Genomic DNA, 144,179 nt, shown 5'->3' on the forward strand with positions numbered 1-144,179 from the left:
ACCGATTCAAACATCCATCCACCCAAATTCGAAAGAGAATTCTCTTGGTGGGAAAAGAAGATGGAAGTATTTTTTTGAAACCGATTTCGATACAATGTCAATCATGGAAAGTGGTTTTGAGATACCTAGGAATGAAAACAATGAGATAATTCATAAAACAAGATGGACTAAGAAGCAAAGGGAAGAGCACGTAGCAAACTCAAGAGCAATGCATCACCTCCTAAGTGTTATTCCCCAACAAGAAGTAGCCTGGATTGGAAACTACATGACTGCCAAGGATTTGTTGGAAAAGTTAGTAGAGCTTCATGAAACCATATCAAAAGTAAAATTAGGGTCTTCTCCAAACTCAACGCAACAACATCAAACTTGAAAAAGGAGAAAATGTATATTCACTTCATACTAAAATTAAAGAAATATTGAGTGGACTAACAACTGTAGATAAGAAACTCTCCAACCGTGACATTATGATAAAAGTTATCAATGCTTTCCTAAGAACCACAACTTGGAGCTCAATCGTAGATTCATTCTACATTTCAAAAGACCTAAAGAAATCTTCTCTAAATGAATTCTTTTCAACAATGGAGCTTCACAAAACTAGAATTGAAGGGTTAGAAGGAGAAGCTCATAGATCAAGGGGAATAGCCTTCATAGCAAACAAAGAGAAGGGTAAGAAGAAGAAGTCCTTATCCTCACCATCCTCCGACTCCGAGGAGTCAAGCGCCTTAATGGATAGCGATCAAGAGACGTATATGGTAAGAAAAATGAGAAAAGTATTTAAGAATTTTTCTACTAACAAATCTCATGCTAGAAAAAGTTCAAGAATCAAGAGTAGAACTAGGAGGGTCATTTGCTATAATTACCAAGAAGAAGGACATATGAGGAATCAATATCCTCTTTTGAAGAAGGAGGAAGAAAAGAAGAAAACAAAAGCAAAAGGGAAAAAGGTAAAAATCTAAAGGTAACATGGGATGATCCATCATCATCGGAAGAAGAAGAACACCAAATCTCCCATTTTTCCTTAATAGGAGTCGATAACTTAGCCTCCACTTCATCCGAAAGAGAAGAGAAAAGGAGCTCAAGTGAAGAAGAAGGGAGTGTTGGGATTCAATCAAAGTCTCACATTGAAAATATTTGAGAAAAAACATGGGTTTAAAAGGATGTAGGATATCTCCATTGGCGTGAGCCCTTTTGGGAAGAGCCCAAGAGCAAAGTTATGAGGGCCTAGGCCCAAAGTGGACAATATCATATCATTGTGGATATATGTGAATATCCTTTGGGAACAATCAAGGTTCTAAAATTCGCTAGGCACAAGTCGGACGGCAGACCAGTGCCTAGCACCTAGGCCGCCTATGCGGGGACTAGGCGCTGCTAGGCGGATTCCTCGGTATCCCTTGTTTTATGTGGACTATGGACAATGTCATATGCAAATCTAAATGTTGTCTTAAACAATTTCATAGCAATGGAGATCTAACTATGTATGCTGAAATAAATGCATACTTTCCAATACCAAAAAATGAAAAACTATAAAAGAAAACTAACAGTTTTGTGCAATGGAAATATACTAGACTCAGTAAAAGAAATAGTTGAACAGTAGAACACGTGGTAAGTTATCATAATCATGTAGTAAACAGTAGAACATATATCCAACTCGAATTTTAAAATCTTGCTATAAGCTAAAACAATTTTAGTGGTGGAAAACCTTAGAAAATAATAGCAATAGTTCAATTCAAGATTACATCATTGTGAACTAGTAACTACTAAGCAAAATATAATTGTTGAATAACATAAATCATGTCTTAATAAAATGAGTTCAAAATTATACAACTAATAATATCTCATAGAGTCATATTTATTCTACTTCTTCTTCTCCATAATTTTCAATAACTTGTTCTTCATCGGACACAAACTCAATATCATTATTGTGATTCTCCTCTTCTTCTTCAGATGCAAAATATCTTCATGAATTTCTCTCACTCTAGAGCTTCTTCGGGGTTGTAGATTTTCATCTGCACCACTTGCTTCATCAACCATTTGCCAAGTGAGCCCGGAACCTAGTTCAACTTCATCATCTTCCCCACCATCCACAATCCAACCTTGTGCATTTGAAGCATCTTTTGTAAGACAGACATCGACATTCCTTTCTTTTTCTCTTTTTTGTTTGTTCAACAATCTAGCATTAAATTGGATAAATATTGTTGGTGTAGTTAGCACTAACGGTCTAACTCAGATTTTGATGAATGACAAATTAGGTTAAGTTAGTTTTGTTGTTGTCTAACACTTTGATTGAGTGTGCAGGAGAAGTCTAGACAGGTCGACGGGCTGACCGGATATCTGGTACGAAGCCCAGCTAGGTCAACGAGTCGACTGGATAGCTGGCACGAAGTCCAAACGAGTCGACGGGCCGACCGGACATTTCGCACGAAGCCCAGCTAGGTCGACGGGCTGACCAGATAACTGGCACGAAGTCCAGACGGGTCAAAGGGCTGACCGGACGTCTAATAGGTGGGTGAAGGTAAGTCACTAGAGTTGAGTGACTGTGATGACGTGTTTCCGGGAAGGGAACTTAGGCACCAATCCGATTTAGAGCCATTTCGGAACTCTAAGTCAAGATCTTGACTAGATTCCGGTCTCGGTGAGACGGAATCTAATTACTATTATTTTTTCTGTTCTAACTCTGTTTTACAGGAAACTAACATTTTTATGTAGAGTTAGAACTGACCGGGATCGATCGACCGAACCTCTGGATCGGTCAACCGAACCCCCAAGCAGCGGCAGGTCAAAGCTCTAGCGGATGGACCGGGTTCGACCAGGGGATCGGTCAATCGGACCTTGGTATCGGTCGACCAAACCAAGGATGATCATCGACTGGAGTGGAACGAGATGATCGGGTCAGAGAAGACTGATCGGTCGACCGAACCTGTGTATCGGTCGACCGAACCTTGGATAGGATTTGACCAGAGCGGAGCGGAGCGAGTGGATCAGATGAGGTGGAGATCATCTGATCGGTCGACCGAACCGGGGATCGGTCGACTGATCCGCTTCGGGTCAAAGCTAATCACGAGGATCTGGATCAGTCTCACAGTTGTTATAAAAGGGACCTCGGGGAGCAACCTTATTCAATTAATTCGAACAGAACACCTGTGCTCTTGTACGCTGCTCCGAACGCATCAATTACGCCCAGCTGCTCCGACAACTGACAACTTGTTCTCTTCATCCTTTTTGTATTGTCAGTATTTTATTTCACTATTTAGCACTTGTACTTTAGAATTGTAATAGATTTTCAGATTGATAGTGATTGCCCACCGAAAGTGGTCAACGACCACGGACCTTGGAGTAGGAGTCGACCTACGCTCTGAACCAAGTAAAAATCTTGATGTCTTTGTCCTTTTTTATTTTCGTTGTTTTAATTTCCGCTGCGTACTCTACGAAAATTTGTAAATCGCTATTCACCCCCCTCTAGCGAACACATCGATCCAACAAGTGGTATCAGGGCAGGTACCGCTCTGACTTGGTGCAACCACGAGTCAGACAAGGGGGTGACATTTCTTTCCAATTTTTTTTCTCTCTTCCGGATTTTCAGTCTTTTCACATAATTCCAAACTGATATTATTACCTTTTTGGAAAGTTTTTCATTGCAATTAAATCCAAATTGGTGCAACACCAATTTGGTTCTTTTTATTCTTAAATCTTCCCGCACTACTAATCCAAGACCAAGTCTTGGGATTGTGTTTGTTGTTGCTTTATTGTGTGCAGGGTCATCATATCTCAGATCGAAGGTTTCAGTACGGTGCGTCCTCCCCTATTCAACGGGGGCGACTTTTCGTACTGAAAGAAAAGGATGGAGGTTTACTTGAAGACGGATTTCGACCAATGGCTCAGCGTCACGAAAGCCTACAAAACACCCGTTGATAATTCCGGAATTCCGCTAGATCCGGAACAGTGGACTTCAGACTTGAAAAAGAAAGCGTCGACAGAGAACAAGGCGATCAACATGTTACAATGCGGATTGACAAGGGAAGAGCTGAACCGGGTAAGACCGCACCAAAATGCTAAAGAGCTATGGGACAAGTTGATCGAGCTGCACGAAGGGACCAGTGACGCAAAGGTAACGAAATGAGATTTACTATTAAATAAAATATTTAATATAAAAATGCAGGAAGGAGAAACGGCTAGTCAACTTCACGCGAGTATCAAGGACATCCTCAATGGGCTCCACGTGATAGGCCACCAAATGGATAACAGAGACTTGATAAGGTACGCGTTAAACGAGTTTCGAATATTGTAAAATATTTTTTTCAAAAGAATTATGTAAATTAGAAATGTTGTCGAAAACATTCTTCGAATATTTTTTCGAATTACAAATTACTTTCTCGAAAGAGTTTTGCAAATTTAAAACTAAAGAATCATTAAATAATAATGAGTGAAAAGAATTTCGAACAATAGCTTGTTGATTAAAGTGCCTCGACAAACTAATAATAGAAATTAACATGATACAATTGTTTGCATATTTAATACCTGCTTTAAATCTGAAAAATTGTGATCTAAAAAATAATGAAAGATTAAAATGGAAATTTAGATATGTGGCAGTAACTTAGAATGAATTCTGCTTGAATATAAAAAAAAATTAGAAATATCTCAAATTTTTTTGAAAATTTTTTTTACTTAGAAATTTTCTTTGATATTTTGAGATTGCTTTTGTGAAAATTTTCTCAAAAATTTCAAAATTCTCAAAATTTTCCAAAAGTTCTTAATGACTTAGAAATTATTCTTGACTTAGAAATATTTCCCAGACAATCAGTGAAATAAATTTTCTAAGTGTCAACTCTTAGATTTTTCTTGCAACCCCAAATTTTTATGTGATCAAAGGGGGAGAAGAAAAAGTATAAGTCTAGGTAAGGGGAGGTAGAAATTGAAAATTGGAATTTTTGAAATCTAATTTTTTCTATCATATTGCATGTTATTGCAATTGCTTCAGTTTCATGTCTATTTTTGACCCTAACTTAACTTAGGTTGATCACATCAAAAAGGGGGAGATTGTTGGAACCCCAAGGTTGTTTTGGTGTGATCAACAAGTTAAGTTAGGACCGTTAGGTCATGTGTTGTTTTAACCTTGTGTTTAAGTGTGCAGGAGTTTAGGAGCACAAGTACTCGAGCGGAAGACGCAGCTAGCGAGAAGGATGGCACGCGGTGCTTCTGAGGGACGAGGTGCTGCGGAAAAGTACCCCGATGGACGAGAAGGAAGCGTGCGGTGGTTCCGAGGGACGAAAGCCGGAGCGGAAGATTTCTCGGGGAGCAAGAGACGCAGCTAGCGAGAAGGTCTGGCACGGGGTGTGATCGAGGGACGAAGACTGCGGATGAGTACGCTGGTGGACGAGAAGGAAACACACAACGATTCCGAGGGACGAGAAGCCGGAGCGGAAGGCTGCTCGAGAAGACCGGAACTTGGGTTCGGGTGAGCCCTTTTTCGGATGGCAGAGATCACCCAAGCGAGCGGATCCGGAGTAGAAGACCCGGACCGAGCCGAACCGATCCAGAGCAGTGGTCCTGGATGAAAAAGTAAACACGGGTTGACTTTACTGGTCCGGGGCGCCCCGACCAGCCCGGGGCGCCCGGAACCCTTCCGGGCGCCTGGACCAGCCTTTTGACCAGGATCGAGTTTTAACTAGATCTGATCGTTGGGGGATAAATTTTATCCCCCCAGGGCGCTCGGAACCCTTCGGGGTGCCCCGACCAAGGCTATAAATAAAGCTTTGGTCCAGAAGCTTAACAACGAACTTCTGTAATTCATTTCCAATGCTTGTGCGCTTTAGTCTAGAGTTAAGCTTCTGTTTTCTGCGCTTCATCGCTGTACGAGGCTTTATCTTCCTTGGATTAACAACCACATCGGTTGTAACCAAGTGAATACTGGTGCCTCGTTTTTTATGCCTTTTATTTATCTGCTTTGTTTATTTTACAAGTGTTAGCTTAAAGAGTTCAAGAAGGGTTGTTTGTTTTATTTTCTACAGGATTATCCAACAACCCCCTTCCAACCGGCCGCAACGGTCCTACAAAGATATGACTTCGACCTGGTGCATTTGGCTAAGTGGAACTGACCAAAGCTACCCTTTATGGATCCTAACTAGTTAGACCAAGGCTTTGTACTAAGTCCAGTGGATAAGACTATTTGGAAAACCTCAAAAGCATGGTTACTCTAATGATGTCTAAGTGACTCACCATAGCCCAGAAGTTTATCCAGATAATACCTATCTGTTGAACCCAAAACTAAACCTGAATCTAACACAAGTTAAAAACAAAACCCTAAAATTGAACCTAATTCATCTCACAAAATTATATGATTCCCTGAAAAATCTTATCCGTGGCCGGAAGGCACCTCTATCAAGGTGCAGTGGATAAAAGTTTATCCACTACCAACGGTAAAATCTACCTGGTTGAAAGTGTCTTCCATGGCTGGTTGAAGGCGCCTTCAGCCCAGCTGAAGCCACCTTCTGCCTGAAGGTCACGGAGGCGCCTTCAACTCTTGTTGAAGGTGCCTCCAGCAACTCCATAGTTCCATTTTAGCTCTTTCGTTACTCCGATCACCTGGGTGATTTCGTCCAATCGAAATAGAGCTCATCCGAACTCCATTTTAGGCCTTCTTCTCGAGCAGGCTTCCGCTCGGGCTTCTCATCCCTCGAACGTCGTGCAAAACCATATAATTAGTGCAAGACCCTTGGACCTAGGAAATAGGTAACAACTGTTGTATTAATTTCCTAACTACTTTCTAAGCTTCCAACGAGTGTAAGAAGCTTCTCCACCTTTAAAGAAGGAAATCTTTAGTGTGTTTACTTGCCTTGGATTAACAACCTCCCCGATTGTAACCAAGTAACTCTTTTGGCCTTATTTTTTTGTTGTTCATTTATTCTATTTTTTTAATCTGAGTTAAAAGTCGAGGAAGATTTTTCTTAACAGTCAGTTCACCTCCCCTCCCTCCGGCTTACCTTAGGCCAACACATACTCTTTTTCTTCACTAGGTTTTTGTCTCATCGGATTTTTCCGAGTAAAGTTTTAATGAGACAGATTCCTTAATTATAGGTATCTAAAAGCATCTCCAATGCAAGCTTTTTGAAAAGTTTATAAAATTAAAAAAGTTCAACAAAAAAAGTTTTAATGAGTGTGGGAGGTTAGATTTGATGTTTTTAGCTCAAGAGCATGTTTGATTTTTCAAATCTGTTTTTTTTTTTTTTTGAGATAGAATCAGTAATCATTAAAAAAATAATATTGCATGTTTACCTTTTTAAACAATTAAAAAAATTTCATGAATGGTCAAAGTTGTACTCCTTTCTTTTAAAAATGAATATATTTGATAAGAGAAAAAAAAATATAAATGACTATAATTAAATTTAAATTCATATTAATTAAATATTAAATAAAAATTTAAAATTAAATTAAAATCATAAATTTATTAAATAAAAATTATCAATAAATTAAATTAAAGATAATTAATTAAAATATGAAGTAAAAAATATAGAGATATTAAATAAAAAATAATAAATAAAGATATGTGATTTGTAGCATAGGACCCACTAAAAAAGTTATATGAAAGTTTTTTTTTTTATTGTGGAAAGAATAGTAGATTTTTTTTACTATTGATGTGTTATTGATGTAACATATTAGAAACTATAAGAAAACTTATGGAGAGATTTAACTATTGAATATGCCATAGGAGAAGTGTTATATATATATATATATATATATATATATATATATATATATATATATATATATATATATATATATAAAAGTGGTTATCCATAAACCCCCAATAAACTCTCATTACTTCATAACTCTTCAACTCCTATAACCTCTCAATTTATGTGAATGCATGTGGAATTAAGCGCATCTCCAATACAAGCTTTGTCAAAGGCTTGTAAAATTAAAAAATTTCAACAAAAAAACTTTTATAATTATGTAGGTGAGGTTTAGGGTTTTTAATTCAAGAGCACGTTTGAATTTTCAAACATGTTTTTTTTCTTAAGGTGGAGCTAGTAATTAATGTACATGATTGACCTTTTCCAAATAATTAAAAATAAATTATTTGATAAAATATTTAATTATAATGTTTTATTTCATAAATAGTTAGTAATAATTAAAGTGGTACTTTTTTCTATTGAAAATAAAGATATTTGAGATAAGTTAAAAAAATATACAAATAACTATAATTTTTATTATTAAATTTATAAATTAATTAAAAAGTAAATAAAAATATATATATTTAGTTACATTAAAAATCATAAATTTATTGCTTTATTAATTATAAATTATAAATAAATTAAGTTAAAGATCATAATTAATTAAAATATCAAATGAAAATTATATAGAGATAATAAATAAAATAATAATAAATAAACATATGTGATTTATAATGTAGGACACATAAAAAAAAACGTATGAAGATTTTTTTATTATGGAGAGAATAAGAGATTTTTATACTTGTGATGTGACATTGATATGATATATTAAAAATTATTAAAAAAAACTCATTGAGAGGTTTAACTATTGGAGATGCTCTAAGAGCATCTCCAATAGAGATATTAGGAGAGGATATTTCTTCAAATATCCCTCCTCTCAAATATTCACCATTGTGGGGGATATTTGAGGGGTGATTTTTCTTTTTATGGGCCTGCCAAAAGGTGGGCTACCATATTTTTTTTCTTTTAATTTTTTAATTTAATTAATATTTTGTACATTTTTTGAGAAAAATAAATTAAAAAATAAAGCCGAACCTTAGAAAAAAAAACAAAATTGAACGTTATTGTTCCTTTCATCTATTTTTATTAATTTCATATTCATTACCTACCAAAAATTTAGAGAGAAATGAATAAAAATTCTGATCATCATTTTAAGGATTTGTTCAACTCTCAAAATATCGATGAAAATCCTAGTGAAGAAATAGTTCGTCCTAATATTCCCGAAGACACAACGAGCCATACAATATCATATCTCAGTGAAGCGTTATTCATGATGATAGTACACAATCAATTTTGAGTGGCTGAATTCGTGCAAGATTATTATGGGAGTACACAAAGAAGAAGGGCAATTAACAGAGAAGATGTAGTTGGACACATTACGGGGGCGTTTGATTTAGGGGAATAGGAGTGGGGAATGGAAATGGAAATCATTGGTTACCATTGTTAATGTTTGGATTATAGGAATAGGAATACAAATAAGGGAATGAATCCTTGAAATTGGGTAATGACTCATTCCCATGTACCTCTCCTTCAATGAGTCATTATCCTATTTTCATCAATCAAAATATTTCCTTATTCCAAAAATACCTAAAACTAAAATTTTCTCCCTTAATGTCAAATATCAAAATATATTTATTTATTTTTTCTTTCATATCACTTCTCTCTCCTTGTTCTCTCTCATCATATTTTCTCTCTCGTCATTTTATCACACACTTTCCCTCTCCTTAATCTCTCCTATCACATTCTCCTTCCTCTTTTTTTCTCATTACACTTTCTCTCTCATCATACTTTCTCTCTCCTCAATCTCTCCCATCACACTCTCTTTTTTTCTCATAACACTTTCTCTCTCCTCAATATCTCTCATAACACTTTCTCTCTTCTTTTTTTCCTCAACACACTTTCTCTTTCATCATACTTTCTCTCTCCTCAATCTCTCTCATCACACTCACTGTTCTCTTTTTTTCTCATCACACTTTCTCTCTCATCATACTTTCTCTCTCACCATACTTTCTCTCTCCTCAATCTCTCTCATCACACACTCTCTCATTTTTTTTTCTCATTACATTTTCTCTCTCTTCATCCTCTCCCATCATACTTTCTCTCACATCATATTTTCTCTCTCATCTTCTCTCATCATGCTCTCTCCTATCACACTCTCTTTTCTCATTTTCTCTCATCACACTTTCTCTCTCTTTATTTTTTTCTCATCATATTTTCTCTCTCATCATTCGCTTTTATCGTATTTTTCTCTCACATTCATCTTTCTCTCACATCTAATTTTTTCTCTTATTTTCCTTTAAAGGTAAAAAAGAAAATTTTGATTTATTCCGATAGAAAATATGCAACTAACCAAACATTACTTTTAAGAGTGATATCCATGCTCATACCCATTCCCATTCCACAATACAATGATTCCCATTCCGATTCCTATTCCTAGGAAAAAACCAAACGCCCCCTAAACTTGTCAATGATTATTTCTCTATTGAGCTGGTGTATACCGATGACATGTTCCAACGATAATTCCGAATGAGAAAAGAGTTATTTTTGTGCATAGTCACTGATTTGGAAAATCATCTTAGTGGATATTTTAAATGGAGGAAAGATGCAGCGAGGAGAAAAGGCCTGTCGCCTCTTCAAAAATGCACAGCCGCTATCCGTCAACTAGATTATGGAAGTTCCGCCGACTAATTTGATGAGTACTTGCAAATGGGTGAAATAACTTCCCTCGAATTCTTGTTCAACTTTTGCTAATGTATGATACAAATATATGGAGGTGAGTAATTAAGAAAACCCAATGCAACTGACGTCACTCATTTGCTTGAAATACATGAACAAAAGCATGTTTTCCCTGGGATGTTAGAAAGTCTTGATTGAATGCATTGGGCCTGAAAAAATTGTCCGGTCGTATGGAGGGCACAATACACACGAGGCGATCATGACTATCCAATAATTGTGCTTGAGGCGGTCGCATCTGTTGATTTGTGGGTATGACATGCATTTTTTGGAGTTGCTATTAAATCTCGCAATGACATCAATATGCTTAGTGAATCACCTATTTTTAATGATGTCTTGAAAGGAAATGCACTGGAAGTTAACTTTATTGTGAATGATACGCAATATACAAAAGGGTACTACCTAATGATGGTATATATCCGGAATATGCCACTTTCATTAAAATCTTTTCCCGCTCTTAGGATCCGAAAAGAATGAAATTTAAGGAAAGACAAAAGGCTGCAAAAAAATATGTTGAGCGGGCATTTGGGAGTATTCCAAGCTCGTTGGGCAATTATAAGAGATTCAGGGCGACATTAGTTTATGGATAAATGCAAAGAAATCATGTATACATGCATTATTTTATACAAGATAATTATGGAGGACGAAGGTCATGTAATATTTATTTGGGATCATGAAGAACAAAATACTATCACAGCGAATCATGGCTCAATTAGTGAATTTGCTGAATACATTCGAAGAAATTCTAAGTTACGTGATGTTCAAGTGTATCATCAGCTTCGTCATGATTTGGTTGAACATATCTGGGAAACATACCATCGTGATGAGTAAATAACTAATTTATTATCTATGAAATATTTAGTTATTCAATTTTGAATTTGTGAAATATTTTAACTCGTATGTTGTAGTTTTCTTAAAAATGTGTACATCTAATGTTGTATTGTTTCCGTTTAAATAAAATATTAATATTAAATAATTATATCGAATAATTATCCAAATATATAGATAAATATTAAGTACAACATATTTATGGATAAATGATATATGAAATATATTAAAAATATATATTAATTTTATTTAAACGTAAAATTAGATGTAAGTTAATAAAATGGTCGTGGGACACATAAATATTTAGTTGGTGAGATATTTGATTATGAAGTTAGGGATATTTGAGAGTATGATATTTGATGAATGTGACCTATAAATATTTAGTTGATGAAATATTTTATTGTGAGATTTAGAATATTTGAATAGAAAGATATTTAAAGAGTATGTAAAAATGAGGACTATAAATATTTAGGAGTTATGTGATATTATGTGATATATTAAAAATTATAAAAAAAAATTATTGAAAGTTCTAATGTCTAAGACACCTAAATTGACTTGACAGAGCATGGGAATTTCAAAATAGTTATGTATATTTATTTGATGAATTTTATATATGTAATTATTTATTTTTAAATAAATAGTACGATTCATGATATCACTGCAGTCCCTAACAACTGTAGATTAATGTAACTGGCAGGGCTGGAAAACCACACTTTGATTAATGAAATTAAATTCATTAGTCATTAGTTAATTTCCATGAAAAATTAGTAGAGTGAGCCCAGCCACTCGGTGGTCACTGATCTCAAGAGCCACGTCGCTCGCGCGTGGGTGTGACATTATCATTGGCGTCTGCCTTGTCCCTCCCTACCATTCCGGTGGGTGGTGGTGTGGTCTTGCCCGTGCCGGTGCCGCGCGCGGTGGACGCATCATTCCACATCCTTTAAATTAAACGGCTCGAGGAAAGGCATGTGCGTGCGCTCGCCCACCCTCCCACCCACGCGCTCACCTCGAAACTACTCTTCATCCCCCGCCCTTACAATTTCCTCTTATTCCCATGCTCTGCTTCTGCGTTACGTCCTCTGTCACGCAAACGGTGCCACTGCTCAATTCATGGATCATTTTCTTCGTTGATTCAATTCAACGACATTGGGCGCACCGGCACAATGATTACGTGGTTCCAGATAAGGTTGGCGTGGAACAGGGAAAGCTAGTAAAGCAGGCTCAGAGGAGACACGACGTGGGGCACGGCTAAGCCAGTAAATTACGGTTGGAACCATAACTATTTATCATTCCCTGGCTACTGGCTACTCTTCTAATATTAAAATGTGTTTCTTTTGGCTAGCTAGCTCGGAGTCGTAGCCACCACCGTCTTTTTGATCTCATCAGGCTCGGTCGGTTCTAATCCCGTCGCCGCTGCTCCTCTTTTTCTGCCTTGTCCCCGCAGCCTCTCAATAAGCGTCAGTAACTTGTGAGATGAGTGCGATTATATATCCAACAGGCAACGCCTCGTCTCTCAACACATAAGAAGCAGCTAGCTAGCTTATTATTATAAAATGGTGCCGCACTGTCTGTCTGTCCTCAGGGAAAGTGAAGGCCATGTAGTAAAGTTTGGAGATCAAAAAGATTGCATTTAAAGAGCTTGCAGTGTGTGTGTGTGTGTGAGTGTGACCGGCCGGAGAACAGCTGACTTGACTTTGTGGAGAAGAGATCGGCTGATCGTCCATGGAGAATCAAGCACTGGAAGTTCCATATCACATGGTTCATGGCTATGAAGATCATGCAACTGTTGTTATTAGCCCTAGCAATCTACCATGGTCTCTGCTGCCGGCAGCTTCCCTCCACCAAGACCAAGAACTCATCATGTGTCCTAATTCTCTCCCTCCTTTTGCCCCTTCCCTCTACGGAGCCGGTGCCGTGTGCTCGAATCCTTCGCCTGCTGGCCTGACTGAATATTCAGCCGGCGGCAGTGCCTTCATGCGTTTGAATGGTTTCCGACGAGGGACGACAGATCAGGGCTCCGCTTCCTCGTCTCTCTTCGGCACCATTCGCGCCGAACTAGGCAAGTTAACGGCGCAGGAAATCACGGGCGCCAAGGCTCTCGCCGCCACGAAGAATCACAGCGAGGCCGAGCGGCGCCGCCGCGAGCGCATCAACGGCCATCTCGCCAAGCTCCGCAGCATGCTCCCCAACAACACCAAGGTATAATATAATTCAATTAATGTATTAACCAACCGCTAATATCATATCATTCATACGCATCCTATTTAATTCGCCAGTAAACTGAAATTTATCTTGCACTAGCTAGACATCAAATTTAATTTAATTTCAGATTAATGTGTAGGTAGTGCGTAAGATCAAAAAGAGGAAATAATAATAGTGAATCGTCAGAGAATGGATGCGTAATTCTGAGAGAGACAAACATGCGCACTCCTGTCAGAAAAGAGGCCAATAGAAAGTTATTAAAGAAAAGCAACACTAGCGCAGCATGCAGCTTTATCTCCTTACCTAAGTTTGCCATTTGGTCGTCTACCGAATCACAAGTGGAAACATCAAACACATATGCACGCGCATGCCCTAGGCTTAATTCGTTATTCTCGATAAAAAGTTATTTCCGTACTATTTAACTATAATTTTTTGATTTACCTCTTCAAAACTGATCGTCGTATGAAATCGTTAGGATAACGAATTTCATTTTTTTGCTATAATAATATCTTTCTAGGATGGTAAAATGATTAAAATATAGAGTGTTGCTACGTGAAATTTTGGGATCAAAATTTAGTATGTCCGAGTATATCTCTTCTCATGTCTTGTCATCTGGACTAATGATTAGTAGTCATCTCGTGATTTACATCTTCCGTATTGACTTAGAGATGAGTTGACAAGGATATTGGAGGCGAATGAATTACCTTTTGCCACATAATGTCAATGTTACTATATCCTTTTAGGACGATATGATAAGATCGAAATTTCCGTGTCCCCGAATATATCTATCGAATCGATCGAGTTCATGTAATACTAAACTTATCTTCCAAATTAATGTTGTTGCTCAAATCATTGATTAGACGGACAAGGCATCGTTGCTGGCGGAGGTCATCCAGCACGTGAAGGAGCTGAAGCGGCAGACGTCGGAGATCGCGGAGGAGAGCCCGCTGCCGACGGAGGCCGACGAGATCGCCGTGGAATCCGCCTGCGACGAGGAGGGGAGGAGTCCTGTAGTAAGAGCTTCGCTTTGCTGCGACGACCGCCCCGACCTGATCCCGGACCTCATCGGCGCGCTCAAGGCGCTGCGGCTCCGCGTCCTCAAGGCCGAGATCACCACCGTCGGCGGCCGCGTCAAGAACGCCCTCCTCATCTCTCACGCCGACGAGCAAGACAACGGCTCCGACGATATCGATGCAACTGATCACGACGGAGAGCACAAGCAGCAGCTGATCGCCGCCGTCCAAGATGCGCTGAAGGCGGTGCTGGAGCAGGCGGCGAAGCACGACCACTCATCCGGCGGAACTAAGCGACAGCGGACGGCCGGCTTATCGGCGGCAGGCATGATTGAGCACAGCTCCAATGTTTGACTACATGGGCTAGCTTTTCGACATATTTTGACTTTGCATATCTTTTAATAATAATTAAATTTCATCCAATCCCTAAGAACACCAATAAAAAAATTTAAAAATAAATCATCAATAATGTAGTAAAATACTTATGTCTCAATTTATATATATCTTTGCATATTCACATTTTATTTTGCCCCTCTATGTCTATCTTATAGGTGTACATTAGAATATAGGGTATCTTCTAAGAAAATACTTATGCATTTTTATTATAGGTAAAGAATATATACAAGTATCGATATTGATTATTTTTCATCTTACGTATTTTTAAGATCATTATAGCATAAAAAACATATTGTGAAGGAATATCCTTTGATGAAAAAAGTTAAGAGGAAAAGAAAAAAAAATTAGAAAACCTTTTTAATAATTTTTTATATTGCTCTAATTTGGTTTTAAAAAACTCTTATTTACATAAAATTAAGTTTATATTAGAGCTTCAAATTTATTTTTTTTATAAAAAAATCTTACTATTTTTTTTTTCTATTTGTCTGTTTCTTCTGCTAAGTTGATTTGTGATCAAGCATCTTAAGATATATTGTCTTTGAGAAAATGTTTTTTTTTTGAAAAATATGACAAATATAAACACTCGCGCATAAAAAAATGTATAAATTATTCCATATAACAATAGAATTTGATGATATATCTATTTGTGGCTATGATAAAAAAATAAATTTAAAAAACTAAATTTTAGATAAAAATCATAAAAAAAATAAATTTAAAAATCTAAATTTTAGATAAAAATCATAAAAAAATAATAAACCATTTGCTAGTTTGGGTTCATAGTTTTTTTCTCTAGTCCAAGAATCCATTTGTTAATATCATAGACAATCTTATTATCATCTTGAACAAAATCATGTTATCAGTAACTATAGAAACTAATACAATTAAATCACCTCTCTATAGACAAACTTGAAAAATCACAGTGCAGATAAAAATAGGCAGAACCATAAGTTTTATATTTCATCACTGTTTTGCACACAAACAAATTCTACTTAAGAAGTTTAAAGCTTATAATACTAATCAAAATTCTTAATTTTTTTAAGGTGCAAACTAATTAACAAATAAATTTACAGTTAAAGAATTAATAAAAAATCATCGAGAGATATAATTTTTTTATTAAATTAATTTTTTTAAAAAACAGACCATTTTACTAATCAACACCATTAAAACTAGTAATTTTGAGTATTAAGAGCTTTTATACACCTTTATTAGAATATATTGATTTTTTCATCTAAAAATAATAATTTTGATATATAATTTGATCTATATAAATCAATTTGCACTTCATTTTATTTGAAACTTCAAAATACAAATTGTGTTATAAACAGATTTGCACTTTCAAATTAAAAATATTGATCATTTAAATCATTAAGTTCACTCTAAAAAAATATTTTAATAAAAATGTGATCTAAATTATTTTATAAAATAACTTGTTTCCTTAAGTAAAGCATATTGAAGAGAGAATTATATAATTTGTGATCCCGTGATAAGGAGGGGCCCGGTTAGCCGGGTGGTCAATAACATGGTGGAGGTCAAAGTCAAACTGGTCAGCGCCTCGGTATTATCGTCCAATCGGGCAACCCCCTTTCCTGACCGGGAGGAAGAGTCGTCGAGCCTACATGAAGCAGATGTTAGCACGGCTCAGTCATGTACCGAGCTTCCGGCGCTCAAACAAACGAGGTATGTGCCGAGCGACTAGTCCGCTCGGACTCACATCAGCAAAACATGCGACCGAACAGACTACATTCAGACACAGCTCCGACCTACATAACATGGAGCCAGGACAGTTTGATGTTGGCCGAGTGGCCATTCCGCTTGGCCCGAGGACAAGACTCGTCGAACGGCCAAGGGCTGGCCGAGCAGCCATCTTGCTCAACCCACTAACAGACAAAAGGAGGATCAGCCGATATCCTCATAGGGACTCTCGCCAACGACAGACGACATGGTTGGCGGCATGAACAGGCAGAGGATCGTACGGCGGAAGCTTCTACTGTCCTGTCAGAGATATGCTCGATCGGGTCGTTAAGGTATGATGTTAGGGACACTTTTCTGACATATCTTTTTAGGATATGCTTTGAGGAGCGTGCACGTCTCGAGGAGTGTGTACACGCTTCCCCGGAGCCCTATATAAAGGGCTCCAAGCTTCAACGGATGTATGCATAATCTCTACTGTAGCTACAGTTACTCTGTCATTTTTCTTCCTCGTTTCTTCTATATCGTCAGTGTTTGACTTGAGCGTTGGAGGGCCATCGCCGAGGAACCCCTCCCCGGCTCGGCACTGACGTTGCTGTGGTTGTAGGCTTCATTGACCAGAAGTCCACCAACGGTCAACGGGAGCGCCACGTCCCCAGCATCTATTGCCTCGACTCTCGAACAGAACCAAATTTAGCGTCATCTGTGGGAACGCACCTGCATCCGAGCCGAGAAGATGGATGACGCTGGACGACTTCACACCATGACGCTCACTCAAGAGGAGCTCGACACACTAATACAAGTGCGAGCGGCAAAGATAGTCGTGCAACAGCAGCAACAGGCACTAGCTGACCGACTGGCGCAACAAGCAACGTCGGCCTATGGAGCCCAAGCGGCTCACGATGACCGAACGGAGCAGTATTCTATTTGGGGGCAAAATAGACTGCCGACCGGCACGCATGGAGAAGCTCCACCCGCGTCTATCCCATTCCATCGGGCTCTATTCCAAACACTCTCAGAGGTTGCGCAAGCAAATCAGGAGAAGGGATCTTCTTCAGAAGAAGCGCTCATTCAGGACGCAAGGAAAGGCAAGGCGTCCCGAGCTGACGCATCTCCCGAACAGATCAACCGCCAGTTCTCTGAAGCAATACTTTAAGACCCTTTGTCGAGGCACTAAGCTCCCTTGGCAATCGGAGAATACAACGGATTGATCGATCCGGATGATCATTTCAGGAAGTTCGACAATGCTACTACACTTCACCAATACACAAATGGGGTGAAGTGTCAAGTCTTTCTCACAACGCTGTCCAGCTCGGCCCAGCGATGGTTCAGGAGGTTGTTGGACGGATCAATACAAAACTTCAAGGATTTCCGAACGGCTTTCTTCCACCATTTTGCAAGCAGCGGACACTACTAAAAGACAAGCGTCAGTCTGTTCTCTTTGAAGCAAAGGCCGAGAGAAACCCTCCTAGCATACATCTAGCTCTTCAACTAGGTAGCTATGGATATCCCCTCGGTCTCATCTGATACCATGATGAATGCCTTCACCCAGGGGCTTGTAGAGGGAGACTTCTTCCGATCGCTCATCATGAAGCCGTCCCGCGACTACGACTATATGCTCAAGAAGGCTAATGAATACATAAACGTGGAGAAGGCCCAGACAGCCAGAAGGAAGGAGGCGTCATCCGAGCCCAGGGTGCCAACCGAACGGCGACCATCGAGCAGCCACCAACCGCCAAGGGGGCCAAGAGCTGAAGGTCGATCGCACCAAGAAACAAGGGCACAGGCCGTGCAGCATGTGGCTTCCGATCGGCCAAAACCAGCGAAGGGCAAAGTATGGACACCTATGTTTTGTTCCTTCCACCAATCAGCATCGTACAACACCCGTGACTGTCGCGGGTTTACACTGATCGCTCGACCAGCGCCAAGGGGTTATCGTCGTCGATCGCCCGACCAGCGCCAAGGGGTTATCGTCGTCGATCGCCTTCACTTGACCAGCGACACGGGCATCAAACCGTCAGACGACGAGTAGATGTCAGGCTGTCACCCGAGCGGTGGCACCCCCATCAATAGAGGAGCAATGACCATCCCCAAGCCTCACACGAGCGACATAGGCCTAGTGCTCGGGAAGAGGAAAACAGAAGCAATGTTGCTCGGGGAGAGGTAAACATCATCGTCGGTGGACCGACTAGCGGAAACTCCAATCGAGCCAGAAAATCATACGCCCGGCGCTTAGAAATTCACGTCGTGAGATGTAGTCAAGAGAAGGTGAGTGGGCCCGAAACAGCTTCGGACCCCGGGACCTCGAAGGAGTGGAAATCCCTCACGATGGCGCCCTCATCATCCGAGCGGTAATCGCCAACTATACAATTCACCGAATATTTGCGGACACAGGGAGCTCGGTGAATATAATTTTCAAGAAGGCTTTCGATCAGCTCTAAATCGATCGAGGCGAGCTGCTGCCGATGATGACCCCACTATATGGATTCACTGCCAACGAAGTTCTGCCGATCGGCCAAGCCAAGTTGGCCATATCACTCGGAGAGGAGCCACTCAGAAGAATCAGGACCACGAACTTTATTGTGGTGGATGCCCCCTCAGCCTACAACGTCATTCTGGGTTGACCGGCTCTCAACGAATTTCGAGCAGTAGTCTCAACATACTGCCAAAAAAATCAAGTTCCCAGTAAAAGACCGGGTAGGAGAGGTCAAAGGCGATCAGTTGGTCGCTCGGCGTTGTTATGTCGAGATGGTCAAAACCGAAGCCAATACTGCTTGGAAGACGCCCCAACTAGAGGTAAGCGCCATCACTGAAAAGTCCCCTACTCTAGTCTATGAAGAAAAGAAAGAATTATAGATCCACCCCTGCCGAGCGGAGGCAACGACTTTCATCGCGTCTGACCTGGGAGCCGAGCAGAAAGCAGAGCTGGTCGACTGTCTCCAACAAAACCACGATGTATTCGCATGGTCGACGCACGAGCTCCCCGGGATATCACCAAGCGTTGCGCAGCACGAGCTTCATGTCCGACCAGACGCTTGATCGATGAAGCAGAGAAAGAGGAACTTCAACGCCGAACAAAATCTGATCATCTGAGCGGAAATAGAGAAGCTCCTGGAAGCCGGCCATATACGTGAGGTTCAATTTCCGAGCTGGCTCGCGAATGTAGTGCTGGTCTCAAAGTCAGGCAACAAGTGCTGAGTCTGCATCGACTTCAGGGACCTCAACAAAGCGTGCCCGAAGGACTTCTACCCGCTGCCTCAGATCGATCAGATGGTTGACTCTACTGGGGGTGCGAGCTGATATGCATGCTGAATGTGTATCAAGGTACCACTAAGTGTTGCTCACTCGAGAAGATCAAGAGAAGGTCAGTTTCATCACGGCTGATGGAACCTACTGCTACAATGTCATGCCATTCGGGCTAAAGAACGCTGGCGCTATTTATCAGATATTGATGAATAAGGTGTTCCAGCGACAGATCGACCGCAACATGGAGGTATATGTCGATGATATACTAATTAAATCCCTCTGGGCAGCTGACCTATGTGCAAATATCAAGGAGACTTGCCAGACACTCGGGACGTATGGAATCAAGCTAAATCCAAACAAGTGTCTGTTCAGCGCAATGAGAGGATGATTCCTGGGTTACATCGTCACCGAACAGGGCATCGAGGCGAATCCTAGTAAAGTGAAAGCACTATAAGATATGCTACCGCCAAGAAATCTCAAGGAAGCCCAACGTCTCACCGGATGGATAGCAACACTATCTTGGTTCATCTCCAAGTCAGCCGACCGGAGCTTGCCGTTCTTCAAGATATTACACCGAGCCACCAAATTTCAATGGGACAAAGAATGCGACCGGACGTTTGAAAAATTGAAGGAGTACCTCAATGCATTGCTTGTATTGGCTAAGCCAACTGTCGATGAGCCACTCAGAATTTATTTATCCTCAACCGAGCATGTGGTAGGCTCGGCACTAATTAGGCCGAACGACAAGGAACAACCGGTGTACTTCCTGAGTCATATATTGAAAGATGCTGAATCCCGCTACACCGGTCTTGAGAAGCTAGCTTTTGCGTTGGTGCTCGCCGCTCGAAGGCTTCGCCCTTCCTCGCGTATTCCATCATCGTGATGACCAACAGTCCTTTGGGAAGGGTCCTTCTCAACCCGGAGGCGCCTGGAAGGTTAATCAAATGGACGACAGAGCTCAGCGAGTTTGATATCCAATACCAGCCTCGAACGACCATCAAAGCGCAATCTTTGAAGGATTTCGTCACTAAGGTACAGAACCCTGAACCAGAAGTCGTTTGGAGAATATATGTAGATGGCTCGACCACTCGGTAAGGGATCGGGATCAGAATATTGCTCATCTCCCCCCAAGAGGAGCGGATGCGGTTGTCCGTTCGACTAGAATACCGGGCAACCAACAATGAAGCCGAATATGAAGTACTTATAGTTGGCCTACAAGCGACCCAGCACGTCGGAGCCATCAAGGTCCTCATTCACTCGGACTCACAGTTGGTTGCTCAACAGCTAGCAGGGACGTTCGAGATAAGCAACGCGCGGCTCAGGCTCTACGCGGAGGCTTTCAAAAAGCTTAAGACCAACTTTCGGGAGGTCATAATACAGAAGGTCCCCCCAGCGGAGAACCAAACTGCAGACGAATTGGCCAAACTGGCAAGCTCATTATCGTCGATCGTTATACCGCAGTCGATCGAGTAGGTGGATTTAGTGGCTCACATTGACCGGATGGAGGGACTCACCTTCCTAGATGACTGGAGGACAGCGCTGATAGAGTTTATGCGATCGGGAATTACACCGTCCGATCGGGAGGAGCCTCGCTTATTAAGAAAGAGGGTTGGTCGATTTATCCTGATCGGAGATCAGCTCTACAAGAAGGCTTTCTCGTGGCCCCTACTTAAGTGTGTCGGGTCGGAGGATGCCGACTACACACTACAAGAGGTACACCAAGGGTCCTGTGGAGGGCACCCGGACGACCTCTCATTGGCAAGGAAGATTTTACTTGTCGGATATTTCTGGCCGACCCTCCAGGAGGACGCCGCTCGGACGGTCGCCACTTGCTTGTCCTGTCAAAAATATCACAACCTCTCATACCGACCGACCGAGGAGATGAAGGCGTCCACATTGGTTTGCCCGTTCGACCAGTGGGGCATGGACATTGGTGGGGCCCTTCATCGAACCGTCGAGCGGCGACGTTAAACCTCTGTCCTCACTAACGGTCGAGCGGTGACCTTAAACTCCTGTCTTCGTCAAATCGTCGAGCGGCGACATTAAACCCCTTTCTTTGTCAAATCATCGAGCGGCGACGTTAAATCCCAGTCTTCACCAACGGTCGAGCGGCGACTTTAAACCCGAGTCTTAGTTAAATCATCGAGTGGCGACATTAAATCCCTGTCTCCATCAGCGGTCGAACGACGACCCTAAATCCACGACTTCATCAAATCGATGAATGGCGAAGAACAAGCACGAGTCCTCATAAATGGTCGAGCGGCGACCTTAAACCCGAGAAGTACAACCCTACTAATTCCATCAGCAGCCAAACTACGACCCGAGCTCAAATATACTGTCCGCTCGAGATGATATAGTCAAAAACTTGGCTAATGGCGAAGAGAGCAAGATAGACCGTTGGTTATGCTGACCGAGGGGGGGGGGGGGGGGGGGGGGGCAAAAGCGGGCACACAAGCAAGGAAAAGTTGCAGAAAATAAGATCTTTCATTAAGAAATGGAATCGCCGAGCAACTGGCATACAAACATACTTCAAAAATTTTCTTACAAACTCTCCGCCTCACTCAAGAAAATTGAAGACGTCATTAGGCATCAAGTCGTTGAGCTGGCTGCGATTGATGACATCGTCAGTCAGGGTCTCGAAGAGATGACCGTTCACCTTGAGCTGACCGATCGTCCCATCCACAACCAATTCAAAGGCCTGGATGATCCGACGGACGACCTTGTCGGTAAATTGGTCCGAGCAAATGTACTCCTATTTCATCGCTGCAAATCGGCTCGACTCTTTCTGTTGGTAGACCATCAGGGCAGAACCGGAGGCCTCTAGTGCATCTTTGGCATCCTTGAGCTTCTTATTCAAAGACTTCTCTCCAGCCACTCGGCAGGCCCGCTTGGCAATCAGATAGTCCTCGACTTCTTTAAGCTTTTGGGCGAGCCATCGAGCCTCCTGGTTCTTCAGTTCCAGGTCGGCGATAGCTCGCTGTTTCCTTGTGGAGGCCAGCTCGAGCTTTTTGTCGTAGGTTTTCAACTGTGTCTCGATCTGTCCCAGCCTGATTGGTGGACTTCTGTTGCTCGACCACAAGGAGTTGTTGGGCCTTCTCCAGATCGACCTGCAGTTGGGCGACCGATGGCCCTTGGGAGGAAGAGGCGTCACCAGAAACCTTGAGCTTCTTCAGCTCCTCCTCCACAAAAGCGAGTCGTTGGCACATAGTCATGCACTCCACCCAGTACTGCAGATAAAAAGATAAAGGTCAAGCGCCGATAGAAGGTAAGGCATAAATTGATAACTGAAAAACGTACCCCCGTAGACATTCGCACATGGTTGTTGCCGAGCTGCCTAGGACACATCGTGGCCGCTCCGGCCCTCGCCTCCTCCCAAACACCGATGAGCGGCCCACGGATCAGGATCTTATGTTTGGGGATGGTCGGACGGAGCGCATTGCTCAAGATAGTCCTCCGTCGAAAGGTTAATAGTCGCTGTCACCTATCGTCGGCTGCTCGGGTCTGACGAGGAGGAAACCGCTGGACCCGGAATGGCGACCAACATTGGATCGATCTTGGACACCAATGGTCTTTGTAGGGTTCGGGGCGGCGACAAAAATGAGACCGGAGGAGCAACGATGGCCTCTGATGGCGGTCCGACCAGAGATGGTGTCCGACCGGACGAGGTGGCTTCCACCGTTGGGACGACCACAGGGGAAGAAGTGTCAACCCGCTCGGCGGTACCCACAGCCGAGGTGGCGGATCGGGAGGTGTTGTCCATGCGGCACCTCTTGTGCCTAAGGAGGGGCACTCCATCAGAAGACTCGGAGCCTTCGGTCCGATCAGCATGTTGTAGGTCAGGGGCTAGAAGTGGATCACCAACCACTTCAGCAACTCCTTTGATGTTGGTCGTCTAAACGGCGGTGGGGGTCTCCCCGCTCTCGGCTTGCGTCCCTTCGTGGGAGCTGACCGACGCCAGGCCAAGGCTCGTCATTTCCTTGACAGCAGCCGCTTCAATCTCAGCATCTTTCAGCTTCGTCAGTTCGGCCGCGTGTGCTCGCATCATGACTTTGGTTGCAAAAGAAAAAAAGCAAATCAGTTAGACTCAAGAGAAAGGAGCCAAGAAATTTCATACCTAAGCTGCTCAGGAGCCTCGTGCGAATTGGACTCAGCCCGAAGATATACATAATGCCCTCTAGCAGCAGCTTGTGGATATCATATTTCTGACCGGCCAGCATGCTCGCGACATGAAGGTAATCCGGTCGGCTTTGTACTTCTTCAGGTCAGGCTGAGATGGTAGTCCGAGCTGCCACTGGGCCCGGAAGCTTGGCCGCTAGAAGAAATACTCCTTCCAGTGTGTGTTGGAAATGGACATCTTATTGAAGAATACTAGCTCGATTCGAGACTGAAAAAGATAGGTTCCTAGCTCGGATTGCTTGGGGTAGTAGAAATAATGACAAACTTGAGGGGGCAAAGGGATGTCGTGTAGCCGGAACAGGATGACAACACCGGACAACAAACAAAAGGAATTGGGTACTAGTTGGGGGAGAGGAACGCGGAAATAATTACAGACTTCAAGGATGAAAGGATGGATTACGAAGCGAAGACCGACCACAAATTGGTTTATGAATAGACATATGGTGTCGATCGATAGATCATTAGGCCGGTCGGACGAAGAGGCCAAAATGATTTTATGGTCAGGGGGGATTTCGAAAGCGTTTCGAAGGTTCTCGGCGTCGCCCTCGTCAAACCTAGTCTCCATGGTGGTGTACCAAAGACCAGGAGCGGGGTCGGATGGCCGAGAAGAGCTCGCCATCGCCAGAAAATGAAAGACAAGAGGTTCGACGGAAGTTTAACGGAACAGTAAGCAGGAAATGCAAAACGAATACTAGGAAAACTGCAAGGAACGAAGAGGGTTGCGAGCGATTAGAGAGAGGAAGGAACGGAAGAGCTTACAGGAGAAGAAAAGGTCATCGAAAACAGGAGCGGAGTGTCGTCGGAGCACCAACTGCACAGGAACTCGCCGACAGCCTTCGCAGAAAATGCGAGAGGAAGAAGCCGACACCGCGGCTTTATAAAACTTGAGCTCGGCCGACCGGGGTCGTCCGGTCCAGGTCACGGAAGCTAGAGCGCAGATCCAGCGTTGAATTCAAACCGCCAAACATCACATCCATGTCTGTCGCTTCGGGCGTGCGATGATGGCGGCAGTGTCACGTGGCACATACCTACAGGGCAACATTTAATAAACGCCATTAACAGTCATGGGCGCATGCTAGGCTTTAATGGAGATGATTTGCACGAATTCCGAAGGGATTTGGATGATGTCAGCGTTGACCGCTCTCAGCCAAGGATAGAAACTGCAAATTTCTCCAAGTGCAAATGGAGAAGTACCGATCGACCTCAAGGAGCAATCTCAGAGCTGTCTGACACCCTCGGGCAGACTGGTTGGGGTCCAATCAGTATCACGATCAATCAACCAACCAATCTCCAGACTAGCTCTTCTAGTCAGTCGGACTTACAGCCTCCTTCGACTAGATTTGAGGGGGAGACATGTGATCCGGTGATAAGGAGAGGACCTGGTCAGCAGGGTGGTCAATGACATGGTGGAGGTCAAAGACAAGCTGGTTAGCGCCCCGGTATTATCGTCCAATCGGGCAACCCCCTTTCTCGACCGGGAGGAAGAATCGCTGAGCCTACATGAAGTAGATGTTAGCACAGCTCAACCATGTACCAAGCTTTCGACGCTCAAACAGACAAGGTATGTGCCGAGCGGCCAGCCCGCTCGGACTCACATCGGCAAAACATGCGACCGAGCAGACTACATTCAGACACAACTTCGGCCTACATAACATGGAGCCAGGACAGTTTGATGTTGGCTGAGTGGCCATTCCGCTGGGCCCGAGCACAAGACCTACCGAACAGCCAAGGGCTGGCCGAGCGGCCATCCCGCTCGACCCACTAACAGACAAAAGGAAGATCAGCCAATATCCTCATAGGGACTCGCGCCACCGACAGACGACATGGTTGACGACATGGACATACAGAGGATCATACGACGGAAGCTTCTTCTGTTCTGTCAGAAATATGCTCGGGTCGTTAAGGTATGGTGTCAGGGACACTTTTCTGACACCTCTTTTTAGGGTATGTTTTGAGAAGTGTACATGCCTCGAGGAGCGTGCACGCGCTTCCCCGGAGCCCTATATAAAGGGCTCCAAGCTTCAACGAAGGTATACATAATCTCTACTGTAGCTACAGTTACTCTGTCATTTTGCTTTCTCGTTTCTTCTACATTGCCGGTGTTTGACTTGAGCGTCGGAGGTCCATCGTCGGAGAATCCCTCCCTGACTCGGCACTGGCGTTGTTGTGGTTGCAGGCTTCATTGACGAGGAGTCCACCAACGATCAACGGGAGCGTCACGTCCCAGCATCTATTGTCTCGACTCTCGGACAGGATCATTTTGTTTATCTTCAATTACACTTAGCATATTTGATGAATTAACTTTTTTTTTTTTTACAATGCCCTTAATAATTTAAAATTATCAAAATATTTAAATTTTAAATAGTCTTGTCGTTATAATGAATCAATGCAGTAACAAAGACTAATTGTAAGAATGGCAATTTTCAAAAATTATAAATAAATTTTATATTATTTTACATTGATATAAACTCACTTATAATACAATTTACATTGATTTACTTTACAAGAACCTAAGCATCACCACGAGTTAAAAGTTTATTACATCATCGTTCAGTAACGAAAAAAAGAATGGGAGTATTCAAAATTCAGAACATTTTGATAATTTTATCAGTTTGGTGCATTTGAAAAAGAAAGTAAAATGGAATATCTCCTTTTATTATGAATTATGACCGTCTGCTTGAAAACCCGCAAAAAATATTAATATCTTATAATAAAATTATTATTTTTATATTTAGACCTTATCTCAAATTATAAAATGATAAATAAAAGATAAAACTCAACTAAATAAAGGGAGTCTTCGTGTCCCATCAAATCGCTTAGTGAAATAATCCGCATTCGCTGCGTCTTTTGAATTTTTAACTGTGAAATAAAAGTTCACACAACCATTCATCGCGCTATGTTATTTTTCTAGACAACTTATTTAATTTGAGGAAAAACTGAACTCTACGCATATCAAAAACATAATTCATGATTTTCACAAGGCGAGTATAACCGCAGGTGAATCAAGCTCAAACGGCTCCTCAGTTGGCTGTCTTTTACATTTCGCACTTGAAAATGTCTTTTCTCCAGAAAAATGGCAAAGAAATTGTCTACTTCACATGTTTCTTAACCTCCCATGTATTGTTTGTATTCTTTGCGTCGGCGTGCCAGCAGCTCTACATAAGAGCTGCTGTTGAGGTACTTAATTATCCTCTAGAAAGACACACAACAAAGCCATTTCTTCCTTCCCTTGGCATGCTTCGAGTTGTCACTAGGCGGAACCTTGTTATGAAAACCGTTAGCTTTGAGGCTCCCTTCATCGCAGACTTTGTTCAGGCTCTCCATGAATGGGGGTTTTGTCACTGAAGGAGTACCTTCCCTAGGCTTGCCATCGGAAGAACTTGAATCAAGTGTCTCAGAGCTCAAAACATCAAGCTTATTTTCCTTTGAAGAACTCTCTCTAATGGGCCTGCAAAGTGATTAGATGAAAAATGCAATCACAAAGCGAAAACAGTAGGCCCCTGTGATAGACAGCAAGGACATTAATACAAAAAATTGTGTAATAACCATACTTACATGGAAGAAAATACTTCACTAGCCCGTGGGCCATTGATTTGGGGGTTGGATGGGCCACCTTTACGAAGTATTGCTATGGCATTGTCTAAGATGCCAAGAGCAGCTTCTACCTCCGGGCTTATATAAGAATTCTCTTGGACAAGATCTCCCTGGTCGGGAATCAATTTTGCAACATGGCTATCATTCACTTGATCTGAGTGTGTGGTTTGTTCTACACCTTCTTCAACGATTTCAGTGACAGATGTTTCATCTCTAACTGCTTGTATTTCAGTAGCATTTTGACCCATATGTTCCTCATCCAGACCCACTAAATATGCCTTGGTTTTATTTTCACGAATCCGAGCATAAATAGGTCCTTCTAGAGCTTTCTTGTAATCCTCATCACCTGTGGCCACTGTACTGACTGCCTGCAAAGGCATATGCTGTTGTTAGTTTGAAGCAAAATGAAATGTAATACCATTATAGTCAACGAGTGAATCAAACTTTTATTTTTCTTAAAGATTGAAAATTTAAACACCAGAATACGGGTGTATAGAAACAAAAGGCAAATATTCTGGCATGCCTATGTTCATTCTCGCTAAACTCCATCTCTCAATTATATTAAACCAAATGTACTACTACCCTTATCCTAAACGCATCACTAACTTCATACAACTGTTTACAGTAAATTACTTTGAGAAAAGAACCGCATGGTAGAGAAGTCATACCTTTTGGTATAGCTTATGCGCGCTACCTATTAGTTGCCTTGAAATGAAATTTATAAGTGACGGCGGTACAAAATCCAGCTTGATATCCATATTTGCTACTACCCTGAAAAAATATTTAAACTTGTGATTAGATGACCGTATCTTCAATTCACGTTGAAGTCAATTTTTTGACCAATAAGAACTGGTATTGCTGTGTAATTTGGCGTAGCTTATTTCTATTTATTTATATCCAATTCGATCAATTGAATATTGATTCAGATCTTTCCTAGTCAACTCTGTGCTATCCAAATGGATTCCAATGGCCACATGAGGAGAAGATTTCAAAGATAGTATTTTAACACATTAACTTCCTCTTGATATTTTTCCTAAAATATTTTTGTTTATATTTCAGATACTGATATTTTATATTACATGAACTGACCATATTTTGCCTGTTACCAGATATTATCCTAACAATATGAAAACCTTATCTTAGCTATACTTATTAGTTATGCACTCACTGATTCAAAGTGGAAAATCATTCATCAAGAATTCATAAAGTTGTGAACAATATCCAAAGAATCTTTCAAAAATTAGATTTTAGCTAAAAATTAAAATGCTAAAAATAATTCAAGAGAGAGTAGAAAAATTACCCTAGTTACTCCATATTATCTAGCAAGGAATCTAAAAACAGGGACTAGAAAAACAAAAATATTTAACAAAAGGATGGCAACATTCCTGACAACCATCTAGCACAGAATCCTGTGCTAAAAGACAGTTCTGCTACATACCTAAAATAACTTCTGCTGTGATCAATTTTTTGCAGCACAAAACCACCAACCAAATCTATTCTGATAGCTTCAGGAGCTTTGATCCTACTTAAATCTTCATTGCTTACTTCTATATGCTGAGTGTCTGAAATCTACAAGAAAACTCCCCATCAGTTATTTGTTATGTACATTCTCTATCCAATATCCATGAGAAATTATGAGATGAAACTTAAGCTGCTAGCAAAAGCTGGTTTCCAAAAAGATAAAAAAAAAAAACCATTAACTAAATAAAAAATAAGAAAATTTAAATAAATGATTGTGTTTTCCTCCATAAAAGTAGGTTTTCCAGTAAAATTAATTAGTATCTTTTTTATGTGTCTGCATAAGAGTTTGGTGAAAAATAATGAGAATTTTCATTATTATAACAACAAGAACAACCAAGTATATCCCAATAAGAATTTCCATTATTACATCACTATATTCCAGGAGATGAAATGCATTGTTGGATTGTAGCAATGTTTCCACTTAACAACCAAGCAACCAACTAAACTGGTTTCCAATTATCCGACCATCCTCCTCACTGTACCTTCCCACTCATTTTCCAGTAATTCCTCTGTGTAGTCTATTTTATTAATTGATGGCTAGGCACCCTATATTCCCATTTAATTAAAAAAAAGTCATGAACAATTAAAATTTCAAAAATTTCCCAAGATATACATGTATAAAAAGGTATGGTTTCCAATTACCGTGTTAGTAAGTACAAGAATGAGATCTTCTTTTAAGTACTCAATCTCAAAGTAATGCAGAAGAGCCTCTCTATCTGAAACTGGCCAAGGAACCTTCACCCTTTCTTCCAAACAATGACAATACAAAATTAACACAAGAATATACCAAAAGTAAAGACAGATATTGAGAATCACTAGTTGATAACAACTAACCTTACTAAAGAGATCTCTTCACCAACCCGAACTTTGTGCAAACATTCAGACATGATAATCTTAAAAGTTGGTATTTTATATTGAGGCCACCTGGAAAGAAATGGATTTAAGCAGTAAGTTGGATGATATTATAAGAATTCCAACAGTGGTGGGCGCAACAGTGGCAGATGCAAATGCAGGATTACGAGTTGAGGGGAAGAGATTATACTCTTTTTTAAGGGGTAATAATATTTAAAAAATTAACAAACTCTTATAAAACTTTATAGAATAGCAAAAATTTAGGGCTCCCTCGTGTCCGGTCCTGAATCCCAATTCAATGTACAACCTGCTCAACAGTGATGCTAGAATGTGAAGACACAAGTCAACATGATGAATTTAGTAGCACCATGACTTTCCACCATAAAGATCAAAGTAATGCAAGCCAACAATTAACACCACAAGGTTGTGAAAAGTCCTAGGCAGGTTTCACTTATAATGGCTACGGTCTCCAGGCTTCCCAACACAATAGTTGAGTTTCAGATTCGTCACCTTGCACATGACAGAGGGAGAAAAGGACTCACATGCTAAAGTTTAAATAATGAAAAGACAATAGCATTATATTCACAAGTAGAGAATTAAATCATGAAACATCAAGAATAGTAGAAAAAAAAGGCATTTAATAACTGAAAAATGTAACCCACAGACTTACCATTTTCTATACAGGTTTGTTTCCCACGAAACACATAAACCTGCATGAAATAAAACCATAAAAACTCTTGTGATAAATATACTTATCAGTGCAAGTATGCTGGGGACAAGCGTCTCCATGGTTCATAAATATTGGACTCACAGACATCAATAGGTCCATCTGCATATCCCTCGGCAAGTAAAGTATGGAATGGAGTACCATGGGGCCCTTCACGATACATCACACGGAGCTGATCAGTGTCTTGTTTTATCTGGAAAATTAGCACTGGAGGATGTTTATTATGAAAAGTATGAAATAAAACTACTTCTGATTGTGCTGAGGGTTCACGTAATAGGAATTGCAGATTTAAGTTATTTTCTACTATCAAGCCAAAATATATATTCAGAATAATCATCACTAGGATTAAACTTAGCATAGAAGAAATAAATTCATCAATCAAGTAAAGAGAGAAAAAAAACAGTGGTTCTTGTCAATATAAGAAGTGTTGTGGCAATAGATGCGCTAACCAAGTTGCTGCTTCTAAAATTTACACAAGCTAAACTTTAGGCACATCATACACTGTCTCATGTATCAAGTGGAATTGAAATACTTGCATACGTTCATTAGAATGTAATTTCATAATGCTTCTTCGCACTCAGATCTAGTTAGATGCAACCTATTGTTATGCATGGATTAGATTCACCAATATTCAGTATCAAACTCACTTAGCAAGGCAAAAAATACATTGATGCTAATGAAGCAATGTCTCTCTTGACTTAAGAGTCATTAGTTACTATGTTATCAGACTTGAGCAATAAAAATTAGAAAGGAAAGGGAAAGAGTGTTAGGGGCAACGGGCAAAAATTATTAGGGATTCTTAGGTAGCTCCATCTACATGTTAGTATATTTATTATTATAACTTTATATCTCCCACCCAATACTGTGTGATATCTAAATTAGACCTCCAAATTCATAACACTCACCCTTAACTTAGTTCAAATAAATTATGGAGATTCATCTTATCGTTGTAGAACCACTTAAGGATTAGGTTAGCAAATCATTGATGAAGCTAACAAATAAAGTGATGAATATTTGGCTCCACATTCTCTCAAGAAAAGACAATCAAACTGTGGTATTTAAAATTAGGTTCCTAGGTCCATAATAAAGAGTCGATATAAGGCAATTCCGTCAAGTAAAGAAGCTTCACATTCACAATAAAATAAATGAAATGAAAATAATTGCAGCCATGCCACATCCAGTTGGATGATGCAAATAAATAAATATATTGGTTAACAACTTCTAATTTTCTTAAATGAAGCACAAAGTTAAATAGGTTCAAGTTTATCATCCAATAAAGATAATGGAACTTGCAAGCAAAGGAAACAGATGCAATATTACTAGAAATGATGACATAGATTCACTGAATTAGAGGAAGAAATAGATCGTGATAAGAAGGAATTGTTCTTTTGAAATAATAATAATAAAAAAAAAGATGATGAGGTGAAGATTATGTTGGAACCCCAAGGTTGTTTTAATGTGATCAACAAGTCAAGTTAGGTCCTGCGTTGTTTTAACCTTGTGTCTAAGTGTGCAGGAGCTTAGGAGCACAGGTACTCGAGCGGAAGACGCAGCTAGCGAGAAGGACGGCACGCTGTGCGTCCGAGGGACGAGGTGCTGCGGAAGAGTACACCGGCGGACGAGAAGGAAGTGCGCGCGGTGGTTCCGAGGTACGAAAGCCGGAGCGGAAGATTGCTCGGGGAGCAAGAGACGCAGCTAGCGCGAAGGTCGGCACGGGGTGCGACCGAGGGACGAAGTCTGCGGATGAGTACGCTGGTGGACGAGAAGGGACACGCGGCAATTCTGAGGGACGAGAAGCCGGAGGGAAGCACGCTCGAGAAAACCGGAAGATGGGTTCGGGTGAGCCTTATTCCGGATGTCAGAGATCACCCAAGCAAGCGGAGCCGGAGCAGAAAGACCCGGACCAGAGGCGAGCTGAACCGGAGAAGAGAGCACGGACCAAAAGTCAACCCCAAAAAGTCAACAGGGTTGACTTTTGGCTCCGGGGCGCCCGGAACTGTCCGGGGCGCTCGGAACTGACTTTTTCCCAGGATCGAGCCTTGACTCGATCCAACCGTTGGGGGATAAATTTTATCCCTCCAGGACGCCCGGAACCCTTCCAGGCGCCCCGACCAAGGCTATAAATATAGCCTTGGTCCAGAAGCTTTTCAACAATCACGATCATTCTATTTCCAAACACTTGTATGCTTTAGTTGTAGTTAAGCTTCTGTTTTCTGTGCCTAAACGCTGTAAGAGGCTTCTCCGCCTGAAGGAGTTTTTGAGCTTATTCTTCCTTGGATTAACAACCACATCGGTTGTAACCAAGTAAACATCTGGTGCCTCGTCTTTTCTTTTATGCTTTTATTTATCTGCTTAATTCATTTTACAAGTGTTAGCTTAATCGTTCGAGGAAGGGTTGTCTGTTTTAAATTGACAGGTTATTTACCAACCCTTCTAGCCGGCCCAACGGTCCTACAAGTGGTATCAGAGTCGAGACGCCTCAGAAGGACTAACCGCCGTCTGAAGCAACAATGGCCGGAGCTAACGACTACCCACCAACATTCGAGGGGGAGCTTTCTTCATGGAAGCAACAAATGAAGGTATTTTTTAACTCTGATATTGGTATTTCTCTAATAATGAAAACAGGTTATGAAGCACCGAAAGACACGAACGGAGAGAAAATCGGCATACGCCTCTGGAACGAGAAGCAACGTGAAGAGTCCATGGCGAATGCTCGGGCAGAGTTTCACATTCTAAGCGCAATACCAACTAAAGATTTCGACAGAGTCGGAGAGTACAAAAGCGTGAAAGAACTTTGGGAAAAGTTCTTAATGCTCTACGAAGAACCGGTTGAAGTCGTCTCCTCAATAGACATCGAGCCGTCATCAGAAGAATCCGAGACGGAAGAAATTACCAAGACAACCCCAATAGCCGAAGTACATCCCGAGATCGATGAAAGGGGAGAATTTTCGGAAGAAATTAATTCAACAGGGGGAGAACCAACGGCCGACGAGGTAAGTAAGGTATGACCTCTACCCTCTGAACAACTAGTTCAATTAATCAAATTACCTGAAGATTTTTGGGAACCAAAATTTGAATTATCGAAAGAACTTTTCGGATAAGAAAATCTTCGGTCGAATAATTGTTGCAAATTACAAAATATTTTTACGAAAGAATTATGCAACTTAGAAATATTATCGAAAACTTTTTCCGGATCTAAAATTTTTTCCGAAGTACAAATTATCTCGTTGAAAGAGTTTTTCGAATCGCAAAATGATTTGACAAAAGAATCTTGCAAATTACGAAACATTTTTTTAAACAAAGTTTGCAAATTAGAGATATTATCGAAAGAGTTTTTCGGAGTAGTAAATCTATTATCCACAGATTGTTGTAAATTTATGTTGTCAAAATACTTTTGCAAATTACAAAATATTTTGTCGAACGAAGTTTGCAAATCAGAAGTATTGTCGAAAAACTTTATCAAGTTTATATTATCGAAATATCTTTGCAAATTAGAAATTCAAAATGACATGTTACAATTTGCACAAATTTCTACATGCTCAAAATTTCTTGCTTCAAAGTTAAGAAATTATGATAAATTAAAATGGAAATTTAAAATTTTCTGATAAAAGCATTAGAATATATAAATAAATAAATGCATAGAAAATTTCTTTTAATGTTATCAATTCTCTTAAAATTTTCTTGCATAAATTTTTCGGCTTAGAAAGTTTTTAATTATTGATGACGAATACTTGAATTTTTTTTTTTTTAAAAAAAAGTTATTTCTTGACTTAGAAATTTGTCTTGACTTAGAAATATTTCCCTGAAAATTATTGAAATATATTTTCAAATTTATTTTAATGTCAACCCTTAGATTTTGGTTGTTCCCCATTTTTATTGTGATCAAAGGGGGAGAAGGAAAGTATAAGTCTAGGGGGAGGTAGAAAATTGAAAATTAAAATTTGGAATGTTTGAAATTTAATTTTTTCTATCATGTTGCATGTTATTGCAATAAACTGTTTAATTTCATATCTATTGTTGACCCTACCTTAACTTGGGTTGATCACACCAAAAAGGGGGAGATTGTTGGAACCCCAAGGTTGTTTTGGTGTGATCAACAAGTCAAGTTAGGTCCTGCGTTGTTTTAACCTTGTGTCTAAGTGTGCAGGAGCTTAGGAGCACAGATACTCGAGCGGAAGACGCAGCTAGCGAGAAGGACGGCACGCTGTGCGTCCGAGGGACGAGGTGCTGCGGAAGAGTACACCGGCGGACGAGAAGGAAGTGCGCGCGGTGGTTCCGAGATACCAAAGCCGGAGCGGAAGATTGCTCGGGGAGCAAGAGACGCAGCTAGCGGGAAGGTCGGCACGGGGTGCGACCGAGGGACGAAGTCGATGAGTACGCTGGTGGACGAGAAGGGACACGCGGCAATTCTGAGGGACGAGAAGCCGGAAGGAAGCACGCTTGAGAAGACCGGAAGATGGGTTCGGGTGAGCCTTATTCTGGATGTCAGAGATCACCCAAGCAAGCGGAGCCGGAGCAGAAAGACCCGGACCAGAGACGAGCTGAACCGGAGAAGAGAGCACGGACCAAACGTCAACCCCAAAAAGTCAACAGGGTTGACTTTTGGCTCCGGGGCACCCGGAACTGTCCGGGGCGCCCGGAGCTATCCGGGGCGCCCGGAACTGTCCGGGGCGCCCGGAACTGACTTTTTCCCAGGATCGAGCCTTGACTCGATCCAACCGTTGGGGAATAAATTTTACCCCCCCAGGGCGCCCGGAACCCTTCCAGGCGCCCCGATCAAGGCTATAAATATAGCCTTGGTCCAGAAGCTTTTCAACAATCACGATCATTCTATTTCCAAACACTTGTATGCTTTAGTTGTAGTTAAGCTTCTGTTTTCTGTGCCTAAACGCTGTAAGAGGCTTCTCCGCCTGAAGGAGTTTTTGAGCTTATTCTTCCTTGGATTAACAACCACATCGGTTATAACCAAGTAAACATCTGGTGCCTCGTCTTTTCTTTTATGCTTTTATTTATCTGCTTAATTCATTTTACAAGTGTTAGCTTAATCGTTCGAGGAAGGGTTGCCTGTTTTAAATTGACAGGTTATTTACCAACCCTTCTAGCCGGCCCAACGATCCTACAGATTAAATGTATAGAACTATCATAACAATGGTTGGGGGAGCCATTGAATATAGAAAGCAACAACAAAGTTGGGAAACCGAATGAATAACTGAAAATTTGCAGGGCAATACAAAGCTGACAACGAACACTAAAAATGATGTACCTATTAGGAGTGCATATAAACCGGTTCAAGCATCTCAAGCGAATTCAGAGTATTAGTTTACCTTCCAATCAGCATGTTGCTCATGTGATTTATTCTGCTCATTTTCAGAAGCACTCCGAAGCATTTCAACAAAATTAGAGACTTCCTTTGTCCTCTTTCCTACAATTTCTTCAAAATCTGATGCTAAAGACAGATACAGAACCAGATAAATATAGTGCATATTATTGCAATTCCAAGAAGGTATAAGTCAAGACAAGTAGAGCAGCACATAAAGGACAATACAGGTTTTACTCTTTTTTGGGGGAAAAATGAGACCTATTATCTAACATCAAATTTCCGATGATAATCAACATTCCTATTTGTTATATCTTGAACTAATAACCTTACAATCTAAAGAAGACACTGAATTTGCATAGTCATTAACTTCAAATACAGAGGTGCACTTTTATATAAGATAAGATATATATTATATCCAACTTCTGCTATATCAAGTACCACATAGCATCTGCACACTCAAAAATTAAATAATAGGAATTTATGAATTTGTTCAGAATATTATAAAAGATCCATACACCAACTAGGAAAAGTTTTGTCCAACTTGTAATAATCAAAGAACATCCATGAGCAACCAAACCAATATTCTATCACACAAGTAGAGACCATGAATTAATCAAATAATGAAAAGAGACCATCTGCAGATGCATCAGATGCTTAATCAACCTTTGACATGAGATAAAGACGAGCAACGAAGTTGATTCTCGACCAGTAACTTGACAGACTCTTCATTTGCAAGATCAGGCAATGCAAGAGTTTTGTCCAGCCTCTCTCTTAGTTCCAGAATCTTCCTTTTCTTCTCCATCTCTGTGGTATAACAGACATTAAATATCTTCTTTTTTCAGGGAAGGATAAGACTCTCGCCTTGAAAGTATTTCCCTTTAATGTAGAATAACTATTGAGATGAAAAAGTATGCTCCCTGGAAAGCAGAATAAAGATAATATGTAAAGAAAAGCATAGTGGCAATGATTTCTGAGAAACAAAAAAAAGTTAAGTCACTTGTTTCCTGGAAATAGCAACTTGCTAAAAGTCACACATATCGTGTGCCTTAGTCTCCTCAAAGTTACAAGATAAATCATGTCACTCATGCTAGATTAATCCGTCACTTGATGAAGTACATGACTTTTCTCACCTGAGAGGTTGACACTACACAAAAGAATAGTTCATTGCTTAATAGTAGATGTGTGGCTAAACTAGATGACCCAAAATGGTAGTAGATAAATGATAGAGGAGAGAATGGTAAAATCAACCGAAAAACTATCACATGATTATAAGATATGAAATCACCAAACGGTCCTCAACATTTATGTAAGCTAAATTTCTAGAAGCATAACAAACATCAACAATCTGCCAAGGTGAGCTAGTATTCTCACAATTTAAATATGAATAGCATTAGAGGTAAACATTTTGGTGCCTAGGTAGAACAATTATCAGAGAAAATTAACCTTTCTGAATTTACTTTATCCAGCTGAAGAACAGCCCAATAGCATTGACACTTTACAGATTTCTTAAAGCTGGCGTTTACTAAAACAAGAAATTGTGGGGAGATGTTGAATTATTTTTCCTGCGGCAAACTTGAGCAGGGAAGAAGCATAAGGTTTTTGTAATGCAAAAGTTTGGAGTCGAATAGGCTCCTTCAGCAAACAAGAGAATAAATGGGACTTTCGAAGATGCTTCAAATGACAAATAGATCTCAATAAATTTACATATGCAAATATGAGGTATGCAATTCATCAAGAGGAAGCTTATGCACAATCTCAATCTGACTCTAATTAAAAATGAGACTCAATCAACAGGAAACATCGAGCGTTTGGGAGACCCAATTCTAATTTTTGAACTTGTTTTATGTATATTATAGAATCATGATACCAGTCAACTACCCTACCCAAACAACAAATCTTGAAATTGTTTTACAGCATCACCAGCATAAGCTCTCTTTGCAGGCGATCAATCTTTGCTCATTCACAAAAGAAAAGATGAGATCCTTACTTTGATTGTAGCATCAAATTGAACATGTACTACTAAAAATATTCATTTTGTAAGCATACAGAAAACATCAAGAATAATCATAACAAGCACACCGGGTTTATGAATCAGCGAGCAGTACTTTTCAACTAAACTAGTATTCAAAGAAAATTCAAAACAAATCCGTACAACACGCAGATTTCAAAAGTCAAGCTAAGAGAAAAGTTCCGACCAAAACAGTGAGATGAACAAATATACGATCAAATTTTACTCCTTTGTCATACGAAATAGAGCATGCAGCGATAAGAATAAGAACTCGTTCGACATTTCACATAAAACCCCAAATCAATCAAATCTTTTACGTAGGATAAGTTACTTCCCACCTGCAAATCAATTTCCTCTAATCACAATTTGCAAGACTACAGACCTGGACCCTAATCCATGGAAAGAATAAATCCTGGAAAGCGATGGGGAGCCATCCCACTTCCAGACAATTGAAAAGTGAAGGTACCGAATTCGCACGCACCAAAATATTACGTAGATTCCGATGCTCCGATCCCTTGAGAGATAAGCAATCAAGAGTTCGATGAAATTGAAAGGGCCAAGGCAGCGACCCAGGATTGGGTCATCAAACTACGGTAGTAACGAAGACGAAAGGACCAACGAGTGGCTCAACTACCTGCAATCCTGCATAGACGACTATTGCGAAGCAGGTGCGGGATCGCAGAAAGGAGAAGGATTCATGGCCCCAAAAGTCGACGGAGGGAGAGGACGAAATTTGTTTGGCTGCTTGGCTTCCACAGAGAACCACAGTCAAAACACGTCTTTAAACAGTTGGCTTGCTGAGCTGCTGTTCAAGGGTGTTAATGTAATTTCAAAAAGATGTGTAATAAGTCCACCATCAGTGTCCCTGTTACATGGACTGGACCAGACTACTATTCTCCACGAATTTTAGACCGAACAGGACTGTCGGTTCATGCTTTATTTTTTGGCCCTTATGTTTTAATTGTTTGCAGTTGGTTGTTCAACAAACTCTAAGGCCACATTTAATGAGCTATGCCCAATATTTAAGATTTTGACCTAATGAATTAAATTAAGAACAATGGAGATCAATATATGTGATGCAATGAACTCAGGTTCTTAGCGACCCGCTGATTATCAATGAACAGGCAGAAAGCAGCATCAACAGAAAGCAAGCAAAATGCTATTAACTCAACGAATCTAGCACCATGGAAACAAGTTACAAGCATAGCTAGCTCCAAGATAGGGGCCATTATGTTTTTTACCAATCATGGGATAAATTAAAGTTTATTATCCGTACCCAAGCAACAGCAAGCAACTAACACTCTCTCTGTTTGACTGATTACTTGTACAATTAAAATAACTTGAACAGCTGACAAACCATCAAGCATCTTAGCACCAACACCCTTGACATTTATTGTGTAGCTTTGAACCAGTGCATCGTGCTACGCCTGGAAGATGATCAGTAGACAGCAATGAAAGGCATCAGGACGGATCCCAACCAAAGCTTGCCATCCTTCTCTTCCACCTCACTGATTGCTTTAACTGTTTTTCCTTCCCTGTCCTCCAAAGTCTCAATTATCTCCCCATTTGGACTGTATTTAACGACCACCCCGTGGAGTTTGCCTCCAATCAGTAAAAGGTAGGTATATTTTATCGAAATAGGAAGCTTGAGTAGAAGTTTCCTCAGGTACCGGTGCTTGCTGAGGAAATCTATATACTTATTATGATGGCAATGAATTGCTACCCAGAAATCACCATTTTCATTAGTTCTCACATTATCTGCATATCCAGGAAGGATAGCAAAAACTTCTGAGGTCCCTGCCTTTTCTCCCTTCAGCCAGTACTTGGTCAACCTACATTTGCATATGCATTTTTTTTTTTTCTATTTTCTTAATTTATGCAGTTGGATAAGTAGAATGAGATAGTCAGAGACCAACCTGAGACGTGCTTCAGAGAACAGCAGGAATGATTCATCCTTGCTTAGAGTCACACCATTGGGAAATTGAAGGTCGCGAAGAAGGACAGTTGTCACTTTTGTAGTTGGGTTGTATTTTAAAAGCCTCCCAGAAGATTCTCCGGTAAATATTAATTGCAAGAAATTCCTGGAAACAAACATGTGATTTGGACTTTTCCTACGAGTTCACAGCTCATAAACAATAGGCAAGTTAAATATGGATGTCCAGCAGAATTTATTAGATCCTCGTGAAAACATGTGCCAACAGTCATACATGGAAGATCTGAATAGCAATTCAAGATTTTTGCCGTGGATTCTGATACTGCTGGGTTATTTTATTTTTTTATCTACTATACCCATAGGAAATGGTAATTCAGCAATGCAGCAGGTCCAAAAAACTTTGTTTACATTCCTAGAGTCGATGGAGGATTGGTAACGACGCAAAGAGCCATTGGAATTGAGAAATGCAAGATTAAAAAATAATGGTCAAATCTAAATGCAAAAAATAATGACAAAACAACAAAAGAAAATGAAGCAAGCATTTAAAACTGCCAAAGCCTGAAGATCAAGAACCAATGGAAAGGCCAGGTCCTATAGATCTCTGTTTGATACTTATGATTACAGGTATGAGTTGTCGAGAACACAAACAGATTTTTTTTTTTTTATGAACTCGATAATATTTTATTCTTTTCAACTTTTCGAAACGAATTATCTGTAAACAAAAACTACAGTAGTTCGATGGGTAATGACGCAAGCCGATAATATAACGTCTATGAATACAAACAAATTCTTAGAATTTTGAGAAAGGAAAGAAATACCTTCTCTGGTAGTACGCGCTACTGTCTGTGAAGTAAACAGTGCCTTCGTCGTCTATAGCCAAGTCATTTGTGAACCCCAATGGAACCCCTTCAGCTTCCGCTGTTAGTGTTGCAGCAATGCCACCTTGTGGGCCTACTTTGAGCAAGCCAAAGTAAGCATCAGCAATATACAAATCTCCTGTTTTCTTATCAAATCTAAGACCCAACGGTCGTCCACAGATATGTTCAATCTTTATGTGACTAAAAGGGTTTGGGTCCGGGCTGCATATTTCTGTCCTGCAAAGGAAAACAAAAATCCAAATTTAACCAAAAATATTGCAAGGCCACATTTTGCGTTTTGCTTGGTTGATTAATGGAGCCGATGGAGAGAAATTGAGCAAGATCACGGAACCTTCTTACCTATTGAGCGAAGTGTAGGCGAAATCGGACCAGGACTCGCCGTTCCAGAATACCACCCGGCCGTCGTCGACGCCGGTGTATGGCCCGCGGCCCTGCGGGTCGAAAGCGATGCTCTCCGGTCCCTTCACCTGGTTGAGGAACCTGACCTCCGCTCCCCGGAGCCGGTCGCCCTCGTCCCGCACATGGGGGACCTCGGACCACGGCGGCAGTTCGTAGGGGTACGTCTCGAAGCCGGGGAAATTCGCCATGGGGCTTCGGCCCAACGGGTCCAGCCCGCAGTAGAGCGCTGCGGCTAGGACTATTCCGGCGAGAAACACAGCCGGAGTCACCATTAACGGAGCTTCCTCTGACCACGGCGCTCTCTTTGTTTACTGGGTGGTAAGTGGAGAACGAGGGGACTCTCCGCGAGTTTTGAAGCAAGTCCTTCAATAATGAGCTGCTGACTTTAATGCCCGGCTGTTTACTCCCGTGCTGTAGCACCACCAAAAAGGAATTAATTACACAAGTATCTATCGGATAGAATCCCACTTTACTGGATTTGAAAATCATCCATCCAGTTTCCCCTCTTACAGTAAGTTCCCAACGAACTGAAATAATCAACAGAAAGCCTCGCAGCTCCTCCAACTGCAGGAACCAGCCCCCAGGACAAAATCACAGCCGCAGAGGCTGCGAGCTCGCGGTCGGCCAGGTCATGCAAGCTACGAGCTCACAACGACTCTGAGGCTGCAATTCGCAGCTGGCAAAGCCGCAATTCTCAACCGCCGCAGCTGTGAGCTCGTCTACTGTGTTTTCCTTGTCCTTTGTGATTTTTTTTTTTCCAATGATTTCTTCCACGTTCCGTGCTTGAGGCTTTGATATCATCGAAAACAGTTTAATTAATTACAATGAATCCAATATTGTCAGGAACTGGATCAAGATCTGATGGAGGATGACTATGATTGACAATTCTTTAATAATAAACGGATTCTCAAATGACTCAACCCAGCTTAATCGATTAGGCCTTGTTCAAACCAAATACAAGGAACGGTAAAATCATCAATCAATAAATAGACAACATTTTCTAGAGATCATCCATGAAAAAGATGAGAAGACCATAAAAACACTTCAATATAGAGTTAGAATGACACTGAGAAGGATTCCATTATATCATTCCAACGCTCAAGTTAGGATTTATTTAAAATATCAAACTAGACGAGAAAAAAGAAGAAAGAAATTCCTAAAGCCGAAGATAGTCCTCTTACACTTACCTTCTCTATGTATAGCGGTCGGAAGAGTATCTCTACGTCAGACGATGCATTCTCCTTCATCATCTTCATATGAGCTAATGAAGGGATCATATCTGATAGTTGTTAATTGTCTCTCTATCCACCAAACGCCTCATGTTTGAAGAAGTGCAAGTGCATCCAGGAGACCATATCTGACAACCACTTGACCACCTCTCTATTCATCCGGTGCCACATGTTCCGGAATATTCACCATCGTTATCCACATCTCTTGAGGAAAATGGCCTCATCAATGAGATAGTTACATTGTCTCCTTATCCACACGCCCCTCACGTATTTTTAGTTGGCCAACCTAGGGTGTGGGCTTGATCTGAGGATGAGTAAATGAAGTTGATGTTGAGTGGTCTTGAAGATAGACGAAATTGAGTTCAAAGCAGGGAGGATATCTAGATATGAGGCTGAGACTGAGACAATGTTGGCAACTAAAGTCGAGTCAGAGGCAATGTCAACGACTGAGGCATAGAGGATGTCGAGATCTAAGGCTAAGATAAGGAGGATGTCAACGATTGAGGTTGAGACATGAGCAATATCGATGACTGAGACTTAGGCATGGAGGTTGTCGGGATCTAAGGTTGAGACAGGGAGGATGTCAGCGATTGAGGCTGAGACCAAAGCGATGTCGGTGATTGAGATTAAGGCGTAGAGGATGTCGGGATTTGGGGTTGAGACATGAACGATGTCGACAATTGAAATCGAGGTGTAATAACTGACTTATCCTTAGTCAAACTCAAATCTTTAGGATGAGTGTATTAAGCAGGTTTGATTAAGCTCGAGTTCTTTCTAGGTTAAGTTTGACATCTTTGTGACTAATGTCTACTCCACTTTAATTTTGACTAACAGTTTAACACGCCTTTTGACAACATAAGATATTGGGGCTGCAGGATTCTGCCACCTTCAAATGTTTTACTTGATTTAGAGTCTTCGACGACTCCTATTCCAAGACCCAGACCCTTTAGATCTTTTCGACGAATAATCCACTAATATTAATCGAATAATTACAAAGACATAGAACGTTAAAATGCAAATAATTTAAATATAAGTATATCGATGACTTTGTGTTGAAGCTCGAGCGTAGTTGTTGAAGGAGTGTTTCAATGTCGTAGAGTAGGTTTCGAAGCAGCATGTGAGTATGAAAGTTGTAACGAATGATGTTCTGATACTGCTAGTTGAAACTTCTTTTATAGGCCTTTCCATGTGCCTGGACCATCTCGGGCGCCTCCACTAGAGCTTATTCGATCCTGCTTCGACGCTGAGTTATCCAACTTCGGGCACCTAGACCACCCTCAGGCGCCTGAATCACTGACATGGATGCACCTCAGCGAAGCTTTATCCATCTTGCCTCTATTCACCCCCGAGCGCATGGACCGCCCTCGAACTTCTGTACTCTGACGTGTGCAAACCAATTGGAGTGGTTCAACTCAACTGCATGTGTAGCTAGATTCGACCCAATCCAAGTGCTTGGACCTACTCAGGGCACCCAGGCCTTCGGGCACCTGGACCCTTCCAAGGCACCTAAAAGTCCTTTTTCCAACTAACTTGCACCTTCGATTTCCTACACAACAGAATTAATATAACAAGCATAATATGAATTCAAATTATTAATTAGATCCTATCTTACCAAAATATAGTTTTGATCTCAACTTAGATCCTGTCCTACAACCACACTAGGGCTCGTCTTCACTGGATCTCTCTTCTTTAGTACTTACCTCACTTACCAATAGCAGACTTACCCAACTCTTGCCCCACCAAGTCTTTCTACCAGATGCCCCATCTGGACCTCAGTTAGTTGTCAGATCTTGCAGATCCAACTAAACTTCTTGTCAAATATCAACCTATCTGGATTCCCTACTAGTTATCAAGTCTTCTAGATCTAATTGGACTTCATCTTGATATCAGTTCACATCAAATCTTTTAGTCCTGCACACTTGATAAATAGGTTAGAACACACACCATCTAACTTTAAGTTTTTTGTCATACATCAAAACCTGAATTTAATTATTAGTACAAGCTGCACCAATAAATTTATGTTGTGACAATGACGATTTAGCTAAGTGATCTGACGGTTGTGACTAGATCTCGTCGCTCTTTTCTGTAGGATCGTAAAGCGCTAGAGGGGGTGAATAGTGCGAGCCGATTTTTAACTTTTTCATAAAATGAGAGAATGCAGCGAAAAGTAGAAAGAGAAAACCAAACACTTACATAAGTTGATTTACTTGGTTCGGAGCCTTCAACGACTCCTACTCCAAGGCCCGCACTCAGTGAGTATTTTCGTTGGATAATCACTATAAGCTTGAATAATTATAACTTAAGTACAAAATAAATAAATAAAATATACAGACGACAAGTAAAGTAATAGATTGAGTGTTGGTTGTCAGAGCAGCTTTTCGATATTGTGGAGAGCTTCTCGAAGTAATGTGTGAGTATAAAAGTTGAAACAATTGTTGTACTGAGGCTGTTGGTCGAAGTTTCTTTTATAGGTCTTTCTGAGCGCTTGGACCACCCCGAGTGCCTGAACTAAAGTCTTTTCGATCATGCTTCATCGCTGGACTAACCACCTCTAGGTGCCTAAACTACCTCTGGACACTTGGAGTGCTAACATGGTTGCACATCGACGAAGCTTTATTTACAAAAGTTGATCCAACTTCAGGTGTCTGGATCAGTTTGGGCGCCTAAACCCTAACGTGTGTCGGCCAACTAGGGTGTGTCAACTCAGTTGCTCGCGTGGCTAGGTTCAACCCTATCAGGTGCCTAGACCCACTCAGGACGCCTGGACCCTTTCAGGGCACCTGGACCCCCTTTTTCCACCTACTTTCATCTTTGATTTCCTGCACCACTAAGTTTGCAAAGCAGATAATAATATATAAAATAATTATTTTGATAATCTCGAGACTGTCGGTCTTGACTTTGTATTCGTTAAAACCCTAGATTGGACTGACTCTCTCCACCAGTTGCTTATTTCACTTACCATTATAGACTTACTTGACTCTTGACCCACCAAGTCTTCCTCCCATATGCCCCATTTGGACTTCAGTAAGTCGTCTGATCCTCCTTGAGCCGCTAGACTTCCTGTCAGCTGTCTAGTCCTCTCTGACTCAGTTGGACTTCTTGCCAATTGTCTGGTCCTCCCTAACCCGACTAGACTTCAGCTTAGTGTCTAATCCCTATCAATGTGTTTATCCTACACACTTGGTAAATGAATTAAAAAAATACAACATCTAACTTTAAATCATTTATCATTTATTAAAACTTAAGTTTGATTATCAATACTAATTGCACCAACATTTTCTTATCATTTAAAGGCTCGATGGGCCAATATCATCGCGAAGGTATATTAGGTCATCAAAAAGCAAAGCCACTTTCATTCACCTTTATTTGCGTCATTGTCTGTCTTCCTGCAACCACCATGACTCAATAAGTTTGTCATTGTTTCTTTTCTTATCGTCAATCCTTTCGCTCCCCCTTGAGCTAGAGACCACCTAGGTTAAGTTGATTGACTATCAAGCAAGTGAAGAAAGTCGTTGGGAGGACTAGAAGAAAGCTTTTCTGGCCTCTGAGGCATTTTACAACCTGCTTGGGCAAAGGACTAGCAAAATACTCCACCACATAATTGAAGGCGTTATTCACCAATTTCTTAGTCAAAGTTTATCCCAGAGGGGGAGAGATCTGTCGTTCTTAAACTTAAAGAAAGTATGGGATGACCTGCCCAACTTCAACAAGGCTGGCTAATCATACTTCCCACTTCTGACGCGCACTCCCACTTCAATTTTCTTTTTTTTTTTTTTTTTTTTTTGCAATTATCCTTATGTCACATCCTTTTGTATGAAATTTAAAAGAACCTTTATTATGAATAGACTTCCCTTTTTAAAACTTGTGTTGCTTGTATGTGTTGAATGTATATCTCTGTTGCATTTTTGAGTGATGAACAAATAAGGTCATAACTAATGTGATGATCCTGAAAGAGTTTAAGTAAAAAAAATGGTTGAGAGCTTGGCTCAGTAGCATAATGCCCTCTTTTTGACATGCTTGCATCAAAGAATATTGAATAATGAGTGATCTGACTGAAGATTGTTGATAAAGAAGCGCCTAGCCTATCATGCGATGAAGTCCCTGACTTGGGATTATGAGTCTCCACTTGTGGTAGTGCTAAGTCACTAACCTGAGCTAAAAATCTGTATCTATCATAAAGCTAAGTCGCTAGGGTGGGACTATGAGTTCCGGACTTGTTGTAAGGCTGAGTCGCTAATACATGACTAGGAGTTCCGAGCTTATGATAAGATGTGTGCAAGAAGAGATAGGCATGCGAAAGACTGTGATTTTATTTGATAGAGAGTGAGTATTTACAAGGATGAAGGGAAAAAAAGCACAAAACAGTGGTTCTTGAGATTAGACACGATAAGACCTTAGATGTGTTGTATTCCAAAACCGCTTAAGTTCTTTTTCTTGGGGGTCGTCTAAGTAATTAGACCCACAATCGAGTAAGTGAGTGACTCGGTACAGTCTGTCCCAACGTGACTCCCTTCTTGCTAACGTCTCCCATAGGCTTTACCTTCTTCCAGGCGAAATCTCCGACTTTGCAGGAGCGAGGAATGACACGTTTGTTGTAGGCATATCTCATGTGTTGTCTGTAGGCCTTGAGCTGTGTCTTCGCTCTCTCCTAGGTCTCCGTGATGAGGTCTAGTTCGAGAAGCCTTTTCTCTAAGTTCTCCTCAACATCTCTGTATGCGTTGATCTGGGTTGACTCAAGGCCAACCTTAATCGAGATCACTGTTTCTCCACCATAGACTAAGTGGAATGAAATCATCCCTATGCTTTCACATGGAGTTATTCGATAAACCCAGAGAATATTGAGGTGTTTCTCCACCTAGCTACCCTTGACATGATCAAGCTTGATCTTCAATCCTTAGACGAGTTCTCAATTGACAACCTCTATTTGACCGTTGCTTTGGGAATAATAAACTAAGGTAAAGGTCTAATGAGTGTCAAAACTTTGGTACCATTTTTTCAGCTTATGACCTTAGATTTATCGGTTATTGTCTAATACCAGCTTGCAAGGGAGGTCATATTGGCATATTATATTTTCTCATAGAAACATAAGATAACCTCCTCTGTAATCCAAGCCAGTGGCGTGACTTCCACCCACTTTGAGAAGTAATCTATAGTAATTAGGAAGAACTTCTTCTAGTTAGGCCCCGTTAGAAAGGGACCTATGATGTCCATTTCCTACTAGTCAAAGGGGCAAGATATAGTGGAGGTCTTCAACGGTTTGTGGGGCAATGAGGTAAACGCTGATGCTTATAGCAGTTGAGATAAGTGTCGACCATCTAAGCCATGTCTGCCTGTAAAGTAGGCCAAAAGTAGTCGGCTAGGAGAACCTTTAGTGTCAAGGTTCATCCTCTAATATGGTTTCCACAAGAACCTTCATATATTTTCCACATGGCGTACTGGACATCTTCGGAACTTAGACACTTAAGAGGAGGTGAAAAAAAGCACACTTGTATAAGGTGCCTCCCACCACGGTGAAATGCATAGCCGACCTCTTTAGTGTATGAGCTTGCTCAGAATTATCGGGCAGACTACCTTGCTTCAAGAAAGAGATAAGAGGCCCTCCAATTGGCCTGATCACTCGGATGAGACATGTGATTAATGTGAGCGATAATCTAATCTTGGGCTATAGGTTCTTCACCATCTGAACTTGCTTGTCTTCCTTTTAGTTCTCTATCTAAGGCACCTTTGTTAGGATGACTTCCTGAAAGTTAACTTTTAGCTTCTTGAAAGCTTCAGTGTAGTGTTGAAATCTAGCATTGTGAATTTTAAAGGTGTCTTCGAGCTGTTGAGTCACTACTTCGAGTCCGAGTGGACACTGACTTGAGCTGCTCCACTCCCACATTTCTAACTGCTTGAAGGCTGGCAAGCAAAGTCTCATAGTCAGCGTTATTATTTGAGACTCGAAAGTGGAGTTTTATAACCACTTGCAAAGTATCTTTACGGGGAGAGCACAATAATACTCTAACTCCGCTTCCTTTCTTAGTGGTCGATCAGTCCACAAAATCTTTCAAGTCGCTTACGACTGTGAACTGGACGTTTCAATCAAGAAGTCGGCTAAAGCTTGGGCCTTGATAGCCATCCTTTGTTGGTACTGGATGTCATTCTTGTCGAGTTCAGTGGTCCACTTGTTCAAACATCCGAAAGCTTCTGGATTAGTTATTAGTGAGCATTGTGACCAGATGCAAGAAAAAGTAAGGTCGAAGCTAGCGTGTGATCAGGACTAGCGACAAAGCAAGTTTCTCTAGCGTAGTGTAGAGTTATGGATGATGTAGTGCATGTTAAAACACGTTTCAAAAACATAAGTAATGGAATAAAAAAATATAATAATTTTTAATTATTACATCACTCACATCATATGCATGCATGAATACAACACGGTCAAACATGATCGCATAATAAAAATTTAACGAAAAGTAAATTACTCTAAGTATACCTGACTATTCGTGATCGAACTTGTAGATAGCGTTTGCTAGCCTTGCACACGAGTCTCGCCTCTATTTAGATCCACGTCGAGCAATCTTCAAGATGATTTCGGAAGTCACGAGTTTTGTCTTCGCGAGTGGTACTAGCCACGGGTGCGAAAACAACTTATCCAGTCCAGCGACACCAAAGAGGCAGCAACCCTTGGCTGCCGTTTGGTACCGGAAAGGGTGCTGCCGGCGGCTGTGTCCGGTGGCAGAGAGCTCTGGAGGGCTCCAGAGGCCGGAGGGACGCCGGAGGCGGCAACACTGCTGATGCACAGGGTTGAATAGCGGCGCAGGGAGGGCTCTCCTTCTTGTGCTTTCTGTCCGGCACTGCTGGAGGCTACTGCTGGTGGCTGTGGCCGGTGGCAGGGCCTTGAGCCGGTGGACGGCAGGCTCCGCGGCGTTGGGCGGCGGCGGCGTGCGCGAGCAGAGAAGGCGTCGTTCCCCTCTCTCGCCTTCTCCAGTTCCGTCCGGACCTCTCCGATGCAAAGGTAGGACGACCGGAGGGCGATCGGCGAAGCAAGAGGCAGCCGCCTCTTGTGGTCCGCAGCAGGAAACGAAAAGCCAAACGCGGCCAGCGGTGGAGGAAAGAAAAGATTAGGGATTCTCGGTGTTCATTAACTTCTTAAAAAGGAGAATACGAAAACAGATTTTTTAAAAAGCAAAGGAAAAAAAATTAATTTAATTCCAAATTAAATTTATTTTCTTATTCCATCGGTATCTTATATGAATTTTCTATCCGATTTGGATAAAATTCAAACTCATATATATTACTCGGTAATTCATACCATTACTTTTCTTTTTAAGTTTAGTTTGAAATCAAATCATTTGATTCAATAACTAAATCGTTTGGTTCAATAATCAAATGTCTTTTAATTAAAATTAAATCAATTTAATTTATAATTAAATTAAAAAGTATTCAATTTATCTTCAAAAAAAATAATATTGTTCATCCGCGTTTCCATTTCAATAAAAATATCTTCTATATTTTTCCATCGTCTGGTCCAACCAGATTCAATCTCTCTTGATCTGAGAATTTAATTCTCAAACTTGCTTTAAGTCCTTTAGATAAATTCGTAGTGCGTGTGACTTAATAAGTTCTCGTTTATGTTGGTCATCCATAATTAATTATCAATTATGGATCGATCATAAGTGGTATCTAGTAATATATCATGATTCTCAATTGACCATAAAATCAAACAGTTGATTCTAGAACTACTTCTGAACCTTTTAGTAGCTACAGTTAATTGTACCTCATTCCTTTCACTCGTCTTATACCCACTTGGTTCAGGACATAGTCTATGTGTCAGTCCCCACTAAGCTGACTACGTCACATTTAGCGCAAGTAATACTTTCTTGTCTTACGGATTCAAATTACTCATACATGTGTCCAAGAGTTTCGTACTTTTGACATGTGATGTTTTGGCCAAAAACTTTTAGTAACAATCTTGAGAAGTGGTCATAGGATATACATCTCTTCAAAAGGAGCAATGAATCTTTTGTGGGTCATCTAAAAACTTTCGAGCACTTCAACTTATACCCAACCATTTCAGGTGCACATCTTCAAGGAGACGTTTTTCTGAAGATGTTAAAGTATATGCTTCCATAACCAAGGTGACTTGAATACCTCAAGTCGAAGGAAACTAGCACTCGAGGTACATTAAGAACTTCACAGATATATCCATATATGCATAGAACCATATGAAGCCTTATATTCGGTCACTCTAATGAACTAGTTACCATAACTAGTATCTACATTTAACTCTCGACATAAAAATGTATTTAGCTAATGAGTAACATTTGCTTGGTTAGACCAAGGAGCATAATCTGTGCAAGTCTCACCGAATCGATGATGTCTGAACTCATCAATTCAACAACTAGGATTATCTCTGTTGGATCGTGGCGGTCGGCTAGAAGGGGGGTTGAATAGCCTGTAAACAAAAAAACAAACTCTTCTCGAACTTTCAACAGAGCACTTGCATAAATACACAATTTCAGGTGGAGACACAAGGAAAATGTTTATTTGGTTACAACCGGAGAGGTTGTTAATCCAAGGAAAATGTCGCACTAGTACTCCTTCAGGTGAGAAGCTTCTTACAGCAATAACGCACAAAGAAATAGAAGCTAAACTACAACTGGAAGCGCACAAGTGTTGGAATACACAATTTCTGAGATTATCTAAAGCTTCTGGACCAAGACTGTATTTATAGTCTTGGTCAGGGCGCCTAGAAGGGTTCCAGGCGCCTAAGAGAGGATAAAATTTTATCCCTTCGTAACAGATCGCGTTTGACGTGATCTTGGTCAAAAAGTCAACCCGGGCTGTTCCGAGCGCCCCGGACAGTTTCGGGCGCCCAGAGTGGGGAAAGTCAACCTCGTTGACTTTTTCAACCCGGGTCTTCTGCTCCGGCTCCGTTCACCTCAGTCCGAGTCTTTCGCTCGCTTGGGTGATCTCGGCCATCCGGAATAGGGCTCACCTGAATCCAACTTCCAGTCTTCTCGAGCAACCTTCCGCTTTGACTTCTCGCCCCTCGGAAACGCCGCGCGCCTCCTTCTCGTCCGCCCGCGTACTTTTCCGCAGCGCCTCGTACCTCAGACGCACTGAGCCCGTCGGTTCCCTCCCGTGCCGTACTTCTCACTGGCTGCGTCTTTTGCTCGACTCTCTGTGTTCCTAAGCTCCTGTACACTTAGACACAAGGTTAAAAGTACAACATGACCTAACTTAACTTGTTGATGATATCAAAACAACCTTAGGGTTCCAACAATTTCAATATATTTATAATTGCACATGTAGAGTTGCTCACTAGTTGTGATCTAATCACAAGTTCTCTCATGCTATAAATCATATTGCGGACATTCAGTAAATGAGTTTAAGATTCAATTATACACATAAGGAATATGAATTCAAATAGTAAATTTTATTTATATAATAAATGATATAATATCTAAGACGATTATCTTAGGTCACCTTTCAAATATAACACATAGTGTATCAAATCTCTAAGGCTTGAGTAGTAGATATCTTGTTGGACATTGCCTTTATGCCATACTAGAACAGAGTCGAAGGCTCCTTCGGAATTTGACATGTACAACCACAAAGACTCTCCCACCACAGCTTACATAGAATGGGTAGGTTTGTCAAGTATGCCTTGAGATTATTGAAAGCTTGTTCACACTTCTCTTCCTTTGATAACCGGACTGCCTTGTGCATTATCTTAAAAAAAATGGAAGGTTCTTTGCGATCGATTGAGAGATAAACTATGATAGTGTGGTGATTTGCCCGACTAGCATCTAGATCTCCTTAAAATTTCTCGTGGAAGCCATGTTGAGTAGGGCTTGTACTTTCTAGGGATTGACTTCTATCCCTCGCTTGTTGATAATGTAGCCAAGGAAACAACCTGTCTTGAAGCCAAAAAAGCATTTGATCAGGTTCATCTTGAGGTCATATCTTAGTAAGGTGTTGCACGTCTCTTCCACGTCATGATCAACTTCTTGGCCCGAACTGACTTTGATCAGTATGTCATCCACGTAGACCTTGACATTGCATCCGATCTAGTGCTTAAAGACCGAATTCATAATTTATTGATAAATAGCTTCAACATTCTTTATTTGAATGATATAGCCATATAACAGAAGCTCACATCAGAGGTGATGAAACTATCATTTTCTTGATTTTTCGTGGCTAAAGGGATTTGATGATACCCTTGATATGCATCTAGCATGCAGACAAGCTCACACCTTGAGGTTGAATCCACCAGTTGATCGATCTTTGGTTTAAGTGGATAACAATTTTTGGGACAGGTTTTATTGAGGTCTTGGAAGTTGATGCAGATTAGTCATTTGTCTTCCGGCTTGGTATCAGGACCACATTCGCTAGCCAAGATGAAAACTGGACCTCATGGATGTGTCCTACTTCCAGGGGCTTAGTAACTTCATCGTGAATCACTTTGTCTTGTTCAGGTGTGAAGTGTTGATTCTTTTGCCGAACAGGCCTAGACTCCGAAAGTTGGGTTTGATGAGCTCAACTCTGGATGACCGAGTATCACCCACGCGAAGGAAGTTTGAAAAAGCTAGACATGATGTTGACTTTTGGAATCATTAAGACGCGAGGAACCTCGACTATGTGGAGGCACCTCGGATGGATTGAGGCGCGAAGGTGCCTCGACAGACGGAAGGCGCCTTAGATCTAGGCGTAAAGGCGTCTCCCATCAAGCAAAGCTGTTGACTGACCATTGCACTTCAAATAAAGTTTTATCGACACTGGAGGTGCCCTGGAACCCTTTACAGGCACCTCCGAGCCACGTCAACCAATGATAACATTCTCCCAGGAGGTTAAAAATGTCCCCTGAAGCTAGAAATTAGAAATCAATCATTGTATTAATCTTCCTATCTATTTCTGAGCTTTTAAAAACTGTAAGAGGCTACTCTGCAGTCACAAATGAGATTTTTTGTGAATCTTTCAACTACCTTGGATTAACAACCAACGAGGTTGTAACCAAGTAAAATTCCTTAGCATTTTTATTTTTTTTTATTCTTTTTATGTTAGCTATTTGTTTTAATTAAGATTGTATCCTTGCTAAGTTGGAAAGTAAGAGATTCTTCTAACTTTTTTAAGGGTTATTTATCCCCCCCCCCCCTTTAATCATCCTACCTGGACCTACAAGTGATATTAGAGCCAGATAACTTTAGAAGGACTAACCGCCAGCTAAAGCAAGAAAACGATGGCTGGATCGAGCATTCATCTACCAAAATTTGAGAGGGATTTCACCATTTGAAAAAAGAAAATGGAGGTTTTCTTTAAAACTAATTTTGAAATTCTCCTAATTATTAAATATGATTTTGTAGCATCTAAAGATCATAACGGAGATGAAAATGAAGAACACCTCTGGAACAAGAAAGAGTAGAGCGACTCGTAGCTAACAGCAAAGCAGAGTTTCATTTGTTGAGCGTACTTCCACCTTAAGAAGTCAACAGGATCGACACCTATGACTCCGCAAAAGATCTCTAGGAGAAGTTTCTGGAACTACATGAAGGAACCTTGGAGGCTAACTTGTAAGACGGGACCTGCTCCGAAACTAACTAAACAACCTCTGGCTTGAAAAAGGGGAAACAGTTGCTCAACTACACCCCAAACTCAAGGAGTTGATCATCGGAATCACCAACCTTGGAGAAACGGTAATAAATCGAGACTCGTTATGATATGCACTTAATACATTCTCGAGGACCCTGGACTGGACATCAATAATAGATTCTTACTACATCTCTAAGGATCTTGGGGTAAGTACCTTAGAAAGTTTTTTTTCAACTTTAGAATTACATGAAATTTGATGTTCATGTCTAAGAAAGAAAAATGACCCAAGTCAGAACTTAGCATTCAAAGCTCAGAAAATTGATCTGGACTCAGAATTGTCGCTCGACGAAAATGGAGAAGTGTATATGGTAAGGAAGTTTAATAAATTTTTTAAGTCTAATAATTTTGATAAGAAATAGGCAAATAATTCTATGGGAAGGAGGAAAGTCAGATATTACAACCGCCAATAAGAAGGGCACATCAAGAAAAATTGTCCGAAACTGAAGAGAAAGGAAAAAGAAAAGGACAAAGGGCCAAGACGATTGAAGCACAAGAATCTAAAAACTACATGGGAGGAGTCATCGTCAAAGTTTGAGATTAAGGCATACGCCAAACTTGCACTTATCGCAAGTCATCAAGAAGAAGAAGATGAGGATATCTCGTCCGAGATGAACATCGAAAGCATCAATGAAGGGGGAGTGCCAAACTACGAGTCCGACATGGTAAGTGAGGTACAACTCTTACTTCCTGATCAATTTTATAATGCAATACAGATGCTATCCAGATCTTTATGCAAATTAAGAACCAAATATATTAATTTTAAAAAGGATAACATTGAATTGAAAGTTAACATAACTAATGCATGCCCATTAGAACACTATGATAAAATTAGAATTGAAAATGTAAAATTAAAAGAAAAAATATATTCTTTAGAAAAGAATTCTGTAAACGGAAATTCAAACTTTGCTTATAGTTCAAATTTTAAAAACTACAAAGGGTTTAATTGGTATTTAAAAAATCATAAGGGTCAAATTATAAAAGTTACTAGAAATTTCATTCATAGAAAATACGTGATAAATTCAGTAGATAGAAACTTATTTTAGATTCCAAAATCTATCTTGACATGTTAGACTTTTGCTAATTTTTGACTAAAGACCATTATATTTTGTATGTTTTGAAAAATCAGAAAGATTTCTAGATGAAATATTCTATTTTTAATCATTTAATTTTGAAATTGATTATTGTTGTTCAAAAATAATTATTTCAATTAAAATATAAATATTCTACTTGTGAATATTTTACTATTGATTAAAATATTCATGCTTCATATTGATAAAAAAAATTAGGATTTTTTCAAAACTTAAAAATTATTTTCAAATTATTTTTATCAAAATTGAATTAATTAGTAAAAGTTATTACTTTTAAAAATTAATTTTAGTAAAAAGACATATAACTGAAAATTCCATTTAACACCTCAAGAAAATTTTTCAATATTTTTCTAACATAACTATTTTTTATATTTTTCCCTAATATATTTTTTTTTGATGAAAAGGTAAATATATATCATCAAAATGCACAAACATACAAGGTAATCCTAAAACCCCTTATGTCATGTCTGACGAACTATCAGATTTGGAAAGGGAACCATGGTCGTGTACATGTGCTCACTCGTGTACTATCTATCCGTGTCTCCTTTGCATAAGCGGGATGCAATCTCGTCCTCTGTATCAGATACTGAGCTGAGGTATCATCTAGCACTGCCTGCTATCTCTGTCCAACTGCTCATGTGTCTGCATCATCACTGTCTATGCTATGTCCTGTGTCTAGGAAGCAGGTGCCCCGCACCTCCTCCATGCCTCTGGCATCTCCCATGTGTCTATGAGTCTCCAATGACTCTAAGTCATCTTGATCCATCTCCTCTTGTGTCATGGGCCAAGGACCCATGATGTCACTTTAAGCAAGTGACCAGCTATCAACGGATTTGGCGCGACTTTACTGCGAGCCGTTTGTTGCGGGCTAGATAGGTCTTTATGGTGGACCTATGCACCCTCCTGGGCTTTTTGGCAAAGCCCCAGCTATAAACAGATTTGGTGTTGTCCTTACCGCAAGTCGTTTGCTGCGGACTATATAGGCCTTTATATATATGGTGGACCTATTCACCCTCTTAGGTTTTTTGGCAAAGCCCCAGCCATAAACGGGGGAGAGATTGAGGATTAAATTAAAGGGGAAGTTTACTATTTACTAATTTACTGCGACAATTTATTTCTTGTTTTAAACGGTTGCAAATTTATTTAAATGCAAATAACTATTTTATTGCTTATTTTATCCCTAACTTAACTTGGATTGATGCACATCATAAATGGAGAGATTATAAGTATCCTAGGTTGATTTTGATGTGATCAACCGAGTAAAGTTATGATCTGCGCTTTTTGATGTCTTATGTCTAAGTATGTAGGAACTTAGGAATACAAGAAGTTGAGCGGAAGACGCAGTTGACGAGAAGTATGTCATGAGAAGCAAGTTGATGGACTCGGTGCATCCAAGGGATGAGGAGCTACAGAAGAGTACACTGACAGATGAGAAGAATGTGTGCGACAAGTTCGAAGGACGAGAAACCGGGGAGGAAACCTGGTCGAGGAGAATGTCGAAGTTGGATTCGGGTGAGCTCAACTCTGGATGATCGGATTATCACCCACACGAAGGAAGTTTGAAAAAGTCAACCCTAAAGTTGACTTTTGGAATCATCAAGATTCGAGGTACCTTCACACCTCGATCCAAGCATGAAGATGTTTTAGGTCCAAGGTCCAGGCGCGAAGGCTATAAAATACTGAATTGAATTTATTTGGGAAAAAAATTTAATTTGATGCAAAATTAAGTGGAAAATATATTTATAGGAATTTATAGAATTTACTAGATTTTTTTAGATTTTATAGAGGTCTTTTTATATTTTACGGGGATAAACGAGGTAAAGAAGAGCCCATTTTAGCTATCTAAAATCATTTTTAAATCTTTAAATAAAAACTTAGGTTTGGGATTTATCAAAACCTAAGTTATTTTCTTTATTCTTCGCCTCTCACTGCACACAGGCGGAGCATCCACCATGAGAATGACGACGTCGCCTAGCGCCTTTCTGTCCATCACGGCAGACGACGGTGACACCACGTCCTCTCCTGACTAGACGCCATCACTAGTCGAGTCGGGTTTGTACGACCCCGTTAGCGTTCCATTGTGACCCGCCGACCACAACGTGTGACGCTGTTATCCTTCGCCTTCGTCCTATCATCTAGGGATTCCCGACGACCTCGCAATCGGGTGACCGTGTCCACGCCACTACAACATCAACGCGCTAACCTCCACTTTGCTGCCGGCGTCGTGTGCGCCGTTAGGGCAACTCCACCTCCCAGCAGCCGTCGTAGAGGGTAGCTTTTGTTAAAGTGTATACTGAAAGCCTAGCTTTTTGTATAAAACATTCATTTAGAAATAAAGAATCACATTGGTCAATTGTCTACATTTATGCTAAGTGTAATTGTTCAATTAATTTATATTGTAGATAACATAGTGTGTGGTGTCACACACAGAAGATAAAGTTATCAATTCCTTATAAATCATAAACAGTAGCTCACGACTGAGATGGAAAGGAACAAACCATTGGAATAGTCGTAGTGTAAATAGGTATTAGTTTATCTTGACTGATAAATTACACTAGTACACTCTGAGTGTATTGAGCAGGATCATTTAAGGTAAGTTCTTTTTATACTGACTTAATAAAAGAACAAGACCTTAGTTATTATGGAAGTGTGTGCTCTTAATTCTAATATAATAACAAGCACATATATTTAGTATTTATTTCTTTGACTTATCAAAGGGTGAGATTTAGTTCGATAAATCAATAGGCCCGATAAGTTGGGAAATGATATTACTTATGTGTGTATTGTTCATTATAGAAGGAAACTGTGTCCTAGTAATCTAGGTTGATAATGTCCCCAAGAGGAGCTCATAAGGATTGTCATGGAAACCCTGCAAGTGGACTTAGTCCGACATGATGATAAGGTTGAGTGGTACTACTCTTGGATTGAGATATTAATTAAGTGAGTTGCAAGTAACTCATTTAATTAGTGGACATCCGACATCTTAAATACAGGGAGATTAACACACTCATGATAAGAAGGAGCCCAAAATGTAATTTGGGATTGATGCGGTAGTTCAATAATAATTCTTTAGTAGAATGAATTATTATTGATGAAATTAAGTTGGGTGTTCGGGTCGAACACGGGAAGCTTAATTTCATCGGGAGACCAAAACCAATTCCTGCTCTCAGTCCCTATCGTAGCCTCTTAAAGTATTATACCCACCTTTATACCCATCCTAAGGTGGCCGGCCAAGCAAACTTGGAACCCAAGCTTGGGTCGGCCAAGCAAATAGGATGAGCCAAGTTACGTGGCCGGCCCTAGCATGAATTCAAGCTTGGTGTGGCCGACCACATTAAATTAAAAAAGATTTTATTTTTTAAATCTTTCTTATGTGAAGCCATGGTTTTAAAAGAGAGTTTAAAATTTAAATCTTTCCTTTTATAACTTTCTACAAAAGATTAAGAGAAAGGTTTGATATCTTTCCTTATTTGTAGTTAAAAGAAAGATTTTAATTCTTGATAAAACTTTCATTTTATGAAACCATCCTCATGGTTTTAAAAGAGAGTTTAAAATTTAAATCTTTCCTTTTATAGCTTTCTACAAAAGATCAAGAAAAGATTTGATATCTTTCCTTATTTGTAGATTGAAAGGAATATTTTAATTTTTGATAAAACTTTCCTTTTATGAAACCATGTTCAAGATTTTAAAAGTGAGTTTTAAAATTAAATCTTTTCTATTATAGTTTCTACAAAAGATTAAAAAAAGATTTGATATCTTTCCTTATTTGTAGATTGAGAGAAAGATTTTAATTTTAAAAATAACTTTCCTTTTTGGAAATCATCCACATGTTTTAATAGAGAGCTTTTAATTTATAAAAGTTTCTTTTTATAACCAACCATGAAGGGAAAATTAATAGAGAAATTTTTATTTTAAAAATTTTTGAAAACAAATTAGGAAATTTTAATTCTTGTGATTAAAACTTTCCTTGCTTGGAGAATTAGAGGTGGCCGACCACTTTAATAAAAGAAAAGGAATTTTTTTTATCAATTAAAATTTCATTTTCATGGAAAAGAATATAAGGAAGTTTTTATTAAAATTTTTCTTATTTGCCAAAACCCAGGATTATAAAAAAAAGGGAGGGGGTGCCTTCACAAAAGAGAACTCTCTTCTATTCCTCTCCTTTCTTCCTTGGTGTGGCCGACCCTCTTATTCTCCCTTTTCCTTTTTTTTTCTTCTCCTTGGCCGAACCTCATCATCTCTTGGAGCTTGGAAGGTGGTCGGATCTTGCTAGGAGAAGAAGGAGGAAAAAGAGGCTTTGTTTCTAACATCCCTTAGAGCTTGGTTGTGGTGGCCGAGACTTGCTATCTCTTGGAGAAATTTGCTTGGTCGAAACTTGGAAGAAGGAAGAAGGAGGGTTGGTGGATTCTCTTCTCGGTAGATCGTCGCCCACACGATATCCGAGATAAGAAGAGAAATACGGTAGAAGATCAAGAGGTTGTTGCATACAAAGAAAGGTATAACTAGTAATTTTTTTCTACATCATACTAGTTTTCTTTGTATAGATTTGAAATACCAAACACAAGAGGCTAGGGATTCTAGATATTCGGATTTGTTTTGAATTTGTGTTTCTTTTAGTTTTCGATCTTGTAATTCGATTGTTCTTTTTGGTTAAACCTAGAGTTATATAAGGAAATTAAAATATTGAATTTCGTTAAGAGGCTTTGTCGAGGCAGTAGTGGATTTTCCCACACCCAAGAAGGCCAAGTGCCTCACCATGTTTGACCTGGGAGCCGATTTTCGAAATAAATATTTAATTGAATTTGTAACATAGGTGGATTTGGATCTATAATGTTAAGTATCGTTTGCGATTCAAGTCTAAACTTTTAAAAATAGATAAGTTAAATTTGAAATCAATAATATTAAGTTCTGTTTGCAATTCTGATTTTAATTTCTAAAGAACATAATAGGTTATTAGGAAAGGTTCAGGACTTATACAAAATTTTTGTATAGGGGAACCGGTACGATATTTCTAGGACCAACCAATAATTGGTATCAGAGCTAGGGTTTGCCTCTGTGTGTTTGGTTTTCAGTTTAATTATGCACATGTCATACATAATTTAGGTAGGATAATAGTAGGATATGCTAACTCTATGGTTACAGACTCTAACTATTATGACTTATGGTTATTGTATATCCTTAAAATGAATTTGGTAATTTTCCAAATAACTCATCATCAATCTACTTATTTCCATAAGAGTCCTATACCTTCCTTTTTCTACACCATTCTGTAGGGGTGTACCAGGTGCAATTAGTTTGGATTGAATCCCTACTTTTGATAAGTGACTCCTAAATTCTCCCAAGAGGTACTTGCCGCTACGATCTCACCGTAGTGTCTTGATACTTTTACTTTGACGTTTCTCCGCATCAGCCTTGTACTCTTTGAACTAATCAAAGTACTTAGTCTTGCGGCACATTAAGTAAATGTATTTGTATCTTGAATATTTATCTATAAAATAGATGAAATATTCGATACTACCTCTTGCCTGGATAGTCTATAAACGTCCGAGCGGAAGACCGTCGAGCTCCGACGTTAAATATCGAGAGACGAGCCGGCGTCTATAAACGTCCGAGCGGAAGACCGTCGAGCTCCAACGTTAAAAATCGAGAGACGAGCCGGCGTCTATAAACGTCCGAGCGGAAGACCGTCGAGCTCCGACGTTAAATATCGAGAGACGAGCCGGCGTCTATAAACGTCCGAGCGGAAGGCCGTCGAGCTCCGACGTTAAATATCGAGAGACGAGCCGACGTCTATAAATGTCCGAGCGGAAGACTGTCGAGCTCCGACGTTAAATATCGAGAGACGAGCCGGCGTCTATAAACGTCCGAGCGGAAGACCGTCGAGCTCCGACGTTAAATATCGAGAGACGAGCCGACGTCTATAAACGTCCGAGCGGAAGGCCGTCGAGCTCCGACGTTAAATATCGAGAGACGAGCCGGCGTCTATAAACGTCCGAGCAGAAGGCCGTCGAGCTCCGACATTAAATATCAAGAGATGAGCCGGCGTCTATAAACGTCCGAGCGGAAGACCGTCGAGCTCCGACGTTAAATATCGAGAGACGAGCCGGCGTCTATAAACGTCCGAGCGGAAGACCGTCGAGCTCCGACGTTAAATATCGAGAGACGAGCCGACGTCTATAAATGTCCGAGCGGATAGCCATTCACATGATACGATCAACGACAGCCTGTTCGTTAAGACCAACATACGGCTGAGCGGCTCGCTTATCCAATGTGTACGGAAAACCCCTTGGGGGTAAGGCACAGAGCAAAAGTTGGTCAGTAGAAGTTAAAAGATATTAGCATGTAAACACCGAGCGGCTTCGATAGAACGTCGAGCGGCTGCTCAGTCGCATGATAAAAGACATTAAAAACAATCGACTTGTCTGGTAGAGCGTGGTGCCGAGCGTGGTGCCGAGCGGAAGAGTTTTAAGGAACACTTCAATCGTGACGAGAGAAAAATTTCTTGCCAAAACAGAAGTTGAAGGAACAGAGGAGATTATCTATTATATACTGGGTGAACCAAAAAAGTTGGGCCGAACGGCTGGAATACGAAAAAGTTCATACACAGAAAAAAACACTTATCACGCGTCAAAGTCAAAAAGAGTGTCGGGAATGGCGCCCATCACGGTCGCGAGGTCCTCGGGGGGGATGGCCAGCTCGGCGGGCAGATGGCCCTTGGTCTTCAGGTAATCCACCGCCGCCTTGATCGCTTCTTCGAAAGTGAGGGATATCTTGTCGGTAAACTTCTCTCCGAAATCTTCCGAGCGGAGATACGCCTTCCTCACTTCGTCAGAACGGGCCGACTCCCCCTCTTGATATTCTTTGAGCGCAGCGTGGGCAGCGTCGCTGGCGGCTTGGAGATCCTTCAAGTCTCCATCAAATCTTTGGAGATCGGCCGAGCGGCTCTCCTTCTCGGTAGCCAGCAGAGCATCCAGATCCTTGATGCGTTGCTCCAGCCCTCGGATCTCCACCTTCATCCGGTCCATATCATCGATGGCCTGGAGCTTCCAGGTGGTCGCCGTCTTGATCTCCTTATCTCGTTGCTTGATCATCGCCTCAAGCCGAACGACCTTGCTCGCCAGATCGGAAGCCCTTTTCCGTTCGGCTTCCAGTGATTTTTTGGCCTTCTCCAGAGCGGCCGTCGATTGTTGGTTGTCCCCGGCGGCTTTAAGTTTTCTCAGTTCGTCCTCCAGCTCGGCCAACCGATTGCTAATGGCAATCTGCTCCACCCAGTTCTACGAGCAAAGGTGAATAGATTAAAAACTTAATTCAACCACATGAATAAAAGAAGAAGAGCATACCCCGGTGACCTGTTGAAGGTTGCTGTCGCCGAGCTGCGTGGGAGTCATCGCTTTGATTCGGCGCTGAGCGTCGTCCCAAGCTTTTGCAAGAGGGCCCGTCAAAGTGATCGGCTGCTCGGGGACCACTGGCCGATCAGCAGCAGCCATGTATGCCTCTGAGGGGAGGTGCAGAACGGTCCTAATTAAATTCAAGCCGCTCGGCTCGCTCTGAGAGGCATCGGCCTTACCGGTGGATGAGGAGGGAAGGTCGCCCAAACGCCTGATACGGCGCAGAGTTCTAGAAGGGCTGGATGGCGGCACATCGGAGCTGGCCCTCGGAGAGCCATGAGGGGTCGGAGTACTCTTGAGGGAAACCGTCCCGGACAACATCGGAGCATCCACGCCCCGCTCGGGCGGTGGCTCATCAAGTGTAGTGGAGGCAGACGCAGATTCCGGTCGGCGGCGCTTCCGAGTGACTAGCGGAACATCTTCGGCCGAGCGGCCCTCCACCTCAGCTCGGGTAGGAGGTTCTGTGTCGCCCACTACCTCCTCGTGGGAGGTAGTAGCTGCTACGGCTTCAGGGGCATTCTGAGTCCCCTCACTTGCTTCGCTGGTCGGATCAGCTAGACCAAGGCCCCGCTCGGCGACCTCTTTGTTCGTCACCGCCTCAATCTGAGCAGCTTTCAACTTGAGCTTCTCAGTCGCCTTGGCGCGCCACATGACTTCAGCTGCAGAAGCAAAAAATAAATCAGTTAGAACAAAACAAACAGGAAGATAAGGGAATTTACTCATACTGCAGGGCAGATCGGCTGAGGTAGAGGACAAGCCAAATATGTGCAGTACTCCCGGAAGGAGCAGCTTGTCAATATGATAACGCTGACCAACCAGCCGTTCGGCTGCATGAAGGTAGGTCGCGTCGCCTCTAAATTTGCCGAGCTCCGGCTGCGCTGGCATCGCCGTCTGCCACTTGGTACGAAAAGATGGCCGCTCGGGAAAACGTATATAGAAAAAGTGCTCCTTCCAATGTTTGTTGGAGCTCGGCATGCCGTCGAAGAGGACGAAACCTATCCTAGATTGAAAAACAAAAGTTCCCCACTCGGCCTGCTTGGGATAGTAGAAGTAGTGGAAAATTTTTGGGTCTAAGGGGATGCCGTTCAGTTTGAACAAAACTATTACTCCGCTCAGCAGCCTGATAAAGTTGGAAACTACCTGGCCAAGCGGAATGCGGAAGTAATTGCAGACTTGCAGGAAAAATTCATGGGGTGGGAAGTGTAGTCCGGCCAGAAATTGGTCTCGGAAAAAAAGAACTGTGTCGATCGGCGGTTCATGAGGCCGATCGGCCGGTGTGGCTAACACTATTTGGTGGTCGGTCGGCAGGTCATAGGTTCGAGTGAGGCGCAAGGCGTCCTCCTCGTCGAACCGGCTTTCCATGGTTGAATACCAAAGACCCGGAGCACCGCCGGTTGACTACGAAATACTAGTCATGATCGAAAGACAGGAATGCGGGACAAAAGGGGAAGGTTCAATCAAGGAATGGAGGAAAACCGACTGAAGGAAACGATTAACAGCAAGAAGAAAACGTTGGGAATGAGAAAGAGGGTCTTACGAGCAAGAAAGATGATCGACGGGGGCCTGGGGTTGCCGAAGAGTTGAGGGGCGAGGTTGCCGGAGAAAAAAACGGGCAGAGGAGCGCCGGAGGAGGAGGAAGCAACAATGCGGCGGAAACGGAGTCATGGGCTTTATATCGCCGCCCGGGAGCAACCTCCACCGTCCGATCCAGGTCGTTGATAACGAGGTCGTCATCCAGCCGTTCATTTCAAACGGCGGCTGTCCCATCGGAAGTGACGCCACCGCCATACGCTGACAAACGCACGATCGCCACGTGTCAGTAGGATACTGGCCACATTTAATGTGCTCCCCTTACCATGCGCAGCACACGTGATGGATAGTAGGGGAGAGCATCGGGCATGGATTCCAAGAAACACAAGGCACGGACAAGATATCGCCGAACGGACGAGCATCCTTATGCCTGGCCGAGCGGCCCAATGCAGCGATCATTGCTCAGTCAGATCGGCAGTCCAGTCAGTCGGACTTCGCCTCCTTCGACTAGACTCGAGGGGAAGGCAAGTGATCCGGTGGTAAGAGCCCGGGACCCCCTAACGAGGGGTCAACGCCACGTGGAGGTCAAAGGGCCAGGTGGTCCGTCGAAGAAGGATGAGCCGACCGGACGCATGAGAAGAGGGCAGGCCGATCGGTTTGCCCGTAAACGTCTGATAGTGAAAGACGCCCTGACAGGGGTCGGGGTTCCGACGCTCAATGAAATAGTAAATAATGACCGAGCGGAAGGCCTAAGAGAAGGCAGGACATGATGGGCGCGTCGGCCGGCTGGCGCCGGGAATTAAGGCCGTCCGGACGACGCTCTTCGCGCTGGCCGGCCGGACGGACGTCCCGGCCAGGCGGTGGGTGAAGGATAGGAACATCTTCTGACAGCCGCCATACTCTAAGTCTGACAACAAGGTGTTCTGTTGTCCCATCGAAGACGTGATTGAACTGTAGCAGTATGGTGTCAGGTAAGCTCTCTGACAGGTACATACCGAGGTATGAGCTGCGGACATGTATGCGCCTCGGTGGACGTGCATTAGTTCTTTCACCGCTCTATATAAAGAGCCTCCTACTTCGCCGGAGGTACGCATTCTACAAGCTTTGGAGCCACCTTTTGTTGTCCGCTTACCTGACTTGAGCGTCGGAGGGTCGCTGTCGGGAACCCCTTCCCGGCCCGACTTCTGTGCAAGGTCGCCGGAGCTTCGTACGACTAGTCGAAGACCCACATCAGCAACCGGAGAGCGCCACGTGCCCAGCGTCCGTTGAGTCAGCCGTTCGGACAGGATCAGTTATAATTGAATTTATTTAAGAAAAATAAATTTAATTTGATGTAAAATAAGAGGAAAATATATTTATAAAAATTTGTAGAATTTACTGAAATTTTTCTAAATATCTTTTTATATTTTATGGGGATAAATGGGATAAAGAATGACCTGTTTTAGCTATCCTAATTAAATGAGAAAATATTTAATTTCTAAAATCATTTTTAAATCTTTAAATAAAAACTTAGGTTTGAGATTTATCAAAACCTAAGGGTGTGTTTGGTTTGCGTGTTTTTCATTTTTATTTTCTAGAAAACGCGCGTTAAAAAATAGTGTTTGGTTTGTATTTTTCATGTTTATTTTTTTTAAAAAATAGATAGTATTTTTTAGAAAATAAAGAATGTCTAGAAGTCATTTTCTATTTTTTTAGAAAATGCCCATTTTTCAGAAAATAAAAATAAAAAACGCGTAAACCAAACGCATCCTAAGTTATTTTATTTATTCTCTACCTCTTGTTGCACGCATGAGGAGCGTCCGCCGCGAGAATGATGGTGCCGCTTGGCGCCTCTCCGTCCACAACGATAGATAACAGCGGCACCACGTCTTCTCCTGACCTGACGCCATCACCAGTCGCATCAATTGTACAGCTCCGTCGGTGCCCTGTTATGACCCGACGATCATAACATGTGATGTTGTTTTCCTTCACCTTCGTCTTATCATCTAAGAATTCTTGACGACCTTGCAACCGGGTGTCTGCGTCCACGCCACTGTAACATCCACGTGCTAACCTCCACTAATTGTCAGCATTGTGTGCGTCGTTAGGGCAGCTCCACCTCCAAGCAGCTGCTCCTGAGGGTAGCTTTAGCCTCGACAAGCACCTCCCCTACTCTCTCTGTCATCACCATCATCCCACTACCAGCAGCCCTTTTTCCGCTTGGCTATTGGGCTATTGAAGATGGAGAAGAAGAGAAGGAGTTTAATTAAGTAAGATTGGAGCTAGAGATGCACTCTTTGATTTGAGGACTTCAAAGGACATTCTACATTGAGAGGTGGGTAGTTCCTACTTAACTTCTATAGTATCTTTGACCTTAGTGCATGATTTTATTATTATGATAGTATACAAAGCTTACCTTGACTCTTGACTCTATGTTTGATTGATTCATGATATTGCTATTTATTTTGCTTGCCCTTATGTTTATTCCATTAGACATCTATGCAGTCTCCTTGTTACTATGTTTGATTGTTTATACACGTACAATATCTTTAGACAGTGATATAACTAGTGGCATGCACCCTAGTACATGGTGATGATTGTTTCTTGTTCTTATTGTATTGGGTACTTGTAGATTTTGACTGTCCATGGGACCATCTGTGGTAGCGTGTTCGGCCATAGCCTACAGCTAGATAGCTACGTTCATGCCCTATCTACCTACAAGACCATCCGTGATAGAGTGTTCTCCCACAAAAAGTGGCCACGAGTCTGTCCACGGGACCATCCATGGTAGAGTGTTTTCTCGCAAATAGTGACATCTTACATGCCCTAGCCGACAGTTCGATTGCAGTCAATAATTGTTGTATACTTATTATATGTATATGCCATGTTTGGTTGTTTAGGTTTGTGGATTTCTAGGTTGGTACTCTGCTCTTACCTTCGCTAGTAAGTGGTATACCTGAAACTCTCCTTTTGTTCCTTTACCTTTCAGTATCATGCACTATCTTCTTATATCCACTAAGTTATTATACTCACTATCCCTTATTTTTCCTTTGACTTTCAGGTTAACAAATAGAGGATGTGTTGTGTCACTCAGAGGTCCTAACTGTCGGTCTCACTCGTTTGGATTCCCTTGTCGCGTGCTTGGTGTATTTTTTCGTTGTTTGTATTTATGGTTTTCCTTTTGCATTGACTTTGGGTTTTATTAGGATTGTATGACTTATATTGTTCAGTTGGGTACATTCACATGTATATGCATATATACACACATTGGCATTTGTAAGCTGTTGATTTCATATTGCATCAACGTTTATTTTGCTTGATTTTAGTTTGATACTTATTTCCTATATTGTCATTGGGGGGTATCGTCTGATTTGACGGACAAGTATACCCTTAGGGTGTGAGAAAGGCTCATCCCATCGAGCAAAGTCGTTGGTCGATCGTACATTGCACTTTGAATAAAGTTTTATTCACATTAGAGACACCTTGGATCCCTTTGGAGGCGCCTCTGAGCTACGCCAATTAATGGTATCTAGGGATGTAAACGAGCCGAACCAAGCCGAACAGTATTAGGCTCGAGCTCGACTCGTTTAAGTTATATTCGTGCTCGAGCTCGGCTCGAGCTCGAATCCAGCTTTTATCACAAGGCTCGAGCTTAGCTCGTTTTAGAATTATCAAGCTCGTGAACAGTTCGAGCTCGGCTCGTTATTAGCTCGATTATCAAAGTTAACAAGCTTAATTCGTTAAGCGAGCTTGGGCTCGTTTAGAGTTCATTTTTTGGCTCATTTTAAAGCTCATTTTAAGGTTCGTTTTAGAGCTCATTTTTTTTGCTCGTTTTAGAGCTCATTTTTTGGCTCAGTTTAAGACTCATTTTTTTGGCTCGCGGGCCTATAAACGAACATGTTAGCGATCTCATGAGCCGAATATCCTTAAGCTCGAGCTCGGCTCGATAAAACTGTCGAGCTCGAAATCGAGCTCGAACTCAGCTCAATAAGATAAACGAACGAACTCGAACGAGCTTTTTACCGAATCGAGCTCCGAATAGCTCGTGAACCGTTTGGTTCATTTATATCCCTAATGGTATCATTCCCCCAAGAGGCTATAAAAAGTCTTTGAAGCTAGGAATTAGAAATCAATCATTATATTAATTTTTTTAGCTATTTCTGAGCTTTCAAAGGCTGTAAAGGCTACTCCACCTTCACGAAGGAGATTTTTAGTGGAGCTTTTCAATTATCTTGAATTAACAACCACCTAAATTGTAACCAAGTAAAATTCCTTAGTCTTCTTACTTTTTCTTATTCTTTTTGTGTTAGCTATTTGTTTTGATTAATATTATATCCTTGCTAAGTTGGAAAGCAAGAGTTTTTTTTAAACTATTTTTTAGAGTTATTCACCCTCTCTAGTCGGTCTACCTGAACCTACAACATGTTTCAGAATATTTGTAGTCGTCGTCTACATCTCCCGGGAAAATAGCCTCATCAATGAGGTGGTTACGTTGCCTCCTTATCCACACGCTTACATGTTTTTAGCTGCATGGCCAACGTAGGGTGTGGACTTAATCCAAGGATGAGAAAACGAGGTCGATGTTGAGTGGCCTTGAAGATAGTCAAAGTCGAGGTCGAAGTAGGGAAGATGTCTAGATTTGAGGTTGAGACCAAGATGATGGGGGCAATGGATGCCGAGCTAGAGGAGATGCCGACGACTAAGGCATGGAGGATGTCAGGATCTAAGGCTGAGATAAGGAGGATGTAGTGATTGAGGTTGAGACCTGGGTAATGTCGGCCATTGCGACTTAGGCGTGGAGGATGTCAAGATATGAGGCTAAGACAGGGAGGATGTCAGGATATGAGGTTGAGATAGGGAAGATGTCAGCCACTGAGGCTGACACTGGGGCAATTGAGGCTGAGGCATTAAGAATTTTCAGATTTGGGGTCGAGACATGAACGATGTTGGCGATTGAGATGGAGGTATGGTGAATATCGTGATATGAAGCTGAGATATGGATGATGTTGATGGCTAGGATTAAGATGATATCAGTGGCTAAAATCAAAGTGTAATAGTTAACTTATCATTAGTCAAATTCAAATTTTTGGAATGAATATATTGAACAGATTCGATTAGACTCGAGTTACTTCTAGCCTGAATTTGACACATTGTGAGTTGCGTTTACCCAAATCCTGATTTTGATTAACATCTTGGCACAACCTGTGACCACGTGGTACACATCGGAGCTGCAAAATTATATATTTTAAAAGGATGTGTAATAATTTGGATGTTAATTTGATTGAGTTCACCAATATTTTTTTTTTCAGGAAAGAAAAATAATAATCGATGGAACCACTGAATCCTGAGAAAGTAAAAGAGTCATTTAATTAACTTAAGGGTAATACTAAATGTTCAGAATTTGGCCAATTAAAATTAATACATGCAAATATACATATGAATATTTTAGTAATATCATCTGTATACAGTAATTACATGTATATACATACATGCATTCTAATTGGAGGATAAAAAATTCTAGCTGGTCAGATTCTGACTAACAAGAATTACCGTTAACTTAATAGTAAATTTTGTTGATCAAAATTAGCTAGAAATGAATTATAATATATACATATAATTAATATATAAATATGATATTATTAAAATGTCATTATATATTCTAGTGAAACAGATACTAATCATTAAGTCCTTAACTTAATGTCTTTTTAAATTAAAAAAAAAATGCAGTATCATCATGCTTCTCGGTACTAGAAGACTATCAATGATACCAGCGACTGGAATAGCGTTTGCAACAATGTTTCCGAATCGCTTAGCATATTATACTATTCCACTCCAATAATGGATGGCTTTTAATAGGCAGTTTTAGATGTCGTAAACCCATAACCCAAAGTGGCTCCCACCCCCCTTCATTGCTAGTACTTACAACTCCGACAACCATGGCCCTTCAAATTGACCAAAGTTAAAATGTCTCAACGATTGGGAACCGCAGCAGAGTAAGAGAGAGACGGTGAAATGCTTCGGTCTTAAACGATATTAATATATGATGTTAGCAGGTGTTGCTTTGAACGCATCGCTTCGGCTTTCTTTCTCCTTTTTACGCGCTTGTCCCCTCCACGTTCGGGCACGCTTTTGGCAAAAGCGACCCCTCCAAACATCACGAAAGGACCTCCGCACCCTCCGGCGGCGAGGCACGACGAGGAGTAGCAGCACTTGTTTGGGCGCTTTGTCGTCATTTGGCACGCGCGTGATGGGCCTCGTCAGGGGCACCGGCCGATGCCCCGATGGTATCTTTGAAAGGGGACGTCGCGTCGTGTTATGGGCCCCATTTTTCTGGTGCTATTTTGTAACAAACGAATTACGTGTTAAATTACAATCCTACCCTCTAATGAATCATCCATAAAATTCATTCCATATTCTTGGCTCCGAATTAGTGGAAAAGGAATCCGATGCGGTCACGTGGTTTTAGTAATACATGGTTTTGTGAATGGGTGGTTTGGTCATTCAAGTGCTGGACAATAAAATAGAAACCGCACTCTTTTCAGTCGCCAAGTCCAGTCTCTGCGCAGCGGCTGGCGAGGGAAGAGGAGATGGAGGAAAGGGGAATGGGGATGGAGTCGGAGCTGGTCTCGATCCCGGCGACTCCACGTGGGATGTCGACGCCGGAGACGGTGACTCCCTCCGGCCAGCGGTCACCGCGGCGGCCTGGGGCTGGAGGCAGCGTGGCGGTCGGGCCTAACCCGGCTAAGTCGTGGACGCCGACTCCGGCGATGATATCTCCACGGTTTCTGAGCCCGTCGATATCGTCGGCGGTGGGGACGCCGATGAAACGGGTGCTGGTGAACCTGCGGGGCTACCTGGAGGAGGTGGGGCACCTGACGAAGCTCAACCACCAGGACGCGTGGCTCCCCATCACGGAGTCCCGCAACGGGAACGCCCACTATGCTGCCTTCCACAACCTCAACGCCGGCATCGGGTTCCAGGCCCTTCTACTTCCCGTTGCCTTCGCCTTACTCGGATGGTCCTTCTCTCATCTCTTATTAATTGCTCCGATCCTTAATAGCATGCCCTATTGCTTTTTGATTGCAGAATTACTTTATGATTAGAGAAACAACATACAACAGAAATTGGCGTCTTCTTTTGCTAATGTTATCATTCGCCATGCCACCATGTTCATGGGCATGTAAATTGGTAAATTATGAACGAAATGGTAAATGTACCTATTTCAGTACTGTGACTTCGTGGTATGGATGTGATGGGACCGCATTTTGCGTGTCGTCTCCAGATTGAATTTCACGAGGCCAATATAAATTGCTTTTGGTTATTCTCAACTCATTTCAGTGTTGCACCTGCTATGTTGAATTTGGCTTGTACGACACCCCAATATCACCTCGCACAGTGTCTTCCACGACCTAGGTTTTTAGACCCAATGCTTTAGGAATGAATTATACAAGATAGAGTTGCGTTTTAAGTGACTACCAGACGCATATTAGACGTCAAGGGTATTAGCTTTTTTTATAAAGACTGAAATAGAGAAGAGCGCACTGGTGAGCATAGTTACGTTAGCTAGGATGTGGTTGCGCGCTATATGAAGTTTAAGTTTTAACCATTGACAGCCTTCTACAACTTTTATAATTTATCGTGATTAAGCATAAGCATGATATCTTTCTAGAATTTTTGTCCTTTTTAGTATAACAACTAGTTATGTTATGAATTACAACTACTAATACATTGATTTTGTTAGTTCATAGTCTTTACTTATGAAATCATAAATATAGAATTTAATCTGTTTCCTATCTTATATGATACGTGCTTATTCTTTCAAACCTTAGCATGGAGTCAAATTGAATGGGCTGATTTGGATATTTATGATTCCACAAGTAAAGACTGGTCTAATGCGAAGGCAATAAAGTTTGGACTGGGAACCACAAGAGTGTAAACAATCAGTTGTCAAGAAAATTGTGAACAAAATATCAGGACATTGGAAGGACAATATAAGAAGTTTCAAACTCATAATCTCTCTGTGGTACCAAATTGAAATTTGCTTTGATAGCACATGTTACTTTTCTGGAATAGGTGGTCTCTCAATCAAGTCATAAACAATTGGGTGATAGAGGCCATAACTTTTTTGAACCTGTAACCTTTGTTCTGTTGTATTTATTTCAAGCATGAATAATTAAGTAGATGTCACATGATCACTTCCGTTTTTTGCACTGCAGGAGTTGGGGCATAATTGCTCTGACTATTGCTTACTTTTGGCAACTTTACACTCTTTGGATTCTTGTTAAGCTACATGAAGCTGTGCCTGGCAGAAGATATAACAGATACGTGGAGCTTGCGCAAGCTGCTTTTGGTGAGGCTATTCTCTTTCAAATAAGGACTTTTAAATAAGTTAACTAGCGCAAGCTGTGCCTGGCTTGTACGACACCCCATAAGTTAACTAGCGCTGTTTCTCCCTATCCCTCATCTTCAACTCTAATTGATTCAATTTGTTGGCTGTCTTCGAACATGTTCATCGTAACTTAATTTTCTTGTTTTAATATCTATTAGCGCTACAAAAAAAAAAATCATACTGTTAATATGGTATATGCATTAACTCCATTTGAGGGCAATAGTACCTCCAGATTGAACGATAGGTCAATACCCACAGAAGAGTCATTAAAACGAAATTACCTTGTTCTTATTGAGCCAAGTCCAACTGAACTAATTAACTTATTTTGCATATAGAGATATTAACAAATGCAAATGATTAATAGATTTTTCCCTGTTTTGTACTATTTGAATGATTAACTGTGCTGGTCAGAAGTAAATCCCTTCCAGAATCAGTGGACTAATGAATGGCATTTGTCTTTCATTGTTGTCACATTATTATTTTTCAATGACGTACTTAAACAAATGAAGATATGACAGCATTTCCTGCACTAAACATGTTTCTTATACCAAGATTGGTTTGTTAAAGTTGAATAAGCTAAAAAATGGACACACGAATAATTTGCATGTATACAATATAAGCCTCTTTTCTTTTTTTTTTCCTTGAGCATTTTAAATGTCTGCTATCTGTGTAGATGTTAGTGATGTATATATTATGTATCAAAGTTGCTGTCCCATCTTGCACTGCTAATCAGTAATGGTGTTTCCTACAGGAGAAAAATTGGGTGTTTGGCTTGCGTTGTTTCCAACAGTTTACTTATCAGCGGGAACTGCAACAGCTTTGATTTTGATTGGAGGCGAAACTATGAAACTCTTTTTCCAGATAGTCTGCGGGACTCTTTGCTCATCGAATCCACTTTCAACTGTTGAATGGTATCTTGTATTTACAATTCTCTGCATTGTCCTATCTCAGCTCCCAAACCTCAACTCCATTGCTGGGCTCTCTCTTGTTGGAGCCGTAACAGCAATTACATACACTACCATGGCCTGGGTACTGTCTGTTAGCCAAGAAAGGCCCCCTTCCATTTCCTATCAACCACTGCCCTCGGCTTCCTTCGGTTCAGCTGCTTTTTCAATCCTGAATGCTCTTGGCATAATAGCATTTGCGTTCAGGGGACACAATCTTGCTTTAGAAATCCAGGTATTTAATCCCTGATCTCAAATAATCAATTTACCAGATGGAGCTCTTGTTGCTTCTATGAAATAGCATATAGCAATGACATTGAAGATTGGCTGAGGATTGTAAAGGGTCGGATTCTTTACCTGTTTATTTATTTTATAAAATTGCTGTATCATGTCTTGATCTTCAGGCAACAATGCCTTCAACTTTCAAACATCCCGCACATGTTCCAATGTGGAGGGGAGCTAAGGTCGCCTATTTTCTAATAGCGTTGTGCGTATTCCCCATTGCCATTGGGGGCTTCTGGGCTTATGGAAACCTAGTAAGTATGTTAATTGATAATGAATATTATGTAACAGTACTAGCATCTTGCTAAAAAATTTGAATTATGATATGCATCTTACATGTTAACTATGTTTCCCAGATGCCACCAGGAGGAATACTAAATGCCCTTTATATGTTTCACAGTCATGATATCCCAAGAGGGCTTCTAGCAACAACCTTCCTCTTGGTCGTGTTTAACTGCCTCAGTAGTTTCCAGATATACTCCATGCCTGTTTTCGACAGTTTTGAAGCAGGTTATACAAGCAGAACTAATCGACCCTGCTCAATTTGGGTTCGATCTGGCTTCCGAGTATTTTATGGCTTCATCTCGTTCTTCATTGGAGTAGCACTTCCTTTCCTCTCTAGTCTTGCAGGCCTCTTGGGCGGTCTCACTCTCCCTGTCACCTTTGCTTATCCCTGTTTCATGTGGATCCGCATAAAGAAACCTCAAAGATTTAGCTTCAGCTGGTACCTTAATTGGAGCCTCGGCATCTTAGGCATAGCTTTTAGCTTAGGCTTCTCTGTAGGCGGTGTTTGGAGCATGGTAAATAGCGGTCTCAAGCTCAAGTTCTTCAAGCCTAATTAAGTTTCTAAAGATTTTGATAGATACTGTATTTGAAGGACATGAAGTTGTGCATGTAGTTTTTGATGTGTTATGTTGTGATGAATTATTATATCTGAGGTGATAGCTTCGAGTTATAATCTACTGCGATTTGAGAAACTTAAAATTTAGGCATTGAGACATGATTTGCCGTTTTATAATTGTGGGAACGTTTAATTAGTTATTTAATTGTCTACATAACTTATGAAGCTGCAAAATCATTGTGGGGTCAGAGTCATCCTGTACAAGGACGGTGGGGGCGAACTTTCTCGACAATCTAAGTCACACATCCAAACACTAGACGCCTCCGGTAGAGGTGTAAATGAACTAAGTCGTTTGTGAGCTATTCGAAGTTCGATTCGATAAAAGCTCGTTTGAGCTCGTTTAATGAGACTCGTTAAGATAAACAAATCAAACTCAAGCTTCGCAATACTCGACTCGTTAGCTCGTGAATATGTTCATTAAGTTCATGAATCAATTTTTAAATTAAAAAATAATAATTTTGATATTAAATTTATAGATTTTTCATGAAAAATATAGATAAATATATTAAATTTATTTATTAAAATAAAATTATAAATTTTAATAAGAATATTATAATTCTTCTCTAAATATATAATTTAGTTTTTAATGAGTATTTAAATTTATAATTTATACTTATTAAGTTTGTTTAGGTACGATAAAAATTCGAATAAACTCGTGAGTCATGAATATATTCGTTAAATAAAGTTCGAACTCGGCTTGATTATAAACGAGTCAAACTCAAATATTCAAGAATTCGGGCGAAGGCAAAAGATGATCTTGGTCCATCTCGGGGTGTGTGATTTTGAATGTCGAGAGCACGGCGTGTTGCCGCTGCTGCACCGAGACTACGACGCCGAGTGACTCCCGACGACGTGTTTGCCGGTCCTTCCCTTGTGGAGGAAGACGAACGCGTTCTCCCCGTAGAGGGTCGTCGACTCCACACGAAGCCGCAAGAGCAAGAGGGCCAGCCACGGTCCCAATTTGCCTGCCTCTGTTTTTTTAAGAAGGGGCGAGAGCCGCCGTGACTGCTTCGTAAAAGATGATCCTGGTCGACATTATAGATTTTGCGTACCTCAATCTTTTCCTAATTGGCAGACTTATAAAAGTTGAACAGTGTTATATAATGCTCCGAAACGGATCATCAGAGATTTGCTCCGTTGACCTGAACGATTGCGAGGATTAATTAAAGAGGACAGAGCAAGCTAGAAGCAAGTCAGCGACAACGCCGTGTCTTTTTCATCAGACACGTAAGGTCACCAAACAAAGGTCTGTCAGTGGCCAATACCGATTCCCGAATTTAATCCGGATGGTGGTGCCTGCTCTATTAGTCTGCGGGGCACACGTGAATCCCATACTTGGGCGTTCGAGGTTTGTTGGAGGAAGATTCAAGGGATGGTTCTTCCGGTGACCATTTTATCTTGCAATGATTCAGTGCAGTGTGACAATGGAGGCGGTATGGGGGAACAGAGGATCCAATTCATTGTTGCAGGGCATGTCGCTGTTGATCAGAACCCCACATTCCAGATAAGGAGAGGGGGGTTTTGTCGGACGTTGGATTCGTCCGCACCGGATAGATGAATATATGTTATATGGTCCAGCACTGCAAATCCAGCGGTTGTTGGAACAAGATCGAGTGTGATCATGACGGAACCGTCAAGGAATGAATCATCTATGAGCTGGCCACTAGGTTGATCAGTAACTGCTGCAAGGCAAAAGACAGAGAGGGGAAGAAAACGCTACGAGGATGATCGGGGTGTCGTGATATAGTCATTCCGACGTTAAAAAATATTTATGTACCTACGGGAGCGGATTTCTTTTATAATATCAGTAAGATGATAATTTATACACACAATTTTATTAAAATACGGACACATACTTGCGGACTCATTCACAACCCACATAATTTGAATTTTTTTTTTTATATATTTTATATTTTTTTTACCATCGTTCTCCTCTCTCGTTTGTGCCAATCGTGCCAGCCTCGCCTCCTCGCCTCTGGCCGGCAGGCCGCCACCCACCAGTCGCCCCGCCTCCTCACCTCCGGCCACCCACCTACCGGCCACCTGCCGACCACTCGTCGACAGCCAGAATCCCAGCCAAAATCTGGCCGCGATTGCGGTCGCTAACGTGGTGGCCAGATCACGGTTAGATTTCGGCTGGATTCTAGTTGAAATCTGGCTGCGAACCGGTTGGGGTTTGCCAGCAATCGGATTCCGGCCACAATGGCGCCGGATTCCTGTTGCAATGGCGCCGGATTTCGACCGCGATTAAGCTTGGGCGAGATATACAGTTCACGTCAGTCGCTAGCGTGGTGGCAGGATTTCGGCCGGATTCCAGTTCAATCCGGCCGTGAAACGATCGGGGTCTGGCAGTAACCAGATTCCGGTCGCGATCAAGCTTCGACATGATTTCTATCGCGCCAAATTCCGGCGAGATCGTGGCCGGAATCCATGCTGCGATCCCCGACCGGTTCACCCCCTGGGCTATAGTGTGGGTAGGTCCAGGCGGCCGGAGGCCGCCGGTGGTGGGCAGGTCGGTCGGCGGCGGGGCGCGAGGAGGCGCGAGGGTGGCTGGCGCGAGGAGGCACTGTGAGCTTCGGTTTGACGAGAATGAAGGAAAATCAAAGAAGAGAAAAAGTTTTCATTAAAAAAAAATAACGTGGACTTTAGTCCACGACAATCCGTAAAATAAGGTCCATAGCATAGCAATTCTCTCTCTCTCTCTTTATATATATATATATATCACCCCCACACTCTAACACTCCACGTGCAATATTTATTATGATCTTAGCCCATGAAACATATAACATGTTGGGTCTCCAGCCCTGACCCAATTAAGAGGCATTGAATGCGAGAAGACTTGGTATAGTAAGATAGGATATAAGAAAGGGGACGGATAACCCATGAAGTTGAGTAAGCCAATCTAATTAAATGTTTTGTTCATCTTTGAGCAGGGAAAACCAAGCCCCTAGGTCGAGAGAGTCTGACCGATTGAGCACATTTGATCTGACTGAACGAGCACCGAGTCAGGGGAGCTGGTCCCCTAGGTCAGGATAAGTCGAATGGATGAATGTGTTTTGAGTTGGCTAAGCGGAGTATGATCAAGAGAGCAAAATCCTTAAAAACGGAGTGGACTAAGCACCAACTAAGTATATATAGTGGTATGATATCTAAGGAGCTGAGCCACTAGAGTTTGGGAACTCCGATCAGTCGAATGTATCTAATTGACTGCGTGTCTAATAGAGAGAAACATTGGAGAAGTCCAACGAAATTATTTGCCCCACCAGTGAGCCCAATTGGGACTGATCAAGGAGATATCTCGAATATCTTGATCGAACCATACTAACCCTCCTATCACAAGTAATCCGATCAGGATTGATATTTGGCATGGTTAGCTTAGAGAGAGCAGGGGTTATCTTTGGAGGTAAAAGTCGATTCACTCGTCTTAGTGCTTCCTGATGACTACTAATTTTAGATAGTTGAATAGTGTATAGGATAAGACAGACACTCAACTATTAATCAGGATTTAACTCCGAAATCTTATGATGACAACATTACTATGCGTTAGCTAACTATCCATTCCGAGAGGACAAACATGATTATCCTTGCACTTATAAATTTTTTCATTCCTAAAGTTCATTAATTTTGTTTTTAAAATTATAAGAACAAACTCATCAACATTTAATAAATCCTTCTATTTAGCCCCTACACGCCAGGGAATCGATGCCTTGACACCACATTCGATATGGATATATACCTATCACTTTCTGATAACATGTGAACCCAAAATTGCATCCAGTGCGGTTTGCTTATCTGGACGAGAATTGGTAATTCACCTTACTCCACCGAATCACTAAAATAACAAAAAGAGCAGAAGTATTAGAAAGTTCACACCTGATCTTGTCATTTAGAGCCTAAATCTTTAATATAATCTATAAAAATAAAACTGAACGAATTAATAAACACGTTGTTATTTTTAATCTAATCCAATTATCTAGAAATTAAAGAAAAACTAAAAGTAGAAGAATTAGCGTGCGTAAGGCTACTTCATGTAATATTTTTATTTGTAAAGCCCAAATTATCTACTATATATATATAAATTCGACAACAGCGTACGCTTTAGACTAGCTTCCACTCCTTAATGCCCAGCTGGGTTAAGTAATTAAGAGATACGACAATTATCACTTATACTATCTAATTAAGTACGTGCATAGTGAAAATAGAAAACAAATTTAATAATTTTAAAAAATAATAATTTCTCTTCCCTTCCCTTCGTGTACTGTCCCACACAAGCCCAGCCTGGCCTTTAACACTCTCTCGGTTGGCATCTCTCTCGCTTAACAACAAAATTTAATGCCTAAAGAAACGAGAAAAATAGCACTAAATTTAATTTCACTACGCGTCCTCTCTCGGTTTTCTATATATGATACCTAACCAACCCTCGTCTCCTCCTCCTCCCTGAGCTTTTTCCAAATCCCAAACTAGCGTTCTCACTCAGCTGGTTTCTGCTCTGCCATGGGCATCTGCAGCTCGTGCGAGGCCACGGCGGTCGCTGCCGGCGGGGGCGACGCCGCGGCGACGACGACGGCGAAGCTTGTCCTGCAGGAGAGGTTCTCGCCCGGTGACGGTGGGCACGTGCTGCAAAAGCAGCCGTCCTGCTTCGTGTGCAGCGCCGACGACATGGAGTTCGACGACTACGTGTCGGCCGTCGACGGCGAGGACGAGCTGCAGCTCGGGCAGCTCTACTTCCTCCTCCCCGTCTCCATGCTGCGGCGGCGGCTCCACGCCGACGATATCGCCGCGCTCGCCGTCAAGGCCAGCGCCGCCCTCATGAGCTCCGGCGGAGCCGCGGGCGGCTGCCACTGCCGGGCCCTCGTGTTCCCCGAAGCCGGCGCGAGGTTGGCTGTGTCAACAGGGGCGCCGGAACTGCCGAGGCGGCGGCGGCGGAGGTCCGGCGGCCGGAGAGGAGGTGGGAGGGGGCGTGATTTTAAGTCCACGTTAAGAGGCATTCCGGAGTAGAAGGACTGAGTTAACTCGGTGACTGTTGGACTCGGTCTTAGATCCCAATGACTCAGTACTGGTGGCACAGTACTGAGTTCCGATGAGCAGAGCATTGCATTGCATCTTCAGGCATTATTTAACATAATTGTAAATACACGGGGCATTCTGTGAATATTCTCGTCATTGCTGAGGTTGATTAATCGATTTTGTAGCTTCGCACCAATTTAATACTTAATGTCCTTATCATGCATATGAACGTACAGCTTAAACTGGAAAAGATGCATCTTTGAATGCGTTGATATGAATACCGCTGGAATTGCAACATTAATGGAGCCCTTTTTCTTAGTGAAAGAGGTCCCTCCCCAAACTCAAACCTTAAATGGACATTCAATTACCGAAGCTTAATTAAGAAAAATAAAAAAATTGATTGTTTCTCACATGTTTTAAAAGAAATAAAAAGAAAAAAAAAAAATCTTAAGTAGGTCAATATACAACTTGGAAGAGAGTAATTAAGTACTGTACCTCTTGCTTTAAGTAAATCTAAAGCACAACTTATACAGACTCATAAGTTGATTTTTAGAATATTTATTCTGGATTTGAATATGTGGGGGTAAAAAACAAATCGTTTCCTTTATTTATATCGAAATGAATTAAATGTGATAATTGTATTTTTCTGCTCTGTGGGTTAATTGGTCGATATAAACAATTTTCTTGTGAAAGAAAACAAAAGTTATGTCAGGAATGTAAATCACCTAATTAAAGTCAAGGACTTTGATTGTGTCATGAACGGTAGAGTGGAATGAATAATTTGTTTGATTACTACTGTTCGATATCAAAAACCGTTAAAAACTTTGGATAATTTGTACGAATTTTAAAAATATTTTGGCTCTTTTCAAACTTTTCTCCAAGGTCAATTCTATACGATGGGTCTGCGATCTCGACGTAGGAGTTTTGTTCAGAACAAAATATTTTGTAACAAAAAAAAAAAAAAACGTTTTCACAAGCTACGGAGGGAAAGGACAAATTGGCTTTGCATGCCATGTTTGACTGGGGAAGAAAACTATATCGAGGATGCTTAAAAATCTTAATGAAATTTAATAAATTAGACAATCATATAATTGTTGGACAATCTTAATATAATTATTGGACAATCTTACTATTTGCAAACGTACCCAACTTTTGATCCATCTGTTTTTCTTATCTATGTTGATGTAATTTTCCTAGATCAAAGTTCATCAATTTAATTAAATTTGAGTTGGTTCAAGTTTGAGTTTTGATATTTGATAATATATAAAGATTACATATGCAATTGTTCGTTTGGGGAGATTATTGATATTGATCCGGTAGTAAGAGTGGGCCCCCCCTTTTCTTGCAAAGTCAACGCCAAGGGGAAGTCACCGGAACAGCTGCCCACCCAGAGGAGAGTGTGGTCCGACCGGACGGACGGCCATAGACGGCCGGTCCGATTGGACTGCCGGCCGGCCGATGGAATCGAGTACCCGGAGGGGTCCGGCCGGCTCGCACTTATAGTTGTTTTGACCGACCGCAGTCATAAAGCACCCCTGTTTGTTAGTCTCCACAAAACACAAGTAAACCACTGCGGATGTCCGGTCGGATGTTTAGGTATCTGTCCGCTCGGACTACAAGTTTGGAGCAAAGGAAAAGGCCAGAGGATTTCTTTCTTTGACAACCTGTAGGTTTCACGTGTGTGCCATGCTCCAAATCTTGTGACAGGGGATTCTGCTGTCCCATCGAGGGTATGCTTTGACTGTAGCGATATGGGTCGTAAACTTTCCGACGTACCTAGGAAAGGGTAAGCTTTCGACGGATACCTAGGATAGGACGGAGGACACTTATGCACCTTAGTGCGCGTGCCTTTCATCACTCTATATAAAGAACCTCTCATTTCGTCGGAGGTACGGCACGTACTCTGAGACTTTGGGAGCCACCTTGTTCATCGTAATTTACCGACTTGGGGTCGCCGCCGCGAACCCCTTCCCGGCCCGACTGCTGTTAGCCGGAGCATCGCGCCACCAGTCGGAGATCTACATCAGCGAGCCAGGGAGCGCCACGTGCCCAGCGTCTGTTGATTTCTGGTTCGAACAGGATCAAATTGGCGCCGTCTGTGGGAACGCACCTGCATTCGAACAAGAGCAATGGACGAGGCTGGACGACAACACACGGTGGCGCTTTCAACAGAAGAACTCGAAGCTCTGGTCGAGATGAGGGCTGCCAAACTAGTGGAGCAAAGACAAAAAACATCAGCCGAACGGCCAGAGCAACAAGCAACATCTGCGTCTGGTGGCCGAGCGGAAGCACCTCCAGCCACCGTCGCATTCCATCGGGCCTTATTTCGCACCCCTGAAGCCGCACCAGCTCGAAGAGATAGAGGCTCTTCTTCAGACGAAATTCCAAGGCGGGATGACAGAAAAGGAAAAGCTCCCCGGGCGGACTCATCTCCCGAGCGGATCAATCGCCAATTCTCGGAGGCTATTCTACGAGACCCTCTACCCAAGCACTACGTGCCTCCGACGATCGGCGAGTACAATGGAACGACGGACCCGGATGATCATCTGGGTAAGTTTGATAACACAGCCACGCTCCATCAATACACCGATGGAGTGAAGTGCCGAGTCTTTCTTACCACTCTCTCGGGATCTGCTCAACGGTGGTTCCGGAGGTTGCCGGACGGATCCATCACTAGCTTCAAGGAATTCCGAACGGCCTTTCTCCACCACTTCGCCAGTAGTCGGCGTTATCAAAAGACAAGTGTCAGCTTATTCGCCATCAAGCAAGAGCCGAGAGAATCGCTTCGAGGTTATATTCAGCGATTCAACCAAGTGGCGATGGATATCCCCACGGCCACATCGGAGACGATGATGAATGCCTTCACGCAAGGCCTTGTGGATGGGGACTTCTTCCGGTCGCTCATCCGAAAGCCGCCCCGAGATTATGATCACATGCTACATCGGGCCAACGAATATATAAACGTGGAAGAAGCGCAAGCCGCTCGGAAAAAGGAAACTCCAGCCGAGCGCGCACCTGTTCATGCCGAGCGGAAACAGCACGCCGCTCAGCAGCCACCCAGAGGACCGAGGGCGCATGCCGGATCGCACGTACAAGAAGTGGCTGCCGCTCGGCCAAAGCCAAAGAAGAGGTGGACCCCTATGTTCTGCACCTTCCACCAGACGGATACGCACAACACGAGGGATTGCCGAAGTCTTCCCTTTGTGTCCAATCCTGTTCCCAGGAAAGCCGAACGACGGTCGCCTCCCATCGACAGGAGACGTAGGACTCATGAAGCTGACCGGACCCGCACCGAGGGGCGACATCAGCAGACACCCGATCGACACGGACCTCCGAGGCAGGAGAAGTCACGACCGGCCGCTCGGGAGGAGGAAAATAGGAGCAATACTTCCGGCGAGATCAACGTTATTCTGGTGGGCCGACCGGAGGAGATTCCAACCGAGCGAGGAAGGCGGGCGTCCGACTGAGATCCACGCTGTTGGCTGGCAAAGAGCGGGCAAGTGGACCGGAGATCACTTTCGGACCGAGGGACTTAGAGGGAGTAGAGATCTCTCACGACGACACGTTGCTCATTAAAGCAGTAATAGCAAATTACACTATATTCAAGAAGGCGTTTGATCATTTGTAAATTGACTTGATCGAGCTGTTGCCCATGACGACCCCGCTCTACGGGTTTACAGGCAACGAAGTCTTGCCGCTCGGCTACAGGAAGGTCGGAGGACCAGGACAATAAACTTCGTGGTGGTCGACTCTCCCTCGTCCTACAACGTCATTTTGGGACGACCGGCGCTCGGCGAATTCCGAGCGGTTGTCTCAACCTTCCACCAGAAGATAAAATTCCCCGTGGAGGATAAAGTAGGAGAAGTACGTGGAGATCAGCTAGCAGCTCGGCGGTGCTATATAGAGATGATCCGAGCAGAAGCTTGTTCCGCTCGGAAGGCGCCCCGAATCAAGGTACACGCCATAACCGAGAAACCTCCTGCTTTAATTTATGATGAAAAGGAGGAAGTTCAGATCCATCCGACCCGATCGGAGGCCACGACTTTTATCGCCTCTGATCTGGAGGAAGAACAGAAGGAGAAGCTGATCCAATGCCTCCAACGAAATCATGATGTCTTCGTCTGGATGACACATGAGTTGCCCGGAATTTCGCCGAGCCTAACGCAGCATGAATTGCATGTCCGACCAGACGCTCGGCCAGTGAAGCAGAGGAAAAGAGATTTCAGTGCCGAGCAGAATGCCATCATCCGGGCAGAAGTAGAGAAACTTCTGGAGGCCGGCCACATACGCGAGGTGCAGTTTCCAAGCTGGCTGGCCAACGTGGTATTGGTCTCCAAGCCGGGCGGCAAGTGGAGAGTTTGCATCGACTTTCGGGACTTAAACAAAGCATGCCCCAAAGATTTTTATCCTTTGCCCCGGATAGATCAACTGGTGGACTCTACGGCCGGCTGTGAATTAATTTGCATGCTCGACGCCTACCAGGGCTATCACCAAGTACCGCTCGCCCGTGAAGATCAGGAAAAGGTTAGCTTCGTGACTGCCGACGGCACATATTGCTACAATGTGATGCCGTTCGGATTGAAGAATGCCGGGGCCACCTATCAACGCTTGATGAACAAAGTGTTAAGGGAGCAGATCGGGCGGAATCTGGAAGTTTATGTGGACGACATTCTTATCAAATCCTTCCGAGCGGCCGATCTCTTCAAGGACATGGAAGAAACCTTTAAAATGCTACGCAGATATGGAGTCAAGCTAAATCCCCAGAAATGCTTGTTCGGAGCAAAAGAGGGACGTTTCTTGGGATATATAGTGACCGAGCGGGGAATTGAAGCCAATCCTAGCAAGGTGAAAGCTCTGCAAGACATGCCGCCTCCCAGAAATACAAGGGAAGTGCAACGGTTAACCGGTCGGATAACTGCTTTGTCCAGATTCATCTCCAAAACCGCCGACCGGAGCCTACCATTCTTCAAGATCCTGCGCAAGGCTACCAGGTTCCAGTGGGATGAGGAATGTGACCGAGCGTTCGGAAAATTGAAAACATATCTGAATTCTCTGCCTATACTTGCCAAGCCGATCGGGGGTGAGTCACTTTATCTGTATCTGTCGTCAACTGAGCATGCTGTAGGCTCGGCACTTGTGAGGGCGAGCGGCGAAGAGCAGCCGGTGTATTTTCTAAGCCACATTTTAAAAGATGCTGAATCTCGTTACACCGGGCTCGAGAAGTTGGCCTTTGCTTTGATTCTAGCCGCTCGGCGCCTTCGACCATATTTCTTGGCTCACACCATCATTGTCCGGACAAACAGTCCACTAGGAAGAGTGCTGTTGAATCCAGAAGCGTCCGGACGGCTCATCAAGTGGACGACAGAACTAAGTGAATTTGACATCCAATACCAGCCCCGCTCGGCAATCAAAGCGCAATCCTTGGCTGATTTTGTGACCGAAGTGCAGAGGCCAGAGCCGGAAGCTCTGTGGAGGATATATGTGGATGGGTCTTCCACTCGACTCGGAAGTGGGATTGGAATATTGCTGATCTCACCTCAAGAAGAAAAGATGCACCTATCCGTCCGGCTGGACTACAAAGCCACCAACAATGAAGCAGAGTATGAGGCCCTCATAGCCGGATTACAGGCAGCACGGCATGTGGGAGCCGGTCGGGTGATTCTCTTTCTGGTACCTTTGAAATCAACAGCGTTCGGCTTAAGCTCTGTTGAAGCCTTTGAAAAACTCAAAGCTACTTTCCGAGAGGTCCTTATTCAAAAGATTCCCCGAGCGGAGAACCAGGCAGCCGATGAGTTAGCCAAACTAGCAAGTTCTATAACGCCGATCGCCATTCAGCAACCAATTGAAAAAGTACTGCTGGTGGCGCACGTCGACCGGATGGAAGGCCTCACATTTCCAAGCGACTGGAGGACACCCATCATAGAGTTCCTCCGCTCGGGAGCCACACCGGCCGGTCGGGATGAAGCCCAGCTGCTCAGGAGGAGGGCCGGTCGGTTCACCCTCATCGGCGATCAGCTCTACAAGAAGGCTTTCTCTCGCCCGCTGTTGAAGTGTGTGAGCTCGGAAGACTCGGCTTACATCCTCCAAGAGGTACATCAAGGATCGTGCGGAGGACATCCGGGCGGAAGATCACTAGCCAAGAAGATTTTGCTAGCTGGATACTTTTGGCCGACCTTACAAATAGACGCCGCCCGGACAGTATCTACTTGCCTTTCATGCCAGAAGTATCACAACGTCTCCCACCGACCGGCAGAGGAGATGAAGGCATCAACCGTCTCATGTCCGTTCGATCAATGGGGAATGGATATTGTGGGTCCATTTCCTATGGCGACCGGGCAGAGGAAATTTTTGCTAGTGGTGGTCGATTATTTCTCCAAGTGGGTGGAGGCCGAGCCACTAGCCAGGATTACCGAGCAGATGGTCAAGAAATTCATCTGGCAACATATCATCTGTAGGTTCGGTATCCCTCGCCGATTGGTTTCTGACAACGGGCGGCAATTCACAGGGAAGATGCTGGAAGATTGGTGCAAAAGCTACGACATCGAGCAACACTTCACGTCTGTGGCTTACCCCCAAAGCAACGGTCAAGCCGAAGTAGCCAACCGGGAAATTCTCCGTATTCTGCGCGCTCGGCTCGACCACGTGGGAGGAAGTTGGCCGAATGAAGTGCCGGGCGTTTTATGGGCCATCCGAACGATGCCAAAAGAAGGGACAGGAGTCACGCCGTTCCATTTGGTATACGGCGGTGAGGCCGTCATTCCGGTCGAAGTCGGCGTCGAGTCCGCGCGGATCCAGTGTTATGATGAAGGCAACGCCGAGCGGAGAAACATGGAGCTGGATTTGGTCGACGAAGAGCGTGCCAAGGCATCCGTTCGGCTGATGGCCTATCGTCAACGAATGAAGCAAAACTACAACCGACGCGTCATTCCCAGATCATTCCAGGTAGGCGACCTGGTCTGGAAGAAAGTCAAGCCGGTCGGCGACGTCGGCAAGCTTGAAGCTCCGTGGGCAGGTCCCTTCAAAATCATCGAAAAGCTCCGCTCGGGCGCGTATTATTTGGAGGATGAGGACGGTAGGGAGCTAGATAGGCCGTGGAGCGCGAACCACCTCCAGCCTTACCGGGCGGGGTGAAAGGTGTGCCTATGTAAATCATCCTGTGTACATTTTTCGATTGATTACTGGAAATGCAGAAATGAAAAGTCAAAAGAGCGAATATAAGGCATTATCATCGAAGAACGAAGGCCCCGCGCCGCTCGGCCGGAGGTAAATGGGTCGAGCCAAGCGCTCGAAGAACGAAGGCCCCGCGCCGCTCGGCCGGAGGTAAATGGGTCGAGCCAAGCGCTCGAGGAACGAAGGCCCCGTGCCGTTCGGACGGAGGCAACTTATTCGAGCCAAAATGCCCGACGAAGTAGACCCTGAGCCGTTCGGCCATGAATACGTTCTCCAAGTTGGGTGAAAGGTGCGCTAAATATAAACTTATATACTTTTGGGTCGCCTATGTACTTGCGATGCAGGAAGTAGAAAGATGAAAGCACAGGGTATCCTCTGCTGAAAGGAAGGCCAAGGTCGCTCAACCTGGTAAGGAGTTAGCCTTGAAGGTCGTCTAGCCCAGACGTTAAACCGTAGAGCCGCGCCGTCCGGCTATAAATATCCGCGCCGACGAGCTCCGTCGTTAAAAATCGAGAGACGAGTCGGCGTCTATAAATAATCCGAGCGGACGAACCGACGAGCTCCGTCGTTAAAGATCGAGAGCCGCGCCGTCCGACTATAAATATCCGCGCCGACGAGCTCCGTCGTTAAAAATCGAGAGACGAGCCGGCGTCTATAAATAATCCGAGCGGACGAACCGACGAGTTCCGTCGTAAAAAATCGAGAGACGAGCCGGCGTCTATAAATAATCCGAGCGGAGTATCGTCGACACTGCCATTATCCGTATTCTCCGCCGAGTCAGACCGACGCTAATTTCCGCTCGGACTCGAGGTATAAAAGGTTCGGATCGGCTTATAACGAGCGATTCTGGCTAGCAGCACAGAATGATATTCAACCGAACGGATCCGTCTATAAATAATCCGAGCGGACGAACCGACGAGCTCCGTCGTTAAAAATCGAGAGACGAGCCGGCGTCTATAAATAATCCGAGTGTACGAACCGACGAGAACCGTCGTTAAAGATCGAGAGCCGCGCCGTCCGGCTATAAATATCCGCGCAGACGAGCTCCGTCGTTAAAAATTGAGAGACGAGCCGACGTCTATAAATAATCCGAGCGGACGAACCGACGAGCTCCGTCGTTAAAGATCGAGAGCCGCGCCGTCCGGCTATAAATATCCGCGCCGACGAGCTCCGTCGTTAAAAATCGAGAGACGAGCCGGCGTCTATAAATAATCCGAGCGGACGAACCGACGAGCTCCGTCGTTAAAGATCGAGAGCCGCGCCGTCCGGCTATAAATATCCGAACCGACGAGCTCCGTCGTTAAAGATCGAGAGCCGCGCCGTCCGGCTATAAATATCCGCGCCGACGAGCTCCGTCGTTAAAGATCGAGAGCCGCGCTGTCCGGCTATAAATGCCCAAGGTATGATGTGATAGAAGACGAGCGGACAGTACAAGTGTTAGCAAGGGAACAGTGCAAAAAGATAGAGTACACGAAAGGAAAGCATTTCATTAAAATTAAAACCTTAGGCCGAGTGGCCTAAGTACAAAAAGGTTCATGTTCAGCCGAGCGGCGAAATTACAAGAATTACTCGATGTAGTCGTAGAGGTCCCTCGGAATGTTGCTCAGGAGCTCCACCTGATCGCCGGCCGGAATATTGGTGGACTCCGGAAGAAGGCCCTTCGACTTCAGATAGGTCATAGTGGCCGTAATGGCCAAGTCGAAAGCCGAGTACATCCGCTCGCAAATTTTCTCCGAGAACTCGGGCGATCGGATGTGGCTTTGTCGGAGAGCGGCGACTCGGCTCGGCTCGGCATCCTGGTATTCTTTGAAGGTTGCCTGGGAGCTTGTGAGGGCCTCATTCAGACGTTCAATCTTCTCTGCATCGGCCGAGCGGCTTGCCTTCTCCCGATCGAGCTGCTCCGTCAGCTCCTTTATCTTCAACTCCAGGCCCCGGGCCTCCACATTTTTCTTCTCCAGATCGGAGATGGCTGTGTTCTTCCGAGTGGTGGCCAGAGTTATCTTTGTGTCAAGCGACTTGACCTGTCGCTCGGACTCGGCTAGGGCGTGGGCCTGGTCAGCTGTTTTCTTCTGCTCAGCAGCTAGTAGAGTTTGAGCCCTCTTCAGCTCTTTTTACAGCTCGGAGTAGGAAGGGCCTTGGGAGCCGCTCGGACCGCCTGCCGCCCGCAGTTGTCTTATCTCCTCGTCCGCCATAGCCAGGCGGCTGGAAACTGCTGTCTCTTCCACCCATCTCTGAAGCAAGAAGACCCAGATGTTAAAAGTCGAGCTGAAATATTTAGGCAAAACTTGAAAAAACAACAAACTTACCCCCGTAGCCGCTTGCATGTGGCTGTCGGCTAAGTTCCGGAGGGGGATCATTGCCACGCGCGCCCGAGCGTCGGCCCACATCTCGGCAAGGGGCCCTTTCAAAGTAATGGTGTGCTCGGGCACGGTGGGTCGGTCGGCTTCTGGTAGCAACTCTTCAGTTGGAAGATGAAGAGTTACCCGTATTGTGCGGCCGTGACCAGGGATCGCCCGACCGGGATCAGAAGCTGGCGCAGAAAAACGCGGGGAGAGTGTCGACCGGAGTGGCTTCAACCGGAGCAGGCAGCTCGTCCCAGTCAGAAGGCGTCCGGTCGGACGAAATGGTCTCGGGCACAGGCTCCTTTCCTTTAGTAGCCACGGCGGCCCGATCGGATGGTTGGACCGCGGAGGTAGCCGAGCGCAGCGGAGTCTCCACCCGGCGCCTCTTTTGCAGTGGCTGTTCCTCCTCCCGAACGGACCCTTCCTCGGGGGCCGTTGGTTCCCTGGAGGGGGTAGCTCCGCTGGCCGCCTGTTGTTGAGAGGCCTGAGCGGCCGATTCAGCCTGAGTGCCGCTCTCTCCTTCGTGAGAACCGACCGGCTGAATACCCAGCGCCTTCATTTCCTTGGCCGCCGCGGCCTCCAGCGCCGCTGCCTTCCTCTTCAGAACGCCGGCCATCACCGAGTCCATGACGATGTCGGCTGCATGAAGAGAAGAAGAAATCAGTTAGCAATTAAAGCAAGGGCCCAAGCAAAATTCTTACCGAAGCCGGTCGGAAGTGGGGTCCGTATAGGACTCAGCCCAAAAATGTACATCACTCCCTCGTGAAGAAGTTTGTTGATGTCGAGCCGCAGACCGGCTAGTACATTTGCGGCGTGAAGATAATCCGGTCGGGTCTTGAATTTCTTCAACTCGGGAGTAGGAGGTAGACTGACTTGCCACTGGGTCGGAAAGTTTGGCTGATTGGGCATGCGGATGTAGAAATAATAGTCCTTCCAATGTTTATTGGAAGTGGGTAGTTTATTGAAGAAGACCAAACCGGGCCGAGCTTGGAACATAAAGGTGCCCGGCTCGGCTTGCTTAGGATAATAGAAATAAAAGAAGACCTCCGGTCGGAGGGGAATGTTGTGAATCTTAAACAAAACGACAACGCCGCAGAGGAGACGGAAGGTGTTTGGTACTAAACTTCCGAGCGGCACGCCAAAATAATTGCAGACGTCTGCTATAAAAGGATGTACGGGGAACCGCAGACCGGCGGTAAATTGCAGAAACCACCACGCGGCGGTCTGTGTGGCCGAGCGGCAGGACCAGCTAGGCGAACTTCGATATCCTCGGGGATTTCGAAATTGTCAGCCAAAATATCAAAATCCCGTTGTTCGAAACGAGATCGCATGGTAGTATACCATGGGCCTAAGGATTGTTCTTCGGGATGAGAAGAACTGGCCATGATCGGGGCAGAAGAAATCAAAAAGGAAGTTCCAAAGACGAAGGAATGGAATTTCAAAGACTCGAGCTAGGGGAAGAAATACGGATTAGATACCGGAAAGGAAGGAGGAGAGATCTAAAACCTTACTGAGGGGAGATGAATCAAGGAAAGGCGCCGGAGAGCGTCAGAAGGCAGCAACAAGATCGCCGGAGCTCCACAGCGCAGAGAGCAACAGTAGAGGTAACGGAGGCGTGTGAAGGCGAGAAGGAAACGAAGAATTTATAGGGTGAGGGCCGGTCGGCCTCCACCGTCGGATCCAGGTCACGGGAATCAATGCATACATCTAGCCGTTTATTTCGAATTGCTTCGGTCACATCCAAATATCATGCAACCGCCTCCGTACTCTGATGGCATTGCTCCACGTGGCAGTCAATCATTCGGAGCATTTAATGAAGGTATGATCGACATTGATGTCGAAGATTGGCACAGAACGCGAGGAGATCCGGCGAAAGCCATCATTGATTCATTCAAGGATATCTCTGCCGCTGACCGGGCGGAGAGTATTAGCATGGAAGAGCCGTTCGGCTAGACTCACAGTCCAGTCAGTCGGACTATGCGCCTCCTTCGACTAGAGTAAGAGTGGGGCCCCCCTTTTCTTGCAAAGTCAACGACAAGGGAAGTCACCGGAACAACCGCCCACCCAGAGGAGAGTGTGGTCCGACCGGACCGTAGACGGCCGGTCCGATTGGACTGCCGGCCGATGGAATCGAGTACCGGAGGGTCCGGCCGTCTCGCACTTATAGTTGGGAGGCACCCTGTCAAATCGGGGTTCCGACGCTCAGTTAAAAAGGTCATGGACCGAGCTGACCTTTTGACCGACCGCAGTCATAAAGCACCCCTGTTTGTTAGTCTCCACAAAGCACAAGTAAACCACTGCGGATGTCCGGTCGGATGTTTAGGTATCCGTCCACTCGGACTACAAGTTTGGAGCAAAGGAAAAGGCCAGAGGATTTCTTTCTTTGACAACCTGTAGGTTTCACGTGTGTGCCATGCTCCAAATCTTGTGACAGGGGATTCTGCTGTCCCATCGAGGGCATGCTTTGACTGTAGCGATATGGGTCAGGTAAACTTTCTGACAGCCGCGTACCTAGGAAAGGATAGAGGACACTTATGCACTTTGGTACGCGTGCACACACCTTTCACTGCTCTATATAAAGAACCTCGCTCTTCGACGGAGGTACGTACTCTGAGACTTTGGGAGCCACCTTGTTCATCGTAATTTACCTGACTTGAGCGTCGGAGGGTCGTCGCCGGGAACCCCCTTCCCGGCCCGACTTCTGTGCAGGTTAGCCGGAGCATCGCGCCACCAGTCGGAGATCTACATCAGCGAGCCAGGGAGCGCCACGTGCCCAGCGTCTGTTGATTTCTGGTTCGAACAGGATCAGATATAATTTCCCTTTGGTCAAGATTTGATCGGTTTAATGTGAAGAAGAGTTAAGTAGGTCAAAGTTAATCGGATACTTGACTGGGAAGCCCTAACTAGAGGTAGGCAAGGGCAAAACCAATGGGAAGGTTGCTAGAAGAAGAAAATCTAAGTTGATCGATGTTGACTGAACACTTAGTGTGAAAGTCCGAGTAAGTGAAGTCAGGTGAAAAATCCTAGTAAGTGAAGCTAGGTAGATGAAAGTCCCGGTGAGTGAAGGTAGGTGAAAAACCCTAATGAGTAAAGCTAAACAGATGAAAATCCTAGTGAGTGAAACTAGGTGATCAAAATTCCTAGTGAGTGAAGCCAAGCAGTTGGAAAATCTTGGTGAGTAAAGCTAGGTAAAATCTTAGTGAGTGAAGCTAGGTGATGGAAAGTCTTGGTGAGTGAGTCGGACAGTTGAAAAATCTTGGTGAGCGAAGTCAGGTGAAAGCTCTAGTGAGTGAAACTAGGTAGATAAAAATCCTAGTGAGTGAAGCCATATGAAAAGTCTTAGTGAGTGAAGCTAGGCAGTTAAAAAAGTTCTGGTAAATGAAACTAGGCAGATGAAAGTCTACGTGGATCAATGGTTGATTAGACACCTGGTGATTGGAAGTCTAAGTGGGCAAGGCTGACCAGATACTTAGCATGAGATGGTAAGTCCAAGTGGATCAAGGTTAACTGGACACTTAACACGAGAAGTCCAAGTGGGTCAAAGGATTGACAAGACACTTAGTGAAGAAGTTTTAGCAGGTCAACGTTGATCGGATGCTAAGCAAGGAGGAGTCCCAACAGATTACGGTTGACCAGATGTTGGGTAAAGGAACCCTATGTTGGTCCCTTGGCGGTTGGCAAGAGGGGGGGGGGGGGTGAATTTCCCTACAAAACTAAAAACACCTTTCTTGAAACTTGCAACTTGATTAACACAATCACTTATACAAAAATGAAATAATACAAAAATTAAATAAAAGGCAGAGGCACCGAAAGTTACTTAGTTTGCAATTATGGGATTGCTAATTCAAGACATTTGAAATCTTACTAATGTCTCCTTTAGGCGGAGAAGCCTCTTACAGTAGTCAAAGCTTATAACTACAAAGCTAAACTCAATTAGAATCAATTACAAGTGTTTATTTTAGCTTCTGGGATCAGGGCTGTATTTATAGCTCTAATCAGGGCAGAGTTCCAGGCCCCTAGAAGGGTTCCAAGCGCCTGGAAGGGTTCCAACCGCCTGGAGGGGGATAAAATTTTATCCCCATCGCACAGGATAATGACAGTGCGCATTTCGATAAGTTTTCTAGTCCGGCGCTTGGACTAGGTCTGGGTGCCTTGGACTAGGTTCGAGCGCTCAAACCGAAAATTCAACATTTTATTGACTTTCGGTCCCGGTCTTTCACTCCAGTTCCACTCGTGTTAGTATCCCAAGGTAGTTTTGATGTAATTAACCAAGTCAAGTTAGATCTTTTTGGTTTTTAACCCTTGTGTCTAAGTGTGCAAGAACTTAGGAGCATAGGAAGTCAAGTGAAAGATGCAGTTAGCAAGAAAGACAGCACGGGAAAGAGCCAATGGGCTCGGTGTGTCCGAGGGACGAAGTGCTGCAGAAGAGTACGTGGGTGGACGAGAAGGAGACGCGTGGTGTTTCCGAGGGACGAGAAGCCGGAGCGGAAGATTGCTCGAAGGTCAGAAGTTGGGTTCGGGTGAGCCCTATTCCGGGAGGCGGAGATCACCCAAGTGGAGCCGGAGCAGAAGACCCGGACCTAAAGCGAGCAGGAGCCGGAGCAAGAACTCGAACCAAACAAGTTAACAAGCTGTTAACTTAGGTCAGGGCGCCTGGACCATGAAACTTATTTGGATCGCATCAAACATGATCCGTTGCGACAAGGATAAAGTTTTATCTCCGTAGGGGCGCTTGGAACCCTTCCAGGCGCCCCGACCAGGACTATAAATAAAGCCTTGGTTTAAATGGTTAGATACAACACTTGAGAACACTTGTAATTGATTCTACTTTATTCCAACCTTGTTATTGTGAGTCATCAACGTTGTAAGAGGTTTCTCCACCTGAAGAAGAATTTGTTTAGTGCGCTTTCAATTTCCTTGGATTAACAACCTTCCCGGTTGTAACCAAGTAATTTCTTTGTGCCTCTTCTTTTTAATTTTAGTTTATTAATTATTTTTATACAAGTGTTAATTCTTATTAAGCCGTAAAAGTTCGAGGAAGGTTCACTTTGTTTTACAAGGATATTTACCTCCTCTAGTTGGCCGCCAAGGGTCCTATAATTGGTATTAGAGCCAGGATGCCTCAAAAAGAATAATCGTCGACTGAAGCAACGAGACAATGGTTGGTGTAAGCATTCATCCACCAAAATTTGAGAGAGACTTCATGCAATTGAAACGCCGGATAGAGGTATTTTTTAAAACAAATTTTGAGATTCTGTTAATTATGAAGTATGATTTTGTAGCCCCCAAGGACCAACATGGAGCTAGAAAGGAAGAGTGCTTATGAACGAAGAAAGAACAAGCCGATTTCATGGTGAATGGTAAAACAGAGTTTCATCTGCTGAGCATCCTTCCACCACAAGAGGTCAATTGAATCGGCAGCTATAACTCCGCCAAAGAGCTCTGGGAGTAATTCCTGAAACTCCACGAAGGTACTTCAGAAGCAAAGTTAGCAAGGCGAGACATCCTCTGAACCCAGCTAACAAACTTGCGGATGAACAATGAAGAAAAGGTAGCGCAACTCCAAACACAGATCAAAGAACTCATCACTCAGCTCAATAATCTCGGAGAATCGGTAATGAACCGAGATTCAATCCGATACACGCTCAATGCCTTCCCAAGAACTTCAGAATGATCATCCTTAGTAGATGCACACTATATCTCTAAGGACTTCGAGGTAAGTACATTAGAAAATTTATTTTCTACTTTTGAACTTCACGGAACTCGATGTGTAGATTCTAAAGAAATCAAAAAGTCGAACAACAATCTTATCTTGAAAGCCAAGAAGGAGCCCCCAGGGTGTAGCGCAGACAGCGGGCGCATGGTATCTCTGGCGTAATGGCCAGGGGTCGATTCTCAGGAACTGACGACCTGGGATTTACCCCGCCATGCGCCTATGACCTATGTAGTTGCATGAGCCTCCCTCTATATCCATGGGGTTGACACTAGGGGGGCCGCTAAGGTAGCGGATCTACCTTTTTTTGAAAGCCAAGAAGGAAGATCCTGACTCTGAAACATCAATCGATGAAGACGAAGCAACCTTAATGGTAAGAAAATTTAATAAATTTATTAAAACTAATAAATTTAATATGTTGCAGGCAAAAAAACAAACTTGAAACAAAAGGAAGGTCCGGTGTTACAATTATAATGAAGAGGCGCATATCAAAGATAACTGTCCAAAATTGAAGAACAAAGACAAGAAAAAGAACAAGAAGCCAACCTGACCCAAGCATAATCTAAAGGCAACGTGGGACAACACGTCATCTGAATCTAAAGTTGAAGCCTACGCCAGACTAGCCCTGACGACAGACCATCAAAAATATGACGAAACCAGCTTATAGATGAGCATCGACGAAGGGAGAGGATCATCAGAGGAAAGTTATGATGAAGGGGGAGTATCATAATACGAGATAAGTCAGGTACATGACTTATCTCCTGAAAAGTCATTTAAATTTATTAAGATTCTTTCCAAGAATTTAGTAAAATTAGAAAAAAAATATAAACTTGAAAAGACAATTAGCCAATGCATGTCCCTTAGATTTGTTTGATAATTTAAAATTGAAAAATGTCAAATTGAAAATAGAAATAGAATATTGGAAAAATCGTGCATGTTCAAATAATCAAAATATTAGGAGATATAATAGTTTAAACTGATATTTTAAATACCATAAGGGTCAAATTAGAAAAATATCATAGAAATATATTCCTAAGAAATTCTTGATAAATCTAGTAGGTAGGAACCTGTACTGAGTTCCAAAATCATATTTAGGTTAACAACTTGTCTGGACTTAGGGCTTTTCAGAAAGAAGATTAAATGTTTAAATTTTTTAAGAGACTTTGTCTAGAGGTAGTTGATGATACAATAACCAAGAAGGCCTAGTGCCTCACCATAGCCTGGAAGCCAATTACTGAATTGAATATTTAATTGACTTACTGTGAAGCATTCAACTAATATTTTAAATTTTTGTTAGAAAACTTATTTAAAAAGGTTTAATCATTAAAATTTATTTAAGTTTTTTTAAAAAAAAGTTAATTTAAATAATCTTTTGAAATTTTTATAAACTAGTGATCAAAATGTAAATTTTTAAATTTTACCAAAATGTTCTTGTGTTTCCCATAGTCTTTTTTGACCTTCCAAGTTATATGTTTAACGTACCCCACTTTTAATGTGATCAAAAGGGGGAGTAGTAAAGATTAAGTCTAAGGGAAGAGTAGTAAAAATTTTTAATTTTTGTACTTATTTTTTTTTGGAAAAATTTTATAATTGTTATTTTATAACTATTTTTTATGGGTTTACCTTAACTTAACTTGGTTTGCTCACATCAAAAAGAGAAAGATTGTTAGTACTCCAAGGTAGTTTTGATGTGATCAATCAAGTCAAGTTAGATCTTGTTGGTTTTTAACCCTTGTGTCTAAGTATGCAGGAACTTAGGAGCATAGAAAGTCGAGCGAAGGATGCATCTAGCGAGAAGGATGACACGGGAGAGAGCCAATGGGCTCGGTGCATTCGAGGGATGAGGTGCGCGGAAGAGTACGCGGGTGGACGAGAAGGAGGCGCATGGTGTTTCCAAGAGACGAGAAGCTGGAGTGGAAGATTGCTCGAAAGCCGGAAGTTGGGTTCGGGTGAGTCCTATTCTAGGAGGTCGAGATCACCCAAGTGGAGCCGGAGTCGGAGCAGAAGATCCGAACCTAAGCGAGTAGGAGCCGGAGCAAGAACCTGGACCAAACAAGTTAACAAGCTGTTAACTTGGGTCTGGGCGTCCGGACTATGAACTTATCCGGACTGCGTCAAATGCAATCCGTTGCGATGGGGATAAAATTTTATCTCCCTAGAGGCGCCTGAAACCCTTCGAGGCATCCCGACCAGTGTTGGATTGAAAGCGCTAGAGGGGGGTAATGAATAGCGCTCGTGGCTTTCACTTTGGTTTCGAAAAACTTTCGAGTAAACGCAGCAGAAAAATAAATAATGCAAACACGCAAACACCAAGTTTTTACTTGGTTCGGAGCCTGAGGTGACTTCTACTCCAAGGCCCGTGATCGTTGATCACTTTCGATGGGCAATTACTATAAGCTCAGAAATTCTTTACAATTTCAAGTACAATATTAAAGCAGTAATAAAATTTTATACCGACAACTAAAATAGTAAACTTGAAGCCTCTGGTCGTCGGAGTCTTGTTACAGCTTTGCCGGATCGTCTTTTGAGCAGCATACGGAAGAAGGGTTGTCAAATTACGTTGTTCTTTTGTTGCTGCTTGAGACAGGCTTATAAAGCCCGTTGAGGGCGCCTCCAACACCATGGAGGGCACCCTTATCCGCATCGAATCCGCAGCGTGGATGAGCTCTGACCACTTCGCAGCTTATCCACCTGAGGGCGCCTCCAACCGCATGGAGGGCGCCCTTAGCTCCATAGAGGGCACCCTCTTCTCAGAGTCCAGGGTGCCCTCAAGCTCCATGAGGGTGCCCTCTGCCCTGCTACGCGGAGGTCATCAACTAGTGACCCGATGCGCCTCCAAGCTCCATGGAGGGTGCCTCAGGACTGTTCATCCGAGCCTTTTGCTTCTTTTTCATCTCCTGCAAGATGGATTAGTCTAAAATATAAATCATATCCTGCAAGATAAAGTTTAACATAACAAAATAAGTCAAACATAAGTATTTGACAGTCTCTTGACTGTCCGGTTTTGACTTCGAATTCCCGACCAAAAATCCTAGGTCGAACCGATGCTTATTGTTCCCTCACCGGGGAACGCATCCTCACCTACTCCACTCAGGAGAGTTTACCTATTGCTAGTTGATCCTCCAGACCAACTATACTTTTGCTCAGCACTCGAGGCTCCAGGACTTTCTGCTGGATGTCCGCTCAACGACCCATCCAGTCTTCCACCTGGTTCGCGACACCAGGACTTTCCACCTAGAGTCCTCGACTCTAGGATTTTTGCCCGAAGCCCTTGACTCGCCAAGACTTTCTGCCTAAGGATACCATCCCCTAGGTGTTGGTTGCTACTCGGAAAGCCTAATGGTTCCATTGTACAAAAATTTTGTACAAAGGTCCGAACCTTTTCCTAGCTACTATGTGTTCTTTTAAATTAAACTTGGATCACCTGTGGAACTTAACACGTTTGATCCAAAGTTTAATTTATTTGTTCTTTTAGGTTTAGACTTGGATCTCCTGCGGAACTTAACACTTTCGATCCAAATCACTTAGGTTATTAATTCCATTAAATATTAATTTCCAAAATTGGCTTCTAGGACTGCATGGCGAGGCACATGACCTTCTTGGATATGGGAACAACCACCACCGCCTAGACAAAGCCTTTTAAGGAAAGCTAATATTTAATTTCCTTAAATAACTTTAGGTCAACCAAAAAGAACAATCAAATCACAAGGAAAAGAAAAAACAAAAGAACACAACATCGAAAATAAATTCGAAATACTAGAATCGCATGCCTCTTGTATTTGGTATTTTTACATGAAGATAAAACTAGTATGATGCGGAAATTAAATACTAGTATACCTTTTCTTTTGCAAGAAAAAACCTCTAGGTCTTCTACCGTATTCCTCTTCTAACCTCAGACATTGTGTGGGCAACGATCTTCCGAGATGAGAAACCACCAAAGCACCTTCTTCTCCTTTCTTCAAGTTTCGGCCAAGCACAATGCTTCCAAAAGATGAAGATCTTTTTCCACCAACCAAGCTCCAAGGGATGTAAGCTTTCTCTCCTTCTTCTCCAAGCTAAAATCCGGCCACCACTTGATCTCCAAGAGGGAAGAAGGTTTCGGCCACAAGGATGGAGAGAAGAGAAAGAGAAGTGACCGGCCACACCAAGGAAGAAAAGAGGGAGAAAATAATAGAGGTTGTTCACCTTGAAGGCTCCCAAAACCCCCTCTTTTATAATCCTTAGCTTTGGCAAATAAGGAAATTTAATTACAATAAAATTTCCTTAACTTTCCTTGACATGAATTAATTAAGAAAAATAAAATAAAATTTCCCAATTAAACATGTCATGGCCGACCACCTCATGAAGAGCAAACAAGACAATTTTCAATCAACAATTAAAAATTTCTTATTTGTCTTCGAAAATTTTAAAAAATAAAATTTCCCTTTAAAATCCCTTCATGGTTGATAAAAATTTTCTTTTCTATAATTTTAATTTTTCAACATGTGAATAATTTATAAAGAAGAAAAATAAAATATCTTTCCAATCTACAAATAAGGAAAGAGATTTAATCTCTCTCTTTAATCTTTTATAGAAACTTATAAAAGAGATATTTTAATTTTTAATCTCTCCAATAAATTATATCTTCCACATAAGAAAAATTTAAAATTAAAATTCTTTTTTAATTTAATAGGCCCGGCCACCTAAGCTTGGGGTCAAGCTAGGGCCGGCCACCCATGAACCAATAGTTTGGCCGGCCCTAGCTTGATCCACAAGCTAGCTTGGCCGACCCCTACATCATGGGTATGAAGGTGGGTATAGGTGGGTATAGTACTCTATAAATAAGAGGCTACGATAGGGACCGAGAGGAGGAACTGGTTTTGGTCTCCCGATAAAATTAAGCATCCCGTGTTCGCCCCGAACACACAACTTAATTTTATCAATAATAATTCATTCCACTAGAGAACTATTATTGAACTACCGCACCAATCCCAAATTATATTTTTGGGCTCCTTCTTATTATGAGTGTGTTAGTCTCCCTGTGTTTAAGATGTCGAATGTCTACTAATTAAGTGAGTTACTGACAACTCATTTAATTAATATCTTAGTCCAAGAATAGTACCACTCAACCTTATCGTCATGTCGGACTAAGTCCACCTGCAGGGTTTAACATGACAATCCTTATGAGCTCTTCTTGGGGACATTATCAACCTAGATACTAGGACACAATTTCCTTCTATAATCAACAACACACACTATAAGTGATATCATTTCCCAACTTATCGGGCTTATTGATTTATCGAACTAAATCTCACCCATTGATAAATTAAAGAAATAAATATCAAATATATGTGCTTGTTATTATATTAGGATTAAGAGCACGCACTTCCATAATAACTGAGGTCTTTGTTCCTTTATAAAGTCAGTATAAAAGAAACGACCTCTAATGGTCCTACTCAATACACTCTAAGTGTACTAGTGTAATTATATAGTTAAGATAAACTAATTCCTAATTACACTATGACCTTCCAATGGTTTGTTCCTTTCCATTTTGGTCGTGAGTTACTGTTTATAATTTATAAGGTACTGATAACATCATCTTCTGTATGTGACATCACATACTATGTTATTTACAATATAAATTAATTGAACAACTACAAACAAATGTAGATAATTTGACCAAATGTGATTCTTTTATTCATAATAAATATTTACAAAAGCTTAGGCTTTCAGTATACACTCTAACACTAGGACCTAGGGTTATCACCCCTAGGATTTTTCACCTGCCTAACCGCAGCTAGGACCTTTACCTAAGTACATTTAAGACTTTTCTGCAAACTCATTTGAACATGTTAGGTCACAAATGACCTTAACTTTGAACCCTTTGTCATTATCAAGATTTAGATTCAATCGTCGGATGCTTACCGCACCAACAATCTCTCACTTTTTGATTATGACACTAAAATTCAAAGTTAAGTAAAAATATAGCAAGATCATAGCATAAAAAGATAAATAAAAAGACATATTCATTAAAAACATAGCAAATAATGCAATAACAAGTTGTTCTAATTATTCAATTTTAACTTAACTTTTTAACTTGACTTTTTTACTTTCTTCTTTCCCTTTGCCATAGATCAAAAATACTAATTATAGAAGTGAATAATTAACTCCCCTGAAAGGTAGCTTGGACTTGAAATATTAGTTTCGAAAAAGAAAACTTTAGCAAAAATATTTTTTGAATTTTTTGAAAATGACTTATACATTTAAAGAAGCTTTAAAACATAAAGTACTTAAGCTTTTAAAAGATGTGAAAGAGAAGTTCAAATAAGTACTTTACTCAAAACTTAGCTAAATATTTAAGATTTTTGATACTAAAAAAAAATATGATCATAATTTTGATTTTAACAAAAATTAGCTTAAAGAATCTTAAAATCCAAAAAAAAACTTTAGTAAGATGTAGGTAAAATAATTTTGCCAAAAGATATTTTTAAGCTGAGTCAAAAATATTTATTTCAAAAAAATTTCAACACTTAGTAAAAAGGTTTTAAAAAATTTCAACACATAATAAGTTTAAAAACTAAATCAAAAGAAAATATCAACTTAGTTTTTAAAAATCCCTTGTTCACTCCCCCTTGATTAATGCCAAAATAATTTTGTTATATATATAAAAGATCCTAGAGTCCAAGCATGAGTAACCAATATATTTACTTACAAACAACTATTTAACCTTTAGTTACTAACTATTTACCAAGAGGTAGTAGCTTTCACTTGGTTAGTCAAATTAAGTAAATGTTCCAGTTAGTTTTGACTAAACATGGATCACTTAATTTGATTGATATAAATTTTGTATTTATTGCCCAGACTTATGTCGATGCACAGACATAAGCATTCGGAAGTCCAGGTAGTACCCTATGCATCTCACACCATTCTAAGTATTTTTCATACACAAGTTGTTGGTTAGTCCTAGGAAAACGTACCGGTTCTACTGTACAAAAATTTTGTACAAGTGTCGAACGTTTCCTTAAATAACCTATTGTGTTCTTTAGAAGTTAAATTAGGAATCGCAGACGGAACTTAACATCATTGATTCCAAATTTAACTTATCTGTTCTTAATGGTTTAGATTTGAATCGCAAGCGGAACTTAACACTATTGATTCAATTCTACCTAAGTTATTAATTCCATAAATATTAATTTCCAAAATTGACTTTCAGGACTGCATGACGAGACACGTGGCCTTCTTGGATATGGGAGAATCACCACCGCCTAGGCAGAGCCTTTTAAGGAAAGCTAATATTTATTTCCTTAAATAACTCTAGGTTAACCAAAAAGAACAATCGAATCACAAATTCGAAAAAGAAGAAAACACAAACTCGAAAAATAAATTTGAAAAACTAGATATGATTGCCTCTTGTATTTAGAATCCTTACAAAGAAAATAACTAGTATGATGCGGAAGAAAATTACTAGTTATACCTTCTCTTTGTAAGCTAATGACCTCGAGATCTTCTGTCGTATTCCTCGCCTCGCCTTGGATGTCATGTGGGCGACGATCCTCCAAGATGAACACCACCCAAGAGCTTCTTCCTCTTCTTCTAAAATCCGGCCACCAACACCACCAAGGAGAAGAGAGCAAAAGGGAAAAGAGAAGGGAGAGAGAGGGGCCGGTCACTTGAGATCTCCAAGCAAAAGAATAAGAGTTGTGTCTCATGAAGCCCCCTCACCCCTTCTTTTATATTACTTTCCCAAGGCAAATAAGGGAAGAATTTTTACAAAAATTAAAATCTTCCTCTAGCTTTTCCTTTTCCCTTTTAATTTTCCTTTTCTTTCCTCTTGATTAAATCAATCACCAAAATTAATTGATGATGATTTTATTTTTTAAACATGGCCGACCACCTTGCTTGGGCACCAAGCAAGGATGGCCGGCCCCCATAAGAGGAAAAGAATCTTTATTTTTTAATAAAATTTTACAAGAAAAATTCTTATAAAATTTTACAAGCTCTCTTTCCTAAAGTAGGAGTTAAAAAAAGAAAAGTTCTAAAAATTAAAACCATGTTTTAAAATTTAAAACTTCTCTTATAAAATTTCCATTTTTAACATGGTGATAGAAAATTTTAATTTTAAAACTTATCTTTTTTTTTTTCTTAAACCATGAGGATGGTTTAAAAAGGAAAGTTATAAAACTTTTAAAACTCTCTATTAAAACATGTGGCCTAATTCAAATAAGGAAAGTTTTAAAAATTAAAATCTCTCTTTTAAAACTTATAGTTTTCTACAAAGAGAAGATTTTAAAAATTCAAAACAACTCTCCTATTTGAATTAATCTTGGCCGGCCCCTACATGCTTGGTCACCAAGCAATAGGGTCGGCCCCTATAAAGAGGATGTGGCCGACCCTTGCTTGGTCACCAAGCATTGGACCGGCCCACTTCTTGGACACCAAGAAGAGCCTTACATTTGGATGGACTTGAGGCTATAATGAGGCTACGACAGGGACCTAGAGGAGAAATTGATTCTGGCCTTCCGATGAGCTTGAGTATCCCGTGCTCACCCCGAACACACAACTCAAGTTCATCGATAATAACTCATTCCACTAGAGAGTTATTATCGCACTACCGCACCAATCCCAATTTACATTATGGGCTCCTTCTTATCATGAGTGTATTAGTCTCACTATGTTTAAGATTACGAATGTCCACTAATTAAGTAAGTTACTGACAACTCACTTAATTAATATCTAGCTCCAAGAGTAGTACCACTCAACTTCATTGTCATGTCGGACTAAGTCCACCTGCAGGGTTTAACATGGCAATCCTTATGAGCTCCTCTTGGGGACATTCTCAACCTAGATAACTAGGACACAGATTCCTTCTATAATCAATAACACACACTATAAGTAATATAATTTCCCAACTTATCGGGCCTATTGACTTATCGAGTTAAATCTCACCCATTGATAAGTCAAAGAAATAAATACTAAATATATGCATTTGTTATTATATTAGGATTAAGAGCACACACTTCCATAATAACTAAGGTCTAGTTCTTTTACTAAGTCAGTACAAAAAGAACTTATCTAAATGGTCCTACTCAATACACTTAAAGTGTATCAGTGTAATTTATTAGTTAAGATAAACTAATATTTAATTACACTACAACTATTCTAATGGTTTGTTCCTTTCCATCTTAGTCGTGAGCAACTGTTTATAATTTATAGAAAACCGACAACATGATCTTCTGAGTGTGACACCACACTCCATGTTATCTACTATATAAATTAATTGAACAATTACATTTAACAAATAAATATAGACATTGACCAATGTGATTCTTTTATTTCAAAAATAAATGTTTACAAAAGCTAGGCTTTTAGTATACACTCTAACAATCTCCCACTTATACTAAAAGACTAAGCTGCCATATCTGTTGCCATACATCTGATTCTCATCCCCTCCATATGCCTATCAAAAGCTTTCGCTGGAAGGGCCTTAGTGAAAGGATCTGCCAGGTTATCTGCTGATGCAATCTTGGCGACAACAACTTCTCCTCGCTTAACGATATCTCGTATCAGGTGGTACTTGCGCTCTATATGTTTACTTGCTTTATGGGCTCGTGGTTCCTTCGAGTTTGCAACTACACCTCTATTATCACAATAAACTGTGATGATCTTGGGTAAACCAGGAATCACATCTAAGTCCATTAGAAAGTTCCTGAGCCACATAACTTCTTTGGCTGCCTCAGAGGCTGTCACATACTCAGCTTTCATGGTTGAGTCCGAGACGCATTTCTGCTTAACACTCCTCCATGCAATGGCTCCACCTCCTAGAGTAAACACATAGCCTGATGTAGACTTACTATTGTCCCTATCTGATTGGAAGTCCGAATTCGTGTAACCCATAGGGAGCAAATCGTCTGCTTGATAGATTAGCATATAATCTCTAGTCATTCTCAGGTACTTTAATATATGCTTTACTGCAGTCCAATGTCCTTGTCCAGAGTTACTCTGATATCTGCTAACCATGCCTACGGTAAAATAGATATCAGGTCTCGTACACAGCATTCCATACATAAGGCATCCTACAGCCGAAGCATAAGGAACTGCCTTCATGTCATCTATCTCCTTTGATGTCTTCGGAGACATCTCTTTAGATAAGGCTACTCCATGCCTGAAAGGTAAGAAACCTTTCTTTGAGTTCTGCATGCTAAAACGAGCAAGGATCGTATCTATATATGAAGCTTGAGATAGGCACATCATTCTTTTTTTACTATCCCTTATGACTTTGATCCCAAGAATGTGTGCATATTCTCCCAAGTCCTTCATATCAAATTGTTTGGACAACCATACCCTTATGTCCGATAATACCTTTGTTAGGATCGGTTGAGCTAGAGGGGGGGGGGGGGGTGAATGACTCACTTCGTTTTCTTGATCTTTGATTTTGCACAGCGGAAACTTGAAGCCAATGCTAACTCCGGTATTTACTTGGTATCCACCTCCTCAAGGAGGTGACTAGTCCAAGGATCCACGCCACTCACCACACTTCCACTATCCAAAAACCCTCCTTCTCGGAATCACACCGAAGGTGGAGAAACCTTACAATACTTCCTCTCCAAAAGGAAATAGCTCACACTCACTACAATGAGGTAGAGAAGAGATTTACAAACTTGAAATAGCTTCTTCCTTGTGGCGTGAGATTTGAAAGCTTGGAGAGATTGAGAGCTTTAACTTCCAACGCTTGAGAGATCTTGAGCACTTCAAGGATTCTTCACACCAGAGTAATAGAATAGTATTTTTTGTTAATCGGTGCTTATTCCTCTTTCTTCCAGCATTTTAAACATCAAGAAAACTAGCCGTTTCTCATGCTGCCATCGCCGTGAATCGATTGAGATTATGTCCCAATCGATTCACAAGTATCCGTTGGAAGCCATCGCGTCAAGATCAACGGTGCAGATTCTTTTATTTGACTTGGATTGATTGGGGCAGAGTTTGAATCGATTCAGCTGCTTGCTCATGAAATCGTAGCTTTGTGAATCGATCGGCCGATCGATTCAATACCTTGAATCGATCGGTTGATCGATTCAGGATGATTCTGTGCTTCGCACAGAATGTTCATGGATCGATCGGCCGATCGATTCAATACCTTGAATCGATCAGTTGATCGATTCAGAAGGGTTCTGTGCTTCGCGCAGATTCTTTCCGATCGATCGGCCGATCGATTGACTTACCTTCAATCGATCGGCTGATCGATTCAAAGGCATTCTGCCTCACAGCCATGTCTGAATCGATTGACCAATCGATCTCTGATAGTGAGCCTAACACACATATAATCTTGTGACCTGCAGGAGCTTCTTTTGCCAAGAATCCGGTCCCCGACCTTCTCGGACTTCTCTTGCATCTGGTCTTTTGACCTGTAAGAAACCTTTTTACCAAGAATCCAGTCCTCGACCTTCTTGGACTTCTCTTACATCTGGTCTTCTGACCTGCAAGAAACTCCTCCTGCAAACTCATAATGCATGTTAGTTCCAACGTATTAACCTAAACTTAAATAATTGTCAACACATTGAAACTTCCAGGGCATGATTGCACCAACAATCTCCCCCTTTTTGATGTTTGACAATCTATTTAAGTTTAGGCTAACTTCCAAAATATCATAATGATACAATGATAGATAATGATTGCAACAATGTTGAAAATCATCTAAATTAAACATAAGCAATAAACATGAACATATTTAAGCAGTAAGCTTGATTTTAATTATCTTAAGCGTAAACTTCAACATATATCTCTCCCTTTGTCAAAAATAAAAAAAACAGAACTCCCCCTCAATAAGTGCACGAGGCAAATACGATAAATCCGAGGGGTGCTCCCCCTAAAACACATATATCCACAGAATAGAACAACACTGAAATATAGACATATATATATAAAAAAATGAAATACATCATAAGGAGTATATCATACATTCAAAAAGAGACGAAGTTCACACAGGGACTCCATAACAACAACCATCCATATAGCATACAATAACATGTCATAGCGGGACATATAACTCAATAAGATCATCCCCCGGAGGAGTGGGATCAGGCTCAGCAGAAGGAGCAGACGTAGTGGCCAGAGCTAGAGCAACCGCAGACTCAGGAATAGGTGCATCCTCAGCAGGAGGAACAGGGGCGGTGGATGGACCAGACTGAGACGAGTGAACCGTCACCCACGAGCCCACCAAGTCCACCAGTGTCTCCAAAGTCGCCTGCATCGAAGTCTGCTGCTGGACCATGGTATCCATCGAGATACGCAAGTCGGCTACCTCCATGGTCAGCTCCTCCAGACGAGTGTCGACAGTCTCCTCGAATGTCGGAGAAGCTGGCTCGGGAATATCCTCCTCAGCATCATCCGTCGCAGGGACCAAGGCCTGTGCATCCCCCCTGTGGCAAGCCCGGGGTCCCTCACCAAAAGTACGGCCATCGAGCCATCGAACTCCTGCTGGACCACCAATCAAGCCCGTCTTCTTGAAAGAGCGGGAAGAAATCCGAGAATAAGCCATGGTCATGTGCTCCAGCCGTCCCCGGGAGACATCAATCTTCTGAGATTCCAGCCAGTCTGTGATAAGATGCCCGAAAGGCATGTGGACCGTCTGCTGCACTGGCTGGGTAAAATGAATGATGCAATGAAAAATGTTTAAAGCGATGTTGATATCAAGGGAATGACGAATGGCATAGAGGGCAAACATGTGAGGAGGTCGCAGAGCGGCTAAGGCACGAGAAACAATGGGGAAAAGGCAGTTAATGATCTCTTTAAACAAAGCGACATTTTCAGCCGATAACTCAAGAGAAGAAAACTTAGTGATATGAGCATCTGACCCATCCAGACGAGGACGACCAAAGAGGAACTGATGCATGGATGCAATGCTGATATGCGCAAAAGGTGGAGGCAACTCATCGGGAAGATTTGGATAAAAGACAAAATCATTTGTGGATGGTAGACAGTCAAGAAAAGATTGAAGAATTGCATAGGAGAAGTCCAAGCTCCGTTTCGCAACGCGAGTGCGATAATTTACACCATCCGAAGTGTGTAAATTATTATAAAATTCGGAGACAAGACTTACATTGACATCCCTCTCACAGGTTAATAAGGAATCAAGTTTATAATGCTTGAAACGGTTATAGGTATCAAAACAGGATGTCCTATAGTATTGCAAATCAACTGATCTAGGGGTTATGAGTTTGAAAGCGTGTTTGCTAAAGGCGTGCTGCATTACAGCATTAGGAAATCTTTGATCAGTAGGAGGTTGAGGACGGGAAGGAGGAACGGACGATCCTTCACCGGATGCACGAACCTTTTGTTTCTTTCCGCTGGATATGAAATGAACCAGAACCACAAACAGGAAAGGAGATGAAAAAACGCAAGGACAGTGCAGATAAGGCAATGCATGAGGGATAAGGCAAAAGGACACACAAAATACATATAGATTAGGTCAAATATAGGAGCAAAACCCAAAAAAAAGAGAGCAGAGAAATTTACTTAGGGTTAGGGTTTTGAGATCGCATGGTTTGTGAGGACGCGGTGACGAGGAAGAAGGGCTGCCCAGTACGTTGAGTAGAACTGACAGAGAAGTGGAAGAGCTCCCCTTCGCCAGAGAAGCACGCCGGAGTGAACGATCGAGGCAGACGAAAGAGTCGCCTGGGAAGTCGCCTAGGGCAAGATAGGGTCGAGAGAGAGAAGGGAGTGAATCGATTCGAGAACCAGGGGTTTAAGATGGGTTTTAAGTTTTCAATCGATCGACCGATCGATTGAGAAAAGATGAATCGATCGGTCGATCGATTCACGAAGCTTTTGTGAAAATTCAGAGATGCAGCTCAATCGATCCATTGATCGATTCAACCGCACTGAATCGATCCGTTGATCAATTCAGAAGCTTTCTGTGAAAATCGAAAGAGCGTCCCAATCGATTCATCGATCGATTGACCCTCTCTGAATCGATCTAGTGATCGATTCACCTTCTCTGAATCGATCCATTGATCGATTCACCTTCTCTGAATCGATCCATTGATCGATTCAGATGCTTTCTGAAGTGAAATGCGAGCCTCCCAATCGATCTACCGATCGATTGAGAAGTCTGATATTACTGCACTTATGAAAAACTCTTCAGATCCAAGTTTTGGAAATGCACAAATAATTGTACACTCCTCTAAAAATCATGAAACTTTGTGTAGACACTATATATGTCTCAAATTATCAACGAAAAATAAAGTTTAACAACAATTAACTCGTCTTAGTGAAGACTTACACAAAATCGAAGATTGTGGAAAGCTTCAACAATTTGAGTAAGTCCTTATCTAATGGTTCAATGATATCTTGCATCCAATCACACATTGTTGGTTGCTACTTGGAAAACCTATAGGTTCCACTGTACAAAAATTTTGTACAAAGGTCTAAACCTTTTCCTAGCTACCATGTGTTCTTTTAAATTAAATTTTGAATCGCCTGCGGAACTTAACATGTTTGATCCAAAACTTAATCTATTTGTTCTTTTAGGTTTTGACTTGGATCTCCTGCGGAACTTAACACGTTCGACCCAAGTCTCCTTAAGTTATTAATTCCATTAAATATTAATTTCCATAATTGGTTCCCAGTACTGACGTGGCGAGGCACATGGCCTTCTTGGTTATGGGAGCAACCACCACCGACTAGACAAAACCTTTTATAGAAAGCTAATATTTAATTTCCTAAAATAACTTTAGGTTAACCAAAGAGAACAATCAAATCACAAGGAAAAGAAAATACAAAAGAACACAACATCGAAAAACATATTCGAAATTCTAGAACGTAAGCCTCTTGTATTTGGTATTATTTCCATAAATAACTAGCATGATGCGGAAAGAAAAATTACTAGTTATACCTTGTAGAAAAAACCTCTTGATCTTCTACCGTATTCCTCTTCTAACCTCGAACGTTGTGTGGGCAACGATCTTCCGAGATGAGAAACCACCAACCACCTTCTTCTCCTCCAAGCAAGGTTCGGCCACAAAGGAAAAACTTCACCAAGGAGGAAAACCAAAATACTAACCAAGCTCCAAGAGATGCTAGCTTTCTCTCCTTCTTCTTCTTCTTCTCCGAGTAGTATCCGGCCACCACAAGAGCTCCAATGGAAGAGAAGGATTCGGCCACCACAAGAGGAAGAGAGGGAGAGGATGGCCGGCCACACCAAGGAACCAAAAGAGGGAGAGAAAATAATAGAGGTTATCTCTTGTGAAGGCACCCTCACCCCTTCTTTTATATTCCTTGGCCTAGGCAAATTAGGAAATTTAATTACAATAAAATTTCCTTAATTCCCTTGACATGATTTAATTGAGAAAAATAAAATAATATTTCCCCAATTAATCTCTAATGGCCGGCCACATCAAGAGGAAATAAATTAGACAAGTTTTAATCAACAAATTAAAACTTCTTAATTTGTTTCCGGAAATTTTAAAAATAAAATTTCTCTTTAAAAATCTCTTCATGGTTGATAAAAGGAAATTTCTATAATTTTAATTTTATCAACATGTGGATAATTTTAAAGAGAAAATAAAATATCTCACCAATCTACAAATAAGGAAAGAGATTTAATCTCTTTCTTTAATCTTTTGTAGATCTTTTACAAGAGAGATATTTTAATTTTAATTCTCTTTAATAAATTATTTCTTCCACATAATAAAAATTAAAATTAAAACTTTTTAATTTAATTTGGCTGGCCCCCACTAGCTTGGGTTCAAGCTAGGGCCGGCCACCCAATTTTATACCTAGGCCGGCCCTAGCTTGGTTCCCAAGCTAGCTTGGCCGGCCCCTTATTGGTGGGTATAGAAGGTGGGTATAGGTGGGTATAGAACTCTATAAATAAGAGGCTACGATAGGGACCGAGAGGAGGAATTGGTTTTGGTCTCCCGATAAAATTAAGCATCGCCCCGAACACACAACTTAATTTTATCAATAATAATTCATTCCACTAGAGAATTATTATTGAACTACCGCACCAATCCCAAATTACATTTTTGGGCTCCTTCTTATTATGAGTGTGTTAGTCTCCCTGTGTTTAAGATAACAAATGTCCACTAATTAAGTAAGTTACTGACAACTCACTTAATTAATATCTAGCTCCAAGAGTAGTACCACTCAACTTCATCGTCATGTCGGACTAAGTCCACCTGCAGGGTTTAACATGACAATCCTTATGAGCTCCTCTTGGGGACATTCTCAACCTAGTATCTCTAGGACACAGTTTCCTTCTATAATCAACAACACACACTATAAGTGATACCATTTCCCAACTTATCGGGCTTATTGATTCATCGAACTAAATCTCACCCATTGATAAATTAAAGAAATAAATATCAAATATATGTGCTTGTTATTATATCAGGATTAAGAGCACACACTTCCATAATAACCGAGGTCTTTGTTTCTTTATAAAATCAGTATAAAAGAAACGACCTCAAATGGTCCTACTCAATACACTCTAAGTGTACTAGTGTAATTATACAGTCAAGATAAACTGATACCTAATTACACTACGACCTTCTAATGGTTTGTTCCTTTCCATTTTGGTCGTGAGCTACTGTTTATAATTTATAAGGTACTGATAACATGATCCTCTGTGTGTGACACCACACACCATGTTATCTACAATATAAATTAATTGAACAACTACATTTATCACTGATCCGGCAGTAAGAATGGGGGACCCACTTCCTGAAGGGTCTTAGCTTGGGAACCGATGAAGGGCTGACTAAGCGGTTAATGGCCGAGCCGATCAGCCGGGTTGGTCCGAGCGGAGTTAGAGATAACCCATCCATGGGGTTGGGTGTCCGACGCCAAGGCAGGAGGATTGAAGGGCCGACCAGGAGCCCGAACGGCAGGGGCCAAAGAGCCGAGTGGGCAACCCGCCCGGACAAAATAAGGACGAGGGGACAAAAAGGTGGCCGAGCGGCCTATGCGCTCGGCTCGGGATATGGGATATCGGTAGAAGCATGTCTGATGATTAGGCCGTACACAAGATCGCACGATGGAGGATCTTGCCGTCACATCATGGAAAGGTTGATACAGTAGCAGTATGGCCTCGGGGACGCCTTTTCTGACGGATCCATATCTGGGCATGGCCCTTCTGACAGACCCATGCCTGGGCATGGTCAAATGCAGGTGATTGCTTTGATTGGCGCGCCCAGGCTTCTTCGAGGGGTCTATATAAGGCCTCAATTTCTTCACCGGAGGTATGCACGTCTTCATCTTGAGGCCACCTTTTTGTCATTCCTCGCCTGACTTGAGCGTCGGAGGACCGTCGCCGGGACACCCCTCCCGGCTCGGTTTTGTTGCAGGTTCGCCGGAGCACTCGAGGATCCAGCAGAGAGCGCCACGTGCCCAGCGTCCACTGACTCTTGGTTCGGACAGGATCAAATTGGCGCCGTCTGTGGGAACGCTCCTGCATCCGATCGGAGACAATGGACGAGGCTGGACGACAACACACGGTGACGCTTTCAACAGAAGAACTCGATGCTCTGGTCGAGATGAGGGCCGCCAAACTCATGGAGCAAAAACAAAAAGCATCCGCCGAGCGGGCGGAGCAACAAGCAACATCTGCGTCTGGTGGCCGAGCGGAAGCACCTCCAACCACCGTCGCATTCCATCGGGCCTTGTTTCGCACCCCTGAAGCCATACCAGCCCGAAGAGATAGAGGATCTTCCTCAGATGAAATGCCAAGGCGGGATGACAGGAAGGGGAAAGCTCCCCGAGCGGACTCCTCCCCCGAGCGGATCAATCGCCAATTTTCGGAGGTTATCCTACGAGACCCTCTGCCCAAGCACTACGTGCCTCCGACGATCGGCGAATACAATGGAACAACAGACCCGGATGATCATCTGGGTAAGTTCGATAATACAGCCACGCTCCATCAGTACATGGAGTAAAGTGTAGAGTTTTCCTTACCACCCTCTCGGGATCGGCTCAACGGTGGTTTCGAAGGTTGCCGGACGGATCCATCACGAGCTTCAAGGAATTCCGAACGGCCTTCCTCCACCACTTCGCCAGTAGTCGGCGTTATCAAAAGACAAGTGTCAGCTTATTCGCCATCAAGCAAGAGCCGAGAGAATCGCTTCGAGGCTATATTCAGCGATTCAACCAAGTGGCGATGGATATCCCAACGGCCACATCGGAGACGATGATGAATGCCTTCACACAAGGCCTTGTGGATGGGGACTTCTTCCGGTCGCTCATCCGAAAGCCGCCCCGAGATTATGATCACATGCTACATCGGGCCAACGAATATATAAATGTGGAAGAAGCGCAAGCCGCTCGGAAAAAGGAAACTCCGGCCGAGCGCGCACCTGTTCATGCCGAGCGGAAACAGCACACCGCTCAGCAGCCACCCAGAGGACCGAGGGCCGAAGCAATTCGATCCCCTCACGTCAGATCGCACGTACAAGAAGTGGCTGCCGCTCGGCCCAAGCCAAAGAAGAGGTGGACCCCTATGTTCTGCAAATTCCACCAGACGGATACGCACAACACGAGGGATTGCCGAAGCCTTCCCTTTGTGTCCAACCCTGTTCCCAGGAAAGCCGAACGACGGTCGCCTCCCATCGACAGGAGACGTAGGACTCATGAAGCTGACCGGACCCGCACCGAGGGACGACACCAGCAGACACCCGATCGGCACCGATCCCCGAGGCAGGAGAATCGCCGGGCGTCCAGAGAACGGTCACGACCGTCCGCTCGGGAGGAGGAAAATAGGAGCAATACTTCCCGGGGCGAGATCAACGTTATTGCTGGTGGGCCGACCGGAGGAGATTCCAACCGAGCCAGAAAGGCGGGCGTCCGTCAGCTGCAGATCCACGCGGTCGGCTGCAGCCAAGAGCGGGCAAGTGGGCCGGAAATCACTTTCGGACCCGGGGACTTAGAAGGAGTTGAAGTACCCCACGACGACGCGCTGCTCATTAAAGCGGTAATAGCAAATTACACCATTCATCGCATATTTGTTGACACAGGGAGCTCGGTCAACATCATATTCAAGAAGGCGTTCGATCAGCTGCAAATTGATCGAGCGGAGCTGCTGCCCATGACGACCCCGCTCTACAGGTTTACGGGCAACGAAGTTCAAACGGTCGGACAAATCCGGCTGGCCACCTCGCTGGGAGAAGAGCCGCTCAGGAGGACCAGGACAATAAACTTCGTGGTGGTCGACTCTCCCTCATCCTACAACGTCACGACCGGCGCTCGGCGAATTCCGAGCGGTTGTCTCAACCTTCCACCTGAAGATAAAGTTCCCCGTGGAGGACAAAGTAGGAGAAGTGCGGGGAGATCAGCTAGCAGCTCGGCGGTGCTATATAGAGATGATCCGAGCAGAAGCTTGTTCCGCTCGGAAGGCGCCCCGAATTGAGGTACACGCCATAACCGAGAAACCTCCTGCTTTAATTTATGATGAAAAGGAGGAAGTCCAGATCCATCCGACCCGATCGGAGGCCACGACTTTTATCGCCTCTGATCTGGGGAAAGAACAGAAGGAGAAGCTGATTCAATGCCTCCAACGAAATCATGATGTCTTCGTTTGGTCGACACATGAGTTACCTGGAATTTCGCCGAGCCTAGCGCAGCATGAATTGCATGTCCGACCGGACGCTCGACCAGTGAAGCAGAGAAAAAGGGACTTCAGCGCCGAGCAGAATGCCATTATCCGGGCGGAGGTGGAAAAACTTCTGAAGGCCGGCCACATACGCGAGGTGCAGTACCCTAGCTGGCTGGCCAACGTAGTCTTGGTCTCCAAGCCGGGCGGCAAATGGAGGGTCTGCATCGACTTTCGAGATTTAAACAAGGCATGCCCCAAGGATTTTTATCCTCTGCCCCGGATAGATCAGTTGGTGGACTCCACGGCCGGCTGCGAACTAATTTGCATGCTTGATGCTTACCAAGGATATCATCAAGTACCGCTCGCCCGAGAAGACCAAGAAAAAGTAAGCTTCGTAACGGCTGACGGCACATATTGTTACAATGTGATGCCGTTCGGATTGAAGAATGCCGGAGCCACCTATCAACGCTTGATGAACAAGGTTTTCAAGGAGCAGATCGGGCGGAATCTGGAAGTTTATGTGGACGACATTCTTATCAAATCCGTCCGAGCGGCCGATCTTTTCAAGGATATGGAAGAAACCTTCCGAACGCTGCGCAAATATGGAGTCAAACTAAACCCCCAAAAGTGCCTGTTCGGAGCCAAAGGAGGGCGTTTTCTGGGGTATATAGTGACCGAGCGGGGAATTGAAGCAAATCCCAGCAAGATTAAAGCACTGCAAGACATGCCGCCCCCAAGAAATACAAGAGAAGTGCAAAGGTTGACCGGTCGGATAACCGCTCTATCGAGATTCATCTCCAGAACCGCCGACCGGAGCCTGCCATTCTTCAAGATCCTGCGCAAGGCTACTAAATTCCAGTGGGATGAAGAATGTGACTTGGAAGAGTGCTGTTGAATCCAGAAGCGTCCGGACGGCTTATCAAGTGGACGACAGAATTGAGTGAATTTGACATCCAATATCAGCCCCGCTCGGCGATTAAAGCCCAATCCTTGGCTGATTTTGTGACCGAAGTGCAAAGGCCAGAGCCGGAAGCTATGTGGAGAATATATGTGGATGGATCCTCCACTCGGCTTGGAAGTGGGATCGGAATATTACTACTCTCACCTCATGAAGAAAAGATGCACCTATCCGTCCGGCTAGATTACAAAGCTACTAACAATGAAGCAGAGTATGAGGCCCTCATAGCCGGATTGCACGACATGTGGGAGCGGGTGACACTCTATTCGATTCACGCTCAAGCAACTTTCCCAAGACCTTTGAAATCAAGCGTGTTCGCTCAAACTCTACCGAGGCCTTTGAAAACTCAAAGCTACTTTCCGAGAGGTGCTTATTCAGAAGAACGGAGAACCAGAGCCGATGAGTTAGCCAAACTAGCGAGCTCAATAACGCCGGCCGCCATTCAGCAACCAATTGAAAAAGACCTGGTGGCGCATGTCGACCGGATGCAAGGCCTCGCATTTCCAAGTGACTGGAGGACACCTATTATAGAATTCCTCCGTTCGGGCACCACACCATCCGATGAATATGCAGCTCGGCTCCTCGGAAGAAGAGCCGGTCGGTTCACACTCATCGGAGATCAGCTTTACAAGACCGCCCACTTTTGAAATGTGTAAGCTCGGAGGACGATCCTCCGGAAGTACATCAAGGATCATGCGGGGTCATCCGGGCGGACGTCATTGGCCAAGAAGATCCTCTTGCCGGATACTTTTGGCCAACCTTACAAACAGATGTCGCTCGGACAGTATCTACATGCCTTTCATGCCGAGTATCACAACTTCTCCCACCGACCGGCAGAGGAGATGAAGGCATCAACCATCTCATGTCCGTTCGATCAATGGGGAATCCATTTCCGATGGCGACCGGGCAGAGGAAATTTTTACTAGTGGCGGTAGACTATTTCTCCAAGTGGGTGGAGGCCGAGCCGCTGGCAAAGATCACTGAACAGATGGTTAAAAAATTCATCTGGCAACACATCATTTGTCGGTTCGGCATCCCTCGCCGACTAGTGTCCGACAACGGGCGGCAGTTCACAGGGAAGATGTTAGAGGATTGGTGCAAAAGCTACGGCATTGAGCAACATTTCACGTCCGTGGCCTATCCTCAGAGCAACGGTCAAGCTGAAGTCGCCAACCGGGAAATTCTTCGTATTCTGCGCGCTCGGCTCGACCATCTTGTGGGCTATCCGAACGACGCCAAAAGAAGGGACGGGAGTCACACCGTTCCATTTGGTATATGGCGGTGAGGCTGTCATACCGGTCGAAGTCGGCGTTGAGTCAGCCAGGATCCAGAGCTATGATGATGACAACGCCGAACGAAGAAACATGGAGCTGGACTTGGTAGAAGAGGAGAGGGCAAAGGCGTCCGTTCGGCTGATGGCATACCGTCAGCGGATGAAGCAAAACTACAACCGACTCGTAATTCCCAGATCGTTCCAAGTCGGCGATCTTGTCTGGAAGAAAGTCAAGCCGGTCGACGACGTCGGCAAGCTTGAAGCTCCATGGGCAGGCCCTTTCAAAATCATCGAAAAGATCCACTCGGGCGCGTATTATCTGGAGGATGAGGACGGACGGCAGCTAGATAGGCCGTGGAGCGCGAACCACCTCCAGCCTTACCGGGCGGGGTGAAAGGTGTATCACTGTAAATCACCCTGTGTATTTCATTTTTCGACTAAATACTTGAAATGCAGAGATGAAAAGTCAAAAGAGCGAATATAAGGCATTATCATCGTAAACCGAAGGCCCCCGAGCCGATCGGCCGGGAGGTTTGTATCCGAGCCGGGAGCTCGAACCCGAAGGCCCCCGAGCCGATCGGCCGGGAGTTTTGTATCCGAGCCGGGAGCTCGAACCCGAAGACCCCAGGCCGTTCGACCGGGCTGCGTATAGAATAAAAGCAGCATTCGAAATCGAAGACCCCGAGCAGTTCGGCCGGGCTGCATACTAGTGTGGCAGGAAGGAAACCAAAGCCCTGCGCTGCTCAGGATGATAGAGGGAGGTTATTGCCTGGAGCGAAGGCCGGAGCCGGTCGGCCAGGTATATGGTTTTCCGAGCCAAGTGCTCGACAACGAAGTCCCCGAACCGCTCGGCCGGAGGTATGCGGATCAAATTGGCGCCAAACGCTCTAAAAACGGAAGCCCCGTACCATTTGGACGGATATAAATTATCCGAGCCAAAATGCTCGGAGCAGACCCTGAGCCGTTCGGCCAGTACGTTCTTGGGTAAAAGGGGCATAGGGATTATCCGAGTCAAGTACCCGAATAGTGAAAGCCTCCCTGCCGATCAGGTTCGCAAGCAAATGACCCGTGCTGTTCGGCCGGGCATAAATATTGTTCAAGCACGGGATATGAAGGCCAAGGTCGCTTGACCTGGTAAGGAGTCAACCTCGAAGGCCGTCTAGCCCAGACGTTAAACCGTAGAGACGAGCCGGCGTCTATAAACCATCCGAGCGGAAGACCGACGAGCACCGTCGTTAAAGATCGAGAGCCGCGCCGATCGGCTATAAACATCCGCGCCGACGAGCACCGTCGTTAAAGATCGAGCCGGCCGGGCGACTATAAACATCCGCGCCGACGAGCACCGTCGTTAAAGATCGAGAGCCGCGCCGATCGGCTATAAACATCCGCGCCGACGAGCACCGTCGTTAAAGATCGAGAGCCGCGCCGATCGGCTATAAACATCCGCGCCGACGAGCACCGTCGTTAAAGATCGAGAGCCGCGCCGATCGGCTATAAACATCCGCGCCGACGAGCACCGTCGTTAAAGATCGAGAGCCGCGCCGATCGGCTATAAACATCCCGAGCGGAAGAACGAATATCAAAGTAAGACCGTGGAAACTACAAATATTAAAAAATTCGGGCCCGATTGGGAGTTGGTCCTTCGATACTCGGCTTTGTGGACTTCACGCAGGCAGGATACGTGCAAAGTGAGTAGGCTACCTCGCTCGGACCCTATGCAATGTGCCAAGCCGATCGGACGCGTGAAGGAGAACCCTTAAGAGCGGGACTGACTCTAAGTATCAACGTTAAGCAAATAGAAGAATATTATGGACAATGAGTAGGAAAACAAAGGAGCAGTGTTTCTTTAGAAGAAGAATTATGCCGAACGGCACGCACAAAAATTTTACATCCGCCGAGCGGATGAAATACAGAAGGTACTCGAAATAACCCGCCTCACTCAGGGTCTTCAAAGCTGAAGAAGGCGTCAGGAATATCATCAATCATGGCCGCCAGGTCGGAAGCGGGAATATGCATTCCCTCGGGAAGGTGGCCCCCTTTCTTCAAGTATGTCACGGTGACCTTGACCGCTTCGGCGAAAGTGGAAGAGACGTTGCCACCGAATTTTAGGCCGAACCTCTCCGAGTGGCGCGCGGCTGCTAGGCGACTCGGCTCTCCCTCTTTATATTTTCTGAGTGCCGCTCGGGAAGCGGTTAAGGTGTCTTGAACAGCCTTCAAGTCCACCTCGGCCTTTGTGCGCTCTGCCGAACGGATCTCTCGCTCGGCATTCAGCTCGGCCTCTAGCTTCTTAGACTGCTGATCTAGGGCCCGGACTTCGACTTTCATTTTATCCAGATCAGCAATCGCTCGCCTCTTCCGGCCACTGGCGCGCTTCACGTCCCCGTCCCGCTTCTTCACCAAGTCTTCGAGTCGGGCCACCTCCGCAGCCAGATCGGCAGCCTTCTTCTGTTCGGCCTCGAGGGTTTGTTTCTCCCGCTCGGCCGACGGACCCCCCGACAATTGAAGTTTTTCCAGGAGACCCTCCAGCTCGGCTAGCCGACGGCTAGTGGTAAAGGAAATAATGAAATCAGGAATCAAATAGTGGCATGGAACAGGAAGAAAAATGAATACCTGAGTGACCTGCTGCATGTTGTTGTCGCCGAGCTGCTTGGGCGTCATGAGGGCCACTTGAATCTGCGCATCCTCAAAAAGCTTGGCAAGCGGGCCCGTCAAGGTTATTTCGTGAACGGGGCTTGAGGGCCGATCGGCGGACAGTAAATATTCCTCCGATGGGAATCGGAGGGTGGTCTTGATGGTTGGGTGGCCGGCCGGCGCTTCTTCAGCTGCAGTCGCCTGGCCAGAGGACTCCCCTATGGTGGAAGTTTCGCCCAACCGATGTAAGCGGCGACGAGTCCGGGGAGGAGAGTCGGTGGGCTGCGCAGGAGGCGATGTCACAGGAGTCCCGATCTGCGACGGCGTGCGATCGGGCGAAGTAACGCCGATCGGCTCATGTGGTTCCCCCTCTTGGGGTGGCGGAGGACCGGAGTCTCTTCGACGTTTTCGCCGAAGTTCTAGCGGTGGATCCCGGACGAGGGATTCCAGCTCGGCGGGAGCCGAGGAAACAGGATCCGCCTCAACCTCTGTTGAAGCCGCCGGCACTGGGATGAGACCCGCCGGCGAGCTCCTTTTGGTGGCCGCCCGATCTCCACGGCCATTTCGGATGAGCGGTAGCTTTGGAGTGCCACATGACTTTGCAATAGAAGAAATTAAAATCAGTTAGATAAAAAAGGTGAAGGGAGTAAAGAGTCTCTTACCCATACGGTAGGGAAGATTGGCCCGAACGGGAGATAACCCAAAAATATATAACACCCCCTTGAGCAGCAACTGGTCGATCTTGTATCGCTGACCAGACAACCAGTTCACTGCATGAAGATAGGCTGGATTGCTTCTGAACTTGCCGAGCTCCGGTAGCGGTCTGCCACCTAGTTCGGAATGCTGGCCGCTCAGGAAGTCGGATATAAAAGAAAAACTCCTTCCAGTGTTTGTTGGAGGTCGGCATGTTATCAAAAAATTTAAAGCCTATTCTACTTTGGAAAATGAAAGTGCCCGGCTCGGATTGTTTGGGGTAGAAGAAGAAGTGGAATATTTTGGGGTCAAGAGGGATACTGTGCAGCTTGAAGAGGACGACCACCCCGCTCAGGAATTCGGCACAAGTTGGCCGAGCGGGATGCGAAAATAGTTACAAACCTCTACAATAAAGGGATGGGTAGGAAATCTAAGGCCACCTTGGAATTGGTCTAAAAAGAAACAGATTGTGCCGATCGGCGGATCATGCGGTCGGTCAGTCGGGTCGGCTATAATTATTTCATAGTTGTTGGGAATCCCATACGTCCGAACAAGGCGCCGAGCACCCTCCTCATCAAACCGACTCTCCATGGTCATATACCAGGGACCGTAAACGTTGGTGGCGGGTTCAGAGGAACTTGCCATCTTGGAGGGGCAAGAGGATAGCCAAAAATCGAAAGAAGGGGAGCGAAAGAGGCGAAATGGGCAGGGAAAACCTAGTAAGTGAAGGAAGAAGACTCACTGAGAAGGAAACGGGTGGAAAAGATCACCGGGGAAAAGGTAGCAGCCGGAAACTGGGACTGGATCGTCGGAGGCTACAGCGGCAGGGGAGGCAGACGGAGGAAGCACGAGCAAGCATGCGGCGAAGGGAGAAGACGGAGGCTTTATACTGCCGAGGTTGGTTGGCCTCCGCCGTCGGATGCAGGTCACGAAAGACGAGGCCCTCATCCGACCGTCTATTTCAAAGCAATCGCGTCCCATCGTACTAAGCATCGCCGCCACGTGAGAAGAGCCACGTGGCGCCTTGCCACTAGGCGCAATTAATGCGCGTCATACCGCGCATGCTGCGACTTAATGGGAAGGATTTGTGCGATTTTCGAGAAGATTTAAGCAAGCAAACGTCCACGTTGAACAACAAGGCATCCGAAACGAAGAGCCGAGCGGCTGAATCCGGCATAAGGGCCGAACGGCTAAAAGGAAGATTATGGAAGCGGCGACCGCCCGCTCGGACACATATAGTCCAGTCAGTCGGACTCACTGCCTCCTTCGACTAGACTTGAAGGGAAGGCAAGTGATCCGGCAGTAAGAATGGGGGACCCACTTCCTGAAGGGTCTTAGCTTGAGAACCGATGAAGGGCTGACTAAGCGGTTAATGGCCGAGCCGATCAGCCGGGTTGGTCCGAGCGGAGTTAGAGATAACCCATCCATGGGGTTGGGTGTCCGACGCCAAGGCAGGAGGATCGAAGGGCCGACCGGGAGCCCGAACGGCAGGGGCCAAAGAGCCGAGCGGGCAACCCGCCCGGACAAAATAAGGGCGAGGGGACAAAAAGGTGGCCGAGCGGCCTATGCGCTCGGCTCGGGATATGGGATATCGGTAGAAGCATGTCTGATGATTAGGCCGTACACAAGATCGCACGATGGAGGATCTTGCCGTCACATCATGGAAAGGTTGATACAGTAGCAGTATGGCCTCGGGGACGCCTTTTCTGACGGATCCATATCTGGGCATGGCCCTTCTGACAGACCCATGCCTGGGCATGGTCAAATGCAGGTGATTGCTTTGATTGGCGCGCCCAGGCTTCTTCGAGGGGTCTATATAAGGCCTCAATTTCTTCACCGGAGGTATGCACGTCTTCATCTTGAGGCCACCTTTTTGTCATTCCTCGCCTGACTTGAGCGTCGGAGGACCGTCGCCGGGACACCCCTCCCGGCTCGGTTTTGTTGCAGGTTCGCCGGAGCACTCGAGGATCCAGCAGAGAGCGCCATGTGCCCAGTGTCCACTGACTCTTGGTTCGGACAAGATCAATCACAAATATAGACATTTGACCAATGTGATTCTTATTTCTAGATAAATGTTTATACCAAAAGCTAGGCTTTTAGTATACACTCTAACACACATGTCAACCTGGATTTTTAAAAACGAGTTTTATACATATTGTAATTTTAAAATTTTCAATCAAAATCGTAGGGCAAAGTGCACATGGTTTGTACACTTGCTTTCCCTATGATTGGATAAATGAATATTTCATATGAAAACCATTTTTCTTGACCAAAATAATGCATCATAACAAGCATTATGATCAAAATAAATGTCCCTAACCTCTCACCCCCATCTAAATCACATTAAGAGGACAATCCTATATTTTTGTGAGAGGCAAAACTTAAGGTGAATAAAACTTAAAGAGCTTTACTTATGAAGTGATCATGGAGGATATGATTTAATCAATACAACACATTCCCAACTCCCTTCTAAGAATGCTAAATTCAACTTCGGGAAGAGGTTTGGTGAAGATATCGGCTAAGTTTGATTTTGATCCAACATAATTTAAAATGATATCACCTCGAGTTACATGATCACGAATAAAATGATGTTTAACCTCTATGTGTTTCGTTTTTGAATGATGAACAGGATTTTTGGTTAAGTTGATTGTACTCACATTATCACAAAGAACTTGAACATTGTTATAGGTAAGTTTATAGTCCTCTAGAGTATGAGTCATCCACAATAATTGTGATACACACTCTCCCATGGCAATATATTTCGCTTCGGTTGTGGAGAGAGCTACACAATGTTGTTTTCTACTTGACCAACTTACCAAAGAGGACCCTAGAAATTGACAACTACCACTAGTGCTTTTGCGATCCAATTTGCATCCGACATAATCGGAATCGGTATAGCCCACTAGGTCAAAAGTTTTGGTTCTAGGATACCAAAGACCAACATTTTGAGTCCCCTTGAGATAACGAAGAATTTGCTTAACGACACTCAAATGTGACTCCTTGGCACAAGATTGATACCTAGCACATATACCTACGGCGAAAAGTATATCGGGTCTACTAGCCGTGAGATAGAGAAGACTTCCTATAGCACTACGATACACCTTGGAGTCAACTTCTTTCCCCTTAATGTCTTTATCCAATTTAGTATTTGTGGCCATGGGAGTAGATATTTCCTTTGCATTTCCATCCCAAATTTCTTAAATAGCTCTTTGACATATTTGGATTGATGAATGTAAATGCCTTCTTTTGTTTGCTTAATTTGTAATCCTAGGAAAAATGTCAACTCACCAACCAAACTCATTTCAAATTCACTCTCCATGTGATTAATGAATTCATTTAAAAAATCTTTATTTGTGGAACCACAAATAATGTCATCTACATATACTTGGGCCACAAACATATCATTACCACTATTTTTCAAGAATAAAGTAGGATCAATTTTTCCTCTATGAAACCCTTTTGATACTAGAAATATTGACAATCGTTCATACCAAGCCCGAGGAGCTTGTTTTAGTCCATATAAGGCCTTTTTAAGTTTATATACATGGGTTGAACACTCCAAATTCTCAAATCCCGGTGGTTGCTCAACATATACTTTTTCTTTCATAACACCATTTAAAAATACTGATTTCACATCCATTTGGTACAATTTGAAACCCTTGTAGGCGGCAAAGGCCAACATCATTCTAATTGACTCTAATCTTGCTACAGGTGCATAAGTTTCATCATAGTCCAACCCTTCTACTTGACTGAAACCCCTAGCGACCAATCTAGCTTTGTTTCTCACCACTATCCCTTTATCATCAAGTTTGTGTTAGAATGTATACTAAAAGCCTAGCTTTTGATATAAAACATTTATCTAGAAATAAGAATCACATTGGTCAAATGTCTACATTTGTGATAAATGTAGTTGTTCAATTAATTTATATTGTAGATAACATGGTGTGTGGTATCACACACAGAAGATCATGTTATCAGTACCTTATAAATTATAAACAGTAGCTCACGACCAAGATGGAAAGGAACAAACCATTGGAAGGTCGTAGTGTAATTAGGTATTAGTTTATCTTAACTATATAATTACACTAGTACACTTAGAGTGTATTGAGTAGGACCATTTGAGGTCGTTCCTTTTATACTGACTTTATGAAGGAACAAAGACCTCAGTTATTATGGAAGTGTGTGCTCTTAACCCTAATATAATAACAAGCACATATATTTGATATTTATTTCTTTAATTTATCAATGGGTGAGATTTAATTCGATAAATCAATAAGCCCGATAAGTTGGGAAATGATATCACTTATAGTGTGTGCTGTTGATTATAGAAGGAAACTGTGTCCTAGTAATATAGGTTGAGAATGTCCCCAAGAGGAGCTCATAAGGATTGTCATGTTAAACCCTGCAGGTGGACTTAGTCTGACATGACAATGAAGTTGAGTGGTACTACTCTTGAGCTAGATATTAATTAAGTGAGTTGTCAGTAACTTACTTAATTAGTGGACATTTGTTATCTTAAACACAGGGAGACTAACACACTCATAATAAGAAGGAGCCCAAAATGTAATTTGGGATTGGTGCGGTAGTTCAATAATAGTTCTTTAGTGGAATGAATTATTATTGATAAAATTAAGTTGTGTGTTCGGGGCGAACACGGGATGCTTAATTTCATCGGGAGACCAAAACCAATTCCTCCTCTCGGTCCCTATCGTAGCCTCTAGTATATAGAGATTTATACCCACCGCATACCCACCTTCTTACCCATCCAATGGGGTCGGCCAAGCTAGCTTGGAACCCAAGCTAGGGCCGGCCAAGATCAAGTGGATGAGTCATGTAGGTGGCCGACCACTAGAATATTAAAAAGAATTTTTATTAAAATTATTTCTTATGTGAATATCATGATTTTAAAAGAAAGTTTAAAAATTAAAAATTTCCTTTTATAGCTTTCTACAAAAGATTAAGAGAAGAGATTAATCTCTTTCCTTATTTGTAGTTTAAAAGGATGGTTTTAATTTTTGGTAAAAACTTTCCTTATTTGTAAATCATCTACATGTTTAAAAGAGAGTTTAAAATTTGAAATCTTTCCTTATTTGTTGATTAAAGGAGGATTTTAAATTTTAAGAAAACTTTCCTTTTTAATCATGTTCATGATTTAAAAGAGAGTTTAAAATTAAATATTCTCTTTTATAAGTTTCTACAAAAGATTAAGAAAAGATTTGATATCTTTCCTTATTTGTAGATTAAAAGAGATTTTAATTTTTAGAGATAACTTTCTTTTTATCCACATGTTTAAAAGAAAGATTTTAATTTATTAAATTTCCTTTTTATAAACCAATCATGATGGGATTAAATTATTGGAGAAATTTTATAAATTTCTGGAGACAAATTAGGAAGTTTTAATTAATTAAAACTCTCATTGTTTGTAGCTTTTATGTGGCCGACCAAATAAAATTGAGAAAGAAAATTATTTTAATTAAATAATTTTTCCTTTTCAATGGAAAAAGAATTAAGGAAATTTTTATTAAATTTTCCTTATTTGCCAGGATCAAGGATTATAAAAGAGGGGGTAGAGGAGGCTTCAAGGCTAACGACTCTATTCTATTTTTCTCCCTCTTTTCCTTGGTGGTGTGGCCGGCCCTATTTCTCTCCTCTCCTCTTGTTGGCCGAAACTTATCTCTTGGTGGAGCTTTTGTTAGTGGCCGGATCAAGGAAGGAGAAGAAGGAGAGAAAGCAAGCCTCATTTCTAGCATCCCTTGGAGCATGGTGGTGGTGGCCGAGCCTCTTCATCCTAGAAGATGTTTTGATGGTCGAAACTTGCAAGGAAGAAGAAGGTGATTGGTGGTTTCTCATCTCGGAAGAACGTTGCCCAGACAACGTCTGAGGTTAGAAGAGGAATACGGTAGAAGATCAAGAGGTCTTTCTAGAAGGTATAACTAGTAATTTTTCCTTTCCGCATCATGCTAGTTATTTATGGAAATAATACCAAATACAAGAGGCTTACGATTCTAGTATTTCGAATATGTTTTTCGATGATGTGTTCTTTTGTTTTATTTTTCCTTGTGATTTGATTGTTTTTTTCGATTAACCTAAAGTTATTTTAGGAAATTAAATATTAGCTTTCCATAAAAGGTTTTGTCTAGTCGGTGGTGGTTGCTCCCATATCCAAGAAGGCCATGTGCCTCGCCACGTCAGTACTGGGAACCAATTATGGAAATTAATATTTAATGGAATTAATAACTTAAGGTGATTTGGGTCGAACGTGTTAAGTTCCGCAGGAGATCCAAGTCAAAACCTAAAAGAACAAATAGATTAAGTTTTGGATCAAACGTATTAAGTTCCGCAGGCGATCCAAAATTTAATTTAAAAGAACACATGGTAGCTAGGAAAAGGTTCAGACCTTTGTACAAAATTTTTATACAGTGGAACCTCTAGGTTTTTCGAGTAGCAACAAACAGTTTGTTCCTAAAGACCCATTTTGTATCAATAATTGATTTGTTGTTAGGCCTAGGAACTAAATCCCAAACTTGACTTCTCTCAAATTGAGATAATTCATCTTGCATTGCTAAAATCCAATCCGGATCAAACAAGGCATCATCAATGGTTTTTGGTTCTATTTGAGATATTAAGGCAACTTGACTTCCTTCATTTCTAAAGTAAGATCGAGTTCTCACTCCTTGAGTAATGTCTCCTACTACTTGATCTAAGGGATGATTTACATGAATCCTAGTAGGTATTGAGTCTTGATTTGTTATAATTTCGGGTTCAAGTGGCAAAGGTTCATTTTTCTGACCATCACTTTCTTGATTTTCTTCTCCTTGATGATTTACCTCATTTAGTGTTAGTTTCTCTAACTTAAATTGTAATTATTCATCGTTTGTTCTTATAGAGTTTAAAGAAGGATTTTCTTCAAATACAACATTTAGTGATTCTTCAACTAGTTTTGATCTTTTGTTGTAAATTCGGTATGCCTTGCTATGACTTGAGTAACCTACAAGAATCCCCTCATCCGCCTTAGCGGAAAACTTTCCCAAGTGATCCTTGGTGTTTAGAATATAGACCTTACACCCAAATACTCTAAGATGCTTAATTGTAGGTTGTTTACCAAACCACAATTCATGAGGTGTTTTTCCTAGAAACCTATGTATTAAAGTTCGATTTTGGACATAACAAGCTGTATTAATTGCTTCGGCCCATAGGAAACTATGTAGTGAATATTCATTTAACATGCTCCTAGCGGCCTCTTGCAAAATCCTATTTTTCCTCTCAACAACTCCATTTTGTTGAGGTGTTCTAGGGGTTGAAAACTCATGTTTGTAGCCCTTTTCCATACAAAAACTTGTGAATCTATCATTTTCAAACTCACCTCCATGATCACTTCTTATCTTATTTATTTTATGAGTCTTTTCATTTTCTACTCTATTACAAAAGGCAATCAAAGTATCTAGAGTTTGATCCTTATGTTTCAAGAAGAACACCCATGTATATCTAGTGTAATCATCCACAATCACAAAACAATATCTACTACCATTCAAGGAGGTATACCTACTACTATCAAACAAATCCATGTGAATAAGTTCCAAAGCATTTGAGGTACTTACAATATTTTTACCTTTATGAGTAGCTTTGGTTTGCTTACCCATTTGACACGCATCACATATTTTGTCGTTCTGAAACTTCAACTTTGGCAATCCTTGCACCAACTCTTTCTTTGAAAGATTTTTGATATTCCTCATGTTGGTGTGAGCAAGTCTCCGGTGCCAAAGCCAAGTCTCCTCCTCTTTAGACATGAGACACTTAGCAAACACATTAGTAGTACCAAATAGTTCAACTTGATAAATATTTTCTTTTCTATGGCCTATGAGAACATTGGTGTTTAGTTAACTATGCTTGACTAGGCATTGAGATGAGTTGAACTCAACTCTATACCCCGAGTCACATAGTTGACTAACACTCAAAAGATTAAAAGTCATGCCTTTTACTAGTAACACATTTTTTATTACAAATTTTTCGAAAATTCTAATATCTCCTATTCCTATAACTTTTAACTCACCACTATTACCAAAAGAAACGGTACCCTTACTTTTATGTCTAAATGATGAAAATTTTGATGAGTCCCCCGTCATATGCTTAGAGCATCCACTATCTACGAACCATGTTGTTGGATGCTCCCCCTTCGCGCATGCCTGTTTAAACACGATGAACCAAATGTTTTGATACTCACACTTTGGGTCCAGTAGCATCAATAACAAATTGCTTGGGTACCCAAGCTTGAACAACCTTAACCCTTGAGGCATGGTTTCTACTAATTAGAGACATGAATTTAACTTCCTTATCTTGTGATTTAAAACCTAGTCCCGCTTTGTTGTACACGCCTCTTTGAGCTCCTAGAATCATGTCTAAGTATTTTGAGCTTGAAGTAAATTTTTCTAGAGCACATCTAAGATCATCAACTTGTGATTTCAATGATACATTTTCTTTTTCAAGATCATCAACATCATTTTTGTCATTTTCATGAAGCATGCAACTTTCATATGGCACAATTTCATTTTTGAGTGATTTCAATTCATTTTGCAGTCTTTTAACCTTCCCTTTTGATTTAGCTAGTGCATTGGTTAAGCATGCAATGGTGGCATACATCTTATCAAGCTTGGGAGAAATTACCTCATCATCACTAGATGATGACTCACTTGAAGACTCCACATCTTCTCCATGACTATCTTCATCTTCACTATCTTCTACATGGCTTAAGGCCATGAGAGCCATGTGCTTTGAGCTCTTCCTTTCATCTTCTTCCGATGAGCTTGATGATGAGTCATCCCATGTGGCTTTCAACGCCTTCTTCTTTTTCTTGATCTTTTCCTCTTGCTTCTTTAACTTTGGACACTCCGTTTTGTAGTGTCCCTTTTTCTTGCATTAATAGCAAATTACATCAGTCTTATTCTTAGAATCCACAAGAAATTTACCTTTTCTCTTCTCATCATTGAAGATTTTCTTAACATCCTTCTTGTCAAACTTCCTTGAATGTCTCATCATTCTTCGAACGAAATTTGCCATTTCACTTGATGATAGCTCTTCATCACTATCACTATCACTATCTTGTTCGGATTCTGAAGATGACTCCTTCTTCTCCTTTTTCTTTTCCTTGTGCTTCTTTTTGCTCTTTTCACCTGCAACCAAGGCTATACCTTTCTCTTTATGGCTTGTGTTAGCTTGCTCATGCAATTCAAGTTCACAAAATAATTCATCCAATTTCACTATTGACAAATCCCTTGAAACCTTATAAGCATCCACCATGGATGACCATAAAGAGTTTCTTGGGAAAGATTTTAAAGCATACCTTATGAGATCTCGGTTCTCCACACTCTCTCCAACTGAATGAAGACCATTTAGGAGTTCCTTGAATCTCCCATGTAGTGAGCTTACCGTTTCTCCATCCTTCATGGTGAAGTTTTGAAGTTGATTTATCAACAAATCTCTCTTTGCAATTCTTGAATCCTTGGTGCCTTCATTTAGTTCAATAAGTTTATCCCACAAATCCTTGGTACTCTTAAAAGGTCCAACTTTGTTGAGTTGTTCCGAGCTTAATCCACATTGAAGAGTCACAATCGCCTTTGCATTTGCTTGAGCCTTCATTTTTTGTTCAACAGTCCACCTTGATGACTCAAGCATTTTTCCATTTTCAGTTGGCGCCATGAATCCCTCCATGATTGAGAACCACATATCAATTTCCGTCATGAGATAGTGTTCCATGCGGCTCTTCCAATAAGCAAAATTGCTGCCTTCATAGAATGGTGGTCGTGAAGTACTATGTCCCTCCTTCATTGACATCTTGTAGCTCTTTAACTTGTTCTTTCTTGACAATGAATCCTCAAAAGTAAACCAACGCTCTGATACCACTTGTTAGGATCGGTTGAGCTAGAGGGGGGGGGGGGGTGAATGACTCACTTCATTTTCTTGATCTTTGATTTTGCACAACGGAAACTTGAAGCCAATGCTAACTCCGGTATTTACTTGGTATCCACCTCCTCAAGGAGGTGACTAGTCCAAGGATCCACGCCACTCACCACACTTCCACTATCGAAAAACCCTCCTTATCGGAATCACACCTAAGGTGGAGAAACCTTACAACACTTACAATACTTCCTCTTCAAAAGGAAATAACTCACACTCACTACAATGATGAAGAGAAGAGATTTACAAACTTGAAATAGCTTCTTCCTTGTGGCGTGAGATTTGAAATCTTGGAGAGATTGAGAGCTTTAACTTCCAACGCTTGAGAGATCTTGAGCACTTCAAGGATTCTTCACACCAGAGCAATAGAACAGTATTTTTTTATTAATCGGTGCTTATTCCTCTTTCTTCCAGCGTTTTAAACATCAAGAAAACTAGCCGTTTCTCACGCTGCCGTCGCCGTGAATCGATTGAGATTATGTCCCAATCGATTCACAAGTATCCGTTGGAAGCCATCGCGTCAAGATCAACGGTGCAGATTCTTTTATTTGACTTGGATCGATTGGGGCAGAGTTTGAATCGATTCAGCCGCTTGCTCATGAAATCGTAACTTTGTGAATCGATCGGCCGATCGATTCAATACCTTGAATTGATCGGTTGATCGATTCAGGATGATTCTGTGCTTCGCACAGAATGTTCACGGATCGATTCAATACCTTGAATCGATCGGCTGATCGATTCAGAAGGGTTCTGTGCTTCGCGCAAATCCTTTCCGATCGATCGGCCGATCGATTGACTTACCTTCAATCGATCGGCTGATCGATTCAAAGGCATTCTGCCTCATAGCCATGTCTGAATCGATTGACCAATCGATCTCTGATAGTGAGCCTAACACACATATAATCTTGTGACCTGCAGGAGCTTCTTTTGCCAAGAATCCGGTCCCCGATCTTCTCGGACTTCTCTTGCATCTGGTCTTCTGACCTGCAAGAAACCTTTTTACCAAGAATCCAGTCCTCGACCTTCTTGAACTTCTCTTGCATCTGGTCTTCCGACCTGCAAGAAACTCCTCCTGCAAACTCACAATGCATGTTAGTTCCAACATATTAACCTAAACTTAAATAATTGTCAACACATTGAAACTTCCAAGGCATGATTGCACCAACAACCTTGACATTGTTGCCAATTAACAAAATATCATCTACGTATAGTACAAGAAATACCACTACATTTTTATCACACTTTTTGGATACACAAGACTCATTCGGTTATTAAATAAATCCATAGGTCTGGATTGTTTTATTAAACTGGATGTTCCAAGACCTTGAAGCTTTGCTTCAGTCCATAGACTGATTGAGCTTGCACACAAGATGCTTCTTTGTCCTTTGCAATGAACCCTTCTGGTTGCTTTATATGAATGTTTTCTTCAAGACTTCCGTTAAGGAAAATTGTCTTGATATCCACTTGCCAAATCTCATAATCCATATGAGCAACAATAGATAAAGGAATCCGGGTAGACTTTAATCATGGCTACTGGTAAAAGGTTTCCCTTTTCCAACAAGCCTTGCTTTGAAAGTATACACCGTCCTGTCTGTCCTTCCTTTTCTATTGTAGACCTAATAGCTTTTACACTATTTGGTGGTTCTACAAGCTCCCAGACTTTGTTAGAATACATATATTCTAATTCTGTATTCATTGCTTTTTGCAAAGATGCCGTATCTTTATCTTGGAGTGTTTCGTCATATGTCCGGGAATCAGGTTCATGTCCACCAGGGATCAAGTCCAAAGACTCTCCCAAAACATGAATCTTTTAGGTTGCCTAACAACCCTCCCACTACGATGAGGCACTTTTTGCAATTGTGTATCATTTATGTTACGTGTTACAATTTTCTTGTGATATCACATCTTGTACAGTTGGTACTAGTTTAGACGTGTCATTTCTTTTAAAACAATTTTACTTATGGGTTTGTGGTTCATTGTATAGTCTTTTTCTGAAATCGGGCATTGGTGCTAACAATGACCTTCTGATTTTGAGGACTATAAATCTCCTTTCGTTTCTATAGGATAACTCACAAACAAGTGAACTCCTGCCCAACTTATCAATGTCTCTCATGTGCTAGACCACCCAAATTCGAATATGTTTCAGACTAGAATTACACTCATTCTGTAATTCTATGAGAGTAGAGAGTTCTGACTTAGAAGGTATTATGTTCACTTCCGTTTCCAGTGTATATCCTTAAAACAAATTTGGTAATTTTCTGAATAACTCATCATCGATCTAATTATTCCATAATGTTGGTGCAACATCCCTCAGGTAAAGGTTGACCTGGTTGACCAAGCTTGAGTCTTGGTTTGAGTTTCGATGTTTGACAATGCAAGGTTGAGTGAAGCTAGGCAATTGGGAAGTCCTAGTGAGTGAAGCTAGGCAGGAGGAAAATCCTGGTGAGTGAAGCCAGGTGAAAGACCTAGTGAGTGAAGCTAGGCAATTGGGAAAGTCCTAGTGAGTGAAGCCAGGAAAGAGAAATCCAGATGGGTCAAGGTTGACCAGACATCTGGTGAGAGTCCAAGTAGGTCAAAGGGATTGACCGGATACTTGGCACGAGAAAGAAAAGTCCAAGTAGGTCAGAGGGACTGACCAGATACTTGGCAAGAAGAGAAAAGTCCAAGTGGGTCAAAGGGATTGACCAAACACTTGGTGAGAGAGTCCTAGCTGGTCAAGGGTGACCGGATGCTAGGTCTTATGTACCAACAAGTCATGGTTGACTAGATGTTGGTTTAGGGGGCTTTAGACTTGGTTTTGAGCAAAAACCAAGATCTGGATTGATCAGCCGATTGATCCAGCAGGTTTGGATTGATCCGTGGATTGATCCAGCAGGTTTGGATTGATCCGTGGATCGATCCAGCAGATCTGGATCGATCAGTGGATCGATCTAGAAGATCTGGATCGATCCGCCGATCGATCCGGTGAGTCCCCGCGAACAGAACCCCTCTGGATCGATCCGTGGATCGATCCAGAGGTCACAATCGATCAGTGGATCGATTGGGGCGCTGCTGCTTCGCGCGATAAGCGCTGGATTTTTCCAGAGCACAGAGGCGCTCTGGATCGATCCGTGGATTGATCCAAAGCCTCCCCGATCGATTGGGAGCAATCCAATCGATTGGGATTCGACCGTTGGCGTCGTTTATAGCTGTTGGCGTGCGATTTCTTCAGCAGAACTTCACCGATTGATTCCAGATTCATCACAGCTCCTCCCCAGCACTCTCTAAGCTCCTCACCACCAGTTCTTGAAGGTTCTTGGAGGTTCATCCAAGTCAAGAGGCGAGTTGCAACGAGAAGAAGAAGAAGCTAGGGTTTTTACTGCATCTCTTGTAAGCTTTTGCTTATTCTTTACTACCCTTTCTTCTACTTGTATTGAGAGTCTTGTAGGGCTTCTCCGCCTTCGGTAGTTACCGAAAAGGAGTGTTTATTAGTGGAGGTGTGTGTGTGTGCGTGGATCCTTGGACTAGTCACCTCTTGTGAGGTGGATACCAAGTAAAATCCTATTGTTAGCATTGTTGTAGTTTGTTTCTTTGTATTCCGCTGCGCATCACTTTGAAGAAACAAGCAACGCGAAGCTATTCACCCCCCCCCCCCTCTAGCTACTTTTCGGTCCTAACAAGTGGTATCAGAGCGAGGCCGCTCTTCACCGGAATCATCACCGGAAGGGTCAAGCATAACAAGAAGAGCTAGAGGGTGAAGAAGTTGAAGCAAAGTTGTCAAAGTCAAAGAAATTCAAAAGCTCAACTTCTACAATGGAATTCCGAGATGGGCTCGGATTCGACACAAGGGTGGCTCCACCATACACTTCCACGAGCTTCGATTCTTGGAAATCAAGAATCGAAAATTTTCTTATGATGGAGATAGAGCAATGGTTTGCTCTTATGGAAGGCTTCAAGACTCCAACAAACTCAAAGGGCAATGTTCTCAAGAGGAGCAAGTGGAGCCAAGAGCATATCCAAAGGTGCGAGGCCAATGACAAAGTGACCAAGCTTTTGGTCAATTTATTGCCAAGCACCATCCTTTGCAAAATTGGAGAATTTGAAGATGCAAAGGAATTGTCGAACAAATTGATCAAGCTCCATGAAGAGATCCCCTTCACTGTACAAGATCAAGAAAAATCCAAAGAGGGCGACTCATTGGAGCAAGATCTAGAGGAGGACTCCGAGGTTGAGAAATGCTCAACCTCTGAAGATGAAGTCCAAGAAGAAGCCTCATCTTCAAGGGAAAGCAATGAAGAGAACAAGGAGGGAGCATACTCCTTGTTCCATGAACAAGATGAAGATGAGGAAGCCTCCACCTCTAGGATTGAGGGGGAGAGATCTTCTTTGACCCCGGAGCAAGAAGAAGTATCCACATCCGGGTCAAAAGAAGAAGAGGATGAAGAAGCTTTCAACTCCACAAGTCAAGCTAAATCAAATGGAGAAGCTTCCACATCCGGAGCTAGTGCCATCCTTACACAAGAAGGTATAAATGTTTCAATTAAAAATAAAAATCATATAATATGTTTTGATTGTAGGGAAAGTGTGCACTACAAGAGCAAGTGTCCCAACTTGGCCAAGAAGAAGGGTCAAGTGACACAAATGGGCAAGGAGAAGCCCAAGGAGACCACCCTCGGGACAAAGAAGAGCAAGGAGCACATTGTGTGCTTCTTGTGTCAACAAAAAGGACATTACCGAAGTCAATGCCCCAAGGGGAAGAAGATGGTCAAGGCTCAAGGAGGCACTAGTCAAGGGGGAGCCTCCAAGGTAAAGAAGAATGTAACATTTATTGAGCCTACCCCTTTACGTTATGGTGAAAAGCATGATAGTTCAAATTTTTATCATTTTAATGCTATTTACCATAAGAATAGAGAGCATGGTAAAATTAAGGAAAATAATGTAGCTTACCATGCTAAAACTACCACACCTAGGATTAGGAAGGTAGATAAAAATCTAGGCAATCACACTAAGGACCTTAGCTACAAGCCTAGAAATAAAAATGCTCATAAATTTAATGGAAAACCAAAAACTAAGGACTTAGTGATAGAAAATCAAGTCTTGAGGTCAAGGCTTGATAAAATGGAAAAGACCCTAAAAAGGATGAAAAATATCCTAAAAGGGCAAAATGAGCATAGTCTAGGTCTAGGAGCACAAAGGTCATCTAATGGCCATAGGGTTTGGGATACAAACCAAAGGCTAAGAAGGATGTAATCTCTTACCATAGGGTTCCATATAGTTATGGAACCAACCCTAGGTCTAGAGGTCAAGTCAAGGATACAAGGGAAGATATCCCTAGAAGTATCTTTGCAACCAAAGTGACTAAGACTTCTAAGAAGTCTAAGAAAGTCACTAACAAGGTCACAAGGGAGGCTATCCCTAGAGTTGACCTAGAAAATGTGACCAAGGCTTCTAAGAAGCCCAACAAGGTCACTAGGAAGGTATCTAGGGAAGTTATCCCTACTGAATACCTAGAGCATCCAAGGAGCACCAATAGGTGTTGGGTTCCTAGGAGCATTTTCTCTACCCCATAAATGGGTTAGAGAGTGTCAACTCTAAGTGAAAGGGTAGTTAACCCAATCATGAAGAAATTGACACTCAAGGAGCATTTTCAAGGTTTTTGTTAACCTTTGAAAATGAAATTGAATTATTATTTACTCCTTGAAAGAGTAAAATGTGCCTAATGGTGAAAAATTGATTTTATCTTAAAATGACATAAATTGGGAAAACCTAGAGAAATACCAAGTTGGGATTTTGGTATTCTCTTAGAAATTTAAGGCAATCCGGGCCTTGATTTATGTGATTATTCTTGAGGAAAAATGGAATATGCCAACATTTGAGGATATGCTTAATTTTTAAGTGGCATAAACAAATCAAGAGAAATAGAAATGTCAATTTAGGTCTTGGCATTTCTTTGAAGCATTTAGGGCAATCTAGGTTTAACATTTTAAGTTAAAACAAGTGATATATTTTGGGTTAGCTAAGTGGTTAAGGATACTTAGATAGGTAATCTAGGTATATTTTATTTATGCTAAACCTTGCCATGATTATTTGCCCATCATATGTCATGACATCATGTCTATTTTTACATTTATGTTTTATTATGAAAAATCCAAAAATACCATGTCATGACATTCATACATCAAGTAGTTATAGGATATTTTCTTTTGAAAATTATTTCATCTTGATGTATGCCATAACATAATCATGCATTAAGTTTAAATTCCTTGAAATTAAGGACAAATGGCATTTAACATCACTTATTAACAAGTGACATTCTAGGTGGATGTTTAATATCTTTAAAATGCCTAGATAGATATGCATGATCCCTAGAATAGGGTAAAACCAAAATCTCACATCTCACAAGGACTATAAGGTGACTTGTATGTGTTTAAGTGCACATTAGATACAAGTGAGATGTTAGGAAGATGAACAAAATTCAAGATGTTGATTTAGTGCATTCTTCTGAGTTTTAGGTTCATCAAAACACATAGTTATGTGTTTTCCCATCATTGGGAAAGCTAATGTACAAGTCATGTGCATTAAGCCCAAGGAACATGGTGGGATATTGGTTTTGAAAATGTTTTAAAAAATAATTTTGGAAAACCTTGGTGAATGCTATCTTTTGATAGTAATCACCATTGAATAATTAGACACAAACTTGAAGAAAACACTAAAATTTTTGTAAGTTCTCAAGTTTGTGTCAATCTTTGAAAATATGATGTATTTTCATAGAAAACTATTTTTCCATGATAAATTATACCCTAAATAATGTCTACACAAATTTTTACGATTTTTGAAATTTTGTAGAATTTTCTAGGGGTTTCTGAAATTGGCTGAAATTGAATTTCAGCAATTTCAGGCCTCCAATCGATCAGTGGATCGATTGGAGTGCCTCAATCGATCAGTCGATTGATTGAGAAGGCATTTCTCGCGAGCAGAAGCTCGCTGGATCGATTCAGCAGGGTTCAATCGATTGGAACCCAACTCCAATCGATTGAAGATGCTGATTTTGGCTGGGAAAGCTTATTTTCAGCATTTTGAACCTATTTTAGTCTAGGTAACCATTCCAAATCCCTGAAAATACATTTATATACATAAAAAGGGTGTTTTCGTGTGGAAAACAAGGATGGATTGGTTAAGGAAGGCTAAGTTGAAGTTTAGGTTGAGGTTTGTTTCAAATTTTGAATATTTGAACCTCAAAACTTCTAAAATTGGGTTTCCTAAAGTTTTAGGGATTCCAAGTCATTGTTGGTACAATGACAGAAGTTACCACCATGTCTTTAGGGGGAGGGACTCTTTAAAGACATGAAAATTATTATTTTTCATGAACCTTGGAAGGTGGTCAACCTTCCGTTAAGAACATGCTCAAGGTTGAGCGTTTGAACTTTAATGGGGAGTGGATATCCTCATGGTTCAAGTGGCTTCAAATGGATAATGCTCAAGGATGGGCATTTGCCTACATTGGGGGAGAATGTAGGGTTAAGGTTAATGAAGGGTGTGGGTCCTTCATTATCGTGTTGATCACAACGAGTGAAGTTGTGAACAACGATGAGCAACTCTTCAGGGGGAGAGTTTTCAACAAGTGAATTTGTTGATATGTGCCCAAAAATGGGGCATGGTTTGATGTGTGCCAATAGGGGGAGAATGAAAGGGAGTAAGTTAGGCTTTCATTACCTAGAGGGAGTTTGCCCTCTTAGGGGGAGAATGAAGGGCTTAACTTATGTATTCATTACCTAGTGGCATGAAGAAGGTTTAGGCTATGGGATTAGCCTAACTTACATGTGGTATTGTAAGTGATAGTGTTGGTATTTTCAAACATCAAAAAGGGGGAGATTGTTGGTGCAACATCCCTCAGGTCAAGGTTGACCTGGTTGACCAAGCTTGAGTCTTGGTTTGGGTTTCGATGTTTGACAATGCAAGGTTGAGTGAAGCTAGGCAATTGGGAAGTCCTAGTGAGTGAAGCTAGGCAGGAGGAAAATCCTGGTGAGTGAAGCCAGGTGGAAGACCTAGTGAGTGAAGCTAGGCAATTGGGAAAGTCCTGGTGAGTGAAGCCAGGCAAGAGAAATCCAGATGGGTCAAGGTTGACCAGACATCTGGTGAAAGTCCAAGTAGGTCAAAGGGATTGACCGGATGCTTGGCACGAGAAAGAAAAGTCCAAGTAGGTCAAAGGGACTGACCGGATACTTGGCAAGAAGAGAAAAGTCCAAGTGGGTCAAAGGGATTGACCAGACACTTGGTGAGAGAGTCCTAGCTGGTCAAGGGTGACCGGATGCTAGGTCTTATGTACCAACAAGTCATGGTTGACTAGATGTTGGTTTAGGGGGCTTTAGACTTGGTTTTGGGCAAAAACCAAGATCTGGATTGATCAGCCGATTGATCCAGCAGGTTTGGATTGATCCGTGGATTGATCCAGCAGGTTTGGATTGATCCGTGGATCGATCCAGTAGATCTGGATCGATCAGTGGATCGATCCAGAAGATTTGGATCGATCCGCCGATCGATCCGGTGAGTCTAGAACCCCTCTGGATCGATCCGTGGATCGATCCAGAGGTCCCAATCGATCAGTGGATCGATTGGGACGCTGCTGCTTCGCGCGATAAGCGCTGGATTGATCCGTGGATCGATCCAGGCATTTTTCCAGAGCACAGAGGCGCTCTGGATCGATCCGTGGATCGATCCAAAGCCTCCCCGATCGATTGGGAGCAATCCAATCGATTGGGATTCGACCATTGGCGTCGTTTATAGCTGTTGGCGTGCGATTTCTTCAGCAGAACTTCACCGATTGATTCCAGATTCATCACAGCTCCTCCCCAGCACTCTCTAAGCTCCTCACCGCCAGTTCTTGAAGGTTCTTGGAGGTTCATCCAAGTCAAGAGGCGAGTTGCAACGAAAAGAAGAAGAAGCTAGGGTTTTTACTGCATCTCTTGTAAGCTTTTGCTTATTCTTTACTACCCTTTCTTCTACTTATATTGAGAGTCTTGTAGGGCTTCTCCGCCTTCGGTAGTTACCGAAAATGAGTGTTTATTAGTGGAGGTGTGTGTGTGTGCGTGGATCCTTGGACTAGTCACCTTTTGTGAGGTGGATACCAAGTAAAATCCTATTGTTAGCATTGTTGTAGTTTGTTTCTTTGTATTCCGCTGCGCATCACTTTGAAGAAACAAGCAACGAAGCACGACGAGCACACGCGAAGCTATTCACCCCCCCTTTAGCTACTTTTCGGTCCTAACACATAAGAGCCTCATACCTTCTTTCCACTACACCTTTCTGTTGGGGTGTACTAGGTGCAATTAGTTGAGATTGAATCCCTTCTTCTGATAAGTGACTCCTAAATTCTCCCAAGAGGTACTCGCCACTACGATATTACCATAGTGATACTTTTACTTTGACGTTTCTCCGCATCAGCCTTGTACTCTTTGAACTAATCAAAGCACTTAGTCTTGCGGTGCATCAAGTAAATGTATCTATATCTCAAATAGTTGTCTATAAAATAGACAAAATATTCGAACCTACCTCTTATCTGGATAGTCATATGACCACACAAATCAGAATGAACCAATTCCAACACATACTCGGCTCTATACCCCTTAGACTTTAAAAGCTTCTTGGTTATTTTTTCTTCCAAGTAAGACCCGCAGGATTGGAAAGATTTCCACTACCAATGAACCTAAGAGTTCATTGGTTTTTATCCTTTGAATCCTACTCAAGTTAATATAACGTAGCCTTAGACTGCCAAGGATGTGATTGGTTCATTTCCAAAGGTTCCTTTCTCTTATTAAAGTTAGAAGATATGTTACTAATTTCCATTTATTGCATTGTGGGAGTTATTGGATTTATAAATTGTCAACCAACATATCAGAACAGATATCTTTCCTATTTTCTTGATAACAAGTTTGTTATCAAAATAGATAGAATATTTATTCTTCGATAGTTTAGAAACTGAAATAATTTCTTTCTAAACTTAGTACGTAAAGATAATTTCTTAAAATCCATATTTTATTCCTATCAGAGGAAAAGCATCTCCCACTGCAACATCTACCACTTTTGCAGCAGTACCCATGTAGACGGTGACTTCCCCTTCATATAGTTATCAGGTTTCCTGGAACCTCTGCAATGAATTGCAGACATGATCAGTGGCTCTCGTATCTATACACCAGGTACCGGTAGATAACACCACTAATCATGTATTAACTAATGAATGAAATACACCTATATTGTTCTTAGTTCTAAGAGGGCAGTCTACCTTAATGTCCAAGTTATATTTCCAATCAATACAATTGGGACTACTAAGTCTATTCTATAGTATAACAACTAGGGGATTGACAGACATTTTAAATCCTAAGAATCACGAAAAATTTGGTCAAGACCAACACCTTAAAATCCCCATGAGTTTTGTATGTCACGATAGAGTGAACGTATACAAAATCAAAAAAGATATTTTATCCATTAATTTTATTATCTCATCATCCTAACTTTATGACAAATAAAATTAATAGTTGGTCTATCAAATATTTGGTCAAAAACTTTGAATTTGAAATAATATTGATTCCTCAAAACAATATCATTTAAATTCACCAACACCTCAAACACCGTGAATTTTGCATGCCACGATAGTGTGGATGTATACAAATTCAAACATTTGTTAGAGGAGAGTTTTACCTATTAATTATCTTGTCAATAAGTCTTTATGACAAATAAAATTACCTCAAACACCATGAATTTTGTATGCCACGATAGTGTGGACGTATACAAAATCAAACATTTGTTAGAGGGGGTTTTCCCATTAATTTTATTTCCTTGTTAAACTGACAAATAAAATTATCTCATACACAATGAATTTTTGTATGCCATAATAGTGTGGACGTATACAAAATCTCAACATTTGTAAGAGGGGGTTTTAATTTTATTATCTTGTCAATCTATCTTTATGACAAATTAATAGTTGGTTTTCTTCGGTCACATAAATAATAGCAATGACTCCGATAGGGAGGATACTATTAGACATGCCTAAGTGTATACCATTACTTGACACTAAGTCCATTAATAAGATTGTGCCCCTTCCGATGGAGAAGATCACACGCTCTTAATTAATTTCCTATAGTCATCCAAAATGGAAGTTTGATCTAATGATCCGCAAACAAACTCATCCGATATGGAGGAAGACACTCAGAGCCAACGCGCAAGTTTGTTTATATCACTTACAAACCAGTAATGGAGATCGTGGAATTTATTAAAATAAATCTCTCTCCCACTTAGTTATTTAAAGTGAGGAATTTTAAACTATCCTAGCATACATCACAAGCATACACACACATCACAGTAAATAAAAGCAATAAATATGGAAATTTATTTTCCAACTATTATGGCCTTTTCCATCACTATCTTCCGTGTGCTCCAACCCTAGTTGCTGCCATCCTTAGCCACCGCCATCGGGTCGAGTCATCACATCCATCTTGCTTCTTATTCTGCTACGCCTCTGGTGGTCCAAAAGTACCACGCCTCGCAAGAATCCGATCCGCGACAAAAATAGAATTTTACATATATCGATCCTATATTTCACGAGGGAATGTACATGTAATCTAGATCGAAAATAAAATTCTAAAATCCTAGGGCTAATACAGCTCCTGCTGTATTAGTTACATACAATCATGCACACACAAAATATTGCCCTTGACATGTCCAAGGGTCCAATCACACACAACATCAATAAGCCATAATAGTTGGAGCCTACAACCAAAGAGTTAGCACATCCTACTATTATCCTGCCTAAATTATGTATGACATGTGCATAACCTGTTTGAATTCTAAACACATAGAGGCAAACCCTAGCTCTGATACCAATTATTGGTTAGTCCTAGGAAAACGTACCGGTTCCACTGTACAAAAATTTTTGTACAACTGTCGAACCTTTCCTTAAATAACCTATTGTGTTCTTTAGAAGTTAAATTAGGAATAACAGACGAAACATAACATCAGTGATTCCAAATTTAACTTATATGTTCGTAATGGTTTAGATTTGAATCGCAAGCGGAACTTAACACTATTGATTCAAATCTACCTAAGTTATTAATTCCATAAATATTAATTTCCAAAATTGGCTTCCAGGACTGCATGGCGAGGCACATGACCTTCTTGGATATGGGAGCAACCACCACCGCCTAGGCAAAGCCTTTTAAGGAAAGCTAATATTTATTTCCTTAAATAACTCTAGGTTAACAAAAAAGAACAATCGAATCACAAATTCGAAAAAAAAGAAAACACAAACTCGAAAAATAAATTCGAAAAACTAGATCTAATTACCTCTTGTATTTAGAATTTTACAAAGAAAATAACTAGTATGATGCGGAAGAAAATTACTAGTTATACCTTCTCTTTGTAAGTTAATGACCTCGAGATCTTCTGCCGTATTCCTCGCCTCGCCTTGGACGTCGTGTGGGCGACGATCCTCCAAGATGAACATCACCCAAGAGCTTCTTCCTCTTCTTCTAAAATCCGACCACTAATACCACCAAGGAGAAGAGAGCAAAAGGGAAAAGAGAAGGGAGAGAGAGGGGCCGGCCACTTGAGATCTCCAAGCAAAAGAATAAGAGTTGTGTCTCATGAAGCCCCCTCACCCCTTCTTTTATATTACTTGCTCAAGGCAAATAAGGGAAGAATTTTTATAAAAATTAAAATCTTCCTCTAGCTTTTCCTTTTCCCTTTTAATTTTCCTTTTCTTTCCTCTTGATTAAATCAATCACCAAAATTAATTGATGATGATTTTATTTTTTAAACATGGTCGACCACCTTGCTAGGGCACCAAGCAAGGATGGCCGGCCCCCATAAGAGGAAAAGAATTTTTATTTTTTAATAAAATTATACAAGAAAAATTCTTATAAAATTTTACTAGCTCTCTTTCCTAAAGTAGGAGTTAAAAAAGGAAAGTTCTAAAAATTAAAACCATGTTTTAAAATTTAAAACTTCTCTTATAAAATTTTCTTTTTTAACATGGTGATGTTAGAGTGTATACTAAAAGCCTAGCTTTTGTAAACATTTATTTGTTGAAATAAAAGAATCACATTGGTCAATTTCTGCATTTATTTGTTAAATGTAATTGTTCAATTAATTTATATATTAGATAACATGGAGTGTGGTGTCACACTCAGAAGATAATGTTGTCGGCTCTCTATAAATTATAAACAGTTGCTCACGACTAAGATGGAAAGGAACAACTTATCAGTATAGTCGTAGTGTAATTAAGTATTAGTTTATCTTGACTAATAAATTACACTGATACACTTTAAGTGTATTGAGTAGGATCATTTAGGTAAGTTCTTTTTGTACTGGCTTAGTAAAAGAACTAAACCTTAGTTATTATGGAAGTGTGTACTCTTAATCCTAATATAATAACAAACACATATATTTAATATTTATTTCTTTGACTTATCAAAGGGTGAGGTTTAGCTCGATAAATCAAAATGCCCGATAAGTTGGGAAATGTTATTACTTATAGTGTGTGTTGTTGATTATAGAAGGAATCTGTGTCCTAGTTATCTAGGTTGAGAATGTCCCCAAGAGGAGCTCATAAGAATTGTCATGTTAAACCCTGCAGGTGGACCTACTCCAACATGACAATAAAGTTGAGTGGTACTACTCTTGGAGCTAGATATTAATTAAGTGAGTTGTCAGTAACTTACTTAATTAGTGGACATTCGTAATCTTAAATACAGGGAGATTAACACACTCATGATAAGAAGGAGCCCATAATGTAATTTGGGATTGGTGCGGTAGTGCGGTAATAACTCTCTAGTGGAATGAGTTATTATCGATGAACTTGTGTGTTCGGGGCGAACACGGGATACTCAAGCTCATCGGAAGGCCAAAACCAATTTCTCCTCTAGGTCCTTGTCGTAGCCTCATTATAGCCTCAAGTCCATCCAAATGTAAGACTCTTCTTGGTGTCCAAGAAGGGGGCCGGACCATTGCTTGGTGACCAAGCAATGGCCGACCACATCCTCTTGAAAGGGGCCGGCCCTATAGCTTGGTGACCAAGCTTGTAGGGGCCGGCCATAATAATTCAAAAAGGGAGGGTTGTTTTGAATTTTTAAAATCTTCTTTTTGTAGAAAACTATAAGTTTTAAAAGAGATATTTTAATTTTTAAAACTTTCCTCATTTGAATTAGGCCACATGTTTAAATAGAGAGTTTAAAAGATTTTAAAACTTTCCTTTTTTAACCATCCTTATGGTTTAGGAAAAAAAAGGAAAAGAAGTTTTAAAATTTA

At 42.3% G+C, this 144,179-nt stretch overlaps 5 protein-coding genes across 14 annotated transcripts; 3 read left to right on the forward strand and 2 right to left on the reverse strand.

The window, feature by feature from the left end:
• Nucleotides 1–12,697: 12,697 nt before the first annotated feature.
• LOC122028722 (transcription factor AIG1-like) lies at nt 12,698–14,982 on the forward strand. Its single transcript, XM_042587585.1, has 2 exons — nt 12,698–13,487; nt 14,351–14,982. The coding sequence occupies exons 1-2, from the start codon at nt 13,011–13,013 to the stop codon at nt 14,855–14,857; spliced, it is 984 nt and encodes a 327-aa protein (XP_042443519.1). The 5' UTR covers nt 12,698–13,010; the 3' UTR covers nt 14,858–14,982.
• Nucleotides 14,983–26,960: 11,978 nt separating this feature from the next.
• Nucleotides 26,961–38,804, reverse strand: LOC122028769. Of its 10 annotated transcripts, none has more exons than XM_042587654.1 (12): nt 38,667–38,790; nt 38,514–38,546; nt 36,688–36,828; nt 36,029–36,150; nt 30,789–30,897; nt 30,648–30,687; nt 29,960–30,049; nt 29,768–29,867; nt 29,043–29,173; nt 28,273–28,375; nt 27,566–27,972; nt 26,961–27,458 (listed from the first exon to the last, which is right to left on the reverse strand). In XM_042587654.1, exons 3-12 carry the CDS (start codon nt 36,824–36,826, stop codon nt 27,203–27,205), a joined length of 1,497 nt encoding a protein of 498 aa, XP_042443588.1. In that variant the 5' UTR covers nt 36,827–36,828; nt 38,514–38,546; nt 38,667–38,790; the 3' UTR covers nt 26,961–27,202. The 10 variants fall into 10 exon arrangements, with proteins under 10 accessions (XP_042443588.1, XP_042443585.1, XP_042443587.1 ...); XM_042587651.1 differs by having other exon boundaries at nt 36,688–36,941; XM_042587653.1 differs by lacking the exon at nt 38,514–38,546 and having other exon boundaries at nt 38,667–38,804.
• A 365-nt stretch (nt 38,805–39,169) lies between these two features.
• On the reverse strand, nt 39,170–41,633 carry LOC122029887 (protein STRICTOSIDINE SYNTHASE-LIKE 3-like). Its single transcript, XM_042589026.1, has 4 exons — nt 41,183–41,633; nt 40,784–41,059; nt 39,949–40,113; nt 39,170–39,864 (listed from the first exon to the last, which is right to left on the reverse strand). Exons 1-4 carry the CDS (start codon nt 41,512–41,514, stop codon nt 39,471–39,473), a joined length of 1,167 nt encoding a protein of 388 aa, XP_042444960.1. The 5' UTR covers nt 41,515–41,633; the 3' UTR covers nt 39,170–39,470.
• A 29,004-nt stretch (nt 41,634–70,637) lies between these two features.
• LOC122030166 (lysine histidine transporter-like 8) lies at nt 70,638–74,634 on the forward strand. The gene is made up of 5 exons (XM_042589335.1): nt 70,638–71,105; nt 72,304–72,437; nt 73,228–73,655; nt 73,825–73,956; nt 74,059–74,634. The coding sequence occupies exons 1-5, from the start codon at nt 70,675–70,677 to the stop codon at nt 74,542–74,544; spliced, it is 1,611 nt and encodes a 536-aa protein (XP_042445269.1). The 5' UTR covers nt 70,638–70,674; the 3' UTR covers nt 74,545–74,634.
• A 2,353-nt stretch (nt 74,635–76,987) lies between these two features.
• LOC122030397 lies at nt 76,988–79,794 on the forward strand. Its single transcript, XM_042589603.1, has 2 exons — nt 76,988–77,171; nt 79,081–79,794. Exons 1-2 carry the CDS (start codon nt 76,988–76,990, stop codon nt 79,599–79,601), a joined length of 705 nt encoding a protein of 234 aa, XP_042445537.1. The 3' UTR covers nt 79,602–79,794.
• Nucleotides 79,795–144,179: the final 64,385 nt, after the last annotated feature.

The sequence above is a fragment of the Zingiber officinale genome, chromosome 10B, assembly GCF_018446385.1.
Source record: "Zingiber officinale cultivar Zhangliang chromosome 10B, Zo_v1.1, whole genome shotgun sequence".
NCBI lineage: Eukaryota > Viridiplantae > Streptophyta > Magnoliopsida > Zingiberales > Zingiberaceae > Zingiber > Zingiber officinale.

Coding starts and splice junctions, on each gene's coding strand:
- LOC122028722 (XM_042587585.1), top strand. CDS start 13,011: ATGGAGAATCAAGCACTGGAAGTTCCATATCACATGGTTCATGGCTAT. Junction 13,488..14,350: donor TGCTCCCCAACAACACCAAG/GTATAATATAAT, acceptor ATCATTGATTAG/ACGGACAAGGCATCGTTGCT.
- LOC122028769 (XM_042587653.1), bottom strand. CDS start 36,826: ATGGAGAAGAAAAGGAAGATTCTGGAACTAAGAGAGAGGCTGGACAAA. Junction 30,050..30,647: donor ACAAACCTGTATAGAAAATG/GTAAGTCTGTGG, acceptor ATTTCTTTCCAG/GTGGCCTCAATATAAAATAC. Junction 29,174..29,767: donor TTCTTGTACTTACTAACACG/GTAATTGGAAAC, acceptor GTTTTCTTGTAG/ATTTCAGACACTCAGCATAT.
- LOC122029887 (XM_042589026.1), bottom strand. CDS start 41,514: ATGGTGACTCCGGCTGTGTTTCTCGCCGGAATAGTCCTAGCCGCAGCG. Junction 41,060..41,182: donor GCCTACACTTCGCTCAATAG/GTAAGAAGGTTC, acceptor TTTCCTTTGCAG/GACAGAAATATGCAGCCCGG. Junction 39,865..39,948: donor TTCTCTGAAGCACGTCTCAG/GTTGGTCTCTGA, acceptor ATGCAAATGTAG/GTTGACCAAGTACTGGCTGA.
- LOC122030166 (XM_042589335.1), top strand. CDS start 70,675: ATGGAGGAAAGGGGAATGGGGATGGAGTCGGAGCTGGTCTCGATCCCG. Junction 71,106..72,303: donor GCCTTCGCCTTACTCGGATG/GTCCTTCTCTCA, acceptor TTTGCACTGCAG/GAGTTGGGGCATAATTGCTC. Junction 72,438..73,227: donor GCTTGCGCAAGCTGCTTTTG/GTGAGGCTATTC, acceptor TGTTTCCTACAG/GAGAAAAATTGGGTGTTTGG.
- LOC122030397 (XM_042589603.1), top strand. CDS start 76,988: ATGATTTCTATCGCGCCAAATTCCGGCGAGATCGTGGCCGGAATCCAT. Junction 77,172..79,080: donor GGCTGGCGCGAGGAGGCACT/GTGAGCTTCGGT, acceptor GTTCTCACTCAG/CTGGTTTCTGCTCTGCCATG.